This window comes from Passer domesticus, chromosome Z, assembly GCF_036417665.1.
Source record: "Passer domesticus isolate bPasDom1 chromosome Z, bPasDom1.hap1, whole genome shotgun sequence".
Taxonomy (NCBI): Eukaryota; Metazoa; Chordata; class Aves; order Passeriformes; family Passeridae; genus Passer; species Passer domesticus.
In genome coordinates this window covers 66,887,774-67,031,952 of record NC_087512.1, presented here as the reverse complement: position 1 = coordinate 67,031,952, position 144,179 = coordinate 66,887,774, and the positions used below count along the sequence as shown (strand labels likewise).

The window sequence follows — 144,179 nt, the reverse complement described above, 5'->3', positions numbered from 1 at the left end:
GGACAGCAAAAACAACAAGACAGGACCACCTCTGTTTTCCTTTGGGTGGTAGCTTTCACTTGTTAATATCACCAAGTTTTGTCAAGAATGAGGTTACTAGAATAAATAAACCTTAACCTGCTTTCCAACAAACATAATCCAGAAAAAAGTAAATGCAGTGAGAAAAATCTATTACAGTTTGTTCTGTTACTGCACAAAACAAACCCTCATTGAAACCAAGAAATCTGATTTTAACAATCATTTCATTGTCTGTTCATACTTAAAACAAAATTCAATTTAGCTGCTGTCTATGCGTCTGTCTTACTTGTGCACACACAGGATATTGGTGTTGCCTTTTACTAATCAAAGAGATTCCTTCTCTTCTAAACAACTTTTCCTTCTGTTTGTTCATACTGAGAGGTCATAATCCCTAGTGGGTTTAGGTATAATGTGTTGCTATGGGAATGACTGTGGTGCTATAAAGGGAGGATTATGACCCTTCACTATATAAAAATGTTAGGTTTCTATTACCTTCTTGAATAGCACTGGAGAATTTTCATTTCAGTGTTGGGAGTTATCTTTCCTAAATGGATGCAAGGCTAACTATCCATGTAGGTGATAAGTGTTATCCCTAGTTATTACTGATTGTGCCAATGCTTTGATTTCCAAGAGATAATGAATAACTTAATAAAGAACTGTCAATGGATGAACTGAAGCTTTTAACCAGGCAGTGAAAGGCTTTGACTGCTTAAAAAGGATTTATCAGTACATGATAGAGGCTGAGGAATTACCACAAAATCCTGGCAAAAATAACATAAAACATAGCAGGAGGAAAACAGAAATGAGTTTTTTACGTTTTTTAATTAATGCAAATTTTCATGTTGCTTCATTTTCTTTCATTATATGGTTCAGGATTAAAGAAAGAAACAAGCCATCACTTGACTGCTTATTGCAAGACATCTCTGGGCTTGACTGATAATAAAAAGGAGTGAATGGTATGAAGCCTAAGGAACAAGGCTCAATCACTCCCAGCAATTACTGTGTCTTATTGATAACTTGCAGCTCTATCCTGCAAATGCCATCTCTGGAACAAAGCCTGTCACAGATCAGACTGAATCCATTAAAAAGCTTTGATTAACATGTCCCTAGGGTGTGCTGGGGAAAGTTTTTACGCCAAATGACAGCCTATTGCTACTGCTTCTGAATTGTCCTCCTGCAATACTCTTGTGTTTTAATCTAGTGCACAGTTTAAATTAAAAAACAGCAATGACTTTGTGTGACCTAAATACGAGCTGCTTTTATTCATTGTGGGATTTATCAACTGCTTGCAGATTAAGTATTCAGAGAAGCAACAATTAACCTTACTGTGTGTTAGCTAATATTAATTATATATCTCCTGTGCTTTCTTATGCTAGTGTACATGTGCCCAGAGAAAGGGTCATATTTAATATGCTCTGTTTGGTGGACAAGAAGCTTTGTACTTGTCTCCCCTTGAAAACAAATTATTTGTATTTGACAAGCATAACATCAACAATGTTGGCTTTCTTTAGCAGGAGCTGACATTGATGTGTAAATGGATTTCAGTCCTTTTAAAACAGACACACAAAAGCTCCATCTTTCTGGGCTTCAGATTTCAAGAGGGCAAGGAATTGCCCTCTGCACACCCAATCATTTTCCCATCATCCACTGGGGAAAACAGCCCTTATCTATTGTGGGTACTATTTTTTTTTTACCCTGCAGTCCCTTGTAAGACATATGTTGAATGGTGTGTGTCAAGACCAGCAGGAAATAATACATTATGAACCAAAAAAAAAATTTGTTTCCTTTATACTCCATAAAAATACATATTTAAAAACACCTGCAGGTATGAGAAACCCTTTCCAGAAGTCTGATGTGATGTTCTAGAATCTAGGAAAGACATAAAGAATAAAAGAAAAACCTGTCCCTGTTCAGTGTTAAAATCACACTAAACCAATGTTAAGAAAGAGCTAAATGCATTGACACAGAGAATCAAGTGTCAAAATGCTGAGCCATTTGACACAGTGGTCATTTGTTTAGTGCCAATTCAAATTTCCCATATTCTGAATCTTAATGTGTGCTGTGCTCTTAAGCCATACCTGGACTTAGCCTTACAAAGACCAGAGGGGAGCAACTGGGCAAATCAGGGAGAGCAGCTGGGACATGCCCTATCCCTTGCCATTCTTCTGGGCACAGCTTTTGTCTGATGACAGGAAACAGGGAGGCAGGCAGGAGCTTAGTGAGCATTGTGGCAGCTCTCTGCCAAGCAAAATTCTCCCTGCGAAAGGGGGAAGAGGGAAGACAGAGATATGCATTGCTTCAATTCTTTTGAACATCCTACCCTATCTTCAGCACTGCATTGCAAAATGAAATGGTATATAAGGTATCTCTGCTTACTAGTAAAGTGCTTGATGGCTCTACTGGGATCATAGAGGAGGGAGCCAGCTAGATTCTGTACCTTTAAAAAAGTTAAAGAGCAATGATCCTCTATGCATCAGCATTTAAATCTGAAGGCAGGAATCTGCTGGGGAAATAAATTCCCTCCTTGCCATCTACCCTTCAGGTAGTGCTGGTTGCAATATTTCATGGGAGCAGCACCTTATCCTAGCTTTTCATTGCTTATAACATCACTTTTCTACATTTCAAATGGGATTAATTTTCCAAGAATTAAGGCAGTCTGCACAAAGACATAGCCACCTGTCCCTAGAGCTCCTCTGAATGTCTCTGTGTTTATGATTATGTATTTTTGAAGCATGTGGCTGCAGATGTTGAGTTAAAGCATGCTTTACACTGTTCAGGAGTTGCAATAATAAATCTAACAAAAGACAGAGCAGCAACAGAGATATTTAGCTGCTGAGAACAAGTTTGAATAAATATTCAGGGATCTCCGAAAATAGGTGCTATTGCTGTCACCAATTTGTGCCATTCATACAGAATGATAGGGCCATATATTTTACCACCCCTGACAATGCTATTTGTTGACTTTGTAGATTTACCATCTACGTCTTCTTGACAACAATTGTCTAAAGCCCTTCTATACATGATAATTGTGACTACAAATGTGCTTTCAGTGCCTCTATTACCTTCCCTTTAGCAGGTGTAGCACTTTATTGCTTGATACTACCCTCCCTTTTAGAAGTCTGGCTCCAAGCCTCCTTTGTTTCAACCCAGATGCCAGCTTCTATTTAGCTATTCATTAAAAAAAATAAAGAACACCCCACCTCCAACCATCTGGAGTAGAACTGATAGGGGAGGAGACTCATTTCTGTACCTTTTTTAGCTGTCTTAAGGTGAAAGGATTTGTCAAATCCATTAATGACCTATCTTAGATCTAATAGACAGTTCACATTCAAAAAGGCTTGTTCAGAATCTGGTTCAAACAAAGGCAACAGAAGCAAGGAAGAACATGCACAAGGGGCAAAATGGTTTGGGAAATATAAATCTACCCAATTATAATTCAAAAAAAAAGCAAGTGAGAAACCATACTCTGCTGAGGCACTATTGCCCAAGCATCTCAGCTTTGCATTCATGCATAATTAAGCTTTAGACAGCTGCAGGCTTCTCCAGCATGACAGGGAAAAGGATATCACAATACAAAGTAAGATACATATTAGAGCCTAAAAAAAGATTGGTTATATTTAGATACAGCACAAAACCAAAACAAAGAAAAATCTTCTGCAAAAAACCACCAACACAACAAAACAACCAAACTCAACAAAAAAACACCAAACAAAACAAACCCCTAACCCAGACAAAAAAAACAAACAAACAAAAACCCAAAAACCAAGCCATAAAAGGTATGAGCAAAATGAGATTCACAGAATTCCCCTCTTGTCGTCACTATGTTGTGTATAATTTTCCACAATGTATTAGATCAAAACAAACAAAAACATTGAACAAGTTTTTGGCACACTGTTTTTGCATTTGCAGTGATGCTTTCAGAATCCATACCTATATTTTAGGATACTGTGACATGCAGATGGTGGCTTCCAAGAAGATGAAATATGCAAGAAAGATAAAGTCTCTCAGTGGGATTTTTAACCAAGCACTGTCTTGCTCATAAGAGCTGGTCTCTTTCTCTATTATACATCGCATTTGGCATAAAGACTGAGAAGGCAGTGTATTGTAATGCCAGCACTGACAGACCACTGTTAGTAGCCCCAGCTGTGATGATCTCTATGATGATCTCAGAAAATATTGTCAGCTGTAGAGAATTTGGTTATCTTTTTACTTATATCTTCCTTAGAGACTGCTTTGGTTGGGAAAAACTGCAGTTTTGTGTCCTAATTGTGTTAAACCTCTGGAAAAAAAAATGAGTCTGCTTTCTAAACTAAGTGTAAATCTTGGTTATAATGTTACTGAGAATAGGTTGCTACTAAAAACAAAGATATACTTTCCATTATACAGGCTTAGTATTTTTGTAAAGATATCATTTGTCTATTAGACATGGGATCAAAGTTTCTTCTTGGAAAATTTTAATGTGATTAATCACACATGGGTGGGAAATGTAAAATCATAATAGCCTGGGGACAGGACAAGCACAAGGCAGTTAGCAGAAATTTCACCCTTCGGAATGAAACCATGTAAATGCAAAACAACAATGTAAAGATCTTTATTTCTGTAGAAAGCAACATAAACAGTTTTATTAGCTTCTCAAGGAAGCCTAAATATAGATTCAGCTGCTGAGTGAAAACAAAGCAGAAGTGTACACAGCAGGCTGTAAGAAGTACACAGCCCTTACCTAAAAGATGACAAATTACTAAGGCTGATGCTGAATTTACGAAATTTGATACCAAGAGAAATCTGGGTTTCTCCCAGTTACAATAAGTTTGAATGGTTTATTTTAACCTTAGTTAAAGGAAACTGACATGATTCACCCTCTGTGTCTCAGATGCATGTTTCTTTTTTTTTACAGTATAAGCATTAGCAGCACCATGAAGATATGACTTTACTTCTTTTCCTGATATACATCTAACAAAATATTATGGAGATATGGTTTTTGTTTCCTTATTCAGCCTGCTTTTTAAACTTGTCCTCAGAATGATGATTTAAAATAGCCAAGACAAAAACAGCAGCACAGGGTGAAGTTAAGGTTAATTGCATTTGTACTTATGATAATTATTTTATAAGTTCTGCTCATAGTGTTCAGTCATAATTCCTCTTTGTTTCATCTTTGTCTTTTTAGTGCATGATTTTCCAAGGTACTCTCCATCTGAGTTTAACTGAAGCAGAGTGATTTGGAATTTTCTTCATTTTTAAATTCTTGAGTATTTGAGAATGTTGAATCCTCATTTTCTGTGAAGCAAAAAGGCCATAATTTCCAAATAACCTTCTGCAGAACTATGGAATTAGAATGATTTTTTTTAGAAGAGTTGTAATACACCATGACTATTTAAACAGAGTAATTTCTTGGGTGTTCAAATTGTATTCACAGTCACTTCTATGTGTGTGTATGTGTATGTGACAGTCAAAATGAGAACTGACAAAATTACTACAGGTATGTAGAATGATGCTTAAAATGCAGTGAGCAACCATATTTTCACCAGCAGGGAAATGCTGTTAACTTTTGATCTCATACAAATGTAAATCTGTAGTAACTTTGAGGAAGTAATCTAGAATAACTAAATAACTAAAATCAATGCAAATATTCCAGATGCACACCTTGCACCTGAGATGGCACCTCTATTCAGCTTGTTCAGGTTGTCTAGCAGTACTCCCAGAGCCTTTTTAACAATGGTGTTGGGTTGCCAGCCTGCCTGCAGTAATGCATTGAACTGTGTATTCAGCTTTTCATTTGTCCCTGTGGTAGTCTGTAAGGTTTCTGTTAGCCTATTTTTCCTGCCCACCTTGGCCACCTTAAGTGGCAGGTCTGCCCTCCAGACACTCATGCTGTCCCCACCATGGTGTCCTTCAAATTTGCTGAGGGTCCATGTCATCCACTGATTGGACTGTTGGCAAAGTTGTTGAACACTTTCCATGACAGTTCTAACCCCAAAGTGTGTCACTCATGATAGGTTGACTGATAGGCTGGCTTCAGACTATTTGCATCTATCCTGGGAATCCAATTGTCCAAAGAGCTTTTTCTCTTACATTGTACTCCAGCCACAGTCTTCTCTTTCATGTTCATTATTTGCCTGGAGATTGGCGTGAGATTGAGCAGTTCATACTTCCAGATCTTCTTCCTTGCATTTATTGAAGAAGTGCCAAACATTTGGCTTCTTCCAGTCTCTGAGGGTCTCTCTCAATTTCTATGACATTTTAAAAAGTGCAAGCTAACAGTGCCATTGTACAGCTCTTACAGAATCCTTACACAAATGCCATCTGGGCTGTGAAACTTCATATTCAAATTCCTGTGTCAGTTTCTAATGCACTTCCCCTCTATTGCTACTAGTACCTCTCACCTCAAAGCTTGATGCACTGAAGCTTAGGAAGCCTGGGAGCAGTCATTGTGAGAAAGACTGGGGTAAATGAGGCAGTTCTTTAATACAAATAGCTGCTTCTTCACACTTTTAAAAATCTAAATATGTGTTTCTTCTTTTAAGAAAGATGTGGAAAGGCAAGTTTTCTCGTAGTTACATCTGCTGATTTTCTAAATCAATTGAAGTATTCAGGAAATACAATAAAGTCCATAATACAGTCATATTTAAATGAAAATACTATTTCTATGGGAATTGGGTTCTGCTTTGGCAAGATACTTAAGGGAGAGGCGCATCTTTATAGGGTTATTCGTGTGTTAGGTCTACTCATGTGTTAAAATATATGTGGGGCTGAGCTGAATAGACCTACACAGATGAATTTGTTTTAAATATTAAGTAATTAACAAGAAGACCAATTACACAGATCAATACTGCTCATCTAAACTGCAGGAATGCTTTTCATTTGATCTTAATTTACTTCATTGCCTTCACAGACAGCAAAGCACAAACATGCAAGACAGTACATTCGAGCTGTTGCTACACCACTGTATTTCTTCCAGGTATTCCTTCTGTCTTCTTCCATTGGAGAGAGCTTACCAAACACTATGCCTGAACCTATACTTTCTGAGCCAGTGCAGTCTGCTAGACAGAAGTGGTCACAATTGTCTCGCTCATGTTACCATGTTAGATCAACAGGAAACTAGACCCTTAACAAGGTTACCTCCAGATGCACAGCTCAGTCAGGAGCTATTCACCTCAAATTATGATTAAATCCCCTAGAGAACAAATTTATGAAGCAGTAATCCCCGTACTTCTGCTGACAGTGTTTTCTCATTGTTGTTTCAATATTTTCATGCAGCATTTACCTTGTTATAAAACAAAAACAGCAAAAAGATAGAAAACTCCTTTGCCTCTACACTTATTTCTTGTTCTGCTGTGGGTTCAAAGATGCTTAAAATTAAGGGCATAGATTAGAGAATTCTCATTCTGAACATGGCAGATCCCTCTATTTCTCCCACAAATAAGGCATTTTCAGTCATTCCATGTGACCAAGAAATGGTGCTGTTAGGTGTCAAGCAACATACTGAAGATGATAAATAACAACAGTCTTCCTTAAGATAGCATATAAAATTTATTTTCTACAGTCAGGTAGCAAAAACACAATGCTATTTCGAACAAAACCAGAACCACATGGTTCAAAGGATTCCCCAGATACTGATGAAGCACGTACGTGAGGGCAGTCCCATATTGTGGAGCTGCATTTGTCTACTGGTTTTGGAGACAAGAAGTAAGATAAGGAAATCTTGAGCTGTGACAGAGACACACCCATAAAAGCAAAAGTCCAGGAGCCAGTTTGGGGCAGGATGTCAGCCACATCCTGTTATTGGACTTCTCATATATTAAAGGAAGCAAGACTAGATACAGTCTGTAAATAGAACAGATTACAAAGGTATATGTAATTCCCTCATGAAGTTTTCCTCTTACAGAAATAGCCCTCCACGTTCAGACCTCGCAAAGTGCTACACATACAGTACAGACAAAACCCCCTCCTGTGACTCTTTTCCTGTTTTCTTTCACTCATAAAGGAGAATAGAGACTTCTTTTGCTGGCAATGAATGCATTTAAACATTGCAACATAGATCAGCCTTTATGGGTTTGTGTGTAAGTATGAGGAAGGCTGTTTATATGTATATCATCTGGTAAATAATTCATTACTTACTGATATAATTATTTACTATTATTTATGTTTGTATTATTCAGGAAGTCCCTAGGCTGCAAAATGTTGGAGGATGGGAAAGTAATCTAGGAACACAATATATGCACTTGTACTTTCTTCACACACCCCCTACTGAAGGCAGTATCCTGGTGGAGACAGCTGCATGAGGACAGTTAAGATGCATTCTGTTGTATGCCTGCTCCCGTGTGAGGACTTGAGTTTCTCTTTTCCTTAGATGAAGTTCAGTGAATCAACATGTATGACTTTTCTGGGGCTAAAATAAGCAGCACTACTCATGACCACCCAAGCACACTGATTAAATTAAAGGCTTTTGGAACAGTTTTACAGTGTTTTTGTTTTATGTTTTCTTATGCATAATGAATAGACTTCTTGCAGTAGTGATTACTATCCCAATAATTTCTTTTTTTTTTTTTAATTTACTTTGATGAGTTCTTTATATTTCCTGGAAATTTCCATGTGGAGATTGCACTCAGAGAGTGCTTCTGACTATTTCATTTATGGAAGCTTCTGAGATGCTTCATGTCCTAAACACAAAATCTTTGTGGGATGGTGAAGGAAGCCTTCAAAGGCTATTTTATACAGATACAAAATGAACAGATTGTTCTCTTCAATGGATGTGGGCCTTTTCACAGCTTTCAAAGGCTCTTATAAAAGTGATAAAAAAGGGATGATCAAGAGACACTTTCTATTTTGGATTCATTTTTCCTAAGCACAGTGCACATATGCTCAGTAGAAAACAGTAAATAGTTAACTGATATAATTTTAGCTACTAATGACTGACCAGTGTTGCACACCCCACATCATAATCAGCATTTGAGAGCAGTATTCTGTTGTGGAGAAGGACTTGAGATTGTTGAGGGTCACGAAGCTCAACATGACCTGGCCATGGGCACTCACAGCCCAGAAATGTGTCCTGGGCTGCACCAAAAGCAGCATGGGCAGCAGGGGAGGGAGGGGATTCTGCCCCTCTGCTCTGCTCTGCTCTGCTGAGACCCCACCTGGAACCCTGCATCCAGCTCTGGGACCTCCATTGTGAGAAGGATATGGACCTGCTGTAATGAATCCAGAGGAAAGCTATGAAGATGATGACATGTCTGGAGCATCTCTCCTATGAAAATGGGCTGAGAGAGTTGGGGCTGTGCAGCCTGGAGAAGAAAAAGGGTATCTGGGGATACCTTTCAGCACCTTCAAGTACCTAAAGTGGGCCTACAGGAGAGCTGAAGGGGGTATTTTTAAAGCAGATATAGTGATAGAACAAGGGACTTTAAAGCTATGTAGGGGGGACTTAGATTAGATATTAAAAAATTCTTTACTTTGAGGCAGATGAAGGAGGTGTCCAGAGAAGTTGTGGATTTCACAGCCCGGCCAGGCTAGGAAGAGCCCTGAGAAACTTGGTCTTGTGCAATGTGTCCCTGCCCATGCCAGGAGAGTTGGAACTAGGTGATTTTTTAAGGTCACTTCCAACTCAAAGAATCTGTGATTCTATGATCAGGTCAAACGACTGAATCCAAGGTGAAAGGAGTGCTCAGTGTAACTGGGACTGCTTCTATTTGGACACAAATGGTGCTTATTTGAGCAGAATATGTGGAATTTTGTATTTGTTTTGGTTTTTTTTACTCCCTGTACTATACATGTAATAAAATTATTTTGTCAGTTAAATGGATATGAAAGTTACACTGTGATCCTTGACTTGTGCTCTGCTGTCACATTATTTAATAGACTTTTTCAATAAAGTACCAGAAAAATAGTAAAGAATTTTATCTTTCCATAGTAAAATCATTCTGTGTCAAAACAAAATAAATTCCTCTTGTAAGATATTTACATTTGAAAGTCTTAAGGAAAAAAAACCCCACAACCTAGTGGAAAACTACAGTTCTAGAAGAAGTTCAAATTAGTTTTTATGCAGTGTATCATTTCTATTTGTTGCCATTTCACAGATAATTAATGAAAATATTTTAAAGTCCTAATAATTGCAAAAAAAAAAGTTGAAAAAAAATTGGAGAAAGGACACAGCTTGATGTAATTCCATATCTCAGCAAGCTGAGTTGTTACAATCACTAAGTTCACTAAGAGAGATTAAAGACTGAACAGAAAGACAAGGGTAAAGATGTGATTTTTATACATTTGATCATACCACAGCTTTTAATAACTTCATGAGTTTATCATAGAATGATGTGGTTTCCACCCTATTATGTTGGTTCCCAAAAGATAATCTAAATCTTCTTGGAACCATTCCCATTTCCTGGATTACAGCATCATTTTTGTGAGTTAATTTAATGTGCTCTGCTGAAATATGGCACTTCTGGGATGATACATGAAGATAGGGTAGAGATGATGTGATTCTTTCATCTTGAAGAAGTCCAGCTTCAGGAAATATGTTCCTATCTTCTGCTGAGTTATATTTCTGTTATCAGGACTTGTAATCTTGGGGTTAGGCCAAAACGATCTACCATATGTTATAGATTAAAATAAATTTATGGGAATTTCCTCTTGCAATACTCATTTCCACTTTAAAAAAACACTTCAAAACCTATAATGAGAGGGACCTTTTGGAAAATGGATTTTGGCTGCAAAGATACTTCCTTACTTGAAACTCTAATGACCAAAAAACCCATAAATGACAAATTTTTCTCAACACCATGTCACAGGAGGTATATCATTGTAACAAAACTCCACAAGGATAAAGCTTGTAGGAAACCAACATCCCTAATTAATACAATCTTGAAGTGATACTAAAAAACCATCAAATTATAACTGAAAAATAAGAAGACCTTCGGTTGATATTAAGGGGACCTTTTGCATGCATATTTGAGTGTCACTTTTAGTCAACAGAGTTATGGCCCTGTTAATCCTACTGGTGAAGTTTAAGAAGGCTCCCAACTAATTGTTTAATCATTACTGCAATTAGACTTGTAAGACTGATTGGCACATCAGTTAACAACAGTGATGAAAGAGCCTTTGCCTTCAAATGAACTGAAAATTGGTGACTTGTAAGGATTAAGTTCTATATCCCCCTTTTACTTCATGCCAATATTAAAGTTAAGGAGTTTTTTTTCTGAAACTAAACTATGGCATGAAGTTATAGGCTGAGCTAGAGCAATGTGTCTGTGCTTAGGGTTCCTGGTCTCAGAACGGTGAAGTGAAACCAGAATACAGCTCAAATATAGCCGGAATATAACTTGTTCTAGTAACACAAAAAAGTATGATTTTTAACTTCCTGTCTTCACAAAATAGGAATGAGTACAAGCTGTCTATGGCACACGCATCTGATTGTTTACACATTTCCCTTAGTGATTGTGCAAATGTTTGAAAATATGTATGCTGTTTAAGCATTTGCCCATCTCTGGTTAAGCTATTGCACAGCTCCTGGAGTATAGTTCTCAGAAGGTGGCAGAGTTTTACGTATCGGCAGCATTAATAAAGATTCTGCTTCAGAGCCCAGCATCTTCCAATGAAAATTTCTGTAGTTACCCCACACTGGCCTAGAGAACTTGTCTTAATTTTTCAAGCAGAATGTACAGTATTATTTTCATTAACCCCATCCATACAGCTAATGTTAGCAACAACTTTATATTTAGGGGGCAATTGTGCTTTATTGAGATTCACATTAATTGCTCCTTTGCCAAGAGTGAGAATATGATTGATTATACCCCATTAATTCTCCTAACTCCCTAACAATTAATTCTGAAGGCTTCTTGACTTCATTTACATCAGATGCCTTTCCCATCACAGACCACATAATTTCTTCTCTCATGTTGTCAGAGGTGCCAGTGTGCAGTACCAGCTCACTCTATGCCTCTAACAGACACATCAGGAATTTAGGGAGGGCAGAGTCTGTGCTTCTCTGCTTGCCCTTGCAGGTTTAGTAGGATGAACAATAAATTGAGGTTCCCTGTCACAGACCACATAGGCCTAGCTGTGACGCAATGCTTTTGGAAGCAGGTAAATTTTTATATTCTTCATTTTGAAAAGAAGGAGACGAAGAATACAGCTGTCAATAGGGATAAAGTGAAAAGCAGGCAGTCTGAATCACAACAGCTCTCTGTAAAAAAAAGGGACTGTGATTGATTCCTGTGTTTGGGCGACATAAAAAAGTTGGATTGGTAGAAAGGTTGGTTTACAAAATTTTCATTTTATGACAGTCTTTGATGTTGACATTACAGAGGACTCAAGGCCTTGTTACTTTTTTATCCACAGAGGATGTTGTAGAAAGCTTGTGTGGCCGAACTGCACCAATAATCTTAGAAAGCCCAAGCTCAAGGTTTGAACAGAAATTTTAAGTGAGGTGTGGGGGAGCCACCTCATTTAACATTTTGTAGGGATCTATAGCTGAAGCAGTTACCCATCACTTTAGGAAATCAGTTAAGAGAAAGAGTAATTTTCAAGCCCTCCTTAATCTAACCCTATTGAAAATTAAAATCCCCAAAATGAATAACAACAAGGAACTGTTTCTCTCCTGTGCTTAGGAGGAGAGACCTAGGGAAAAAATTTGGATGTGTTTGCACTAGAGAAGTTGCAAGAAGCTGAATGCTATTTCCAGGTACTGTGACTAAAAGGCACCACTAATGAGAAATCAGGTTTTCTGAGGTATCCACATGGGCTCCACTAGCACAGTCAATGAAAAATTTGTTTGATTAACTTGAAAGATGAGAGGCAACTTGGGATAAGCTCTAAATGTCATGAGGGATGATCCATATTTGAAACACACTCTACACATATTATTTTTCATCACCATGAAAATTGCTTATTGTTTTTATGTGATGTCAAGACTATGAAGATTCTAACAAATTTTCAGTGATTATGTGTTGCACTCTTTCCTCTTATGATGTTTTACGAAGAAAAACCACTATTTTTCCCATAGGACAATGGTCAGAGTCCTTTCACATACATTAAAGTTCCCTTTGGGTTTTTTTCAGAAGAAAGGGAGTATTTTCCTTTGTATATTGCCACAACAGATGTGACAACAAAGATTTAATATCAACAAGTAAATTCATTACTGCTGTAATGTACTGAAGTTCATATTACTAACAGGATTAATGTAACAATTACAACTGAGAGAATTTGCCACTGAGATTTATCTTCAGTATTCACAGAGGCACAGTAATAATTGTCATTGTTTCTAGAAAGCAATTGCTATTTTCAAAAAACAAAACAAGCTCACACAGGCAATCAAAAGTCATCATTCCTTGCCAAAGAAAGTAAAAAAAAGCCTGAGATTTCACTGAGTATCAATGAAATTATGTGTAGTTTTCCCAGGCCAAAATAAACACTGCAGATAAAACTCTGAGTAAACTGGAGAAGAGAAAATGAAAAAAAAAAAAAAAAGCGAAAATCTTGTTACAATAATAAAACACTCGAACTTCCATGTTAGGAAGAGGAATTTGATATACACATAAATCTCTCCAGAAATTAATTAACATCAGAAACATTTTAGGAAGTTCTTGGGCTTTGTTCTCAATTTCAAAACCTAAGTTGTTATAAAAACAAGATTTTATTCAAAATTAGTTAAACAGCACCATCTTCCTAAGTAAATATTTAAATCCTGACAGAAGGTTTAATGAAGGCTAGTGGGATTAACTTAAGAAAACACCCATGATTGGAGTGATTATTACAATTAGACCCATTCATGTCAGAGTTCTATGGTTCTATTAGATAGTTTTACCAAAGCTAGTGGGATTAATACAAAAGCAATGCCCAAATTTAAGGTCATTATTGCAATTAGAGTTGTACATGTCAACATTTCATGGTTTTATTAGAGAATGATGAATGTTTTTATGTTGGAGAAGGGAGTTTATTGTCTGCTCTAGGCCACATGTCATCAAATAAAAATTTAGCTGTAATGCAGTAATATTCCCCTAATTGTTGCAATCAGTTATGTTACAGCATCTCTGAACACACCAAAATATGGAAAAATTTGTTTCTAGTTGTACCAAGCTACAGATTCTGATCTTGGAAATATGCTAAATAGAGAACATGGCCAGCAAGGTTAGACTTAAATGTGCCATACAAGGATAAGATGGAATGGACACTCACAGTCATATCACCACAAAGACTTGCTGATGCTGGCAAGTCAGTGTCCAACAGTTGTAGTACAAACTGATTTCTAAAGCCCTTTTTTGAGGATAGTTAATTACTCGTTATTCCCTTTGGTTTGGCTTTTTTTTTTTTCTTCTTTTTTTGGTGCATGTGTTCACTGTTTTTTTTTTGTTGTTGTTTTTGGGGTTTTTTAAAACTTTTTTTAATGACTTTTCAAAGCACTGATTTGATCAGGCAACAAACTGAGTGATGAAGTGCCAGATTAATCAAGATGCCTGAATTCATATGATGAGACATAACTTGGCACTGCTGCTTATTACAAGTGCCAAAAAGTGCAGAATATGTTGTACAGTAATGGAAATGAAAAAGACTGGCTTTTCTGGCTTTCTGAAAGACAGAATCCATCACTGTCTGCTCTATTTTTTAATAAAGCAGTCTCCATTTCATGCTTCCCAAAATGTTTTCATTTAGATTTGCTGTTGGAAGAATTGTGTCAACCTTGAAAAATAATGAAAAGTGTGAAAATTGAAGTCTGCTTTTTTAAGTGATAGTTTTAACCCTTCTCCCTCCAAAGCTGTAGTGAAATCGTTAAAAAATAAAAATCAGTGCTAATTTCTTATTTAAATGTTTAAAACTCACAAATGTAACTCACTTGAAAATCATGACTGGTTCTAAGAAATCATTTTTAGAAATATTAAAAATATGTTTATTATTTCCTGCTTTCCAATTTTTGAAGCTCTTGTGTATTTTCATACCCTTTAAATGTAAATGCTGTATGACTAAGTATTCCCATTTCTTCTGACATACTAATTGCACATGCCAAATTTTGATTTGGATCTTTGGCTGCACATTAACTCCCTAGTGCAAAACTGTTGGATTTCTGCCTTTGCTATCCATCAGAACATGTTCTTTATCAGGTCTACTCATTCAGGCTTCTCTTTAAAGACATAAAATTCTGCTTCTTATATTACCTGTGATCTCCTTTCCCCTGCCTTTTTTAAACTACTATACACTTCTTCATATATTATGTGCTCTCATACTGTCTTAACTCAGTCCCTTAGAGACAGCCCACATGCTCCCAAGCCTGAGTCTTGCTCTTGAAGGCCCATTTCTTCAGTCACCTTTTGGTCCACATAGTTCACTTCCCAGGCTGTCCTTGTAGGGCCTGTGTTCCCTGTCAGTTGCAGCTACGCAAGACTTATCCCTTTAATACACTGCCTTCCCTCCTGTCCTGAGCTCTGACACACAGTAGCACTTCACTCTCACTTCCCTTTAAGGTGCCGATGGGTTTTCATACCTCCCACACCGAGATGCCTTTTCTATTTCCTAACATCGCTGCGCTTCCTTGATGGCCTTCCCTCCATTTTAATTACTCTCTTTTGCTGCTCTTTGCTCTCCCTGTTTGTCCTTTCACACTCTTCTCCCTGAGTGTCATAAGTCTCTCTACTCTGCTTCACACAGTTTTTTCCTCATGGGTGTCCATTCTTTAAATGAGCAGCTCCCTGAGCAGCGGGAGGCAGAGTCCTCAGATGTCACTTGGCAGAACCAGCACTGCCAAGGTACATGACTTTATTAAGACACATAATGACAGCCAATGTGGTACTTTAAAATGTGGGTCTGGGAAAAAATTGACTATGTGACAAACCTCCTCACTTGTTTTATTCTCTCTCTTTTTTTTTTCTTTTTTTTTTTTTTTTTTTTTTTAGGTGGTCTAAAAACTTCAGCCAAACAACATGGTATGCAAACCCATTGTACCCTGTAGTGTTAAGGTCCAGAAGCCAAATAAAAATTGTGCAACATTGATTTTTGTTCTTACATTAATCTATAATGCTAGGGAGTATTTTGAGGATGTCACAGTCTGTGAAAGATCAGGTTGGCAACAACAGAAGGTTCACAGCATATTAGAGGCAGCCTGAAAATTATTGGAACCAGCAACCTGCTTGGAACCAGTGCACTGGTGTGAAGGGATCTACAGCTGCACTGTTTCCACAGCTTTCTGGAGTTGTCTCATCATCGTGTGTGAGACCAGTTACCCTTGCTACTTCAGAGATGTAAATCTGTTAATTTCTGTGTCTTGCACTTTTCCTTCTCCTTAGGTAGGTAAAGACATTTCTTATGGGAAGGGAGAAGGTCTCTTGGCTCTGCTTTTTGCTGCTCTTCACATGAGTGATCACATGCAAACTGTATGAACATCCTAGCTTTCCACATTTTTGTGATCTAGTTTGAAAATTCCTGAAATGTGAAAGTGGAATGTGACATATAAACAAGGGGTTGTTTGTATAGGGTCACTTCCTCTTTCAGGCGTGGTGAATTTTGTTGCAGAAGTCATAAGCAGTGCTTTAACTACACAAAAGTATTGTACTATCTTCTCCTTTATAATGTAATTAAAAAAAACTAATTAAATTTTGACGGCATAAACCTCTGCCTGCACGTTTATATACTCATAAATTGCCAAAGAGACTGTTGTTTCAGTTTAACTACTTCCGAATGGTATAAATTTAAGTGACAATTATTATGTGGCTAGAAAGGACAACTACATACAACATGGATGTAGTTCATGGTTTATTTCATAGTGGACACAATTATCTGAAATAATAAAAAATAAGATAACAGTAAAAAATAAAATAACATATATGTCATGGAAACCATAAGGAAATGTTTTCTTCATGGAGTTAACGGGGGCACGTCACTTGTTTGGAATTTGGAATGTGCTAGAAAGAGGCAAAAGAAAAACAATCAGTAAGCACCACATTGCAGCAATTTGTCCTTCAGACCAAGGTCAGCTGTTCTTGCCCACAAGTTAGCTGTATGCCAGTCATCCGATAAGCAACAGTCTAATTTGGAAGAAGACAAATATAGAAGGTTCCAAAATAGGTTGGAAAATGGCAAAGAGACCATCTGCAGATTATGGGCCTGGTTAAAGCAGGCCTAGAATATCACAGCAGTTTTCCACTCGTGCCAGAGGTGTTACCATCGCAGCCATCACATGGGTACACCTCAAAACTTCAGTGCAAAAAACAGGTGGCAAACTGCAAAGCTCCAGAGACTGTGAGCTTAAACAGGCACTGCAGAACGTGCACAGATCTGCTGAGGGGTCTCACCATGTTTTCTGGACATCTGGGTCTGCTGAAGGAGTAGTCATGTGCAGTAGGACAGTTGTAATGCATGTTTGTAAGTAATGCCAGGAATTTCTTAAACTACTCCACTTGCCTGCTCCACAGGTCTCTGCCAGATCTTATAGGAAGCAATGTATGGGAGAAAAACAAAAAAACAGAATAATTGCATTTCTATTGGATTAATTTTTAATGCATAGAAGCCATTCTATTGAGACAAGTTCTATAGATATTTTCAATAGTAGTGGTAAATGGCAGTAAGTCACTTTGCTGTCATTCTGCACACGACTGTGTTCAGTTAGATCTTTCTGCTGTCATGTATGGCTAAGTTAATTGTGGTTCAAAATTTGGGCTGGTTCTCAAACTCAAGCAGTTAATGTTCTTGTCTTCATTACACCAATTTGTCTAACTAAAGAAGTTAATACATCTCTGTAAATGGAGGGGGGAAAAATCAAAGAGAAGCAACTCTTGCTGACAAACTGACATCTGTCAAATGTAATTTCTAGTAATAAGTTACCTCATCTTTTGGGAATATTTTTATTCTTACTATTTTTAACTTACAACTTCTGAGTTATTTTTCCTTACTTAGAAATTCACAGATGGCATGTTGTTAATATTGGTTTAAATTTAAAATATTATATTTAACAATACAACTATGAAAATTTGAATAGCTTAAATGGATAATTTATGGACTGCTGTTTACTTTTCAGGGCAGTGCAAAGCAATTTCTAAGCAAAAAGAGTTACATATTTTCAAAACTAGAAGTTTTGTATCATTGTAACTAGGCAGAGAGTTTGTCAAAGTCTCACAGCATGGACACTTCCAGGATTTTAGTTTGAATCTCAGTGCAAGTACAAGTGACAGTCTTTAGGCCATCTCGTTATAGATAATTTCATCACTGAGCTTATTCACCTGAAAGGAAAAAACAAGAAACAAACAAACAAACAAACATTTTACATTTATTTTATTTTAAATGATAATGCCCAATTTTGCAGTCACAGTGGTATGCTATGAAACATTGTGACAGACGGATGGATCTCATGAAATAATCTTTGATTGCTCTCTTTGTTCTTCCTGTACATGTCAAAAGTAAACAATAGAAAGCCTTTTCTCTGTCATGTTGCTTCTCAGTAGATGAAGATAGAAAGTAAAATAAGTGCAAAATATAAATATTATGGCAGTCTTAAAATAACTTTTCCTTGATGTTTGATTTAATTTATTCTGTGCTTTATTTCTTGAAGGAAAAATAATGTATTACATATAGCATTTGGAAAAAAATACACTAAAAATGTCCAAAACATAGGGAAAATAATACACCTCAAGCTGGCCAAACCTCAAATAAACATATCACAATTAGGACATTTTTCTGTAAATTTCACTGAATTCACATAGCTTCTTGCTTTTAGGCAAAGCTCAGCAATGAAAAAATCCACAGGATGTTAAATCTTGCATAAGGATACTGATCGTAAATGTGAGGAAGGGAAAAAGCTACTCCACATCCATCATCAGTTTCTAGTACATTTCAAAACCTGGATACAATTGTGGTTTTCTTCCTTTAGTCCATTTTTAGCCTTCAGTTTGCTAAGCAATTAATACCAACTAACCTAATATCAACGTTGTCTCATTTTAATCGAAATACATTTTACAGTTTTCATTATTAACTTGCAGATTTTAAATTGTTTGAGGGCTATTCCGACATGACAAAGATAATAGTGCAGAATGATGCAGGTCCTGTACCCAGCTCCTGTTAAGCCCTCATGTTGGACCAAACAGCCTCTGGTGCAATGGTGCAGATGCTTGACTGCTGGAGTGTGTCTGAATGCCATCACACTCCTACTGAATTACAGGCACACCACAGAAGTAGGAAGATGGGAGCACGGGTTGAGGGCAGGTAAAACCAATTTCATTTATATTCAGTCATGTACCATGTGCTCATATTTTACCTGGGTAAATTATGATTCAAATCTGAAAGTGTTGGCTTAGTTCTATTTAAGCAGGAAAATCATAAGCTTTAATAGACAACACTGAGAGATGTAAGGGGCCCTTAATAGTCACTGACCAAAGCCCTCTTGATTTACACAGTGGAAACTATAAGCTTTCTTTAGGTGCACAACCAGTGGATGAAACAATATAATTTGTTTTTGCAGCAATTTCAATAGAAACAAGAAAAAAAACAAGCAATCAAACAAACAGACAAAAATTGTTTTCCTCTTTGCATGCCAGATATTCCTTTAATTTGCAGTTTTAAAGCATACTTGGAATTTCCAATGAATCAGGGACTCAGGCTGTTTCTGTGAAGAGCCTGCACAGGAATTCAGCTGTATTGGCACTAAAATACCATACCTGCTAACAAATACCATGTTTACATTACAAATTGAATCAGAGAAATTGTGATGAAAATATCATTAAACCAGAAGAAATCATTACCATTATGGAAAACTTCTTTGACTAGCACCTTTTTCTGGCTAAAAAGAAAAGTAGCTCTTAGGAGCCAATTCTTATCCTTTGACATGGCAAGAGGAAATCATACCTATCCTGATGCAGCTATTTAAAGAAAAAGTTCAACCTGATGTATTGCTTATATATTAAGGTTCACTACCAAAGGAAAAAAAAAAAAAAGGGCTTCACAATCACAATGGTTTTAGTGTAAGAAACAAGAATTATCATAATTATTTACAACTAGTGAAATATTTCATTTTTTCATCCTTCAGCCTTTCCTCCCACTCCTTCTGATTGTATTTTGTTCCTGTCATATGTGAGTAGGTAACACTTTCCCAAATTAATCTGAGAAATGGCCTTTCACAAGTGGTTTTTAAATGTGTTTCAACAAACATACTGTACTCATGTACTCATGCTACTGGCTTTAATCTTGGCAAGAACACGAAGTATACAAATGCAGTGCCCAGAAGCCACAGTCATGCTGAGCTGTTCTTAGAGCAAAACTCTGGAGGGTATAGCAGGCGCATTGCAGGCATTTTATGGCACTTCACACCACCAGCTTTTTGTCCCTGACAGCACTCTGCAGTTAAAGGAAAAAGACATCAACTCGAAATCAGACATGAGATGCTGTCCAGTTGAAAAGGTTACTGCAGCAAATGAGCAATTAGTGCACCCTGCTGCAATGACTGCTTTAGGTTGAGAAAGGACTTAGACAAAACACAATAGCTGAACACACCAGCTTTGTAATCTGTTTGTCACAAGTCAACAGTCAGCTTTGCACAATGAGTTGGCAGGGTATAACCCTCAGGGACGGCGTGAAGCCTGTTCTACACAAGAACACCAGGCTTATTATATGTTTATGCCCACATTTGAAAAGACTGCTTCTTGTCAACATATACCAAACCCAACTCTCAAACAAAATCTGCGCTGAAAGAAATTTTTCTGATGACAAAGTTCTATGTACTATAAGTGCTTTGAAGAAATGCCAGAAAAATCACTTCACTGATTTGCACAAGAGCAGCCTCATTGAAGGGATCCATTTATAAACTCAATTAGATGTTTATTTCTTGGTTTACTGTTCATTACAAACAAGGTTTCTAGGAATTGTTTTCTGTACCAAAGTCCAGTATTATGCTGTTTAAACATTTGTTTTCATGTGTTGGTTTGGCAGTCTCATATCAGCATGATTCTATCAACAGAAATGAAATCTAAAAGATCATAACTGCTATTTAGCATTTAATACTTATGCGGTGGTTTACAAACCTCAAAACACTCTCTGGGAGAAGGTATACAAAGCAACAAAAGTCAGGAGTCAGAGGAAAATAAATAATGCAATGGAAGAGTGACACAAAGTCAGGAAAAAAGGATAGCCACTTAAGTGAGATTTACAATGGCAGAAAATCTACATGCTAGAATTTGTAGTCAGTTGTTGCAAGCCATTAATGTACAATGAACGTGCATTTTCCTCACTGTAAAAGATGCACTAAAACTCAAATATCTTCCCCTGCAAGAAGCATAGACATCAGGATTTTGAGAAGAGAGCAGGCAATGCAGACAGAACTCTTCCTTCCACACTGCCAGAGAGAGCTGGCAGTGAAATAAGTTGTCACTTTCACAAAGAAATGGCTTAATTGTTCAAATCTGAGCTTCTCACCTTCTTGCTCCCTGCTCCCAGACACCTTCACAAACATTGAAGAACAGAAGGAAAATCTTTCAAGTAAGGAGATGACAAAGGGTTTAAAGGAACAAGGCAACACGATTGTTTTAAGTTAGCAGGTTCACAGCTGGCTTAAGCTGGTCTAAGACAGAGTTGCACCCAACAGGAAAGATCCTGTCCTCACATCTACTCTCATCAGTGGGCAGATGAGAGTAGATGTGAGGACAGGATGACTCCTCTTCCCCAGCTCCCACAACATGTAGCAGCAAAGAAAAGCAGATTAACTTGCTAATGAAGAGAAAATGAAAAAGGAGAGAGAAGAGAAGTTCTGGGAGGGCAAAGGAAGTTCTGGGAAGGAAAGCTTCAGGAAGAGGAGAGGAGAGGAGAGGAGAGGAGAGGAGAGGAGAGGAGAGGAGAGGAGAGGAGAGGAGAGGAGAGGAGAGGAGAGGAGAGGAGAGGAGAGGAGAGGAGAGGAGAGGAGAGGAGAGGAGAGGAGAGGAGAGGAGAGGAGAGGAGAGGAGAGGAGAGGAGAGGAGAGGAGAGGAGAGGAGAGGAGAGGAGAGGAGAGGAGAGGAGAGGAGAGGAGAGGAGAGGAGAGGAGAGGAGAGGAGAGGAGAGGAGAGGAGAGGAGAGGAGAGGAGAGGAGAGGAGAGGAGAGGAGAGGAGAGGAGAGGAGAGGAGAGGAGAGGAGATTTGTGTTAGACCCCAATGTGAGCACTCAGGACATCCTAACTGGAGAGTTACCAGTATGGTACATGCAGCATATAAATTATTGGTGTAGGTTTACCTTTTTGGGTTTTTTTTTTGTCTTTCTTTCTTTCTTTCTTTCTTTCTTTCTTTCTTTCTTTCTTTCTTTCTTTCTTTCTTTCTTTCTTTCTTTCTTTCTTTCTTTCTTTCTTTCTTTCGAGAATTTTTCTGGAAAATCCTGCTTGGTGTTGTTCCCTCTTCAGTGAGTGCAGTTCTTACAGGGTGGATTGCATCCAGAATTGAAAAAGAACAGTCTAAATTAATGCTTTAGTTTCAACAGGATTTGGTTCTTTTTCTGAGTATACCAATGCCTCAGTACTGCCCAGGGAGAGAAAGCCTACTTTCTAACTCTTTCACAGCACTCCACACAATTAGAATTTGACTAATAATACTTTAAATTTTGTATTTGTCTATTTGTCCACCACTTACTACTACCTGGTACTTGCAATACTGTTTACACTGCTTGCTGAGGTATCTCTGACAGCAGAAGTAACTAAACTAATCCTAAGAGGTATTAGTGAAGGATGGTGCTCTCAGGCAATTTCCTTACACGTTGTTAAAGCAAATTGAATCAAAGGAAATCCCCAAAGAGCTTTTAGGAAGAGGTTTTGCATTTGTCTCTTGATGTCGCCAACTCAAAGACAAAAGCAGCCCCTAGTTATCAAAGGACAACAGATAGTTTAGGAATAATTTATTGAAAGGTCATGGGTTAGTTTTAGTAAACTACCTTATAACATGAGGGTCTCAGAGAATGGTCATTCTAATTTAGGAATCATAAGCAGAACAGTGAACAAAAATGTTATCCAGGTCTTGGGGATAGTAATCAATAATTCAGTTATAAATTTAGGTACAACTGTCTATCTAGAAATAGAGGAAACCCAAGGACAAAACAAACTAGAAAAACACAGCTAAAGCAGAAGTCATTGCAATAATTTGCTGTAAACTAGATGGCTCATGTATACTTCAGATTTTTCTAATATGAACAATATTTTTCAGAGTCCAGAACAATAACTAATATTGTCCAGAAGAACAATCTTTTAATTTTTAAATCTCTGAGGTTTTTGCTTATTTACTTATGGCTAATGGGCATACACTCTTTTTAACATAATGTACTATGTAAATAAGATAATGTTTTCAGTAATTTTTTAAAGTTGTTATTATCTTTATTTTTTTTCTCTTTTCTGAACTAAGAACAAGGGCCTTGAAGCATATAAGTGGTTTCCCGTGCCTTTACCACTTAATAATGCTAAGCCATCTGTAATCCAATGTCCATTTCCTAGATTAAAAGTGATCCAAATACCAAAGAAATCGGTCAACTTTCTTCTTTATTCCAAAATCTCTTCTTTATTCTAAATTTTTACAAGTGGAATAAAAACCCACAAAACACCAAAACCAACAAGAAGACCGAACATATCCTATGGTACACACAAGTACTCTGAAATCCAAAGGATCAAAAGCAACAAAGGTACCATCAATCCAGTGAAAAGCCAGAGATCATGAAGATCACAGGAAAAAGTTCAGTTTGCAACTGATTTTCCAATGTGCCTTTTTTGTTGTTGTTGCTTTTGTTTCATTCAAACAAGAGTCTGTAGCAAGATCAAGATTTTCATGCTTCCTTGCTCCTTTTCTCTTGTACCTACAAATTCTTTTTATGGTCCTGAGATGCTATATTAAATATGCAAATGGATTGTTAAATACATGCCAGAGACAGTTTTTAAAGCTTTCAGTGTAATTATGAAGCTTTAATACTAACACACAGAGAGAAGAAGAAAATTATAATAGTCACAGAACCTATAATATGATTTTTAGATGAGAAAAGCTTATCCAGAATTCAGACACTATTTAAAGGAATGTATTAAGCAAAAAAATACATCAAGTATAAGCCAAGGACACCCAGTTGCAAAGGAATTTAAAGTTCACACTAAGTAACAAAGCAGTTTCACTCTGAAACACCAAGAAAGGATTTTTCACTTAGTTCTTTTCTATATTGAGATCTCTTACACATATTTTTTTAACACAAAACTCCCATTTTAGTGAAAAAGTCTGCAATATTAGTATCCTAATGTGTTATAGAAACTTTCACACTTTTCTCTTGCTTGCTCTTTTATCTCCACATCCCTAGAATAAAAAGTGGCTGAAAGGCAGAGAAGACATTCCCTTTCAGAAGCATTTGTGGAGGGGTTTAGATACAAGTGGCTTTAAGATCCCTTTTCACTACAAAATCTCAAAGTAAATTTATATTTCCAAAATCTCCCGTCTTCATAAAAAGTTAGAGGATGGTAATCAAACTTTCATTGCACTACACAAATTAAGATCCTTTGACAATGATGGCAGTAAAAGCATTTTGGGAAATGAGAAAGATTTCTCAATTCTGTTCAGTTTGTATCAGCACATCTCTTCTGCTACTAATTCTCCATTTACCAGGTCAACGTGATCCATTCAAATGGCTCCTCATCCTTGGTGCATCATCAGTTCCTCTGCAGTACTCCCTCCTTTGTGGATTATCTGCTTACTCCAAATCCCTCTTACATTTCCGGTCTCTGTGTGGAGACTCCTCTTGATCGTCCGGTGCCAGAAACCTTGTTTGAAAAAACTGTTAGGCAAAGAGCTTTCCAGAGATTTGGGTTAATTAGTGAGAAATAGTACTGAAACAACTATTTCCATTAAAAAAAAACCACAAAAAACCTGAAAAAAAAGAGAAGAATGCAGCAGCAGTTTTCTGTTAGTTTTCTTGTTCTTCTTAAAAAACTGAAGTGTCTTTAGGTAATTTTTCTCTGTAACATTTTTAGAAAGAGTTGATTCCATTCTGGCTGAGGGCTGACCATTGGTGGAGGCAGAATACTGGCTCAGCTCCAGCACTGAGTGGCAACTCCAGCTGTTGTGGAAAGAACATCATGCTTAGCAAATGCATATATACACAGTGAAGTTACTGACTGTCATGCTTACAGTGCTAGAGGAATTCCCCAAAGACAGGCAAGGTCTTAACCAGCCTTTCCAGCTGTGACCTGCGTTTTGACCTGAAACTTCTGTAAGATACAATCTGTTGAAACACATTCTCTCCACCCATTTTCTATCACATAGACAACAGTCTCTTCCTTTTGCTCCAAAGAAACATCTACACAAGCCTGCTAAATAAAGTGTGGGATGGCACTCCATATGAGCAAAAATCAGATCCTGCAGGGGCTGTGTGAACACTGAAAAAGTCTAATTGAAAGCAATCAGAGATATATTCAAATTAGCTTTACTTCCTCCTCTCCTTTTTCCTAATAACTTAAAAAAAATTGTTTAAAATAGCTCTAGAAGTCTAATCCCTTTAAAATTTGCTTCCAGAGGTCTAATCCCTTTCTCACATACAGTAGTACCACAGTGGTAAACCTCTACTGAGTGTCTTCAGATCCTTATCAATATAAACAAGAAAGGTTTTGCCTTAGTAGTTCATTGATAGCAGTCTTCCCTCACACAGGACTTTCTGCAGAAGACATCCATATACTGGATGACGTGCAGTGTGCAAGTGTAGGAAGCTGGGAAAGAGGGACAGAACTAGAACTGACTTGTAGGGTATTCAGGAACAGAACTAAGACAGAAGGAATGATGGAGCAGTTTCTATGCAGGTGTTTTTCTTTTGAAAATTCCATCTTTGCTCTCAATAACGAAATGGCCTGGGAGGGCTTTTTAAATATATGAAAGGGAGTTTTCATTGGAACACATTTTGGGAAAAAAAACCTCAAAAAAACAACATAAAAGAACATTAAAAAAGCTTATTACCCATTGCACACCCATCCAGCATATAAGCCATTCAAATGAGTTCAATCAAGCCAATTTGCATACAGAGCACACAAAATGGGAATGCAATTTGCACATTTTATTGTAAAGTAAAGCAATTCTCATGTCAGTATTCAAAGTCTTTAAAAGGAAATTCTCTATGCAGTTGAGTATTTCACAGAGAAGACTGCAGATAGACAGTATTCATAAAATACATTTTATCTAAATTGCTAACTGTCTTTAGCAATAAAACCATCTGAAATAGATGTTGACAAGTGGAAATTATATTAAAAACTCTGCAAGAATTCAACATATTCAGAGCTATGTTACTGTAATTTCAATATTCTGCTATATATTTGCTACTTATAGAAAGTGTATTTACCCCAATTGTAATTTCAAACAGTAAGACCTATATTTTCTGTATTCCTTTTGACCTCAATGGAACTTCAACTCAGGAAAGACTAAGAAATATGTAGGTAAAAGCCAGAAAAATGCAAAATTACTCAACAAGGCTAATGCTAAATATTCCACCACAAAAATAAAAAACCGCATTTTTGGGATTTGGGGGAGATCTTAATTCTTAGTTCCTTCTTTCTTCTTGTGACAATTTATTTAGTTTTACTTCTTCAAGATCTCATTTCAAATATCCTGATATTATCAGTTCTTATCTACCAAACCCATGTTCAAGTTCTACTTTTTATTTCTTCCTCTCTGGCTCCTTCCTTAACTTATTTGTTTTCTTTTCAGGCTTTTTCCTCCTTCATCTGGGACTGGCCTCTGTCAAATAGTACAGAAGAAGGCCAAATCAGCAGTATGACAGTGGGAGGGACACATTGCTCATCTTTGGGTACTAAAGTTTCATTGTGGAGGCTCACATGTGAAACTAACCTCGGTTCCAAACTGAAATTTTCAACAGCTTTGTAATTTGTCTAACTTTAGAGATATTCTTACAATTATGAAGAAAAACAAACCTGAAAAACCAGGTCTGGTCCTCAGCCTAGTTACAATATTCTGCTACAAATGGCACCATTCTAAAGAAAAAGCTATGAACATGGGGTTAAAGTCCCTATTACCAGAAATAAAAGAACCATGTAACTACAATCATTTGGAAAACAGTCTGAACAGAAAAAGGCTTGGAAAGTTGTATGAATAAAAAAATACTTAGAGCAGAAGCACATTATGATACAGGACCACATGAGCCCATTATTAACATCCCCTCCTCCAAATGAAGACCTGCCTGAGTAGAAAACCATATTGTTTAACAGTGAAGATATATTTATAAACCAACTGCAGATTAAGGTCTCTTGCATCCAAGGGAAAGCACGAGACACAAGCAGAGGACAACTCAGGTCAGGAGGGAGCTCAGGAGGTTTCTGGTCTAATATATTCCTCAGCCCCATCAGCCAAGGAGTTAAACCAAGCACTTCAGGAAAATTCACCGTTCATCTGTATTTTGGGCAAAGGTTTTCTTATGGCCAGTCCCAGACTGTCATGTCCTACACCCTCCCTCTGTGGCCTGCTGGCTCCAGCTACAACAACCCCTTGTAGGCAGTGGGGTCTGGAGCTGCCCCTTCTCTAAGCTGAACCAGGCCCAGTCCTCCAGCCTCTCCTCACGGGGTGAGTGCCCTAAGCCCAACCACATCACTGGCCCTCTAAGTTCCATCTGATTTATTTCTCACACTGGGGAATCCAAAACTGAATGCAGTACATGGATGTGCTCAAAAAATTCTGAGCAGAAGGGGAATTCTATCCAGTGATTGACTGGCCACGTTCCTATTGAAAGAGCCCTGGATGTATTTGACCAGCACATTGCTGGCTCATGCTCAGCTTGCTGTAGCCAGCAACCCCAGGACACTGCTCAGCCAGGCAGTCCCTAGCATCTCTCTCTGCAAGAGGTTATTCCTTCCCGTGGCAGATGTTCCTCTCTGTCCTTGTTCAATTTCATGAGATTCCTGTTGACCTATTTCTCAATCTTGTTTAGTTTCTGAAAATTCTTCAGGGGCATTCTCAAATATTTTGTCCCATAACTATTACCAGTTTCACAGAAGGAGAACTTGTGTTCATACCTCATAAAAAATCAGAGGCGAATCTATTTGGAAAGGCAATTTTAAAGGGATAATGCAACACACAGATACATATGGTGACAGTAGGTGCCATGGTCAAAGTGGGGAATAGGGGACAATATGATATGTTGCTGTTACCATTATTATGGTTTTAATCATATCAGCATGACATGTTGCTTTTTCAGGTAAAATGGTGTGCTCAGGAAATTAGTGCAGTTTGGATGCCTGAATATGATGGGACTCCTTGAGTGGCAGAACAAAAAGGTAAGGGAGCAAGGAGACAGCATGTCTTGCTCCCAGTGATTTATGACAGGTTCTTAGGCAAAAGGGCCAAGGTATGATGATCAGCACTCACTGGGTGTGGTGTGGACCAGACAGCTCCTCATTGTGTCAGGGACTTGAGACTTACACACAGCTGATTATCCTGCTCTGTCCTCTCCAACAGTGCCTCCAGACTTCAGTTTCTTTTGGATAATACCACCCTCACCCTGCCTTAAGTGCTAGGCATACAGTTGTACACAATGGTGTTAGTAAGCATTGTCATGAAAAGTTAAGGTCCAGGAATTCTGACAACCCAGACCAAATGGTTTGCCATAGAATTTCTACAGCAGAGTGGATCAATTTGTTTTGAAACTCGGATACATGACAGTAATAAGGGCTGCTGACAGGATGCTGCTTAGAACTCTTTCCTTCCAGAACATTTTCAAAATTTAGCCAAGGCTGTGCCTGGGAACACTAAATACAGCAGAATGTCAGCCTGTTTACATGCCTCCCCAGGCTATTTTCAACAACTCATTCAGATGTGTTGACCAGCAAAAGTCATGCAAGTTTAAACTCTCTCAACTATTTGCCATGTACTATCAAAAAGAGCCATCAATCTGAGCTTTCAGTAGTGTGGTTTATTTTGCAATTAGTTAGATAATTAAAAGACAGTTTGTGTGGTAACATAGCATGTAAGTGAGAATCCAGGAGAAATCATATGTATTTATGATTCTGCCATCACCTACAGCTTAAAGCACAGTGTTCAGCTGCTCTCTGACAGTTTCCACACCCCAACCCAGTATAAAAGCAGGTAGTAGAGTAGTACTGAAAAATAAGAATCTAGCCCATTTCCTACAGAAGTTAACAGCTGTGCCTTTAATAATTTTTACTAGAGAGGGCCAAATTTAAACACCTTGAATTTGACTGTGAACCATACTGTGCCAGCATACCTGTATTGTCTGTTCAACAGTGGGTAAGTGGGTAAGTTCCCCTCTTGAACATAGAACCCCATGAGACTGCAAAACAGGGCTCTTTAATGCTTGTACATGATCTCCTCCTATAGATACAGATGTAAATATCACATGAGGAAGAGAGGATAATTAGTGAGACTCAGACGTCTTTGTGGTTGGTGGTCTGCAGAAATCGTACTGAGGCTATTTGTAGTTCGGAGAAGCCTAAGGATGCATTCCTGAGCGTGCCAGAGTCAAAGGGATTAAATGGAAGCTCCAGCTTTGGTCTTTAGAGTTGCCAAGCACAATTCACCAGCATTCCATGTGATTCTGCTGAAAAGAAATAGAAACTAACTGTAAAAATCCACAACTAGTAGCAAACGTACTATATAAGACAAAGGGGAAAATAATTCCTACATTTAGTAGAAATTCTCTCTGCCTTAAAAAGCGTAAGAGAAGGTACTTCTATTTAATAGACTTTCATTTGTAAAAGAAGCCATACCATCTACAAATTGAAAATATCTGTGAAATGGTAACATATTTAACAGAAATTCAATAGCCTTCTTTGTAACAGCAACCAAGCAGTATTTGATGTCAGAGAGACAAAAAAATAAGAAATTCTATTATTAGGGCTCATATTTTTGTTGTTGCTTTTGGATTTTTTTTAATCCCTTATTGCCTAGCAGGCTGTCAGGGCCACCTCCAAGAGCTCTGATAGTCCTTACACTGAGAGCATCCCTTCCCCGCCTCATTGCGTGATGATCCTCAGCCCAGTTTTGAAACACAATAATTTCTCTGGGTAACAATGTGAAAGGCAGCTGCAGCGAGCGTGGAGGTCAGGCAAAGCAGGCCGTGGATGCAACAGCACCTGCCTTTTGCATGCAAAGACGAAGCAAATTACAACATTTGTCGCCAAGGAACTGAGCAGCAGCACCATGTGTGATAGCCTCACGAGCACCATATTCATCGTGTGCATGGGTATATCTTTTCAAATCTAGAGCAGGGAACAGATGTTTCATCAAAAGACACATTTAAAATAAAGATAATTATGCAGTAAGAAGCTTAATTACATAGGATTATTCAGGTCCACTTAATTGCTTGACAGACTGAGGGCCTCCTACATATTTGTGACAGAAGCACCCTTCTCACTGGGTTACCAAACTCGGTCATGGCTTCGGGACAAATGAAGTTGTTTTAGTAATCCAACTAATTCTAGTTTCTGATTTTCAGCTACAACAAGGAAAAGCAAGCAAACTTACCAAGCTTAAAAATATAATTTTGTTCCCATAGGCAATGTATTCTCTTCAATAAAACATGAATAGCCTGAACTACAAAAACTCAGTGGTTTTATCACTGAGTAGTATGAAGTACATTAATTTCACTTAGACATGATTTAGAAAAAGAGAAGAATCTCCTCTGCTAACACATGCAGTTTTCAGAAGTTTGTTATGCCTTTTCCACGTGGGTATTTAAAAATAGCCTTTCACCACCCCAAAAAGGGATACCTCTTTCTCCACAAGAAAAAGTCCTAATATTGTAAAAAAAAAAAAAAAAGTATTTAACTCGAAGAAAGAAATTTTTTTGAAAAAAATTTTTGCTTAAACAACATAATGTGCACTGTGGTGCAGCATAGCCATTCTGTGGGACTGTATTCTCATGGTAGCTACTGAACTGATCATCCTAATACACTTCACAGAAATAAAATTATTTCTGTGAAATTATGCTGACAGCCTTCCAGTGTGATTCTATGGGGTCCTGGGAGCTTACCAGCTGCAGAGCTTGGATTCAGCACTACTCCAAAACACGAAATTAGGGACGCAGTTATGCCATGTGAATCATGCTGAACAGGGAACCCCCCCATTTACAGAGTCCAGGCAGCTGGGGCTTTTAAAGGACACACAGCGTCAACCCAGGTGTTCTTTGCTCTTTACAGGTTCCAGACAACAGTTCAAATTATTTTTGTGTAGAGAGTTTTGCAATTAAATTTCATCGCAGCCCTAAGTGTGCTAGTTCCCCATAGTCAACATGTTTTTTGATAATGTACTGTAGGGCATTAGTAAAGCCACACACCAAATTTATATGTAAGGGGTGTAAATGCAATACTAAAAACCTGAGCACTAAAATGATCTCTTAATTTTCATCAAAGAGAGCACTATAATATCTGCATCTGTCAAGCCATTGCAGACTTTTCTTTCATAGACAAACTAGGAATGGTTTAATTGTGCATTACTGAACAAAAACAACCAAACTCAAAAAACAACAAACCAAACCTGCAGAAGAATTAACTTTATAAGGAGTTAAAGCTTCTAATTTATTAAGAATCCTTAGTTCAGTCTAAGCCCATAAATGTAACTTAAAGCTTGGGAAAGACGATTATCCTATAATGGCTCCATTCACATTCACAAACTTGGGGTCATTTTAAACTCCTGCTATGTTTTGGAATGCTGCCCAGAAAACGTTGGTGTGAAAAATCTGCTGAATGCCTTTGCGCTACATTAGCTAACAGTATTTAAGGTCAATAATGCAGGTGCGGGCTTTCCTTCATTCATTTTAAAAACTTAAAGACTTCTTCCTAAACCTCTGTTTATAAGTGGCTTTTGCTCAAACCTCTAAAAAGAAGAAAGAATTGGGGAAGAATGAGTAAAGGATACCATTTTGCTGTTATCAGGAGAGAGAACATGAGAGAAGTGCTAATAAATCATAAACCAATAATAAGTTTCAGTGTGGCAACTTAACTTTTAGAAACATGTACCAGCACTTAGTGCACTTGCCAAGCAAATCACAGGAACCTATGCTACTTTCCACACTAATGGTGTCAAGGTGCACGGAATGTTTCCCCCCTGCTGCTTGAGAGTGACATTAGAGAGCTCTGGTGAAGCATATGCCCAAGCTCCTGCTCTGCAGCAGCTATCGTATGCTAGGGTGACACTATGACTGATCACACCCAGGCACTGCTGCTGTCGCTGCAAATGGGCTTTCAGTTATAATGGAAACGTTTAGTTCAAAGCACCATATACATTACACGTGTTATTAATGGCTGAAACAGATGCTTCCATCTACTGAAAGGGTTTGTTTTTATATAAAGAAAATTCTCCTGTAAATTTGGATCTTTTATTGGGCTGCATATCAGTTTGAGGGATAATAATAAGAAAAGCCCCTTCTACTTTGCCTTATATTACAGAAGCATTTAAATTTTTAATTTGTGTTTCATATCACCAAATTTATATACATCTACACACATTTTATTACCCATTTTATATGGTTCCTTTTGTTTCTGTTGTAAATTGCACAGTTTCTTAATCACTGCTAAGCATAAAATGCCCCATCAGTAAATTATTCCTACAATAAAATACATGATGTGGTTTACAAATGATGGTTATTAATTTCAGGACAGAGATGTTGCATTTGTATTGTGGTTTATGTTCAATTAACACATTGCTTCATTAATGCAAACTGTCAGCACAGAATTGAACCAGAGAATAAATGAAAACGAAGCACCCTGAAAAGGAATTATTGCCTGGGCTAAACAGAGTAAAAGCCAATTTATTTGTGAGTTTGCTTGTACAATACCACCTGAATGATTAATGAGCAAATCCAGAAGCACAGATCATGTTTTCAAAAGGAAACTGTCTGATTGCTCTACCTTTTAATGCACTTTTTGTGGAAAGTATTGTGTCTCTGTGCACGTGATTGATCAATGATTCTACAGCTGGAGCAGGTTCATGAAAGCTACAATACAAGGGGAATACATCTTTAAAAATAAGTCACCCATTTTTTCATTAATTATAAACAAAAATGTTTTCTAGGGCACATGCAGCTCATGAAAGAAAAGGGTGGCCACAGTGGAAACAGTAATTGTGATCCTTTAGATGCAAAGCATAACATTAGTTTTATTTGTCAAATATGATTTTGCTAGAAAAATTCTGTAAAGGACTCTGAAAAATTCCAAGTAAAAGAAGCCGATGGTAATGGTTCAAAACCAAAATGTCGAATTAGACTTTTTTTCAGAACAGGACAACTTTGTAGGACAAAATTGTTGAATGCTGCAGAGGTTAAATATAACCCTGACTACAAACCAACTGGACTATGTTCTTTGAACATGTGATATATCTCACTTCTTCTTCTGCTCTTTCAACCTGTATGAATTGCAAAGCTTTTTTTGCCCTTGAATAAATATCTGAATGGCTATAAAATACTGGCATCAGAAAACACGTTTGCATCATTAAAAACCCTCTGGATTTCAGCATACTGAAATCTGTTTGATATCAGGAAAGTTAATTTGAATTAAGTGTCCCCTTTTTAGTAAGACATCGAGCTGTACATGTTTAAGAATAACCCCACAGAGGTTGCTTGGCAAACTTCCCAAAAGCTTTGCAAGACACTACATTTCATTGTGGGGATTTAACACTAGTACTTGTGTGTTTGTAGAGAAACTTTAAAAGTCCAGCTGGCACAAAATTACCACAAAACCGGAACTAAAATCCTGAAAAAATTCCCTCTGAGCTTTACATTTCATTCATGTGTATTACTTCTGATTAATTATATTGCCCCAAAGCACCTGAGCTCTCCCCCATCTCAAGTGAGTGCTGGAGGAGAATATCACCCATAGGCTTTCTTAACGTAATTTTTCCCGTTTCACTCCATGTCAGCAGCAAGGCGAGAGGCAGGATTTGCTTCCTCACAAAACAGCTTTTAAGACACAACTCCAGAGCTGCAGGGCAAGCTGTGTAGACGTCACATACCAAGGCACCATTGCTGCTCCACCTCTAGTTAAAGTTTCTCTGCTGGACTGTGCTGCACACTTTCCATTTGGGGAACCCTGCATGAAGATAGGAGATAGAAACAGGGAAGAAAATAACACCCTGCTATCCCCCAGAAACCAGAAAAACCTTGATCACAGAGTATTACCACAGAATGGACTAGGCTGGGCTGCAAAATATTTTTTGTATGGTTCATTAGTAAAGTTTAGTAAGCAGTGCTAAAAATAGAATAATTTTCTAATACAAATATTTAATATAAACTCTGATTTGAAAGTTCACCTTATTGAAGAAGGCATACACTTTAATTAGCCACTGAAGAATATATACTGGTAATATACAGTCAGCAAAAATCACAGTTACTTCGACTTCTTAGTAAGAGAAAGTGTTTTCTGCAGTATGGCACTTCCACCTATAAAAGTCGGTACAGACCTGAACAACAGCTACAAGTAACAGTACAAGAATTTGTGTATTTCCACTGCTCAGAACAAGATTTTTCCTTAGCCTGTGCTTCTGCTTAGGCCTACTGCCTGGGAATGAGGTTATTCACAAGCACATGTTCAGCCTTAAAATTCACTGATATGCTGCTACATGGCTCAGCTTAAGCAAGATCTCCCCAAGACATGCATCTCAAAAAAAAAAAAAAAAAATTAGATCATTCTTTTTTAAAGTTTCTAGTTCTAAATTATTTATTCTTATGTTCCTAGATCTACCATAGTAGAAATCAGCATTAAAAAAAAAAAGTTGTTAGTTTGTTTTTTATTTTCATAAGACAAATAATTTAGATATATGCACAAACAAGAAAACTGAGGTAGAGGGGCAATTAGTATTAATTTAGTAATTAATAGTATTTAAATTATTAATCCAGTTTTGATATTTAATCTGTGGACAACATATTCTACAATGAATCTTTAGGATGAGGCTGGGGTCCACAGCTGACATAGTAGTTCAATAATTATGCACGCATAGCAATCTGATAAGGAAAAATCTTACTGGAAATTTGGAGTAACAATAACTGATACTGTAAATACTATTCAGGTAAAATTGAAAGAGTAACATTTATACCTTCTATAACTACATGAAAGAAATTTTCATTCCTCCGACGCCCCAGTCTGCAATGAATGATAGGAACTTTTCGTGAAAATTTTCTTATTTGCCATGCCAAATTTGCTTGCATTCAGGCTCTTTCTTAGGCCACTTTGTTGGTAAACCATTAGCGTATTAGAAGTAATCTCCTGGTGTTAAAATAATATGTAAAACTAGTAAGACTAATGGCCTTGATTGAGTTGAATATTCTTTAATGGGGCAAAGATATATCTAGCATTGAAAATCAACTACTTCATAGAAAAATAACAATGTTCAGTGACCGGTAGTTCATATTTTACTGCTAATTTGTTGTATGATATCCATTCGTGTGTATGGACTATCTAGGCTCAAATGATGCACATCAGCTCTAGGCAACTTTGCTGTTGTTTAGAACTAGTCCTGAATCAGGATTTACTCTATGTTTCCTTGTACTTGATAAATAACTCATGTAATCGAGTTACCTCATGTAATACACTTACCCTGAAGGACTTCAAGTGCCAGATGATAAAAGTTTGAATAAAAAATTATCAGATGAGACAAGGAAGGATGAAGTATGCAGAAAGGAAAGATGTTTTTCACAAAGAGGCAAAGAAAAGCTTTTGATTATGTAATCCATATACAGAAAAATTTTTGTTTTTCTTTTCAAGATTGACTCACTGTATGAAGAATTCTAAGAATATGGTCATCTCTGACAGGCAGGATGCTGTAAACAAACCCACTGACGTGCCCAATCTGTTCATGGATATGTTTTTGAGGAGCAGGCTGCAAAATAATTTTGTCTGCCAAAGACTGCTAATATTTACCTGAGGGTTATACACTTGAAAAATATGACTTCACATTTAATACTTGAATGTCATATTTTTAAGTATTCAGGAATGGCTCAAAAATTGCTCAGCTGGAAGAAAAAGAAAGGTAAACAAAACACCTCAGACTTGTGTTTAATGCAGTGTGATTTAAGGAAAAGCTTTCTTTTGTTACTGTTTCCTCCTAAACAAAATGCATAGCCTCATTTTTGAAGATGTTTTTTCTCTTCCATATAGCCTTAGAGACCTTACTCCCACAATGCTTGCTAGTTTTTCCCTTTGATAATACATGACTACAGATAATAGACTTTCAGTGTCACAGATTCTGAACAAACTCATGCTTATATATCAGAAAATGCCACTTTGCTTCAGGTACATTTTAGTTATAAATGCCTTGCACATTCCAGTGGCTTTCTCATGCTGAGTACTTCATCCAGGCTTGGATCTGATCCAGCTCTCACCACAGGCAGTGGCAAGAATCTTATTGGCTTCACTAGGGACTAAGTGAAATTCTGTGGGTTTTATCCTCATTTCTATGTGTTCAGTCCCAAGCGCAGCACTTAAACAGATGCTTAAATTTATGAGAAGTTCTATTCAAGTCAAGGAATCACTCACAGGCAAAAGTGGGAGCATGTACACATGGTGTATGGTTATATGTTAAATTACTGTGGGCGGCAGAGCTTGTGGAAGAATATGACTTACCACTTAAGTGTAACTAAAGTGTTAGAGTCACAGAGTCATGGAACTATACAGTATCTCAAGTTGGAAGGCGACCACAAGAATCATCTATCCAATTCCCTGCTTCTCTCAAGATTACCTAAAAACAAAACCATATGACTAAGGGCATCATCCAGTCACTCTTTGAACTTTGACAGGCTTGTTGACATGACCACTTCCACAGAAATTTGTTCCAGTGGCCAACCAACCTCTCAGCAAAGAACCATTTCCGAATATCCAATCTGGACTTCACTTGACAGAGTTTTATTCTAAATCCTCCTGTCTTATTTTTGATCAGAGGAAAGTGGACATCATTGTTTTACCTTTGCTGCTCCCCCTTGAGCAAGATGTAGTCTGTAATGGACTCCTTCTCTTCCCCAGGCTGTACAAGCCAAGTGACTTCAGCTGCTTCTTCTAAGTCCTGCCTCTGAGGCCTTCTACCATCTTGTTTGCACTCCTCTGAATACATACAATACTACAATAGTTTTATGTCCTGAGATTGTGGCACCCAGAACTGCCCCCAGCACTCGAGGTGAGGCTGCCCCAGTGCAGAGCAGAGCAGGACAATCCCCTCCCTTGCCTGGCTGTGATGCTGTGCCTGATGCTCTCAGGGCACGGGGCCCTCCTGGCTGCCAGGGCACTGCTGGCTCATTGCCAAAACCCAACTCTACCCAAAACCCCAGATCTCTTCCTACAGGGCTGGTCTCCAAATAGACTCTATTCCATGTATTTTTCAGAAGTCAAGCACTAGAAGAAATGAATCCTGTTTGAGGAGGCCTTCATTATATCTGGCATTCTTCACAAGTCAATGATTTTTCTTTTTGTTTGCTTTATCTCTAATGATCAGATGAATAGTTTGGGTGCATGATTTTAAATCAATAGATTATTAAAGCATTGTTCAACTTCAGTTTGTTTGCAATCTATGATTAATTACTTGAGTGTTTAAGTAAAGTTTTTTGAGTGTTTTCAGTACAGATGCCTGAAGCATCTGAGAACAGGAAATGAAGGAGTCAAAAACAATAAGTAGTACACAGTCAAAGTGAGCACACTTGTTAACATGTGAATGACTTGGTGTAATATGAAAATAGATGTTGATATGAACAAAATGTCTTGATAATTAGTACAATTAGAAAACTGCCTGTGTAAAATACTTAAACCAAATTTAACCAATACTTAAATTTTTGCTATATTCAACCCTCTGTAGTTAGTTCAATATATCCATTACCTAATAAATGCACAGTAGTAAAAGTGCCACACTGCTCAAATTAGAAAAACTAATTTTTGCAGGGACAAAGGGTATTGAGCATTCTATGGTGTAGGTATAGCACACAAGCAAAAGCACAAAAGCATGGAAACAAAAAAAAAAAAATTGTTAGTGCAACTGACAGAGGATTTCACTGACCCATTGCAGATGGTACTGTTATACCGACAACTTAATTGGTCTCTAAGAAAAAGTAGTTTCAATTACAATGGTCTAGATGATACACAGCGTGCTTTTCCTACCCATGTGCCAAGACATATTAAAAAAAAAAGCAGTAAAAATAATAACAATCACCTGACCTTAAAATACAATACAATTTCAAAGATTTTGAATAATGCCTAGGATGCAGAGGGTAGCTATAAGCAGCACCAGGAGTGCAGCTAGCTTCTGTGCATGAGGACAGTTCAACTGTGAGCACTTCAAGTTTTTATTCAGACAATTATAGTTAAAAAAGGAGCCTGAGAAGGTAAAATAAATACTTCACGTGGAACAGAATGACATAGAGAAAAAAGCCTTATGATGAGAGAGCTATGACCAAGAGGACACAGGTCTGTACCTGGTTTTCTCAAGAAGTCTCTTGCAGACCCTCATCTGGAGTTTGATGGCATCTCACAGGTTCCTGGGGAAACAGCCTACTCTGTGCAGAAGAAACGTACTCATCTTCTTCTTTCAGAATTGTAGGACAGAGATTCCAGACAGAGGGAAAGCATACATAAAAAAGAGATAGGAAGACATGAAGTATTTGTGTCTTAAAGGTCACAGAATTAGTCTATCATTGAAAAAGAGAGCAGAATGCAGTGGTAACTGTATTTTGCTTTTTTTTTTTTAATATTCTGGAACTGATTGAGTCAGGAAAGAAAAAAACATGTTGAGGCTGGCAAAGCAGGTATGAACAAGTGTTCAGGGAAAGAAAACTGTAGAATCTTACAGTCCTAAGTTTCACATTTTTTTTTTTTGGTATAATTATGTTTAATAAAATACATCATCTAACGCTTTTACATTGAAATGGTGTGCCTGGAAAAAGGCAACACTTTCAAAATAGATTTTTCTCATGCTGATAAAAGCAAGAAGCAACTTCACTGGGAAGTGAGTTGCACTACTGCCAAAACAACTTTAGAAACATAGAACTGGGACTGGGTCTCTTATCAAACACACAGACACTGAGACACTGAGATAAACTCTGATTGTAATTGAGAGCAGAATTTGAAGTTGTCAATTTACAGCCGAAGTGCTGCCTATTCCTTAAACATTTGCTTTGTCTAAATGTGCTTATGCACATTTAAGAACAGAATCGGGGTTCAGCATACGCAAATATTCCTTTACCTAGTAGAAAATTAAACATCTTTAGTTAGATCTTGGAGCATGTTGTACTAAAAAATACAACACTGTCAGGAGAGAACACCTAACATATATAGAATGCTAATCACTGAGGAAGAAATTTGTTGCTCTTTATATCTCAACATTTAGCTTAAAGTAGTTGTAAAACCCCAAGCTTTAACACTGCCTGATGGGTTGCCATAATTTTGAAACTAGCTTGTTGCTATGCCATTATGCTACAGAAACTGTTGGTGTCCTGGATGGTTTGTTGTTCTGGAATTTAGTAGATCAGAAGGCATTGATAGGAATTTGAGGCAAGTATTTCAATGAAGTGGTCAGTATTTTAATGAAAGCTTATCCAGCTAATGAGCTTGACAGGAAGTTGATTTTCTCCTTGAAACCACAGCAAAACACCATTTGTAACTATTTTGTAACCATTACAACTGTAAAACAAATCTTTTCTATTTAAGTATTTTCTGGTAAACAAATTAAAATGCATTTCATATATGTTGATTTGTTTGGATTTTTAAAATAATTAATTTTTTCTTTGTTTTCTAGGACTGCTCTTTTCAGAATTGTAGTAGAGAAAACTCATTCTTATCTGAAAACCTCTTTTGTGTTTGGCTCATGAACATAAAGGTATTAGAAAGTGTCTTGAACTTTTTTGAAACTCCAGCATATCCTGAAAAGGTTCTGCCATGAAAATATATATAATATCATATCTTGAAAATGTTCTCATCACAGCAGGAAGTCAACTTCAAGTATATGGTAAACAATTAAGTTTCATTTACATTTTGTCATTAGGCATCACTTACATTTTGCTGTGACTTTAACAGGCATCATATACTTTATTTCAAGTCTTTACTAAATTCACAAATCATTAATTTAAAGATCCCACATTTTGACATGTTTTTCCACATGGTAAGTGTCAGGTTTTTTAACAAAACCTAAGAATAACATAAGATTAAGATCAAATTGAAATGAAATTAGTCTGAAATCTAAAAGCTCAGCTAAGTAATTTACAGCAGCTTCATAAAAGGATGAGATATGAAATGCAAATTCTCTCCGGCATTAAATAAAATAACTTTAAACCATGTAATATATTATAAAGGTACATTGAAAGACTGTCATTTATTAGAGCATAGATAGTAATAGGAGATCAATATGTAGTGCTGGATTCTAATTTTGAATTGTTGGATAAATGTGTATGGTAATGAAATACAGAATTTTGTGATTACACCCTTTGCCAGAAATGGTGTAAATTTAACCATGCAGCATAAAGTAATATTTTTTAATCTTTAATTATATTCCAAGATTTTAATAGTTAGATGACAGACTATCCAAGGAAGAATTACTGTCAGTCCTTTTAAGCTCTGGAAAACAATGCTCTGTTGAGCACATATGAAGCATTTATTTCCCTCGATTAAGACTTTCTCATTTTCAGCTTATTTTCTTTTTGTAGTCATCTTACAAAAGATGTACTAAACAGCACTGCAGTGATTTTGCTGTTCATCTTTTTATAAAGATTTTTTTATCTGCTCAGAGCATTTCCATTTACCAAGTCCCTGATTTTTTTTTCCTCAATACAAAAGAAATGCTCATCTGCAAATGACTTTTGTTCAGCACAGAAATGTGAGGATTCATGTGGTGAAAATCACTTGTTAGGTACACTGTGGCACACAGACTAGTGGTGTTGTGACTAAGTTCTTGATATTGCTGGTTTTGTGACATGAGTTTCTATTGTATGTATTTTAATAGGAACTAATCAGAATACTGGAGAGCCAATAGCGGGAGACAATACATCCTATTCTGATCTGTGCCGCTGCAAAACTTCAGGCTAATAATTATATTTTTTCTGTTCTAGTCTGCTCTTCTTCAGAAAGAGAATATGTGCTTGTGTAAGAATGACACTAATTTTAGCTTCACCCCTAGTTTTCCAGGTGCCCATGGACTGGCAGTACCTGGGTGCCATCAGCATTGTGGTACACCTGAGCTAACCAGATATGGTGCAGAGGTAATTTAGCAGCAGATATGGTGCAGAGGTAATTTAGGACTCTCACACCCCTGTCTGAGCTTTTAATAGATTCTTTTTCCTCTTCTAGGTGTGTCTGCTCTCATTGATGAGAGCTTAAACATTCTCCAATCACGTTCTGTTAAATGTCATATATTGTACCTCCAGTCTATGCTAAAGCTCGATGCAGCAGGCTTAATTGAGGCAAAAAACTATTTACAAAACTGGTTTTGCAGCTCTACACCTGTATTGTCTTAGACACCTCATTTGGAGTATGATAATAAAGAATTAATTTGATGATCCCTAAACCAGTCACAGAAACTGGCTTCAGATACCCTGCCTAAAATATCTAGGAGTATCTTCAAACCTGCTTCTGAGACAGCTGGTTTTTAGAGTATTTCTTGTAGCACATTTCTCACTTAAAATGGTGTCTTGATTCTGACCTCACTTGTCACTGTAAACTAGGAAAAATTTTACTGAAGTCAGCAGAGACACACTGCTGTGGCAAGGTCAGAAACTGACTTTTCTTGGGAGTCATTCCAAGTCTAGCACAAAAAGCTATTAGGTATGTCCTATTCAGAACTTGGCACAAAGTTGTAAATATAGGGTCAAAAATAGATATTTTTGTCATTATCTGACATACAATTTGCTCTTTCTAAAAAAAAATGTTGATCTAATTGGCTCCAAAATACCTTCCAGCAACAGCTGACAAGTTCCTTTTAATGGAGAATGTGGAAGAATTTTATTTTCTGTTATTCTCTTATTATAAGCAGATAGAAGACTGATCAGAGAAAGAATAATCAGCTTTTTAAACCTCTTTTTCTTCTGCTCTAGGGCACCTGATTTGACACTTACAATACATCTTACCAAAATTTTTTTCTTTATTCTAAGAAGTGAAGGAGAAAATTTGTGTTTTATATGTTAATCCACTACTCATTTTTCCATTTTCCCCAACATTTTCTTGGATGTCTAATGCAAATAAGTGATTATATAGAAAAGTCCCCTGATATTCAAAAGTAAACCTCAGTTTCTGCTGGTCTATATCATAATCTGGAGATAAAATGGAGACATGTCTAACCTCTGGAAAAGCTCAGCATACTTGGAGACTCAGGAGCACTCACTATAGCACAACATCAACACCAATATGGTAAAAGTATACCTAGTTCATTAAAGCATCATTTAGGGATAAGTGGGGTGCATCATTCTATTCCCATTGCAGCCATTTCCTCTGGCCAGGAGATTTTGCTGTCCACATGGAGCAAAATAACACGTTTAGAGACAATTTATGCCTGTTTTGTGAAATTAGGCCAAAACCTCCAAGATCTGTGAGACCAGGAAGAGAGAACAAAGGAAGTTTTCTAGCCAGCTGGTGAACACATACACACATATCAAAGGAATTCTAGCTTTTCCATTGTATTGGGTCATCCAGTTGGTGTTTAGTCACTAGTGGTGTCCCACAGGGACACAGTCCTGTTTATTTGGCACAGTCCCATTTAATATACCTTATTGATGACCTGGATGAGAGGATCAAGTTTACCATCAGCAAATATTTGCAGATGACACCAAGCTAGGTGGGAGTGTTGATCCCACCTAGCTCTGCTGGAGGATTGGAGGGGTTTGCAGAGGGACCTGGACAGGTGGGATCAGTGGGCTGAGAACTGCCACGTGAGGTTCAACAAGGCTAGTTCAACAATGTCCTATACTTTGGCGATAACAACCCAATGCAGCATTACATGCTTACATCAGGGTGGATGGAAATAAGCCCAGTTGATCAGAACCTGGGGGTCCTGATCAACAGCAGCTGAACATGAGCCAGCTGTGCCCAGGTGGCCAAGAAGATCAACAACATCCTGGCCTGGATCAGGAATAGTGTAGTCAGCATGATCAGCAAAGTGACTCTTTCCTTGTACTTGGCACTGGTGAGGCCATAGCTCGAGTCCTGTGTTCAGTTTTGGCTGCCTCAATTCAGAAAGGACATTGAGGTGCTGGAGCTTGTCCAGAGAAGGGTAACAAAGCTCTTGAAGTATCTGGTTGTGCACAACCTTCAAGGAGCAAATTAGGGTTTTTTACCCTGGAGAAAAGGAGGCACAGGGGAAACCTAACTGCTCTGTGCGACTCCCTGAGAGTAGGGGGTAGTAAATGGGAGTCGATCTCCTCTCCCACATAACAGCAACAGGATTAGAGAGCATAGCCTCAAGCTGCACCAGAGGAGGTTTAGCATGAATGTTAGGAGGAACCATTTCATGGAAAAGGTGGTTAAGCACTGGAATGGGCTACCAAGGGAGATGGTGGAGTCACTGTCCCTGGAGGTGTTTAAGAAAAAACTGAATGTGTTGTGGTCTAGTTGTCAAGGTGGTGATTGCTCACAGGCTTTACTTGATGATCTGGGAGGTCTTTTTTAATGTAATCATCTCTGTAATTCTATGATTTTGTGATTTGCATGACAGGATTTTGGTAGCAGGGAGGCTACAGGGGTGGGTTTTGTTCAAAGCACCTGGAAGCCAATGCCAGCTGGCTCCAAGAGAGAATCACCATTGGGCTAAGCTGAGCCCATCAGTGACAGTGGCAGCATCAATAGGATAGCAGGTTTAAGAATGAAATTAAGTTATTGCACAGAAGCAAGGTGTGGATAGAGAAAAAAGTAATGAGATTATGTAAGAGAAAGAATGCTGTGGATACCAAGGTCAGTGGAGAAGGGAGGGCAGCAGCTGCTCCAGTGTCAAACCAGAGATCCCCCTGCAGTCCATGGCGACAAACATGGTGAGACAGCTGTGCCCATGGAGGTCCATAGTGGAACAGAGATCCACGTGCAGCCCCAAAGGACTCAGTGCTGGAGATGGCAAATACCCAGAGGAGGCTGTGATCCCACGGGAAGTGCACCTGGAGCAGGCTTCTGGCAGAACCTGTGGACCTAGGGAGAGTGGAGTCCATGCTGGACAGGTCTCTCACCAGGGCATGTAAACCCATGGGGGTTCCACACTGTAGTAGGCTGTTCCTGAAGGACTGCACCCCATGGCAGGGATCCATGCTGGTGCAGTTTGTGAAGAACTGCAGCTGATGGGAAGGACCTATGCTGCAGAAGTTCGAGAAGGACTGTCTCCCATAGAAGGGACCCCATGCTGGAGCAGTGGGAGAGTGACTTGTCTTCCCCTTGCAGAGGAAGGAGCAGTAGAGGCAACATGGATGAACTGCCAATAACTCAGGATTTGCGTTGCAGGTGCACAAAGCCCTGAACTGCAGCTTCAGCAAGTAATCCAAACCAAGCTCTTTTTCAGCAGCTCTTCCCAACTATACAGTATGGAAAATGCCACTTCCATCTTGCTCATGCTAGTGATGAGAGTAAGCTATAGCAGGGACCAGAAAGCACTCTCATCCTGTGGCAACAGCACCTGCAGCAGCAGAATGGGGATGCACCCTCACAATGTAAACATACAAAGTGTGGAGAATTCTTCACTCATAGCTTCATCTGCTGTTTTTCATTTTACAACAGACACAAATTTTACTGCAATGCTTTGACTTACATATATGCAAATATTTTGTAACAAACCTGGACTTTTAGTATTAAAAAAATAATGCTAATCCTGGTAATCAGGAACAAGAAAAATACAGTTTGGAGATTTGTACACAAATAAACATTTGCAGACAAATTTGCATCAGCTATTATATATGTGATCTGAGTTCACTATATTGAAGCTGTTGCCATGTTAGTCTTGGCAACTTGCTGCTGAGGGAAACACAGCAGTTGTAGGGAGGTTCATTCTTTTTCATCAAAAATGTATACCTAATTAAATGGAACTGCTTGTGCTTTCATTTTACCTCAAACCTCCATTTGGCAGGAAAGAACAAAAAATGGGATCTTGTATTATGGCACTTCTTTGTGCAACAAGCTGGAAAAAAAATCAAAAAAAGCTTTTTATTACAGCCTAATCATTGATTCAGGTGTTCACAGGCACTATTTGTCAGGAAATCCAGTTGAAAGTTTGTAGTTCTTCTTCATAAAGTGAGAGAATTTGATATTAATTATTGCAGACCTTTTAGTCAACCCAAGATTCTATTCTAAATGTTGACTTTATAGGCAGTATAACATCTCTTAGTACAATTTATGCTCTTGCATTCTGGTGAGATCTCAGGTCCTTACATATAATGTTTATTTCCTGCTGTGGCTTCAATTTATGGGTTTTTTTTGTAGTGTTAGCAGAATTGCAACTGTGACTTTGTCTGTTGCAAATGTTCAACAATTTACAGGAGAAATTTCAGGTCATGGGTTTTTTCACACTTTCAACATATAAAGATTAAAGAATGAATATGCAATCAGCATATAGAGAATCCAGCTTTTACAAGAATGAAATCAGTGGTTCAGCTTCTTAAATCCCAGTGGAATTCATAACATCTGCATTCACTGTTACCACTCTTTTGTGTCTCCTTCAACTAAATAGGTTCTTTAGAGAGACACAGTTTGGTAAACTGGAAAATACAGTGATAAAACTTTGCTTTTCTTTCTGACATGAAATGGAAAATGTCCAAGCACTTGTTTCTATTTTAAAAAGTCTAACACTTTCTATTATGGTTTAATTTTTCTCCTTACTCTTCCCCAAAGGCAGAAACTCTTCTATTTTTTTTTCTGTTTTGTTTTTGTTTTTTTTTTTTAAAGGGGAGGTAGGTCTAACCTTTGCTACAGAGAGTGGAGGTGTTAGAAGATAATCCATTCTGAATGGTGTCTTCATGGTTCTGTGCACAAGTGTGGGCTTGTGGGATCCTCAGCACAAGTCAAGGAATGGGTGTTTCCCAGTTTCTGTACTCTGCATTTACACTTCATTGAAAATCTCCCTTCGCCAGACTGTACCTGACAGTGATTGAGAGACAAATGTTCACAGAAGTTCAGATACTGGTTCTTGGCCTGCTAAAATCACCAAGTCCATGAGGGACCTCCTCCAGGACTGAGGAAAAGGTTTTATTCTGTTTTTCCAAATGCAGTTTTGAGACCTGTCCATAACTACATTGGTATAGAGAATGTATTTGACAGTGGGAAAATTTTGACTCTCAAAAGCAATTCTCCCCTAAGGAATTTCTTGTAGAATCTGAGTTATTTGACCAAGACTTAGATCCTTATCCCAGCAGATCCCACTCAATCAAATGATGGAAACTTTTCAAACCCATGAACCACTTTCCTTCCTATATCCATATCCTCCACCAAGCAGGAAGCATTGTCATTGAACATACCTGCTAACAATGTGCTGAATACTGTCCAATACACATAGGTAGTAAAATAAAACTGCAAAAAAAATTATCTGGGTTTGATATTTTAGATGCATAAAACTTCTGTGCATGTTCTGTAGTTATATACCAGCCCAGCTGTGGTACTCTATTTGAGTTGTGCATAAATACACAATCATGGGAACAACCCATTTGTAGGCTTTGATGCAGGCATTCTAATACTATCATGTGGAGTAAGTGATAAATTTTTTTTTTAATTGTGAGTTACAAAATGTGTCAGAACAATTACAATTCATGGATATTTATATTGCGTGTAGCTCTCTTTATCGGTCTATTTCATTGCACTGTTTTTAATCATAAGATATACAAATGCTCAGTAATACAAAAAAAAAAGTTCATTGTTTATTTCAAATTGAGATTTATTCAGATAATGTAAAATTTTAGTTATAAATATTCATTAATTATACTTCTAAATCTAAGTCATTGTTACCTCTGCACATTATGAATTTTAATTTTAATGATATAGTCTCTAAAATAACAATAGTGAAAGTCCTACAAAACTGTTTTTTGAAAAGAGCATGTTGTGGTGTCAGATATCATAACAGATCAATATCCATTTAAAAGATGCCACCCTGTTAGATTATCTGAGATTTTAACATCCATATAGAAAGAAAATTAAATGAAGAATCAGTTTTCTTATAGATGAATGCTATAGACTTCATGAAACATAGATATGTAGAAGAAAAGGATACAGCTCATTAACTTCCTTCACTAATGGAGATATTGTAGGAGACCAGCAGGAAGTAGCTTTCCTGACTTCTACACATTTTGTTAAGACAAGATATTTGTACTCTATTATCCTACAGACCTTTTGATTTGAAAAGGAAGGATCAGCAGATAAATAAAAATAAGTTTCAAGCTAGTGACTCTTTACAATTAAATGCCTGGAGTTGAAGTAGGAAATATTAAGTTTTAACACGATGTTCTTATGCATGTAGCTATTAGAATTATAATGCATGTTCAAGAATAAGGAAAGTAGGATCACCAAATAATTACAAAGCAGGCCCTCCCATCTAGGACACAGAGTGCACTGCCATGCTATTTCATCAGGGAACGAATTGCATCCGGGAGCCTTTCGGAAGAAAGATGTAGGAACATCTTTGCTCCTATTTGAGGAATGATACAAGGGGCTATTTTTGAATGATTAATTAAAGGGAATCAATCTTCATTGCATTGCCACTGACATGAAAAGCATCGTAGCTGTGCAATAATCACATGCAATTATTCAACTATCCCTTTGGCAAGGACAATGTAATTAGTCCTGGTAGTGTCAAGAGATTTTCTTTATACCAAACAAATTGGAAGTTTTAATCAAGTGTTGTGAAAATTTATCATAACACAGGGAAAACAATAGGTGAAAGTACAAGGCCCCAAGCTGTGTGAATCCTGTCTACGACAGTACAAATTTACAATACTAACAACATGATGAATGCTACCAATCCTGGTTATAATTGGGTATCAGTATCACACACCATAGTTCCTATTTGTTTAAAATCATGGGTGTGACCCTTCTCATGCCTCATTACTTAGCCTGCTTCAAGCCTTCATACCTGTTATTGTGGTCAGCTGTTATCACAGCCATGTGATAGCTCAGGTGATCTTGAGCTGTCAGGGGGTGTTATGTAGGTCCAAGTGCCAAGGTCCGGCCTGGTGAAAACAAACACAGCTAAACCCAGGATCATTCAGTGCCTGAGCTCTGAATTCCCACCCATTGAACCTCCCACATTCAGTGGCAACAGAGAGCTAGAAACTCTTGTAGTGTGTGGCAAAATGAAACCAGTCTGTAATGAAGTCTCTTAGCTGTATCTTGTGTTCTGCAGCCAGACCCTTGGCAGACATTTAACAGGCACTGATGTTTAAGAACCCTTGAGCCCCTAGGCTGTGGCACATTTTGTCAGATTGGCTTGCTCCTGCTGTTGGAATATGTGTTGTCACATTCAGCTATGAGGTCAGTCATATTTCTGCTAACTATAACAGATTTATGCCAATACTAAAATTGGTTGCAACTCTTTCATCAGCATAGCTGGAGGAAATGCCTTTAAAATTGCCATATTACAGACAGTGGGTTCATGTGTAGGGAGTATTGACATGAGAGAAACAGAATTACAGAGGGAGACACAGGAAAAGACAATGTGCTATAATTGATCTGAGATAGTACCTGTCTCAGTACAGATAGATTCACCTGTATCTCACATACTCTTAGATGCGGTAAATATGCATGCTGGTTTCTTTGCTGAATCTTAAAGAGATATTGCATGTTCGCTTTTATATTACATATTAATTTTTATATTACATTCAATATAAATACAGTAAGATGGACGACATGGGCAGTTCTTGTCAGCAAATCTATTACAAGGTTGTTTTTATTGTTATCTGCCATTCTCACAGTGGCTATTTGAATACTAGTAAGTGAAAGAAAAATATGCCCTAAAAATAATTTACAGTCTAGAAAAACAGTCCTGTTCAGGAAGCCTAGAAAGGTAATGTTTAGCAATGCTTTTCTGACTGTCTTGGAAGTTAAAATTTCTTTTAAACTGAGAAACTTAACAAGGATCCACGATCCATTCTCTACAGAGTAGATTCGGTGAACTGTTAGCTTAGGTTATATAAACCTGTAATACTTAGGGCCAGGATAAGAAGAAGAAAAGCCCATTTTCCCCCATAAATGTGGTCCTTTTTTTCACCTCTTTTCTGACTGAAAAGAGGAGGAATAAAGGTCTTTTCATTCCTCTATTCTTTTTCCTTTTCTGTTTTTTTTTTTTTTTTAAACAGCTCTAAACACATCTCTTACAAATGCTGCTGGCCTGTATCGCAACACAAAGAAATCAGTAAGATAACGGCAGAAGCATTGTTCTTTATGCCTTCAAGGGTTGTGTTCAGCTTTATAAACTATCTATTTCTGCTAGATAGGTTGCCCAGTGACTTCATACCTTCTACTTTTCCTTGTCTTTTTCTAAAGGGAGGAGTAGTATGTTGTCTTTTTAATATCCACTGTCTCTGAGATTACTTTTGAGCTCAGAATGCAAAACTTTTCCTCAGGCTACATTTCCATTTTCAGTGTTTTATAACCTCTTGAGTGGAACTGCATTGCACACTGACAGAGGCATACATTACTTCTGGCAATGTGTTGGTTTGTTGCATTGTGTTGCATTTAGTTGAAGGAACATCTCCCTCTACCCCTAAACTCATCCCCCACCCCCACACTCTCTCAAGAAAAAGATGAGGGAGCAAAAGAAAGGGAAGAAGAAAGAGAATAGAGAAGAAAAAAACCATAGTACACATACACAGGAGATTTAGTGTATAATCTGAGTAATTTCTAGCCCTGCAGAGGTCTCTTATCTTAATGACTTCCCTAAAAATTTGTCTTGTCAAACATAGTTAAAAGCTTTTGTATCGTATGAATGGGAGCAATTTGGAAACAGCATAACACAAGATAAAGAAACACATTGGTTTGGCAGAATCATGCAAACGTTGAACAAATATAGTCACTATCAGAGAATTTTGATTCTTCAGCATTACATTTCCTTGAGCATACTCTATTCTTGAGCTTTATAACTAAGTGTGCATGAGTGTGTGTACTCTTCTCTTCTGCATTCCTATGAGACATTAATACCACAACAGTAGTCCAAAAATTCAAATTTTTCTGCACAGATATACATGTACAAATGTACAGACTCAATCTATCTTGCATTGCCTGATGTGTGAGTGTATATATATATATATATATGCAGATATATATAGATATCTATTTTTTTTTAGCATGCTACTTCCAACACTTCCATACAGGTTTGTCATTCTATTTGTCATCCTTTCAATGTCATCTCAGTCAGCATTTCAATAAGATGAGTAGTCACAAAAATCACAAATAAAAATTAAAGAATCCATTATGTTGAAAAAAAGAGAAATGGGAGGAAGCAAATTAGTAGGAGGGAAGATGTGATGAAATGTGGAAGGAAGGAGACAGGAAGGGGATAAGCATATAGTAAACTACTCTGAAGGAATTAGGAAGGAGAGAGGAGCTGATTGAAGTTTGCAGCTGTGTTCTGTCCTAAGGACACTAATGGCAGTGAGTGCTGAATGAATTTGTGAAAAACTGAAGTGATAATAGTGTCAGCAAACTATACTATAGAGGACAGGAAACATCAGCAAGCAGAGGAGACGTTATCAGTGGAGAGGTAGAAGAGAAACAAAAATGTATAAAGTGGATGGAAACCCCAAAAAGATCAAAATATCAAAGCAAATATCTGTATTATTTGCCTTTGGGTACTGTCTGATTGGGTTTTTTTTAATACATGAGTTGAAGGTCTGGGTAGGGGTAGTGGTGGTGGAATCAAAAATCTGAGGGCCTACCTGACCCCACAGGAGTTTGGTTAATAGTAAGAAACAGATAAAAGTGCTCATTGATAGAAGGAAAAAAAGTGGTTAAATTTCAAACTACAACACAAAGACTTGTGAAGTCAAACTTGGATCTCGAATTTTTGAGTTATATTTTGGTCACTCATCTACTAATTTTTATTTACAAATTATTATTATTATTATTATTACTTTTCAAGAGAACTTAGGTTGTAATTTTTGATTGAGTACACCTAAGTACTCAAGAAAGAACATTTAGATATTCTTTATCAGACAAAATTCATCTTTATCAGACAAACAATGTACAGATGCTGGACATCCTGTATTTAGGGTGGCCAATTGCTCATTGGAAATATGACAAGGGAAAATTGAAAGCAAAGTCTTCTAGACAGAAAATAAATCAGGCTTATCTCTTCCTCCTCCCTCAGCATGTAATGACCTCAGGTATTTTAAATTTCAGCATTTCCAGATTTCAGAAAAACAGGCAACAGAAATGAATATTTACAGGAAAAGGTTTTCCTATCATGTTTTTTCACATGTATTTTTTAAATTTTTCTCTCCTTATGACAAATCCTCAAAATTTTCTACCTGGGAAATGCAAACCCAGTGATTTCTCCTTTAACTTACTCCCACTTTAAAGGATTTAAAAAGCTGCATCATAAAAGAGAGGTGACTAAATGTAGACGTAGAAGAGCACACCATACATGAACAATTCATAGTACCCCTTCCAATATGACAGGTATTAAAGGCATATATTGTCAATGAATTATGAGAAGTGGAGAAATGAATAAAAACTAAGCTTGGCACTCAGGTGCTATCATGAAGTAAGAAATAAGATGCTGTAAAAATAAAATCCTGTTTTTGAGTATGATGTGAGTACTTACAGATCAGAGTCATGAGGTCCTGAATTAGATTTGAAAATGTTTGGGTCACTTTTAGAGATTGCTTTATGGCTTTTAAGTCACTGAACACTTCTGAAAAAAATCTTATTTTTGTGTATCTGGCAAGCTGCTCATGATGAATAGTTCAGTCATCTCCAGATACGAAGGAGGAGGTGCAACAAGAAAGATTAAACAGCATGGATGCATTTCTGAATTAAGGTCAGCAAAAACAGAAGACATAATTATATAGGATTACCAGTTTGAGATAAAAACTCTTTACATGTTATCCTTAGTCACCCTCCATGCCAGTCTATGGGTTGAAATTGTTGCTGGATCCATTAAATGTTAAACTTCACATCAGTAAAAACCAAGGCGCTATCTTCAGATTCTCCTTTTCTCACATCCCACACAAGACCATCCTGCATTGAATGAAAAGGTACAGTTAATCACAAATTAAATTTTATTTTACCCATGGTTATATAATGGAATTGGTTTTGTTGCTGGAATTCAGTTGTGCTTTGTCCTGTTTTGCTGTTCTGGAGCGATTCATTGGGCCCCCAAGTACAGAGGGACGAGACGAACACTGGAGCCTGATGTTGTGCAATTTAGCTAAGTGCATATGGTGAATTCCACTGGGGTCCTCTGAAGATTTTGTAGTCAGGTTAACATTAAAAGGGAAACTCTCAGTTGTAGCCCATTGCTGCTCACTTTCAAGGTAATCAAAGGATTTGCAATAACATCAGCTGGAATAGGTTTAGATCCTTTTTAAAGATTAATCCTAGATGTTTCATGACAGGTGGTTCATCCATCATCTCAGTGCCAATTCTGTAAGAAAACATGCAGAAAGTCAGAATTTGTAAATGTCATTTTATCATTCACAGTGGGGTTTAATATTATGTGTGAATGTTACAAACAAATGCCTCCAGGAAAAGTAAAATCTCATCTTCTCTCAGGATATTAACATTTACAAATATTTGCTTCAGGTCTTTGGAGATGATAATATACTTCAGCTGTTATCTTTTGACAAGTTATAGATATAGGAAAAAAATTCATGTGTTGAACTCCTCCTTCTTACATTGCTATGTATTAGGAGTAATTCCAGAAAGTCAAAGCATTTACATCAAACGAAAGCTAATTAACAAGAGCAGAATGGAGCCTGGAGTTACACTGTGAGACTCACACACAAGGGCAATCTGCAACTAAGAATAAATGTGTTTAATGTAACCTTCATAAGTTATCAGCATAGATTCCTTTAATTTTTTTTGTCTCTTTATTCGTATTACAAAATGCCTTTGTTTAAATATTTCTCTGACCTAGTTTAACAAAAAAGCACATCAATAATGTAAACCCCAACAAGTGAACTGATACATTGTATTTGTAAACAGTGGCATGTTTAATCAAATTGCACTGAATGATAGATTCAAGTGCTTGCTTTCTTCAGCAGGAAAAGAGCTCATGTTTGTGTTTGTTTTATTTATATTTAGCTCATTTAGTTTACCATCCTCCTTCTTCCCTCTTTTTCTTTTCTCCAGCCTACAGGTTGTTGCATTTGCTGTTTGTATTTTCCTGTGGAGTTTAAAGAAAACAGGAGCTGAAAAATAAAACAGTTACTAAGGCATATAATATTTGAATGATCTTCATTATTTTTATTCTCAAAAATTATTAATCAGGGTTTGGTATGCAGGATGCTTCATCATCTATTTTACAAACTGTTTATTTGTGCTAACACTTAAGGAGCATCAATGTAAATAATGATTCCTTATGCCCCCCATGCTACAGGCCCAAAGTAAATAACAGTGTGTGACCAGAAGGACTTCCTACCTAAACAGAGGAGACAGAGGGAAGTTCATTCTTAGGAATTAATAAGATGGCCTTTGCAGTTTCTTGTTGCTTTTAGATGGATATAGGGAGCAGTACTTCAGAGACAAGACATTTTTTCTCAAGTTTATTTAGAAAGGTTGGGGCATAGTCAGGAGCTGCTGCTTCAGCCCTCTCCATGAGCACCAGGCAGGTATATGGCTCTCGAGTCAAGTAACAGGTAAGCACTATACCTAAATTCTTACTGTTTGTTACAAACAATATTTTTTAACTTAATTTTTAAACACTATCTTGAGAAAATACATGTTTTAATTTAAAAACCTGTTTCAAAAGAGTGAAGCACTTTTACTGTAGGAATGTAATTTATTTTTTTTAATTTGAAAAAAATTATTGTAGGAAAGTACAAATATTTTAAATCCTTTCTCTAATCTTTACACTTAAAAAGAATAATAATTTTTAGCTTCAGTTAGAAGTGAATTTTAAGACAGTTTAATTTTCTTGGCATCCCAAAACTGATTATTTGGAAGATCGTAATATTTGGGTTACTCAGAGGTTTAATATATTTGGGGTTGTAATTGAAACTTGGGTCCAGACATAAAGAAAACATACAATGAAGGAGTGGTGTCTCTTTATCTCTTTACTGGTATTTTATTTAATCAACACAAATTATTTCAAAAACCCTTTGTCAGTGTTTTCTAATCTATCAGTACTAACTTTTTGTGATTACTTCCCCCCCTCCACCCACTTTGAACATCTTACATAAGGCCAAGAAGCAGTTCTTTCACACCTTTTATCACAGCTGGTCATAGATCCAAAGTCTGGACTCATATTTAGTCTGCAGTTATTACATTACACATCATTACTCATTAATTAAAATTAATAGAGCTATTTGCTTCAATATGTTACAAATTAGCTTTAGAAATGGGATTATATTAGAGAGATAGCTTCTCACACTATTCGAGTCTCACTGTCTAAATAAGGCAGGGGATTTTCAGAGGATTCATCATTGCCTTAAACCAATGCAAAAGAAGGCCAATAAAACATGCTTGATATTTATAATCCAGGTAACCACTGTTGGCAGTTATGGTGAACATTTCCCACAGCTGAACTTGATGATAACAGTAACATCTTCCACTAAAGAAAAAAGAAGTAATTTACTCAAGCTCATATTGCAAGTCACTAGTGAAGCCAAATGAAAGTCTTAAAGTTATCATGAGTCACCTGCAATCTTCCTCTAGCATCTAGACATACTAAAAAAGCACTAGCAATGCTAATTAGTTAAAATAAATTTTTAGGGCCCTCCCCATATGGATTTTTTTTAGGCCAGGTTTAGCATCAGTTTAGCTTTACCAACACAAGAATATATACTTTCTAGGGAAGTTTCATTTCCACGTATTCTGAAAAGTAATCGCTTTCAATGAAAGTTAGCTGAGAGCAATGGTTTTAGGCCGGAGTAAGACTTGGCCCTTTTCTTCCATTCTCTCAAATTGCAAAGAATCAAGACAACTCCCCAGTAAAATCAAATACAAAGTATGATTTAAGTCATACCCCCCAAGTTATGCTTATTTTAGCACTTTTTCTTAGTGCCTATGAAGAATGAGAAAATAAAACTGGAGTGCTGATGAAGGGGCCTTATACTAAAGGCCAACTGTAAAGCATAAACAGTAGGAAGCTAATTCCAAGGCCTGTATGTTTTTAGGACACTGTCTACCAAGTCTGTCAAAAAAGCAAGCCCATTCTGTCTGGTCTTTCCATGGTGCTCTAGCTGGAAGTTGGCATTGTAACTGAAGAGTACTGAGGGGTCACTCATGGGCCATGGATTCCTGAATCCGGAACAGGTGCAGTCACACCCTCTCTACAAACAGAACTACTTTGTTTGAATAAGCACAGCAGAGGAGAATGGGACGTATTAATAGCTAAATAGTGTCTTTATTAACAGTGGAACAGCTGGCAGATCTGTATGACAGCACTCATTCCAATCTATTTTATCCAATTGCAAAACTATAAGCACACCGCATCAGGGAACTGAAGGGACCACACACAAGCAATCAGCCATTCAACAGCACTATAATTGCTTCACAGTTGGAAGTTTGTTCTGCTCAGCTACTGTTATTCTTTCAGTTTGAATTGTTGATGCACTGCAGCTATCTGGAATCTAGTGTTGTTAATGCAGATAAGCTTGCTCAGAAAACTCTCTTTGTTTTACAAGCTAGCCTGCTGCAGGAACTGCTGCTGCGCCCCCGAGAATCACAGATGCCTCAAGTGCTAGGTACCAGGACAGAGTCGGGCAGTCTGAACATCTTGGCTGTGTCTCCCACAAAATGGTTACCCTGACAAAGGGAAAGAAATCCCAATAAACTCTTGAATTTCTGTTAGACCCTACTTGTGAACCTTTGCTGAAGACTTCCTACTTAGCAAAAGAATGGACTCTGTGAGTACCTTTGAGATGTGTAAATGGCTGAAACTCTACTAGCAACTCTGATGCAGCAAGGAAGCTGTTCTGGAAGGAATTGGTTTCAAGTACAATAGAATTAGATAATGAGTATGTGTATGGAAATGTCTTAGTGTGAGTGCAGAGAAGACACAGCAAGGGGAGGGATATTATATTTACCAGGTCACAGAAGAAGAAAATTCACTTTGATACATTTGTATTCCTAAGGAACTAAGAGTCTGTGGAATTCTAGACTGCAGCTTGTAATACTGTTGTTGATTACTGTCTGATCTCCTAGTTGTTTGCAATATGTACACATCCTGATGCTAACATTGCTCATTGTGGCTTGATTTTGCAATTTCTTTCATCTGTCTACCTTCTCATACCCATACATGAACACCTTTTCCCTTCCTGCCACAGCATAATGCTTATTTGGTAAGTTCTCAAAGTATCCTCCAGAGAGAAGATCAAAAAGCCTTTGGCTGTAGCTATGCTAGCAGAATCAATACAAATGCAAAATTATAAAATCCTTCTACTTTGCAGGGTTTTTAGTCTTCTGTTTTCTATCACCTTCTGGGATTAAATAGTCAGAGGACTAATTTTTATTCAAAGTTTACTATTCAATACATCTCTCTCAGCCTTTATACCAAACAGCATTTCAGTACACAGTTGTGATTTCTTTGTTATGGCTTGACACACAGCTCTAGGTAATAAAATAATGTGGTGTCCCCACCTGTTATCTATTGCTGCTGTTTCAGGTTGTCCTTGTTTTGCTTCATCTCTACTGATGCGCCCTTTGGACAAATAAGCAGCTCTTATAGGCATAACAATACATATGTATGAACTAAGGATCACTGTTAAAACTAAAATTAGTCTCAGGACAGCTTGGAAAATTCAGAATACTGAGGAATGTCTCCTAATAAGAAATCATCAACCTTAAGAGTGACACAAAATTTTTATTGAAATTGAATTGTGAACTAGAATGTGAATATGTATGGTCAATAAATCTTAAAAAAAATTCTATGCAAATGGCAAAACAAGAATAATTAGGGAATAATCCAGGGTCATCTTTGGGAAAAAATAATAATTGCCAAATGTAGGAATAATATGGAAGTGCAAGCTGTAATTGTGCATACAAAATCAACTGTGAACAAAGTCATTAATAAACAACACCATTTTTCCCCCCACTGTCAGAATTATTACATTAGTAAACAAGAATGCAATTAGCAACTAAATGTTCATTTTGCTTTTGTTTCTAAGCTTCTTACTGTCTGCTCCAAGGGAGTCACGTTTATACTAGGTTTCCACACTAGGTTTGTACCCTTCTAGCCAAAAATGCTTGAGGATTTCTTCACCCACAAGGGGTGAAGCACCTTAGGAGCAGATCCATAGTAAAACTTGTGATTCTGAGAATGCAAAGAACACTTTACACCTAGTTAAATGAAGAACACTTTACACCTAGTTAAATGGAACTAAATCCAGTTGGGTTCCAAGTATTTTAATGTCTATTAGCAATCGGAGTGCATTCAATGCACATGCTATAATCCATTACATGCACTAAAACACCGTTCCACCATGCCTCCCCTGGTAAATGTCAGAATCCAGATGTGGTTTCAAACTGTGATTCTGAAATAAAATAAAAAGGTAGTAAAAATGATACCATTATGATTTGTAACAATGTTAAGGAGAATATTTATAAAATTTCCTCAGCAAACCACACTGAATATTTATTTATTTATGTTTGTTTAATATTAAAAGTTGGGAAATTAAAATGTCCTATTGGCCTCAATAGAGATTTTAAGAGTCTTGTCAGTTAAATATGGAAAGTTCTTGATAATTCTAGATCAGTGTTCCATTTCCTTCCAGTCTTTCTAAACAAGCCATTAAAGAAATTACTATTTGGTTTAGAATGAATGTAATGGTAATGGTGCAAGTATAAAAAATTAAGCTAAATTTATACTTTGAAAAGCAGAGCTGAAGAGGATTTGGGGTATTTGTTTCCTTCAGGTAAGTGCTTCTAACAGTGAGATTTTACAAGGTAATTCAAATCACCCAATTCATACCTTAAGATAGGTAATATCTCTGCAATTTTGAAATTGCAGATATCATGAAAAATTAAGTTTTGTAACCATGGTGCACTGTGCTTTATCTCACACAAGTTTGTTCACCACTACCATACCACAAAGGCAAAAAAAATTCTAGAGTTAACATAAGACAAAAAACAAATCAAATGAAACCAAAACAAACAAACAAAAAAACCCCCCCAAAAACAAAAACCCAATTAAAAAAACCAAAAAACCCCCAACTGTTTCTTAATTGACCTGGAGAAAATAAAAGGAAAGACAGTCTTTGTGATAATCCCAGGAATATCCCTCTAGTAAGCTATATAGTTGGAATAGTGAAAAAATGTCTCCAGAGAACCCTAAATGTAATGGTACATAAGCATTGTGTATCTGCACATCTTTCTTAAGGAACACATAAAATATGCACAGAGACACTACATTTATGTCCAGACACTGTTTAGAAATTATTTTTTTATAAAACCCCTTGTATTTCATGTATTGCAAAATTATGCTAGGCACTGCTTCCTCTCATTTTTCATATTGATCTCTCTTCTTGGTTTTCTACTAGTTCACAAAGCAAAAGAAAAGCTTATGGAGTGCTTGTCTGCTGAAAAGGTGTTACTGCCATTGGCAGGGAGCACCATATTCATGTGGATGGCCTTTTCATAAAAGGTGCCCAGTATAACTGTGTTTGTGAGACACACACCTCTTATAGCTTTTATTTAGGTTTCAAGATAGATAAAAGATATAATATATCTTCACAAGAGATTTAAAAAAATAAAGGAAAGAAAAAGAAGAAGAAAACAATCCCATTTTCTGACTGAACTGGAAACTTTGCTTCCATTTCAAGGGAAGGAATAGGATTAATGGCATGAGTTCAATGCTGTCTACTAATTAACATGATTAATTTACATAAAAGCTAGGCTTAGAAGTGTTGTCTGCAGTGTAAGCTGTCAGAGCATATTGAGAACACTAAAGCATAGTTTGCCATTCATATCTCTGTTTTCAAAGAAAGAGTCAGTCATCTAAGCACATTTAGTGGGATCTTGAATTCCCTCCTTCTTTCAGATTTTAGTGGAAAGGTTTATCAGCTGTTTTTAATCACCTTCAGCTTTCTAAAACCTCCATCAAAACCTTCTGTCCCTTTTCCTTGTATTGTTCAAGCTAAGAGGCAATTTGCAGGTGTATGCGTGTATTTAGGCAGCACAGCTGAATTATCAATGCCTACTAGAACCCCTTGTGCTGCTGCTGTTGTAAGTATTGTATTTGGTAATATATCCAGCTGTCTTGGGCTGGTTACAACCAGAGCTGGTGACATCTCATATTTTTTGCTGCAGAAGGCTAATAAAGATTTCTCACTTGGTTGCTAAATTAGAGGCATAAATAGTGTAGTCACATATGTCTGTTACTGTGCCCAGCATATTTTTCCAATTTTCTTTGATTTTTCCTGTTCACTTTATCTGAGATAGATTATTAGAGAAAATTTTTAGAAAATATTAGTCTCTGATAGTGGGAAAATGGTCTGGAGCTATCATCAGGAATAGGGTGCATGCTAGTCATGAAGCAAGAAAATAGATAATTAGTTGAAAGACAAGGGGCTTTTGCTTCGTACAGTTGTAGATTTTCTTCATGTTAAACTACAGTATTTTCAATCCTCATCATCCTATTTCATGGGCTGGACTGAATTCAAAAACCCATGCTGTGACCTCAGCTCTGACAAAAAAAGCACTGCAAAAAGCAGATCAGATTTTGTTCTTGTTCTCTGGTTGGTATATTGCTGCAAATATTCTCATTCAGGGAATTTCTCATACCAGATAGGATGAATCAGAAATGTAACAAATAAACATATTGAAATAAATTGTAGTGGGTAATGGGACTAGTTTAGGGTGGGGTGTTTTTTTTTCTTTTTTTTTTTTTCTTTTCTTTTTTTTTCCCCCTCCTCTGAACTTACATCAGCAGACTGAGTGATATTCCTCTTACCTGCAGAAAAAATGGACCTGCTTTAGGATGCAGTTACCAGTCCACTCTTTTACTGCTGGTATGAGAAAAGGAAAGAGAATAATTTTTGCTTCAGGGTTTCTCAGATGCTATATGGTAACCTAAGTGAAAAAATCCCCAAATTTTTCAAGAACTTCAAAGAATATGGGCAGGCACTCTATGTGACTATTAGCCTGTACAGACTGTTAAGGAGAATGAGGTGGAGCCCAGGTCCAAACAGGACTCATGTCCATTCTGAAGAGGAGAGGCCAAGCAGAAAGATCCAAGCTTTTCTTGCTTCCTCAGAAACTCAATACATAGGGAACATAAAATCCTGACATTTTTGAGCTTTCTGATATCTGATTACCTGGCCTGGATTTTTCAAACTCTTTTCCAGCAGACAGTATTAAAAAAAAAACCTCTTCTGAAACATCTTCAATTCTTTCTTCTATCCTAGACAGTCTGAATTCAAGCCTGTTATAAGACAGCAACAGAACTCTGCTGGTCAGTATTGTCTTGGCTGAAGGAAGACCAAGTACCCACTGTGATTTTTAAAAAAAAGATTTATCAGCTGTTTTCAGTTCTGTTGATAGTATGTTTTTAAATCAATGGCATTATACCAAGATGAACTTGGTCCACTTCCTTGAGCATAACATCCGGACTTAGAGTCATTTCTGCAGGAGTCACAAGTCTCGAAACTTGTCATTTTTTTCTATAAGCAATTTGAATTTCGGTAAATAGGTTTTCTCTTCTTTGACTCATGGCTTTTCAGGGTTGTACATTTGTTCTCATGAGCATAGCAAGAAAGTTTCAAGCATCTTTGCAGAGATCTTTAGCCAAGAGAGAAAGCTGCTGGTGAAGCTCTGTGGCACGAATCAAAAGCTGCATTTAATGCATTTATTCATTTATGGCTTTCCTGAATGCAATGTTCTGTGAGAACATCATCTCTCCCTGAGAAATCCGAGAATGCATTCATGCAAAGATAAAGCCAAATCCACATTACAAATATGTCACATTTTAGGAAGAAACTAATTAAAACATAGTGCTCAAAACTTGCTGTGCTTGGAGGAGGGCTAATTGACGTAGAAATGTACAAACTATGTTGTAGCTGTTTTGTAAGCTGAAAATATCTCTCGCCCTTGTAAGAGACTTGGATTGTTAAAAAAATTTTAAAAATACAATTCATAAAGAGAATGAGAAAAAAATCTGTAGCTGCCCTGAACAATGGCAGCTGAAAAAGGAGAGTCAGGTTTGATGTGAATTTTAACATGCTGCCTAGATATTATCCAGATGTATGCACACAATACAAGAATTGCATTCAGTTTAAGACTATATTTGGCATAAAACTAAAAGCAGAGACTCTATCAAGCTACATAATTATAGACCACATGTGCAGGAGAAACAACTATGAAAAAGTCATAGTCCTTTCAAACAAAGCCAGAAACAGTGGGCTAAACCTGTGTTTTTAGGCACATGACCTTTGTCTCATTATGTGTACCTTTAACTGTGATAAACATCCATTTAAATGAATATCATTTTCTTACAATTACAGAAGGGTCATACATAATATACTAGGTTCCCCTGGCAGCATATGTGTTAGTCATGCATATTTCATGAGCAGTTTTATTCCTCTAGTCAGCTTCAAGCGATGCTCAAGCTCATGGCTTTGGTGTGTAGGAAATTAAGGTCTTGCCCATAAAAAGCTTGTAACTCTGCACATTAGCAAGACATGCAGCCGAATGATCTCCTTGTAATATTTGATGGGTATTGGTATCAAATTTCTTTCTGACACACACTAATTTGCCTGATTTGTCAGTTGCTATGGAAAAAGCATTCTTTCCACAAGTCTTTGAATCTAAAAATTGTGATTGTTGTTCAGCACTGAAGGCCAGCTGGGAATGTTGTAGTTGCATTAGAAACAAAACAAGAAGAGAGGTGGGGAAGACTTAGATAAGACAAATATGCTATATGCTAAAATTTTATAGGGCAGGCTGCAAAAAATTATTGTGATCCAACACATTATCTGGGTAGGTAAAGCAGCATCTGTTTGTATACTGTGATGGCTTTATCTGATGCAAAAGTGGAATGGTATAAAAGGCTGGAATGGTAGCAGGAGTAAAAAAAGGCTGCAGTATGGAAGTCAAAATTCTCAACACCACCAGCAGCAATTTCCCCTTTTCTCTTTCCAAGAAAATCTATTTTATCAAGGCAGCTTTATCTAGCTGATATTTTTCACCATGGTAAAGACACTGTTTGGAGCCACATAAGTCACAGATGTCAGCTTAGACAGTGAACACATTCTGCTGCTGTAGCAGGATGGTTTGGCCTCAAGTCAAAAGGAAAGGTTATTCTCTGCTAATCTTTAAAACAGTGCAGAGCCATGCAAAATCAAATCCAGGAGACATCCCCGTACAAAGTGTGGCTAATGCTCAGAGATCGAGATGCCATGTTTGATGCCCTATGTTTTTGGGAGATATTTTTTGTTTGAGTGATTGCAGTGAAGAAAGCTGTTCTCCTTGATATGCTAAATTAATATTTATGTTGTTAAAATATCAGAGACACTACAGAAAAATATTAATATAAAAAGGTTATAATTATCTTTAAAAATGTGGCAGCAATTGAAATGTAAATCCTAGTGAGCTGGGAGAGAGACTTGTTTGCATTGTGCCTGGGGCACCCTGCCTGCCTGCCGCAGCTGCCATTGATCATTTCAAATCAAAGGAAGCGGGAGATGTCTCTGGTGGCTCGACTGGGAAAAAAGCAAGCAGAGAAAGATGCTCTGTTCTGCAGGACTGTTATCAAAAAATGAGCTGGAAAGTGTTTTAAATCTTGCTCCTGTTGAATAAGGAACCCTTCAAAGCTTTGCCACAATAAATAAAGTTTTCAAAACACATAGAATCTAAAAGATATGTTTTAAGTCTCCCTGAACTAAGCATTTTTCCCTCTCTTATTGTTATTAGAAAACAATAGCATGAAACTAATGTACATGTGATGATTAAATCAAAAGAGCATGCAAACAATCAGAAACCACCATTTTAGAGTGGAGTTTCTTGTTTTAGATTCCTGTAGGTAGGAAAAAAAAAAAACAACAAACATTTTCAGGGGAAAGGACACACAACACAGGAAAGCAGAAATGCAAATTCATATCACTACTATTCTCAAACAGAATGTCTCTATAGTGTACTGGGCAGCAACAAGCAATATGCCTTCAGCTGTCTACACTTCAATAATAGGAGATAAAATGCATCTTCACTAAACCCTGAATATTACTATGTAGACATTTCTTGAGGTCCATTAAATTCTATTTGACATACATTAAAAAGATTTAATCACATATGCCAGTCAGCTAACCAACCCATTAATCTAGCTGTTTTTCCTATGAAAATTGTATTTAAAAAGGTCTTTCCCCCCCCTCAATTTAATTTAGTCATCCATTTAAATTTCATGTATTTATCATGTAAATGTGCCTTATTTGCAAAAGAAAAGCTCACGACTCAGTGAAATAAATAGTTATTTCATTAAAATGGATACAAAAAACCCTGTGATTAGGGTAATTAATTTGCACACTAAAAGCTATCTTTCTAGTTCAGATCATTAATATTGATGGTGTTCGATTTTGTTCTCAGTAATGTTCCTTGAAATACACTCAGAACTGGCAAGCAAGGATGAAGAATCAGCCGCTTAAACTCGAAATGAGGATTCAATAAGCACTTGGCTACTTTCCCTCTTCCACCATTCAAAATTAATAACACAAAATCATGATGCCTGTGTCCCAAAGTGAACTGGATTATTTGGATTGTATGGGATTATGTGGTTCATCACAACTGAATCTTATTTACATATGCAGTTCTCACTGCATTTCTCTGACTTTATTTTCTTAATTGCAAAATAACATTAGCAGAGCTTATGTCTAGGTATTCATGCTGCTACACACATCACTGCCAGATAACAAGGCAGAGTTTGCCAATACACTCTTTTGTCATTAGCTTTTCATCTGCATAATATGCAAATTGTGTTGAACAGTTTCCCAGTTTGAGTCCTTTCTACCACAAGATTTAGTCAAGACTCATATTTTGATTTCCCACTGTACAGCAGATGTATTCCACAAAAGACCTTGCAGAAAAGGTGTCACATCACTGTTGTGCACTATCAATTACAGCTGTAGGCAAAGTGCTATGGAAACCAAGTTCTAGAAGAATTTCAGAGACATTATGCTGCCCGTGTCTACATACTCAGACGTACTTTGTGATGAAGAAGTCAGATGTGTACTGTGGAATGAGTGCTGTATGGTTTATTTGTACAGACACATTATATGCTTGCATGATATATGACTTATTTCAATTTCTACGTGAAATATTTACTTTCAGCTTGACTGCCTAGCCCAATCTCTGTTCATTTTCTATCTCTGGCACCTATTTGAAACCTCCAAGAAACATCAGAAAATTTCAATATTTTGAATACAGGTTAGCAAAACCACTTATTCCCTCTTCACCAAATATGGAGCCCTTTATCCATTTCCAAGGTCACATCTGGATAACTTTTGTCCTCGGTCAAAGACAGTTTTGTGTGATGGAAGCTTACCTATAAACAATTTTTACTCATGAAGGATTAGAAAAATGCATCTTATCTTCTTAGGGACAGTATGTGATTTATGTCTGGTAAATTTAGTATATAGAAAAGTGACTCCATAATTATTATATTTATTTTACATATAGTCTGTACAGATATGTACATCTACATAGTTTTTTTCATAAAAGGTCACATGTTTAGAAGTAATTTCAAATTTATTTTACAGCTTCATAATTCATGATTATATAATCTAATAATTTTCTCATTCTGAGTCCTTTCTCAAGCATCATACTTTCATTATTGACTTTCCAGGCAGTCACAACCAAAACCCATGAAGCAGTTTTCAGGCCAGAAGTGGGTAGTGGGTAATTGTTCTGCAACTTACACATCATATATAAATAATATTCTAAAATACTAAAGGATTTAGAAACATTTACTTCTCCACAGTTTGTAAATTCAGTCGTGGCTTCATTACCAATGAGTAAGAATTAATCCTCCGCTAATAGAATAACATCTTTGTTTCTTTATTTATGTTTGACCACAGTATCCGAAACCAATATGATTTAACAACCTGCATGTTGCACTGCTAGCAGCCAGATTTGCACCATGTGAAAATACAGCCCCATCAAAAAACAGCATGCAGAATTACCAGCTGCCTTTACAAAAAAATCTGTGTGTTTACTATGCAGAGGTATGTGCAACTATTTAAATGTAAACATATGAGTAAATTTATATATCTTTATATAAAAACCACCGTATTTTTCCACTCGTACTGCATTGAATTGAGAAGGTATGTCAGTCTTTTAATTCCTATACTGTATGAATGACTGCACATGTATGTTCCAAGAAAGCACTGTGGTCTTTTAGACTTCAAAAAAATTTTATTTCCTGTGAGGAATTTGGCATTTGCCTAACTGCTCATCCTACTCATCTCATACATTTAAAATGTGAATTTCCAATGTCTCTCACTAAAAAAAAAAAAAAAAAAAAAAAATTAAAAAACCCATATGTGTCCTCACAGTGAATAATGCAGCAAACACTTCCTGATTCTTCTGCCATGGAACTTGCTGAAGACCAGTAATTCAGTTCAAAAAATAGGAACTCCTGTGTAAAGTACTGTGAATTTCTCTAACATATTTCACTATTATTTATTGCCAAAGGTATTTACATTAACATTTAACCACCCATGATTTAGAAAGGGCACGTCATAAGACAGGATAATTTCTGTTCACTCTTGACAGTATCTATCACACTCTAGGTATTTGAACAATCATGATATTTTCTTAAGAATTTGTTTTTAACACCTGGTATCTCTCTTATATACCTCAATATCAATCATAACTCAGGAGATAACATTCCTTATGCAGTAATGGAGATGGGTTTTGCACTCTTCTGGTGAGGATCCACTACCAACTTTGCAGAAGTTCAAACCCAGCATCGATGATTTGCGTGTCTTTTTTTCCCACTTTTAGTGAACCTTATATGGAGACACACACATAGACAGATTCCTGGGCCGAAGAGTCTTAAAGGTAGCAGATGGCTACTATGCTCACATGGAAAAGCATCAGGAGAAAAATCTTTAATAACCCTCATGTGTGAAAAATAAATTTGTTTAAAGTTTTCAAATTGAATTTTTGCATGAAATCTCTAGAAACAGGAAATTTATGCTTGATTTAGCCATTCCATTTTATTATTTAATCTTTTAATGATTTGTGTATGTAATATGGGTGATATGTATTATCTTGAAAAAGATACTTTCATGAATCTCTAGAAGTCTCCATTAAAAAGTGTAGCTGCAAACAAAATACATTCCCTTTTGCCAACCCTTTCTTTTCTTCATTGTTTCATTGCCTGAAGCTTCTGACAAAATTTCTGGTCATTCTCTGTTCTCCTTTTCATTCAGCTATTGCTGTAATATTTTTCTACTTCAATGTTACTACTGTTTTGAAATGCTGCTCTGTCTGGAATAGCTGTAAGAATTTTGAAAACCATTTAAAATATTGCATCAGATAAATTTAACAAAAATATGGCTTAAAAAATCTTTTCCATCCTATTCAACTATGAAATCCCGAAATGTCACTACATTTAAGGCACAGTAATAAGAGAATGCCCTAAAAATGCTGCTGTTCGTAAAAGAGTGTATACACATTCCAGCTATGTAAAATAAACCTTTCCCAAGTATGTTTCTGAAAATATAATTTAAAAGCAGTTTTATACAATACCTATCACTGGATTTACTCAGAGCTTTAGCAGCTAGTTCTTTCTTTAAAACAAACAAACAAACAAAAAACCCCAGTGAAATATTGAAGTGTTTTAAACCACTTCAAAGAATACTCCATGGTATTTTTTTTCATAACTTGATTCCTGAATTTCTTCAAGTGGCGTCCTCTGATGCATTGTAATAAGACAGTACTCATGCAAACAGCAACAACAGCAGTCAGCTTATAGCAATGTGCTAATTAAAGAGAGGAGCTCACCACAAATCTACTCCTTACAATTCATGGCAAGTGTACAGCAAATCACTTAGCTGTTTGTTTTTAAAATAGAAGCTTTTGTCTGTCTTGTTTGGAAAGACAGGCATGGGCTAAAAAGACTTTTACTACAGCATGACATTGAAAAGACATTGCCCTGAGGTTTGGCTGAACAAAATGCTGAAACATTTATACTTTAATGTAAGACCTTATTTTTTTCCCTAGCTATTCACCTTTCATAATATGTTTCCTTTAATTCACTCCAAATCAACAGCTAGGAGACCAGTGCAAGGAGTCTTCTAGGATATATTTTGTTCCAAGGAAAATGATAGAAAAAGCATGCTTGCTAATAAAGAGATCTTTATTAAGGCGTGAGGACAACAGCATCGCAAATAGTCAAGAAAACCATTAGTCTCTTGGGCTGCCCTGTAAATAACTGATTCATTGAAAACAATGCAGTGTGAAAAATGAATGAGCTTTATTACTAGAAATGCACAACACAGTACTTCATATAATTCAAAACATAAAGAAAGAGAAGATTTTCAGCAACATATTAGGGAAGTTAACTGAAATGAGGGAAGAGTAAGAAAAATCATGGCATATCAAAATGTTCCACTAATCAACATTTAATAGTAATAATAATAAAAATAGAATTAATAATAATAAATATAAAAGATGGTAAGGTAAGCATACTGCTTCTCTTCAAATTCTGTTAGAATTTATTTTAAAATAGAACAACAACATATATTTTTATCCTCCTTAGAGATGAAAAAAATCAAACATCTAGCTATGCCAAAGATAAGACGTCCACCATTTTCTGAATTAGACTAAATTCATGGTGGTGTCTGAAATTTTAATCTGAAGGGAGCAGATTGAGGGCAATCCTTACCATGTCTGAAATACCCCATTCCACTTCATGGAAGTGGAATGGGGTATTTCAGATGGAAAAGATGGCATTTACTAGCAAATAGAGAGGGAAATATTTTTGTGAGACAATTCTATCAGTTATATATATTTTCCTTAATAGTATCTACAGATTTTTCTGTTGTCTGTATGTAGCCTGGCATAAATTTGTAGGAAAGTACATAATTCAAAAAGCTTTTGGCTCTGCATTTGTTCTTCACTCTCACCCCCACAATGGCAGTGGCTGGTACAATTCACATTTAGCTGGAACTCTGACATTCCATTTGGCCATGGCCAAAGAGTCAAGGCTAGTGTCTGGTGCTGGCTAGCTGAACACAGGCCTCACTTCTGTCATATATCCAATACAGAGTGGCTGCAGGACACTGATCTCTCTTTAAGTTTGCACCTGCTCAGAATATCTATATCAGCTTTTAAATCTGTATTTATGCAATGTAAGATGCAAATATTGGCCTTTACTTAAAGGTAACATTGATTAAAAGCCACAAGAAAAGCAGAACACAGATAAAATATAGAAATTGCTGAGGGATGGACATTTTTAGGCTGCAGGAAATACTCTTAGTGAATATGTTACACTTAAAAGGATTGAGTGGACTAGTGTGCAGTGACTAAGAGGAAAGTAAGAGCAACGTATGAAAAATAGCCATCAGCATTAATAGGAATCATTTAACAATGGGTAGAAAAATTCACCAAAAATTAATTGAATTCTGGGTTTTTTTCTCTCTCCTTGCTTCCTGAGGACAGAGTGTGTAACTGGTGGAAGCAGAGAGCAAGGTGACTGAGAAATATTATTAATTTTTCAGGCTGTCAGTTGAACGGCACTTGGCCACGTGGCCAAGAGGCGAACAGGCAGTAGTTTTATCACCAACAGCACAGGACAATGAGTCTTGGCATCAATGTCTGTATATGATTCTATATGTGTCTTTTCTGTTTGTTTTAGCATGATACAAAACGTGAATAAAGTTTTTTTAAAACCAGACAAATCAGCACAGAGAGTGGGAGGGGTGGGTGCAGCAGACCCCGCATTGCTGTTTGCAGAGGAAAAGTCTTTGGAAGATAGCAAAGAGAACTCAGTGTCTTATGCAATTTGCTGCAATGTTTCTGTTAAAAGAGATTTGAATACAGGCAAGGTTAAAGGATAGGAGACAGGGAATTCAATCATCTTAACACTTACTGGCTTCCACAGAAACTTTAAATAATAAAAGTCCTCAAAGAAGTATCCTCCTGGAGTATTAATGCCTCTCTTGCTGTATCCAGAGCCTGTGTTACTCAAAATGAAAAATGTTTGGAAATCAGCTGCACCACTACAGTATGCAGTAATAAATATGAACAGAAATAAACAGTAAGGCTGGGTGCATGATGTGTACATGTCACTGAAAATAAACCTATATCCTATAACCACCCATATCTCTGAAAGGCATAAAAATTTTGCTATTTACAACAATAAATAAATGTATTGTTGTAGCTGCTTTGCCTTGTAAAACACACATCTGTGTTATGAGGGGAAGAAGAAATATCCTTCCTACTTGAATCAGAAAGGTAATTTATGCAGAATTTCTGAGAACCTTACATTCCCATATAATTTGGTAAAACTTCAAAAAATATCCAACTGAACCAAACTGGTTCAACTTAATTTTAATTAAAGTTCCCTGCTATCAATCTTATTTTGTAACAGGAATCTGTCCCTTGTATAACTGGATTTTAAAGTACAAACAACCATAAAGCAAGATAGCAGTTTGTGTGTAACAGTGCAAGTTTTCTTCACTCCTTTTTGAAAGAGTGAAGAAAAAGTTATATTTTTTTGTTTCTCAACAAAAAAAAAAGACAGACGAGTGACTTTAGATCAGAGTCAATGAGAAATAAAGAACTGAAGTAAAACTGGAGGTGGACACATGATCAAAACCATGAGAGTTTCACAGACTGAGGCAACATGTGTTAAAACATCATTTTCCAGCAAATACAAGCTGTGAAATTATGCTGGCAGAAATAAATTTTACTATTGTCCTTTAACAGATTTAACATGAAGACACCACATTAGTTTTCCTTTACATGCAAAACCTTTGACAGAAATTATGTAAGGCACGAGGCCTACTTATAATAAGCTACATTTTTTCCAGCTTGATTTTATACTGGTCTCAGCCAGTGCACATTTAATGGAAGGAAACGTAAGCTGCATGTACCTACAAAGAAGTGCAAGAGAAAGAGGACTCAAAGATCTGTTGGAAATTTTCCAATAAATCTAAGTCCCTGTATATGAATGGCAGTTATGTACGTAAATATGTCTCTACAGTTATCTACGTGAGATATAATTTTCAAAAATCTATTATTTTCAGTAATCCCCAAATGATTAAAAGATTCTGCAAGGCTAGCAATTACGAAAAATTGCCTAAGTAGAATGCTGAGATATGAAGAAAGAATTCTAAATAGAAGCATGTCTTTGAAAGCTGAAGATGGTTTTGCTAGATGTGGAAAAATTAAGGTGCGCAGCATCAAATATTCCTTTCTGTAAATTTTTATTCTGTAATTATTTTTTACCCTTATTCTATTCCAAACTGATCTACTAGCTTAAGAAGTATTGTTGACTGCAACATTTGCACAGCCCCTCTAAATTCCACATAAAAAATAATTATACTGACTGCACAGGAAAACCAAAACTCTAAGTTAAGAAACAGATGAAGAAAAGGCTACAAGTCTTGTTATCACTCCCAACAGGACACTTTGCACCAGAATTTTACTAAAGAGAGCACTTGTTCCAGGCAACAGTATATCTTTCATTTCAGAATATTAAACTGTAAAAACTGAGTAAGGCTATAGAAATGGGATTAATTTTGTGTTGTATGTTTATTCAGAACACATGCTCCCTTGCCACCCACAGGAGTAGGAAAGTTAATCTACATGGTAACAAGGCAGACCTTACACTACTGTGAAGTCACTCCCCAAACTGCATCTTCATTTCAATTTCAGCAAAATGGCATGTTAGGCTGCAGTGTCTTATTCAGCAGTAAGAAATCCAGAAGGAAAGACACAACAGGAAGAAATGGCAAGGTCTCTTCCCTTTTATCCTGCCACAGATCCCCTGGATGTGATGTTAAAAGAGGTTTTCTTTGGATTCTCTGGACTTCCAAGCATATCCATTAGCATATCCATAAGCAATACATAACCTCTTTCCAGTAGCAATAGTTTGTTTTAAAAGAAGTCATAACATTGCACACAAATATTGTGACATGATACCTATCTAATTTCAAAGTACTTGGGCACAAATGTGTCCTAAATTTCATCCTCTATACAGACAAAATGAAATAGCATCCTATATCTGTAATGGAAAGAAAGAGCATTCCAGATGCTCAACATGAAAGAAAATTTATGTTTCAGAAATTGTCATCCACATGTTAAGGGGAAGTAAACATAGTTTTAAAGCAACTTTGGATCTCCTTCATGCCTCTGCATCTGTCCATAAGGCAAAGATCCTTAACATTGATAGGTTTACAATTTGTACTGAAGATGAGTAGAAAAATATAAAAAGAAAATATAAAGAGGACAGCACCCACTAACTGGACAAAATTCTCTACAAATTTCATCTTCTGTCTTTGAGCTTGAGTCATGTCCTTGTCTAGTAGGCTCTTCTGCAGAGCTCTTGACATGCATGCTTAACTGGATAGGTTTGATTGTAATGATCTGGAAAAGTATGAAATGGATATGAAGTGACAAAGGTGATAGCTTACAGCATCTGGGGAACTGGATATGCCAAAACAATTAAGTAACAATGATTCAAAATCCTGTCAGAGAAAACTGGTGAAAAAATAATTGGGATTAAATTGCATGATAAGCAATAATCGGAAAACTGCCAAGGTGAAATACTTTTTAGAAAGGTAGAAGAGAAGACTCTACACAGACTATTCTAGACAATTTTATTCAATTTACTGGCTACAAGAAGGCACCAGTTCAGAGTATTTAAGAAATTTCTACACAACAGTATATTATGTGGTATATGCAGGTATATGTCTCCTTCAGTCATATATAATTCACAAAACCTAGTGTTTTTCAAGTGTCAGTTCCCTTCAAAGAATAGCTTCAGTAAGACCTGCTGGTAGCTGAGCAGCTGAGTTTTTACAGCTCAGAAAAGGTTGCCTGTACATCAGCAACTCAAAGTAGGGAAATGCAGGCACAGCTGCATTTAAACAAGTATCATTTCAGGACCTAAGCACACCCTTCTTCCTACATTTCCTCTTTTATTCCCTTCCTGCATGACCTGGTTGTCTCAACTGGCTTGTGTTATCAAAAGTGAGTGGAAACAACAGGACACACTGTAATCTCGCGGTTTAAGCCCAGTAGGAGGTGAAACACAATAGAGCCCCTTGGTCAACCCCTCACATCTCTTCCCATACAACCTGCTGGACTGGGGAGAAGAATCAAAGTAAAATTTGTATGTTGAGACAAGAACAGTTTAATAATTAAAATTAAATAAAATACAATAATAGCAATATTAATATTATTAATACTAATGATGCTGTGAAAGTGATGCACAATGCAATTTCCCACGATCCAGTGACAGATGCCAGACTTGCCCTCCCTGAACCCAGTTCAGCCACGTTTCTAGGTGACAATTCATGTACTAAGCACGATGTTCTTTGGCCAGCTTGGGTCACCTATCCTGGCTAAGCTCCCTCCTAGTTTGTTTTTTTGTGCACTTCCTCACTGGCAGAGCATAAAATTACTTTTTAAAAAGTCCTTGCCTAAATATGATTTATCAAAAACCCAAATCATCAGTGTGTTTATATTAACATCATTCTCATTGCTGAATACACTGAAATACAGTTCCGCATGCACCAGGATTCCTGCAACTGCATGTGATGCAGATAGATTTCTGAAATGTCAAATTAAATAACATATTTTGATATCAGCAAGTGAAAATAATCTTGAAATTACTAGCGTGCGTGTAACAAGTCTAAGTTATTTGCTTTAACTAAGTCTCAAAATGCAAGAAAGTATGTGTCTTAGACAGTAACATTCAGAAAATGGACAAGTTGCTTACAAAAAAAGGTTGCTAAAATATTCAGGATATTAAAAATCATGTGGTTTGAAAGACCATAGGAAGAGTAGGTAAACCACAAAACTAATCATATTGCACCATGGACTTGGACTAAATTGTGGAGTCTTTAAGCAGCTACAGTTTTAGCCAACTACCTAAAATTATTTTTTTACAAAGAGGAAATTAAATTATTAAATCTATATCTGTATTGTTAAATCAGTGTTGGGTGTGTCTCATTATATTTCCGAGTAGCTGTTACTCCCACTGACTGTGTTGAAACTTCTAACAAATTTCTTGCCTTGCTATGCTGTATGCTGAGGTATTTTGTGAGGTCAGAACAACGTCTATGTGTTTATGATGTTTGAGAGAGACTTAATAGCATGTTGATGCTCTGCATTTTGTCAAGTTCACTCTCACTCACTGGTTAGCCACAATTCAAGGTAATAAATGTCTGTAAGACAATGCAGAAAAAAATACTGAAATTTCTTACTTAGTTCAGATTTCCTACATTTTTACAGATTAGAGAAATCCCCAAAGCACAGTTCTGGAAACCACATAATGGAAAAGTAGTACAGCACACATGAAAATAATGTATTGTGTCTTGTGTCAGCAAACCCAATAAGGGTGTGTGTATAGGGGCAACACGGTTGCGTGTGTGAGAGAGAAGTGGCCAAATACCAATAAAGCATTCAAAAGTTTATATTTTGCAAAAATCACTTCCTATGTATATCCATACAGATATCTTTGGTAAATCTGTATTTATGAAAAGATCTGATAATATTGGTATCACAAACAAGACCTATTTTCACAGAAAGGCAGTGTTCGGAGTGCAGACAGAGGATATGAGTAGTGTGGTTTTATTCTGTAGATGAGTGGTCTCTGCATTTTCTCTGTATCTCACACTGTGTCACTGGTTACTCACTCTAATAAATTGTTAAAGGTGTTATCAAAATTTTGGGATTATAGAGAAGGAAACTAGTAAATATAGAGAGCCTCGTTAAAGTTGGTTAGAACCCAAAAGGATTTCCTTGCATTTGGTCTTCATAGTACAACTAAATTAACATAGTTAAGATTAATGAGACAATTATTTTTGGCAGCATAGCAAACACATTCATTTGACTCATGTGTCTTTTACATATAAGTAACAAATTATTAGTATTTCTACCACAGACTGTTTCCAGTGAATTAATACTTGAGTTTTCAAGTAAATTCTAGAGTCAAAAGATACATTGCAAAACCGGTCCTAATGGGAAGGGCCCGGTGTGAATAATTTTACAGAAATACCTCTCAGAAAATAATTTTAAGAAAAAACCCAAATAATTCTGTGTGTCCTGAAGGACTATACGAAGCTGCAAGCAGAAATGCTGCAAAGTAGACATGCAGCATCACAGCTGGGGAGATGAGAGAGCACAGTCCCCGCTTCAGCTTCCCCCCAGCACAAGGACTGGTGTGCCAGGTGCTGCTTCACCCACAGCCTCCTGTTCCTCTGAGTCACATCTCCTGAAAGAGGGCAGGCAAGGCAGCAGCTCAGCCTGCAGGTTTCCTCTGTGTACCAGGCTCACCATAGGGCTGCTGTTGCCGCTGCTTTTCGCTTACTAAGGTGACCTTACCCCAGACATTGCCCTGCATAATGCTGCTGTAAAAACCTACTAATGCTGGCTTTCTGCAAGGCAATGTGACCTTCAGTGAACTCTAACACTCTAATCACTGGAGCTGATAATAGAAAGCATCCTGCAGGGAGATGAAAATAACTGTGATGTCAAGCAAAGGCATTACTGGATCCACCTTCATAAATTTACATTTACTGAAGACCTCAAACTGGAGGAGAAACATCAGTTTCAACTGGATAGTATGCTCACAGTCTTTACATTAAAAACTGTGTATCAGTCTAGGCTGAGAAGAAGTGAGAGACCCATCAGAATGGTTTTCAGAGCTTTAGTTAGTAGAGTTAGTTAAACATGCTAAGAAAATACTATCAAATAATTTAATAGGGGAAAACAACAGTTAATGAAAGTGCAATTAGTCTGGGCACGGTTTCATGAAATGCCAGGCAGTTTAATAAGGGGCCAGCAAATGTCACAAAGTGAAGATGAATGTCATGATGTTATTTTCTCAGGCTAGAATTATTTGTGTTTCCTCCCCTCAATTCTGAATACCACATACAGTATTCAATGAACAACTGGTAAAGATAAAAAATGGGGAAAATTTGTTGAGACCCACAAGTAGCACCCTGCATATGATGTGCTCCATAGACAAGAAAATGAAAATCACATAATGTGCCATATAAGAAGCTCATAAATTATTAACCATCAGTCTCTAAATCTCTAACTAGAAGTTACTTGTCCATTGTGGACAATTCCAGTGCATCTTTGTATGAATTTTACTATTATTGTTTCATTTCATTTTTTAAACTCAAATAGGAGTGAAAACTTCCAAGCAAATCTGTCAAAAACTTTCTCAGTGGCTAAACAACTGCAAAAAAAACTCCTTATTTGTGCTCAGTTTTCTACTTCTTACAGTTAAGAGACGAAAAAAGTAGGGAATTTCTCTATGCAAAACATACCAAATGATTCTACCATTTTAGGGTATTGTCAAGCAAGCTAAAAAGTCATGAAATGCAGTTTTTCAAATATTGGCATTATGCTTGATAATTAAATATTTGGAAAAAATCCCCAAATACAAGGCAAAAAAATTTTCCTTTTATTAGAGCTTTTTCAGCACATTGAAAAGCATGAAACTGACAGCTCTTGGTGCAGATTTCAACTGCAGATTTCAACTATCTTATCAGGCAAGGCTAAGGATACATAATTCCAAATAAAAGTCTTTCAGTACTCTGAGAAATCCTTTTGCTCAAAACTGTTTTTTTTTTTTTTACTTTGTGTATAGAAATAGAACAGTTTGTCAAATTCTCTGCAGAAATCTTTTTAGTTACCACAAAAAGTGTATTTGCTATAGAATTACTTGACTTCTCATATAGGAGCAAAAATTAACTTTGTCAAATTTTGTTCTTCAAAAAGGCCTTTTAGCTGAGTTAAATGTTTGTTTTGTGCAAAAGAATGACCACATATCAGCTTGGAGTGATTGCACAGTAGTTACTTAGCCTGGCAAATGGCCGCAAAACGTCAGCTGAAATGAAAGACACACAGCCCTGGGCTTATCACAGAAAGTGCAGATGATTCATGTAGCATCGTAAATAAATAACACAGGTTTTGTGTTAAGGTAGCTTTAACAGTAGAGGGTCTCTTTTCACCACCAGCTCATTTCAAAGCACCCATAATAGAAGCCTTACTTGGTGACAGTGACATACAGCAAGATAAGGTATCCTGTCTTTAATGCTCATATTTCAAGGTCACAGAGTGTTACATTCCTAGCGAACGTGCAGAAACTCAATCAGATAGGACCTGCATTAATGGATCATCAAAATATTGATAGTAGATTCTCTTCCCCGCCTGCAGGGAATGTTTAGCCTGGCTGGTAATTATGCAGGGTAGGAAGTGGGGGGTGTGGATTTGGAGAGACGTCAATCATGATTTGTCTACATTTGTCACAAAAATTAGGGGCAATTATTTGGCAATGGAGCTTGAACCCAGGATTTTTAGATAGTCAAAGCTCTTACTGACTGATCTCAGTGATCAAGTCTATGAATTTACAGTGCATAGCAAATGGAAAAAAACATTTTCTGTTACTACAAGGGATGTGAGATAAACATCCACTTCCATTGATAAAAATCTCTGTGATTTGTGCTTAACAGGTCTGAACTTCAGATCCACTTGTTTTCTTTTTTCTAAATTTGCTACTAAGTCTGAGGTTTTAATCCTAAGCATATGTTGACTGCTCAGGAGGACAAACAGGTCCAAATAGAAAGCGGTGATGGAACACTGAGAGAAACAAAAGCATTTGTTGATAAAAACACTATGAGAAACACTAGAACAGAAAAATTGTTCTTGTCAGCTTATGGCTACCACGTCTGGCATTTTTCTAAAAGTAGGTTAAGCCATGAAGTTTGGCTTAACTGAACCAGTTCTGAGTGATGATCAGACTGTTTGTTACAGGGCAGCTGCCAGTACTTATTTAGGGTGTGACATAAAGATGAGAGAAGTAACAGATACAGTGAGAATTTACTTTTGTATTTCAGGTATTTGTGCAACTTATCCTTAGAAAAAGACAATGTTTTAGGTGAGACTATTTAAATAACATTTGCTGTCCATTCAGATTTTATATTCTCTGAGAATTCTTACAGTAAGTCAGTGCTTCATAATACAGGCACTTCTGTTCAGCAATTACAAGCATTTTTACTTTATTGATGGTCACACTCTGTTGGGGAAAGGTGTTAAGAAAAATTATTAAATTCAATTATTTCTGTTAATCTCAGCACTTATCAAAATCTTGAAATCTCTGCAGGTTCATTAGAAGCACTTGGTCTCCAAATGTTAAATGTTTTTCCCCACTCTCCAATTTGGTGAGTACTTTTGTGTACCCTTGTCATCCTTCAGATAAAGAGTCTGGAATGCTGGACTTCTAAACAGAAAAAACAACAGGCCGTCTCCAGGCAGTAACTTCCTCTCAGGCTTCCAGAAATATCTCAGATACAGAAGACTAAGAGACTTCAGAAACTTTCAGCTGTGACACAGAAGGTTGTGGTAAGCCACATTTTGTTCACTGACTTACAAGGCTTGGATACTTTTTAAATTTAAACCAGTAAAATAGGTTTAACTATGTAAAATTTCTAAAATGTCACATGAAGTACCCAGATGATTTTCTGCAAGGCCATCTGTCTTAACTGAAGTTTTCCTTCCTTTGTTCATAAAATCATGGCTTCCATCAGCAATAAAACATCTTTCAAAAACCAATTACTTTTTCACTTGGGATAATGTCACAAACTTTCTTTCTATAGTGTTTGTCCAATAGCAATCTCTTTTCATTCTATCATGATAGTGGATAAGGTACTAGGATATTAAATTCCAAAATTTATCATTATAGTCTATATTCAGTAGTAAGACTTAATTATTCAAGTCTCAAATTTATAAGACTTATATAATTATATGTCTCAAATTTATGAGTTGTCAACTGCCTTGCATCAGAAACTAAAATTTTCCCTAGAACATTTTATCCCTAAAAATTGATACTGAACTGCTATCCTGAAACTATGTCTACTTTAAAATCTTCCGTATAGATTTACTGATGATTGTTTTGTAGATAAATTAAAAAATCAGTCTGATGTTAAGTTAGAAACCTGCAAATGATCATCAGGGCCTTGTCATCTGACATTAGGCCTGCTTGCCTGATGTGGGAAACAAATTCCAGCAGATGGAAGGCACTCAAGAAAACTGGGGACATTTAGGAATACAATTACAGCAAAATGGGAAAGTTCTGGTTTGTTTTTTAATCTCAGAATTAAACAAAGAATGAAACGGTCATGACTTCTGGGACAGAATTATCTAAAGAAAAATCTTGAGGTCTGTAACAATATCCTTTCCTGGAGGAAAAAAAAACTTAAGTGAGTGAAAACAGGAGTAAATTTACAGCAGAGACATCTGGAGAAAGGGAATTTAAGAAGAGAACTGTAATCACAGCTGGACTGCTGTGAAAAAAATCAGTCCTGAAAGAAAGATTTTATATAAATGTTATAGGAAAATAAGGGAAGCATGTAGGGTAAAGATGAAAAAGCCATCTTAAAGCAGTTACTCTCTACTCTTAAAAGTGGAAAATAGAAGTGACTTGCCATGGAAAGCCTGTGATTGGAGACTTATCTCAGCAAGATCTTAGCACCTGTCACTAGCTTCACTCAAAGTTAATGACACATAGAACTGAAATCAAACCACAAGCCATAATCAGTTCAGTATTGTTTTAAACAGGAGTTACTTAAGTCATTTGGCTGCAGTGTCAGATTAGACTATATTTGGTGAAAGGCTATGAAAATGTAGAGGTTTGGAAAATCTTTGAAATTTCCCCTTGTCTCTCTCTTCTGCATGATATAAATTGTATCAGTAAGATATAAAAAGAATTGTAATTTCTTTCATTATTTCTCTGTCAAAAATGTATCTCTCCTATTCTAAAACAAACACCACTTCATACACTATCTAAAAGGTTTTTGTACTGCCTTAAAAATCATAGCATTTTAAATAATCAAGAAGTTTATAAAATGTAGCTCAAGTTATTTTATATTATTTGATATAAATTCTTGCAGCTTTTCTGACTTCACTAAAGATAGTTTATGTGTAAAGAATATTAGGGTCCACATGTTTCAAAAATGCTCTGCTGTAAACAAAACAACGTGAAAACTTAAAAATAATTAGAGAAACACTAGTCAAGTGAGCTATTGGTCATATATTACCATACAAGTAAGGGTTAGGACTTCATCTCTGAGTTTGTTCAGCCTGCCCCTGAAGGAAGGGGTAACCCAGGGTATTGTTACTAAATCCTTTGGGGTAGATTAAACTGAAAGAACACTGAATGATTGGAGTTTATAAATACATATATGTAGGGTTTACTTTAGAAAAAAATGGTTGCAATGGAAAACAAGTATGTAGCCATTTTCATTATTGGTAGCTATAGTAACATAAGAATATAAAAGTATACAAATTTCCCTTTGGGAAATGCATAAGAAAAAGAAAGAATAAGAGTAGAAAGATACCACCACCCAAGGACCCCACAATGTTGGTTGTTGTGAAATGATAGTCAGAGTGACCATGCACTTTTCTGAGTGATGAATGAAGTTGTGATCTGACGCATTGCTGAATTTGTCCAGCTAGCTCCCAGCTCTGCATCATGGAGTGGGCTGAATCCCAGAATTTTAATATCTGAGATACAGCTGCTGCAGGGTGCAGCTCTATGGCAATCTGGCATTGTCAGCACAGGTGGAGACAAGGAACGACAGAGCGGTCTTTTGTGTAGGTTGTACTCAGGCTTGGTCTCTGGAGAGCCTATGACCAAAAGACCCAGAGCACATGCGTGCAGGGGCTTTTATACAAGGAAGGGTCTCAGAGGAGGCTACAAATTTCTGACCAATAGGAAAAGGGACAAAGGAGGAGCAACAGGTGGGGTTTATAACACTGAAACCAATGGGGTAACACAGGGGAGGGGAACAGTTTAAACTAATGGGCGTGGTGGATTAGGGCATTTCTAAAGGGGGTACTCAGGCAGGGGTTTGGCACAAGGTGGGATTGGCAGTTTGGTAGGGAACATTCTGGGACAGGGGGCCTGTCTTTGTGTATGACAGGCAACTGGGTAGGAGGGCTAAACCAGCAGCATAGGGGAGAATAGGAACAAAAGACAACAGCAACATAGGGGAGAACAGGAACATTAAGGACAAAAGCACCCTGCAACATTGATCCATTGTGAAGAAAACACAAAACAGAAAGAGCAAAACAGAAAGAGCAAAACAGAAAGAGCAGTGGGATAATATAGTCTCAGGTTTAAGTCGGCATGCCCAGGTACATCCCCTGAGGGAGAGCTTTCAGTCTTTGGTGGAATTCCCCAGAAATACGTCTAGGGGCGCTTCAGGGTCTTTGATGGTTTATGGCTCCTCCTGAGGTATGGCAGCTGCCTCTTGCATCAGCATAGTGGAACCAGTTCTGCTCCATCAGAAGGGATGAAAACCCTCAGGGCTATGTGTAAATGTCCCAAGTGACCTTCCACAAGGCAGGGTGTGTAAGGGATGACAATCGGCATGACAAAAATTTTATTGTATCCTCTGGTAGTGTGGGTTCACCACCTGTGTCTTGTCGGGATTGCCACCACACACTCAAAAACTCACCTCCTCCTCCTTGAGGAGCAGGGGGAGGGTTAAACATGACCTCAGCAGAGCACCCTGCCCTCCACTTATGGAGGATTTTTTTGAGTCATTAACCATTAATATTTCAGTCTCCCTTAATCATAAAAGTGTTGGTTAAGATACTTAAATTTATGGATTATTAAAAGCTTCATCTTGCATGGAACTTACATGGGAAAAGTATTGCAATGAAATTACAGATGAATGCTCAAGGTATTAGAGATTATAGGTAAGAAATGTTCAGCTTCCCTGTGTTTCCTTCAAAACATGCACCTTAATGATACAGACACAAGACTTCGGTTTTCATCTGATCAAAGAGCTAAGAGAGATGCAATCCAATGCGCTTATTTTGGTAGACAATTTACACATATCTTTCTGCTTTCCATATTCTTATAAGATGAATGTCATTGTTCTTGACATTCCCAATTGCAACAGGCTTACATGGCGCTGCGTACAACTGCTATTAAATTCTTTAAAAATATCAGAGATTCTTAAGGCTAAGATCTTCAAAGCTAACGAAAATTCTGTAATCCACTGCAATTCATTGTTACAGTTTTAAGTCTAATATATGTAAAAGTTAAATCCTAACCCCACCTCCAGACTTTTTTCAGCTCCACTGCTTTAAATTTATGCTCCAATGCTTTGAACTTTAACCTCAATCCTTTCATGAGAGATATGGTAATCAGCAAACGTCATCACTGCAACAACAAGAGAATAAAATACATAACTAAATGAAGAAAAATTTGTTATGCATAATTTTATATAAGCCACGATAAAGTATTTCAGTCCTACTTCTACTCCTAATGCAGGGAATAAGCACTTAGTGGTAGTCGTGTTTAAGTATCAGATGGGAAACAATAAAACAGTTTGAAGTGAAAAAACTTGTAAATGGCCTGAAGCTAGAATTTAATCTGAATGGCCTCTTTTCCAAAAAGCTGAATGAACAAAATGTGCTCAAGCCCAAGGTCAAGCAAATAAGCAGAGAGAAAAAAATTTTAGCAAACTCATTCCCAATTGCAAACTTAGCAATTACAATCAACAGTTCTGAAAGCCTGGTACAAATTTGTCTGCTTTTTGCTGAAGAAATAAAAAATAATTGTCAGGGTTTGTAAAAATGAAAGGATTTCAAAAATATTGATCTGAGGGATTATACGGAAATATGAAAGGAATGCTCCAAGGTAAAATGTGATTGCTTTTTGCCTAAGAATTCTTCTGGTTCACATTTCTGTTAAAATGCTGCTACATTATGTTTTCTCTTACTGAAATATTATATATACAGAAGGAAGGAAAAGACCTTGGGACTTGGACAATTTGCCTACATTTAGTTCTAATAGTATAATTAGACAGGAGAATCAGTGATACTGCAGCTAAAAGCTAGAGATGAACTAACTATCGCTTTATCTTCTGTTGCCATGGACTACATGATGAACTCTGCAGTGACCTAAATTTATTACAGAATAGTGCTCGTTGCTGCTGTACTAAGCACTCCATTGCAATTACAGCACATTAGCCAGAAGAGTGAATCTCTAGGGAAAAGGTCTAGTCTTTTAATCAAGCAGTAGAAAAGTCAGAGTGAACAAAAATTGCACTGCTTTATATATCTGCAGTCAATCTGTAAATGTACATCTAACAGCCGTCTTAATTTTGCCCAGAAAACATTTCTATTATATACAGGGGTCATGACTGTAGAGTTGACTCACTTAATCTTTTCCGTACTTCAGTGAATTTTTTCCTGTATTATATTCTCAACCCTCCTGAACTTTGTTGGGATCACCAGAAAATTAAAATAACCAGTCTTAGGATTTCACCTTTAGACTGACCTATTTCAAATTAGAATAATCCTTTTTTTTATTATTTCACTGGTGTGTGTCACAAATCTGAAGATGTGGGGAAAGCACACTGTGAGCTGAGCACTTGAAGACAGACACAATTTTCTTGAAAACAGCTTTTAACATTTAATGGGATCTGTAAAGCTCACTTTACAAATATTCTGAAATCGGATAAGTTATTTATTTGTTCTAATGGATAAGACGAAAGCTTTTGTAAACAGAGTGTTTCAAAACATTGCTAATGAGTTTTCAAAAAAGCAACTGTCATTTCAGTAGCAATAGCTGAATATGCTGAATTTTGAAAAAAAGACAAATTTGAATTGCAGAACAAAAATAGGTCATTAAATTTAAGGTATATCTTAAAGTCTGTCTGTGGGCTGGGTAAAGCAGGAAGATCTCAAGGTCTTTTTATTTCTATTCAAGTGAAGAAAAGAATTCCTAATGCTTTCAGGGAATACAGGGACAGGCACAGAGGTGATTCACATGATCCAACCTTAAATATCTGTCTGAGACACCAAAACCAGGAATTTCTCTCACTCTGGGCTACCTGTAATATAACTGCAGAGGGCTCGACACCTCCAAAGTTCTAGCTGGCACTGTGCAGCTCTGAATCACCATCTAAATGCACCTACAAATTCTCTTTTTCCTGCATAAAATACTATTTAAGGGCAATTAGGATCCTGACTTGGGTACATAATATTAGATTTCTGAAGGTGACTGCTGTAAGTCAGGTTCCTTGGTCACTCATCTGGGTAAGGATTTGCAGAGCTGCAAAATCAAAGGCTCATTCTTGTTTTTCTCATTCTCCTCTTGTAGATGTACATAAGAACATGCTATAAACACAGTAGTAAAACAATGTGTATGCAGGACAAAATAATTTACCTCCTAACACCTTTCCTACTTTCTTTCAATGTGTATTTAGAGCCATCACCCAGGGAAGGTCCAAGTTACCTACCTTTGTGACTCTAGTATATAGCTGACTTACATTTTCTGAAGGAGCTCAATTCCACCAGACTAGTAGAATTTTATTTGTGACTACAACATCTTTTATGAACTGTCAGTTCTGTTGATAAAATAAAAATTAAGAACAAGATACTGTACACCTGTGCCATTCATTTGTGCTTCTCTCCATTAATCTATTTCTACAATGGCTGCTAAAAGCCTTATCATAATATTTCACAGTAACACTTTGTGATATATTCTGTGAAATATATGGGTCACTGAAACACATTCTAAAAGGTGGAAAAATATATGCCACATGCATTATAGTGAATTGTAGACATTACAGGCACATCTCTTTGCAATCTATTTCTTCCCATTAGTGCTTTAAGCCCTAAACAGAGACAACTTGAATGGCATGTCAGAAATACATACGAAAAATGCAGAGAGAATTGTACTCATATCTGTAGGCTGAATACTGTGAAAGAACTTAACTATTTAGCACAGAGAATAGATAACACTCTTTGAGACTTACTGTATCTAAACAGTCTGCATTTTCAGAGCACCTTAAAAAAATGCTGTCTGTCTCAGATATTTTTAAGGTGTAGCTGGTATGTTGTATGACACTTCCTTTCCCATCTGTGTGGAATAAGAATTGTGGAGAACTTGAGGAAATCAGCCAGAAGTAAGCCTGCAACACTGTTGTTAGAAGCTCAAAGAAAGATTGGATAACTGGAATAGAGTAAGATGCAAAATATTTCCTGGAGTGAGCAGAGTTTTAGAAAAAGAAATATGGGTTGTTTGGAGGAAAAGCTTAAAAAAATAAACGTAGCTAACAGATGCAAACAAGTGAAGACAAAGGGAAAAAAAAGAGAAGGAAGTTTACTGAAAGCAGAGAGTCACAAATGACATTTTCTCACAATAGGAATTAAGGAAATGAAATGAGTTTTCAGGAAGAGTGACAAGTGCAGCTGTCTCTGCAAATAGCTTTAGAAATCAGAGGTTAAAGTCAACACACTAATTTAACAAGAGCACTCACTTGGCACATTTGGATAATTTTCCTTCTTTAAAGGGAGTCACAATTACATTTTCAATCTCACTGAAGATTTGTGAGGTAGAATAATAAAATTACATTGCACAAATGGTTGCAACACAGCATAAAACAAAACAATAATTTTCTGCACTATTTTACTTAACTCCAAACTTCACCTGGAATTCTCAACATCCTCAAATAAATTTTAACATTTCTCCATAGAATTGTATTTGTTGGAGCAGTCAAAATTAAGGAGAAGGACTAACACAGACATCTCCTTCTTGGTACATATAACATTTTTACCTTTAATAATATAGAAAACCTTTAAGTAAGAAAATAAAACATGAAAACATTCAAGCCTGAAAAAAATACCTGTTTCATTGTTGTGGAACTAAACAGATAGGTACACTTATGTATAAGTGCATTTAACAAAGATTTTTTTTTTCTGGTACATTTTACTCATCCTTGCTTGTAGTTGAAAGCTACTTTACTCTTAGGAGAAAAGCTTCAGAGATTTCAGAGGAGCTGAGCTTGCTGGTTTAACTACATTCAACATCGCAAAATGATTATAATGATGACTGCACTCTAGTTGCTTGATGGGAACATTTGGCAGTATAGTAATTCCCCTGCTGTTATTATTTGATGTGCTTTCATGATTATTTGTATGAGGACAAAGCACTATAAAAGGGTTAGACATAAGCAGGCACCTACATCAACCCACACAGAAAAAGATTCTTAAGATGCCAGTAAAAGAAAGGGAATATATAAAGGTTTACCCAGCTTCTCAATCTAATTTATTTTTTCTGGTTTTATTATGGCATATAAAAGAGCAATCTGGGGTGAGACGGAGGCCAGTGTATAGAAAATGATTGTGGTTTTGGCACTCATTTTCAAGTACTGCTAAATATTTTGGAATTGCTTTGATGCTACAACAATATTTCAGAGCTGTATTACATGTATTAGCAATACTAAGAAGGATTTGTTCTATGGGTTCCTTTTCTCCATCTTCCCATTCAAAATTACTCTCATTATTCTGGCTCAAGGAAATTGCATCACATCATCTCAATCACAGAATCACAGAATCGGTAGAATCCCTACTACAAGGTCACCTAGTCCAACCTTGCTCAAATAAGTCCCCTAAAGTACATTACTCATAAATGTGTCCAGGCAGCTTTTGAATAACACCAGAGAAGGAAACTTCACAAGCCATCTGAACAATTTGTTCCAGTGCTCAATCATCCAATAAAGTATCTCTTCCTCATGTTGAGGTGGAACTTCCTGTGTTTCAGTTACTGTCCATTGTCTTTCCCGTTGCTCAGAATCACTGCAGAGAGGTTGGCTCCATCCTGCTGCCACTCTGCCTTCAGATACTCAGATAAGGTCGTCTCGCAGTCGTCTCTACTCCTGGCTAAACAGGCCCAATTCCCTCAGCCATTCCTCATAAGTGAAGAGCTCCAGTCTCCCTTTGTAGCCCTCCACTGGACCCACTCCAGTAGCTCCACATCTCTCTTGTGCTGAGCCCTGTACTGGACAGAGCACTCCAGGTGATGCCTCACTAGGGCCAAACAGAGGAGGAGGGGAAGGATCACATCCTCCAGCCTGCTGGCACTGCTCCTCTTAATGCAGCCCAGGATACCATCAGCCTGCTTGGCTGCAAGGACTCACTACTGGCTCTGAAGAGCTTGCTGTCCACAAGGACTCCCAGGTCCTTCTCCTCAGAGCTGCTTCCCAGCAGGTCAGCCTCCAGCCTATGCTACTGCACTGGATTATTTTTCCCCAGGAGCAGGATCCTGCACTTGCCTTTGCTGAATTTCAGAAAGTTCCCCTCTGACCTCCTCTCCATCTGTCAAGGTCCTTCTGAAGGGGTCAAGCCCTCTGGGGTCACTCCTCCCAGCTTTGTGTTGTCAGTAAAATTGCTGAGGAGGCCTCTGCCTCTTCATGCAAATCACTGATGCATAAGTAAAATAAGAATGAGCTCTGTATGAACCCTTGCGGCACAGCACTAAGGACAGGCCTTCATCTAGGCCCCTGATCACAACCCTCTGAGACCCACCATTCTGCCACTTCTCAGTACATCTCACTGTCCATCAGCACAGGCAGTCTGAGCTTGCTTATGAGAACATCCTGGGAGAGTGTCAAGAGCCTTGCTGAAATCCCTGTAGACAATATCCATGGCACTCCACTCAACCATCCAGGCAGTTGTCCAGTCACAGAAGACAATCAAGCAGGTCAAGCACTATTTACCTTTGTCACATCCATATTGACTCTCTTGCTCACCTTTTAATCTTTTGTGCTTAGCAAAGGCCTCCAGAGTGACATTTTACTGCCTTTTCAGGGACTGGTGGGGGGGGGAGTCTGACTGGATGGTACTTTCCTGAGTTCTCCCTCCTGCTATAATATAATAATATATATATAATAATTGAGGTAACATTTGCTTTCTTCCAGTCCTCAAGCACGTCTCCTGGCTGTCACCTTTCAGAGATGATTGTCAGTGGCATTCCTAGGGTGTCTACCAACTCCCCTCAGCACTCATGGTTATATCCCATCAAGGACCCATGGACTAGTGGATGTCAGCTAAAAGAGTCTCTAACCTGATCCACCTCAGTCAAAGTAAAGCATTCCTTCCTTCAGACCATCTCCCTGTCCTGTGGGTCAGGGATGGGATCCTGTGGGATTCCTGAGAGCTGGCCATGTCAGTGAAGATCAATGCGGAGTAGGCATTCAGTATGTCTGCCTTCTTTGCAGCCTCTGTTTCCAGGTCCCTGTTACATTTAGTAGGAGGCCAGTGTATTCTCTAGTATTCCTTTTGTTATTCATGTGTTGGAAGAAGGCCTGTTTGTAATCCTTGCCATCCTTGGTCTGATTTAGTTCCAGACAGGCCTTTGTCTCCCTCACTGCACTTCTGTATACTGCAACATCCCAATCTTCACCCCCACTTCCACCTTATGTATTTCCTGCTTATGTCTGAGTTTTAACAGGAGTTCTTTCTTCATGCATACAGTCTCTTTTCCCTTTTGCTCACTTTCTTATCCATGGGGATGCAGCATTCTTATGCTTGAAGGAAGTGACCCTTGAATATTAGCCGCCTCTCTTGAAACATTCTTCCTTCTAGGGCCTTTTACTATGGCATTTTTTTCAATATCCCTGATGAGACTGAAGTTAGCTCCTCCTATAGTCCATGGCTGCAATCTCATTTGCTACACTGCTTCCTCCATAAAATATATTGAACTCTACAATCTCATGCACACTACAGCCATGCCTGCCCCCAGCCTTCACATCTAAAACAAAATCTTCCCTCTTGTTAGTATAATTTTCAGCAGCACATCTTTCCTCAATGGGTCCTCTAGGAAGTTATAGTCAATGATTCCCAGGAGCCTCCTGGGCTCTTCTTGGTTGTGTTGTTCCTTCAGCTGATGTCAGGGTAGTTAAAGCTCCCATGAGAACTAGGACCAGTGACTGAGGCTGTTGTTACAGCTCTCTGTAACTGGAATTTTCGACTTCCTCCTCCTGATCAGGTGGCCTGTAGCAAAAACTCACATGCTGATTATTCTGCCCTTTAGTCCTTGCACAGAAAAACCTCAAATTGCTCATCCTCTGCATACTGGTCTCTAAATCTTCCCATTTTTCTCCTATACTATGCGCATTGTTATACAGGCACTTCAGTGCTTTCCAGCAGCTAACAGAACTCACCCTTTGATGCTGTCGTCTAGGTAGGAACTAAAATAGACAGAAAACTGAGGCATAAAATTATTAAATTACTTCTTTAAAGCTGCAGTCTAATAGGAATTGGGCCAAAGTTTCCTGCAAAACTGAGTTCGTACCTTGAGTTCCATCCACTAGACTATTCCTCATTGACTCATGTGTGCTTCTCTGTGGGAGTGATCAAGAGCTAAACCCTGAAAGATGCCTGGCTTTTGCACCAGAATTGCTATCAGAGATAATCTTCTTGAAAGACTACTTAACATGTGAGAGTGCAACAGCCTCGTTAATTCTACAATGGATTTTTTCTCCTTTGTATTTTAAAATTTTATTATTAATTCCCCACATAGTTATCTCAGACCCTTCTATGCCACACAACTTTCCATATTAGCTGACCAATACTTAATTTTTTTCCCCTTCACCTAGCACAGTCTCCAATCTGTAAATAAAAACAGATTTAATTTCATTTTTAACTAGGCCCATATCTTCTGGGCACTGAGATTCCTTGCATTGCTTGATAGCACTTGCTAGAGTGCAAGCACTTGCTAGAGTGCTCAAAAAGTGAGCAAAAATGTTAACGTTACAAAAATAATACCCACATCTGCTTTGTTTTTCAACAAAACAATGTTTATTCTTGTAACTGGATTCAAACACACTTGGAAAGGTCAAAACTTGTTCCATAGAGTTCAGACATTTTCTGAAGCACCATCAGCTTAACTTGGACCAAATATTTTTCTAGAATTCATTCAAATTATTGCTTCCTAGTTATTTTGTGAAAACACACTGAACTGCAAAGTTTTAGATAACTGTGTATTATTTTACTTCATCACTTTTTATTGAAGGTCTGAGCATCAGTATATTTGCAATTCAAGCTTTTTAAGGCCTCAGGATGTAATATGATAGTGTCCTGGACAACAGCTTTTTACAGAACATTTCTTCAGAAGATATTAAATTAATTTCTTAAATAAGTAGGCAAAAAGGTACTAGCAAATTATCTCCTGTCATGTTTCTGTCTTTCTGGTGTAATCATTATGCCAGTATACAATACTAATGGTTATCCATGTTGAAGGAATAGACACCATTTTAGGTTAAAAATCAGACACACTAGTTTGATCTCGAATTAAGTTTGATGACAGCATAAGAACATTTAGTCTTATACTCTTATAGTGAGAAATATGCTTCAGATCTGAATAGCTGTCTACTATTTGTTCAAGGTACCTTTTTCTTTCAAGGTCAGTACTGCAAAGAAAAAAAGTAAAAAAAGAAACTAATTTCTCCCTTTAAAGCTTCCTGTGTCTTTCAGAGCCTAATGTATTTTCTTATCACATTACAATGAGTTTGCTTTCTGAATGAATCTCCAACAGAGAATTCTTTGAGACTTACCAGCCTGTCATCTTTCAGGAGCAGACTCAGGATGCTGAGATTTTGAAAAGATTCAGTGGTAATGGACCTGCTATTTTACTATTTCGCACCTCTGTGTTATGTATTATTTTGATTTCCCGTCTCTTACCTACTTATTCAAACCTTTTCAAAGGCAGAACAGGTGTCTGCTCCTTTCCAAACAAGTACATTCCGGAAGGTCACCTTCCAAGTAACCCTTTCCTGCAACACATGATCTTAATTGTTTTCTTCTTTCTTTGATAACACTGACTTAATAGTGACAAAATCAACTGTCAGTGTAGGGTTTTTTCCATAGTTTACCCACAATATATATTTCACAGATAAAAGCAAGCATGATCCTTCATTCTATATGACATGAGTTGATGTGAATACTGACTTTTGAAATCTGCTGGTCTCTTCTATAGCATATAGGTCAACGATTTCCAAATATGCTAGCAAGAACTGGACAATGAGACTGAGTGCAAGGACACCGACTCCTTACTGCTTCCCTGTCATGCCTTCACATAGTGTAAAATATTAGTTTCTGCGGGTAGAGAGTAAAGACTCACAAACTTTTCCCAGGCTCACTGTAGGTAAAGGGCTAGCAGGCTCCTGTGTTCATTTGCTTACCCTCAAAACAGAAATTTCCAGCATAGTCCTGAAAGGATGACCTATAAAAGATAAATGGCTTTCTGAAAAAAAGGTTTAATATTTTTCTGATGAAGGACACTATACCCAGTCACAGAGAGCATCACACCATGTCAGTGATAATACTGTTATTTTGAAACATGAATACTTGTCTGATGTAACTTATATAGATTCTACCTGCATGATAGTTTTCACATAAAAATTTTGTTCTTTATATCTACTGAATTAAGGCAGTCAGTAAGTATATGAAGTATGGTTTGGGTTTGAGTTTATTAAAAAAAATCATCCAAAATTAAGTTGGGAAAATAATTTTGCTAGCATTCTCTGTAGTTCTTCAAAATCAGCTACTACCAATGATGTTGCTTTAAAAAGTGTTATATGTACTCTGAAGTAACTATTATGAACACATTTCTTCATAAAACAGCATTCATTAAAACTGGATATGCTGTTAGCTGGAAATGACACTTCACCATCTAGTCATATTTTCAAAGTAATATATACTTTATCATATGGTATTTAGCAAGGCAAACAGCAGCAAAATGGTCACCTTTTATGGCCAAAATGTGAATCAGACCATTTACCAAGAAAATCAAATGGATGCTCTTTGTAGTTAGTACTTATGGCCATCCAGATTCATAATCTGTATTATTCACATGCTGAAGCTTCTCCAAGACATTTTCTCAAATGTTGATTTAGAAATAAAATTATTAACCTACAAGTAGCCAGTAGAATACATTATGTAAATTCCTTAATCTATTGATATGAAGATATTGAGGTAGTTGTTGCTTACTTAGGAGCACAGTAGGGACAGACCAACAGGCCAAACTACAGATTGAAATGTATGTGCCAGATGCTCAGCTGATACAAAAAGATTATGTCTCCCTCGTATAGAGGGAGCTGCACAGCCTTGTACCAGATAACCTTCTGTCCCAGTGTTTTTGATCCACATCAGGACTAGCAAAGGATGCTCAGTTTGTATGAAGAATTTTAATAAAAATAACTGAAGTAAAAGGTTATACTCGTGTGTTTGAGTGATCTGGGGGATGAATCATGATGTATCAGGCATGGTTTTACTGAATGCTGCCATGAAGCCCTAGTGTTGGCTGGAAGGGGCAGTAGTATGTCTGCTCCCAAAATCACTGAGTGGTTAACTGGTGTGCGATTCTCCTCTCCTCTATATTTTGATTGTTGAGTCCAGTCCTCTCTATTAAGAAAGCAGAGAAAAGACAAAAGGGACTGTGTCTTGCCTTTTAGTTTTTCTTGGGCTTTGCTCTCAGAGGATCCTGCAACAAGATCATGTACTCAGGTTTTGAAGGACACAGCATGACAGCAACAAATGGGGAAGCATTACAATTCACATAGGCAGCTTGTTTTACATAGTTAATCACCTACTTAAGCCAAGCTGCTGTTTTGTGTGATATTCCTTGCTTTGCAAAGCAGAACTGGTTTGCATTCGTAAGTGACCAGTTCCTTACTCAGATGTCCATCTGTGTTTTTCCTGCTACACCAACGCATACTGAACAGAAGGTTCACAAAGCAAAAACTGAATATTTGGACGACTACATGTTACTGCTTTTTATATGTTAAAATACTGAATGAGTAATGACTGCTTACCTGGCAACCTGCCATTATGAATACTAGCAACATATTTTGTATTTATATAGGTCACAATACTGAGAAGTGTCATCCTCAAAAGCTCTAACCTTTCTGTTTCTGGACACTTTGTGATTCATTGACTGTACCTTTTGCTATTCAAGAGCATGTTCCAAAAGCTATTACCATCACAGCAAATACACATAGTTGTTTAGGATGTATTGAGAATACATGATTAAATTTTAAACAGATTTCATTTTAACAACAATTTCAGCAGACCTTTCTTCTATTACATATTAAGGCTGTTTTTTCTTGTAGACTGTGTTTTAGTACTGGAGAGAAATAACACAGTTGGTTAACCACAATTTAAAAATAAGGATGAAGTCCTTGAAAACAACCAACATACACAGGGAACTATGGGAGCCTCGAGATACCATTTAGTTTTCTTCCTGCCCAAAAGCAGAATAAATTATGCTATTGTCAGCCTTGACAGATGTGAGTCTGCGTTGTTTTTAAGACTCCGAGTTTGTGTGTGTGGAGCTCCTCGGCTCTCTTTTGCCATGCTTTGCTGTCCTTATCCTTTGAAATGTGACTTTTTCTACCAGTGGTTTAAGGTTACTCTCTTGTGTTCTGCCTGCCACAGGCACAGAAATGAGGTGCAAGCAGGGTCTGACTTGTATCTCCAATCTATGTCTTTGTACTCTATCTGTTCCTTAGGCAGAACACTTGTCCCCTACTTAAGAGTTCTTGCCATCTATCCGTGAAACTCTAGAAATGAAAAATGCAGTGAGTTTAAAATATATGCCGTCCAATTTGCCAGGAATTATTTGCTATTATGATTGCTCAATAAATGCTAATACTGCAATTAGATATCCCAATTTGAACATCTCAGTATTGGAAGAGATTATAACTCCTGAGACCACAGTATAATATTATGTAAAGAAAGGTGTCAAATGTTCCTTCTTTTGTTTTACATAAAGGTGTACATATCTATATAGTGCTTTCCCATTTGCAAACTAGCATGTGTATGTAATCTATCATTACATGCATTAAGTTGGGCCAATATCACCGACTTTTTCACCAGCAACACAGTGTTTCAGGCTTCTCAAATATCTGCTGTCCCCCAGCCAAAAACCCCCAAGAGCTGAAAACATAAATCTTGGAGTCAGCAAATTAAAAAATAGACACTTTGTTATACCACAGCATTTCCCTCAATTTTCTCTGTAGTATCATTTGAAGCCTGCTTTCTAAAACAGAAGTTGAACAAATGAATCCTTCTGTCCTCACTTTCAGTTGTCAGCAGTGCTTCAGTGTGAGATGAAATAAATTGCCAGTCTCTTTCATCTTCTATAATCAGCTCTGCACAGCTGAGTACACCCACAGCCCTGCAAGCTGCCTCTGCCAGCACTAATTCTGTGTGGAACAGGAAGTCCTTGTTAGTGCCATGTTTCTAAAGTTCTACACAGGAGTGGGTTTATTATTTTTATTTCTCTCTTTATCTCCTGTGCACTCTTCTCTAACTGATATGCTATTGTACCATTCATTTTCTGCAGGAGACAAGCTTTTAGGTGGGCATGTTATTTTCAAAATGTGCTTGATGTAGGGTGCTTCTGTTCCAATGGGTCACACCATCACTGATATTATCAATGCTTTGCAATATAATACTTAAACACTGGCAATTGTTTGAAGAAGGCCTTGACCAGACTAATAGCAAGACTAAATCATTTAATTTTTCACAAGCTCTAAATTCATTGCTGCTACATCAGTGCAGGGCATTATGGGGATTTACTTATAGGGCTGTTTTTGTCTTTTGACCATGTTTGCCCTGCTCAAGAACAGTGCAAAATGACATCAGGCAAGGGAATACCAATGTTTCTAGATCTACAGGCACCCTAAAATTCCAGGCTGTTATCTTGTGTGAAATTAATCCTTGGGGTAGTAAGAAGGAATCAACATAAAATCTGGATACTAAACATACAGAGATGTGGAGATAGACTTTGTTAATGCATTCAATGGGCCAGGTGATGGGTAACACAGTTGCAGCAGCCTAGCCTCCTGGTCGTCATCTCAAACTAAGGGCAGCTCAGTAGAGTGAATCAGGTTTGGGTCTTCTATGCAAGTCCCAGAAGACACACTGAGGGAATCATCCTATCCACCCTCTTGCTGGCAGCCTCTGTGAGTGTGGGAAAGGCCTATTAGTCACAAAAACTGCATTATGCTATTCTCCTTCTTTCCCAGTGTTAGCCCTTGAAGGACAAAACTATACAGCTTTAGATATTTGAATGCTACCTTCTACAACCAAGCTAAGAACTGAAGTTTACAGTCGCTTAACCTATCCTGGTATGTGTTAGATAAAGGTAAACACAAGTGCAGCATGCTACATCTCAGTAACCAATGAATTGAAATAGTCCAGTAAAAGGAAAATAAGACAGAGCAAAAGATCAACTTTTCCAATATTTTTACCCAAAACAAATCCTTTTCTGCATGTTAAAAAATGTCAGTAGTATAAGGCTAAAATTTGTCCACCGCCTGGTTTCTCTTGGGCTGGTATGTTCTGTGCAAATGAGCACATTCATTCAGCAGTGCGACCTAGAAGGCAGTGCTGCTTTATCATAAAATAATAATAATAATAATAATAATAATAATAATAATAATAATAATTGCTAGTCATGAGGCAGAAGCAGAACACCTGACTACCCCACAGAATTTGCTTATCCTAAGACATGTAAACAAATATCTTTTCAATTGAAATTATTTTTACAGCTGTTTATTAATGCTCTTATAATTAAGTAGCTACTCTCCAGAAAATTCATATTTTATCATTTGATTGAGAGAAAGCTGACCATTAAAAAAGCAGATATTATGGTGAAAGTCTGTTAAAGAACACCCAATCAGGATGAAGAGGCTGAAGTATCCTATAAGCAGCTGCAAAAGTCTCACAATAGCTGGCCCTTGTTCTCAGGAGGGACTTCAACTTACCAGATGTATGCTGGAAATACAATACAGCAGAGAGGAAACTATCCAGATATTCCAGGATTATGTGGAAGGTAACTTCCCAACACAGCTGCTGAGTAACCCAGCTAGGGAACGCACCCCACTAGACCTGTTCTTTGTGAAAAGATTTGGACCCATGAATGATAGAATCATGGATTCATTTAGCTTGGAAAAGCTAAATGGTGATGGTGATTCAGCCTCTTTCCTGGGCAGTCTATTCCAGTGTGTGATAGGCTCTTAAGAGAAGAAATTTTTTGTGATAGACAATCTAACTCTCCCCCAGTGCAACTTGAAGCCTTTTCCTCCTGTCCTATGGCTTGTTATTTGCAAGAAGAGATCGACCTCCGCATTTCTACAGCCTTCTTTCAGGTAGATGTAGAAAGTGATAAGGTGTCCCCTGAGCCTCATTTTCTTCTGCTTAACACCTCCAGTTCCCTCAGCTGCTCCTTATAAGACTTTCACTTTAGATCCTTCATCAACTTCACTGCCCTTCTATGGACACAATTGAGCATCATCCCAGGAAATATTTAGCACGCAAGTAGGCATAACACTTAAAGATCTGGTTTAGTGCTGGACTTGGCAATGCTGGGTTAATGCTTGAACTTCATAATCTTAGAGGTCTCTTCCAACCTATATGGTTGTGTGATTAAGGTTATTGTGTGGCAAGTATTGTATAATACTTATAGCAAGGTCTGTATATTATTCTACCTTTTAAAAATGTTTTAAGATGCAATAAAATTTCTGCCTCTGACAAGTAGTTTTCAGTCTTGAAGTCACAGCTGAAAGTGCTGTTAATATTTTTTAAATTACTGCATATTTACTGTTGACCTCTAAATTGCCTGGTTGATCTTTGGGCACAAAGGGAAAAAAGGTATTAATTTTTCCAATATTTGTGTATTATCGGTGCACTGGCTTCCACTCTTCTCAGAGATGAGAGGTGCAGCAGGCTTTCAGAACTGTGCTTTTAGAACTGTTAGGAGAGGAAAAAGCACCTTTCTGGTAGGTCTCATTCCCTGCTCAATAACAAATTCTGAGATGAGGACTTCTGAAGAATGCATTTTGCCTTCTGGCTCTGATGATTTTGTGGTGTGCACATTCCCACTCAGCTATGTTGAGCTACACTAACGCAACCTCACCTCATACATTCTGCATGAATGCTGAAAGCCTGGCATTTAAAAGCTGAATGGACACCCCAAAGAAAAACATTTCTGATTTAAGGATAACTATGCCTTCACATAGGCTGCCAAATTATTGCAAGTATGCCATAAAAAAAAAAGGTAGATGTGACATACCCCTTCTATTTTAAAATCACTTACAGATTAGAATAATAATATCTTGCTAATATTTCATAGTTATAAGTATGCAAGGTGGTGTAAAGTTCTGTAGCTATAGCATAAGGGAAAATTATCCAGACCAAATGGAATACCTAACTGCCAGGTATGTCAGAACCTAGAGCCAGATTTGAATTTTGTTCTTCATAAGAGGCCAAAGCAAAATTCCCAGATTTGAACTTCCTTGAACTTTGGAGTATATCAAATCTGAATTATAAAAACAGGAATGCTGAGTCCATTTGGAATGTCATGAAAACTTAAATTTAGGTAACACAGTGATGCAAATAAAGTGTAAGGAAGTTCAAAATAAAGTATGGTTTTGACTACAGACCATTGCACAGAGAATTTTAAATTTTTTACCACAGGTTTATCTTGCCTGTTCTTCAATTAGCTATAATGTGCTTTGCAGAAATTGCTATAATGGGTGTAAATATTATTATGAAAAAGAGTAGTACAATTATATCAGGGTTTATATGTCTCAGAAAATGAATAATTGACATTTATTTCTGAATCAATAAAACCTTCTGTGCTTCTAGAAGGTTGTTGCTTGCTCTCTATGACAAAATCAAATAAAGGTCAGAGATTCCATCCACAGGAAAAGGCTCAAGATTATCCTGGAAAATAGAGCTGAAGAGTTTGGACCTAAAAAAGAAGCAGGCTTTTTCTAGCCACCTTAAATGGAAACTGAGCATGCAGGTGTGAAGGCTTCAGGGGTCAACTCCTGGCTGTGGCTGCTCACAGGATGTGATGACTGTCTACCCAAGGGTCAGGTATATCCAGCCAAGATGCAAGTACAGATACAGTATAATTTTTGTTTGTATAATTTTTCTTTCTGTAATGGTGAACTTGGCCCTCAAAAAACAAAACAAAACAAAACAAACAAACAAACAAAAAAACCCCAGAAAAACATAAACCAAAACAAACAAAAAAAAAAAAAACCAAAAAACCCCCACAAAAACCAAAAACAAACCAAAAAACAAGACAAAGAAAAACAAACAAAAAACACAAGAAAACCAAACCAACCAACCAAAGTAAAAAGCCCCCAACCAAAAAACCCCCCACCCAAAACAAAAAGAAAAAACAACCAAATAGCCAAACAAACAGAAATAAAAAAGAAGCACGCAGGGCCTATCTGTGGCTATGAAGGAGGGAATGCTGATGTCCAGGACAACATATATCTATTCCTTTTCCTCAGACTGATAAAGAACAACCACCTACCTGCTTTTGGCAAAGCTATTAAGGTCCATCATGTTAGTCAGGCAGGAGTTAGATTGCGACTATACTGATTTTGTCAAAATTTAGTTTCATTCAAGCAATCCTTCCAACCACTAGAGAAAAGAAAGTCAGGATAACACTTACCTGGAAGTGAATGAAATCAGCACCTCTCTCCCAAAGCAGGAAGTTTACCAGCTTCTGCGGTAAATGATAATCTGCTTTGCACAAAAATCTAGTTTCTTCCGGCGATCTACTGTAGCAAATATAAAATCAAACCTATATGCATAACACAACAGACATGCATGCATGCAGTAGCTACATTATTGCTACTGTTGAAATACTCCAGAAACCTGCTGCAAATGGGTTCATTCAAGCTTCATCACAGATGCATTTGAAAAGTTTAAAGCAAAATTAAGATGCAGTGTGACTATTGTTATGTATTGCAGTTAACACATCAAATATTAGTAGGGGATATAGCCTAGTGCCAGTATTTGTTCTTTGTATAACACTAATTTCATCACTAACTTCTAATGAATAATTTCATTAGTTAAAATAGGCAGTTTAAGACTCAGAAAATGGTTATGTTCCAGATAATTTTTTCCAAATCCTGATCTGTCTCATTCTCACATGTTTGTTTTCTACAAAAAAAAAAAACAACTCTTTGTAAACCATGTGAATTGAATTTAGCTTTTATTAATGTGGTTTACTAAAGAGCAATACACTTGGTATAACAATAATATCCAGCTAAATGAATATTTAATAGCTGGAGCTGGGATCTAAGTAAATTAAATGAAAGGAACTCAATGAGCAGGTGCATAGTTATATCTTGGCACATTAAATGTCAGTAAACACAACATTTGCTATTCTAGGTGTATTTGTGTTTAGAAAGAAGGGTTTATTTTTGCAAACTTGTTTTATAATCCTCACAGCAGTAGACTGATTGGCAGAAGCTTCTTTCTTACCTTTCTTTTGTATAGCTAGCTATTATATCTTATTGCTGCTTCCTGTGTTTGACAGTGGTTTTCTTTTTGAAGTCAAAAGAAACTTTCTCATTAGCTACAGCTGGCGCAAGGCTAAGACCACTGACAGAGAAATTTGCTTTCAATCATATATTCCCATTACCAGTAATACATAGCATATGGGTGAAAGAGACACAAGAGGCAACCAATACTTTTGGACAATGAGGAGTATCACAACCTTGACATATTGTACATTAAATTTACATTATATCCAGCAGCCAAGGAGAACATTAAATATGTTGATATTACAAGTTCATAATATCCATTCTCCCAAGGTGCTGATATGATTTTATCCTAGGAGGATTTGTACAATTCTGGACAGAACCATGGCTTTATTAATGATCACTTACTAAATTTCTGAGGTTCCAAGTGCTCTGCAAAGCAGAGTTCACAGACTGGCCAAATCCTGCAAACTCTGTAGGGAGTCTACAGAATGAGGTGCACAACATGTTATCACAGGAAAAATCTTTTACAAAGTACCTTTTTTTTTTCTTTTTTTTTCTTTGTTGTATTTTCATTACTACAGTGTTGACAGATGTTATATTCACATTAGGCTTCTACTGAGGGAAATATCTTAAGCACATTAATATTTCTGTGTACTGGAAAATCTACTTCCTTAGGTGTAGATTTCCTTCTCAGAGAATTAAAGATTTACAGAGATACATCTGAATCCCAATCTGAACTTCCTGATAGTTTAAGACTTTTTAGAATTAACATTTTTACATCACTTATTACATGAATGGCACCCAAGTGTAATTCTTGGACTGAGACCTATACATACATCCAAGTTTTCCGTACTTGATTCTTGATGTAATTTCTGTTGAGGCCAATGGGAGACATTCCACTGACTTCACAAAAAATACATCAGGCTGTTGGCTGAGAAAATATTTACACAGAGGAATTCACCCCGCCACTAATTATAAGCATGTTCTAAAATTTTGCTTACAACATTTTCCATTAAGAAGAAAAGCTAACAAACTGAAATACCCTTTTGAATATTAATTCTGTCTTGACAATATATTGCAAAGACTTTTCTCATGACAAATTAAAAAGATCACATGAAATACATATGCTCATTTATTATACACATTCTGTTAAGACTTGCAAAAAAAAGTATCACTCAAAAAATCCACAAAAAACATTTGATCGTTCTGTGTTTAAATGCTGATGGAATACCACTAATTTATATATAGATTAGATTTTTAAAAATTGACACAAACTGAGATTGCATTCCATTAATTTTAGAGATTACAGCTCTGTACAGGTCTCCTGGGAGTGTGAAAGCCAGCTAGTGTGCATTTTGTTATTATCTAACAATATTCTGTTTTACTAAGAAACAGAGGAAATTTCCTTAGAACATTACAAGAAAAAGAATCTTTTAAGAAAAAACCCTACTGTGAAAACAAATTATCCACAAGTGCTGTCTTGCTAAAGCTAACAACTTCCAACAACTGTTAATTTTGTCTGGTTCCTTGGTGGAAGGTTTCTATTGCAAACACATTCCCAGTTATGCTGTAATCCATCTAAAAGGTGCCATGATATCAACACTCCCACAGTGGGCCAGGTCTGTGGGCATGAGTGTAAGAGAAGCGCATCAAAAAGAAACAAATCTTGGTTCCTGCAGTTCAAAGACTGGTCCCATTAGAGCAAAAGGAGCTTATTTTGATTTTATGTTTTGTTAAGACAAACTGACATGGGTTTGTTTGTGTCTATTCGGCTTCTGCCAGATGGAAGGGTTTACTCATGAGAGGCAGCTGTTTTAGCAAATTACCTCACTGTGGTATAATGACTGAATTACAACATGCTGTTGAAAAAAATCCTTTCATTTCCCAGTGAGATCATGATAACTAGAAACAATTTCAATAAGATTTTTGATTTACTTTGGAAAGGGTTCAGTTGGAAAAACTGATGATACAATGATGTATTTCTTTTGTTCATATTTCTTTTTTATATGTATTAAGCATTTGGGTTTGTTTTGAACTAATGTATTTATAATTTTCTCTGGAGTGATATATTTCATATTAAAAATATAACTGCAATTACACCAGGAAGGAAGTTACTCTATATGCAATATGTCTTACTGAAAAAACTAATCCGAAACTCACAAAGAATTCATTCTTTGCCTTTTCTACAACTACTTTGTGCTTACGTAATTAAAATAATTACAAGAGAAAATGTAAAATCACACAGAGCAAGCTACATACACTCTGCATCCAGAATGGTTATTTGAAGAGACAAACTTTTTTGGGAGAGTTTAAGTAAAGTAGACTTGGCTGACTTAAAGAGCTGAAGTAAAATAACCCACATTGTTATTTCATTGCTGTAACTTTTTCTAGAAACAAGATTAGCATGTTGGAGAGTAAAGTACCACAGAACCCTGGCGTTTGGCAGGATCTTGGTCCCTTGGTCGCAGAGGTGCCTTAGGAGGTCTAGTAAAAATTGGCTGTGATGTGCTCTGGCAGAAGCTGTGCTTCCTGTGGCTGCTGCAGCTACAGCTGCCCAGCACTTGCATTTGTTGAGGCAGTGTCAGTTTTGTCAGCTTTTTTTTCCCCAGCTCCATTTTGAGATATTTGTTACAGGATGTGCTTGCAAAATGAGACCTGAACTGGATACACAAAAGGCCTTCCTTGCTCTTGAATTGGCCTAAGTGTCCTTCCAAGCAAAGGTGGTTGTAGGGAGCCTTGCCCCTGCCAGAGTGTCCCTGGCAGCAACACTCTTCACAGAACCTGCCCCTTCAGCTGGTGAGGCTAAAAAGCAAAATCCTTGTGGCTTCCTTTCTGATCAAGCTGCTCCTTTCAATCATCTTTCCTTTGACTATTGGAGTGGAAGATGAACTTTCTCTGCTGTTCATGAATATTTTAGGACACAGCTACAGCGATTGACCAGATGCTAATCCTTTATGAGCCCCCGGCCTCTTAAAGAGCCACTTTCCTGTGCCAGACACTTGCAAGGTACTTGATAAAAAAAATTACAATTAACATAAAAAATCTGTTCCCCACAATATTTTATACAGGATAAAATGAGCAGCAACAGCCTACATAACAGCACTAGAGACTTGATTGCAAGACAGCTTGACACTGTTTATGACATCTGGCCACAGGCAGGGCACTCTGTATACACTACAGCATTATTTTAGGACCTTCTGGAGAGGATATAGTACTTCAGCTTGGTTAGCCAGTTCTATGGTTGCACAGCTCATTGATCTTGGACAGCCTCTGTGGACCAGCAGCCACAGTAGCAAATTTAGTCTAGACAGAGCTCTTCTTTACTTTTATGACTGCAAGTGTATACTTAGAACAGACAACTTCACTGAACTGATTCCCACATTGTATTTTTAAAAGCACTGAACAACACAAAAGCCACCAGTAATTTAAAACTCCTTCCACCATACATGGTTGACTTTAATTTTATTTCTCACTGACTGTCCATTTTTTATATGGTATTGTGAAGCTTTTTGTAGTTTCCTTCACCACTGAATCACTTCAGCACTTGTGCCATCTGCTGTGCATGCTTTCACCATATATTTACCATCTCTATGATTATAATAACAATTTCTCATTATTATAATGTTTCTTATTATTAAGAAGAAATTCAAGTTCCACTGTCACTTTTTGCCAGTTCAAAATTAGTAATTTATTATTATTCTACTTAATTTCTTTATTCAGAATGCACAATATTTACGCAGCTATCATATGCTGAATATGCAGTATAGGGTACACTCAGCACTGTGTAGCAAGATATGTAATATTTGTGCCTCATATTTGTATCTGGATATCCAGCTGTAAGGTCTGTATTTTGGTAACATAATTCACATATTCTGAAACCTGAGAAGCATTTTAAAAATTCTATGTATATATCAATTGCAAAGATTGTAATCAGCTACAACAGGGAGTCCTTTTTCAGGAATATGTTATTCAATTCCGAAATCAGAGAAAACCTTCATGATTATCCTATCTCTAGTGCACCTGAGAAACCAGCTCAGTTTAATAGCTTGTTTTTCCCTAAGCATACATTAGGGATTTATTAACCTGCAGTGTTTCCTTCTTTATATCACCAAGCATATCATTTGGAGAAGGATCTTTAGATAGCAGCACGACTTGGGAAATCTGTTAGAAACTTACACTCCTGATAAACCTTACATTTTCTGGGCACTGGGAGGGGAGGTGGCTATGTGAGGAGGCAGGATTGACAAGTTACAGACAGAAAAGTGGGATGCTGTCAGGGAAGCTGCTGGGAGCCAGGGGAAGCCACAGAGGGACAAACTCCTGGGAGTGAACACTGGGGTGTGGGGCTGGCGGTGACTGCCTGAGCTGCTGTCTCTGGCGCCTTGTAAAGGCAGACAGTCCTGCGAACAGCCAGTCATCAAAAGGGTCCACGGAGCTGCTGTCTCATATCCCCCATATCTTCCACCAGCCATAAAAACACTTTCCAACACCCCACAGCAAAATTAAAACCTTTAGTACAAAACCAAAGCCACAGAAGCTGTAAAGTGTCACAGGAAATGAAGCAGAAAAGGATACTTTTAATGTCCTATATCAATGAAGTAGCAGGAAACGTGGAAGTTAACAGGTGACTTTAGAAGACAGATTACACCACAGAGGAAGACAAAACAACTGCAACAGGCCTGCAACTATGACCTTGGGAAAATTTTTTCCTGAAGACATATTTGTCAAAATATGTGTGCAAATAATACCAAGATGGAAACTTTGATCTTGAGCCACATTCAAATTTGGTAGCTTTCTTCCCCACAGTACTCATGTTCAACAAATTTTTTGTGAATCTGTGAAAGGAATTCTTTGCACTTATTTAAATGTTCATTTGTGCATAGTGATTGCTTGGAAATTCCCATTTTGTCAAGGGATAAGATCTGCCCAGTGACGAATGAGTTTCCTAATAAACCAGAAAATACTGCTGACTGAGAAATAAACTGGTTTTTAAAGGTCTTATTGTCCTTGGTCATTGTTCACAGAAGTGGCAAAACATACTGCTCTTATTTTAAAAATCCAAATATTATTTCTTCCCTATGACATGTGGGGTGCTAAATTTTCAAAGAGAAGTTTAGTAGAATTTGTTTAACACAGGCAAAGCAAGAAAATTTTTTCTTTTCCTTCCCAAATGTGACGAAACTATATTCCACAGAAGTGAGGAACTTTCTATCCAAGACAAATTGAGTGTTTCAGACTTATCACAGAATTTATTTGTTACTGGACACTGAATAAAGGGGTATTAAAATGTGAAAACACAGTGTTTTTTGAAAAGACACTCACTGCCTTCTGAGGAATTTTAGACAGTATTTTACAACATTGAATTGCAGACAAAGTGGAAATATCTGGATGAAACAAAGGACTTTCAAATGTGCAAGGTTTTCATTTTATTAACCAGAGCACATGTAACTAATCTTGGAACCCAGATAACTATTCTTTTCAAAGCAATTAGTCCTGCTTCATTAATATGCTGCTTAACATTTGCTTGGGACTTTCTTTTGATTTTTTTTTTTCCCTCATGAGTGAAGTATATTTTGAATTTTTTAAGATAATTAGAATAGATTGCATGCATTAAATCTGGGAACATCTACAGGCAGGCACTCCAGAAGGCTAAAGTTTGACATTCGACCTTGAAGTGTTAGAGAAGTCATAGACATTTGGACTGAGACATGAGAGTCTCAATTTCCCTTGTATATTACAAAGAAGAGATGGATTTGGCAATGTGCAAGAAGAAAAGCTTATCCTGGCTGCTCATTAAACATCTTCCTTCCCATGGCTCTCTAATTTTGCAGAAAAAAATGTAAGGCAATCATACCGTAAAGGAACCAGGAGTAATTTTGCAATGTCATAATGTATAATTTGGAGGAATTATTTACTATTTTATGGCGTTACCAGAGATTACATAGTTCTGTCCCTATTAGAAATTAATTCAACAGGCATTCTTATAAGTCCTGCTATCAGCTAAGATTTTTGTATTGGTTTAGTTTTTTTTCTTAAAGAAATTCAGTAGTTATCATTCTGTCTTGATCTTCTTGGAATCTCTTAATGGGTCTTGATATGACAGAAGATATGAAGGTAATGGCATTTCTTATCAGCGAGTTGAAAACCACACAGTGAACATCAAGCTGTGATGCAAAAGCCTGGATAAATCTTTGCTTCACAGCACCTAAAGCCAGAGAGCTTTTTCAGATCTCATCTGCCACAATGGTACCTAACTCCTAACAAGTCAAATAACATCATTTAAATCAAAGCTTTTCAGCCCAATGAAGAGAAAATGTGACAAACTGAGGTACCACTCCCAGAAGTCCTTAGACAGTAAAGGAGCAGTGTTAAGAGAGGCAGCTACAGTAGGAAGTTGCAATGTGTCTCTTCACTCTATGAAAGATGCATGTGTCCAGAGACTTTTCCAAATATATATTGTTTTTCTCCTTGCCTGATTTTTAAGTGACCTTTGATTTGGCACTGCACAGATGCCCTGAACACACTGGAATCTGGAGAGATCACTCCCTCTGCCATCAGAGATAGGTAGTAGCTCCATTTCATATTTAGCAAGGAGTGATTTCAGATGAAGAAGGAAGTGAAAAGAAAGCAACAAAACTATTGGAATGCCTCATAAAAAGGTCTTTCAATCCAAATCTTCCTGTTTCGCATTATCAGGCAGTAGCTAGATATATTCCCTCCCCTTTTTTCAGTAATAAATAGTTTTTATTGGTAAAATCAGTTCTATTAGCACTATCAGTGAAAATTCAGAGCAAATAGTTGCTTAATACCACACATGCTTCTAAAGAAAATGGACAAAACTGTGAGCTCTGACTGTCTCTCCTGGATTCAGCTGAGGCATTTTCTGCTGCTGTGGCTTGTTTTAGTATGTGAGCTTTGAACTAGGGCAGCTGAGGAACCAGTACATATTCACATCTGCCATGCCCACTTCAGGGCAGTAACCTTTGGCAGCAGCACAAAGGGACAGCTGAGAGCAATAACCTTGTAAATATTCACATTACAACTTGCCAGAAACCGTGAGTCAGAGTCCCTGACATGAAAATGTTATCTGGAAAATGATGGAAGATTTGTGATGCATTTTTTTCATGTCTCAAAATAATGTCTCATCTTTCCCTGGTCTGTGTGCTTCCTTACTCCCACAGGCACATCATTTCCCATTGTTTCTTTCCTTCACATTGCCACTGCAACTAATTCACCTGGAGCAAAATCCTGCTCATTTTTGTTGCCAATCCAGCTGATCAGCACAATGCAGTCTGAGGGTTATTTTCCTTTTTTTTTTCTTGAAGCGTAGTTAACTGGATAAACCCTCTACCCAGCAGCATTGCAATTGACAGCCATTTCTCAGAGGCACTCTCCCTCACCCAGCGTGCTGAACCATTACACAAGCTAAACTCATCATGTGTGAGGGCCAGGCCAAAAACAGAGCCCCAGGCTTCTTGAAACGCAAGCCAATGTGTTAAGCAGCTAAACACTCAGCCTGCCTGCCCTGTGCTGTAGCTACAGCAATGCTGTAGCCATCTCATGGGGCCCTCTGTAAGTGACCTGCTGCTTCCTAACTGATATGCCTTGGTGCAGTATAATCATCAATCCCTAACACCAGCTCTGTACAGTATCTTGCTAGTCTAATCAGGTGTTTTATTGGTAGAGTATACTTCTTTAAGCTAGCATTTCATTTGCCTCCTTTGCCTTGTAGAAATCGTGCTGCTGAGGCAATGGATTGCTGTAAAGCTAATGGTCTTTTTAAAACTCCCCCTTCCGAGAGAGAAAGAGAGAAAGAAATCATAGTAATCTCCAGCCTTTTGTGTTAAAATAGAAAGAAAACAAGAATCATTCCAAAATGATGTGCCAGGCAGCCTGTATTAATATTTATGTTGACATTAATATTGATAAGAATGCACCTTATGCTTTGTTGTCTATCCCCAGCATCCCTAAGTCCCCTGTTATTCAAGCTAGTAGCCATTACCTCGCATCTCCCTCTGTACACAAAGCTTCAAACAGCCTTGGCAGGGCTCCAGCTCACTTACGCTTAAATGGACACTCAAGCTTCGACGGACACACAGCTAAATAGAGGCCAATAATTCAATACAGTATGACTGTACTGGGGCTTCTAGTAAATCCATCAGGCAGTAAATATCATCTGAAGCCAATGCAAGCTTTTATCTTTCCAATTTTGTGTATGTCTGTGTGAAGCCCAGGCATTCAGCGAATCATGTAATTTATTCTGCAGTGCAGAGCCTGGGCTGTCTCAGACATCATATTGACTTTTTTTCCATCTGTCAGGGGCAGTCACTGCTACGCTTTTGTGCAAACGCATCACATTGCATTTATTTATTTATTTAATCCACTCTCTAGCGCAATTGGGCAAGGACACATTTTTTGCAGATCAACAAATACTAAGAAAAGCATCTGAATATCGTTACAACAGCATGTTAAACATTTGTCCTAACCAGTTTGTTAAATCAGCAAATGCACTTCCAGCAAATGCTTGTAATGGCTCAGAAAAGACTCCCTACTGCAATGTTTTATTAAGCCTCAAATATGCCCTGTTATTTTCTTTTGCTCTTCAGGTCAGTGGAGATGCCAGTATAATGTAAATAATACCAAATAGCTGGGCTTATTGACTTGTGTTCTGTGTTTGAGAGGACATTCAGATACAGTGGATGATACAAATAATAAAAAAATATTTAGCACAAATCAGGGTAGTGCTGTCTCCCAAGCTGTAGGGACAAAACTGCCCTTTCAGGGAGAGGAGATGTGCACACTCCATGAGAGCATCTGGGCAGGCTGGCTGAATCTTCATCCTAGGAGTGGGCATGTGGCATCAGTGCCAACTTCATCCTTGGGGTCTCCCTGTATACTGGGGAGGTGACAGCACTAAATCTAGCACTTAAAGCTCGCATTTGCTAGCACTGAAGGACTGTTCTGCCTGGGAGATACAAAACCAAAAGGCCTTGGCCAGAAGGTTCAAGGTCAAAATGACAACACTGTGGAAAACTTGTGACTGCATGGCATATTTTAGCAGCTGGACCATATATACATGTCCCTATTATAGCAAAGGAATTAGTCCGCTATCTCATTTCCCTGAAATAAAGCTGGATTTTGTTTTCAAGGGAGAAAGGCGAGACTTATATAGCTGTCTACTTTAAAAAGTAGATCCTCTTTTGGAAAAATTCACATATTACATATATATATACTTTTTCCCCCAAACTTTCCAAATGTGTTGCACAATATTGAGTACCTATCATACTAGTATAGAGAGCTTGGTTCAGAAATCCTCCAGGGTTACAGACACAAGAAACATGCATCTGTGGGAGCTCACCAAACTTAGAGCCCAGACCAAGTGTGTTTTTACTGTCTTTAGTGTTTGTGACTTATTTTAAGGTCAAGCATATGGGTTTTAGTACAGATGCATGCACACCATAGGCACAGTTCCCTTTTTAACCAGTGGTAATCAAATTGCAAGGCCAAACTTGAGCTGCTAGCATCTGTCTTTGCAACAAGGGATTGCAAGGACAGAGCAGGAATGTTTGGTGGTTGCAATCCGATGTGGCAAGATTTCTAGCACTGGGGCTGAGTATGGAAACATAGAGAGATATGATGACTACTGTGGCCTTCATCATGGCAATGCAGAGAGATGAGGACTACTGCAGTCTTCACTGTGCACGATGCAGCAGCAAACACTGCAGTCACCCTAACATGGGAGTTTCCTTCTTTTTCACTTTTTCTATAGCCCAGGAAAGTTATTATATTCCCGCCTTTGCCCCTTCTGAACCCTGTCATTCAGCAATTGATCAGAGATTCTGTTGTACACTGCTGGAGTGGGCATGGGAACTGTGTCCTACCATGGGCATTTTCTTGACAACAACAATTCTTTAGCGATGCAGGAGTCTGAGATTCATACTCCAATCTGGTACCCACCTGAGGGCAATGTCCATAATCAGATATGCAGATATGCAGCAGCTGCTGTTGGGCTATAAACTGGAACACTGGGGACCACTAAGACAGATTTATTACCACTGACATGTAGCTGATGTCTGGCTCTTTGGATTTTTTTTTTCTTGAGCCACACCAGCATCTTTCCCTAAGCCAAAGGCAGGGATACCATGAACCCAGGGAAATGAAAGCTCCAAAGACTCCTGGAAAACATGTAGGTAGAGCAAAACAAAAAAAAGGCAGACATCTTAAAGCCATGAAATATACTTAGGCCTTCAGGAACTCTGAGAAATAAGGCTAGCCTAATCATGCTACAGCTACATAACAAGGAAGATGGAAGACAGCAGGTAGATTAGTTGCCAGGACAGGAAAAGGAAAACAGTAAGACAGCGTCCAATGTGATCTTCCAAAAATGATAAAATATTTGCGAAGGTCATGAGCCACTAAGCTGTCCCATAAAAATTGGAACCAAATATGTAAATTTCAATAGGTGTAGTCAGTAGGCACTACCCAAAAGAGAGAGCTCTCCTTGTCCTTGACCAGTTCCAACAAAAGTGAAAATCACACATACAGACTGCTTTGTGTGACAGGGCTGGAATTCAAAGCCATCTGACACCTTTGTTTGATCTTCACTTCAGATAAACAATTTGGCTTATGTCAATCCAGACTCAAACAAAATGCAAGACTGTCTGCTCCACCAGAACGTTTAGATGCAATGGAAGATCATCAAGATAGCAACAGAACACAGATATAGTGGTTTAAATAAAATAATGTCATATAATTCCCCTCAGAGAGTGTACCTCCAGCATGATTTGAACTCACTGGCAATCATAAATTGTAGAAACTCTGCATTTGAATAGGAAAGAGCACATTAAGGAAGAAGAAATTAATGATAATACTACTGCTATTCTGTAGGCATGATACCTCTAAACCAGTTTTTCTTCAATTTTCAGTAGCTTTCATTGCTTTTGGTTTTGTTGTTTTTGGTTTTTGGTTTTGGTGTTTTTTGGTTTGGTTTTTTTTTGTTTTTTTGGTTTTTTGTGTTTTTTTTTTTTTTTGTAACAAATCAGATAAATCCCACAACAGAACTGAAAAATGAAAAATATATTATTCCTGGTCCAGGTCCTTGCAGATGCTGAATATTGGAATGATACTAGCTATAGTGAAAACAACAACTGTTGAGTAGTCTGGGCTTTCCTGAATCAGGAATATACAGACTGAAAATATGGAACATAAATTATACTTTTAAACATTGGCACAGAGGAATCTGAGTATCTTCACTGCCTGCACTTCTCCTCATCATCCTCTCTTTCCACAAGCTCATATATGCACACATGCAGAGAGGCAATAGCAGCCAAACATGCAGTCAGTGCACCCTTATTAACCTCCAGTTAGAAAGTACTGCCTTGAACACATTACTTACAGTACACAGAAAAGCAGCATGCTGCTTTTCTAAAGAAGCAAATTAAAAGGCAACTCACTGAGCAATTCTTCAACACCTGAGAGCAATTAATGTAAGCAGAAACAGGAAATATCATAAATTATTTAAAACAAAATGAATACATAACATTGACCTTCTCTAGCACTCACCAGTTTTATACCTCCACCTGAATAAACTCAGGGGAGACAAAACCACAAGACAGTCATACACCACAAGCTAAAAAGTGCAGCAAATGCTGAAAGAGAGCTCTCTGTCTCCATGACTGTTATCAGCATTTTTAGTTCTGCAAATGAGACTTAGGCTGTCAGACTCTCAGCTTTGATACATGCACCCTTGCTGAAATTTTGAAATCCTGTATTTTTTACTGTGCATTTCAGGCTTGTCTTGTCAAAAGAAGCAAACCATACTATTCAGACTGCATGAGAGTGATCAAAGAACAGTAGATATAATCTTCTATGAGTTGTCAGTCCCTGAATTTGATGAAAAAAAAAAGAAAAATAGGTCTCCATAGGTCATGCTGATTTGGTCAATGCAGAGAAGCTGTTTGTAAGGCTCCAGAGCAGCTGCTTTACAGAGCGCTATGTGTTTTTTAAATGCAGAATTGATAGTCCTGAGGAAAATATTATAGTGCACATTATCACAGACTTGGATCTGGGCAGGCAGGATTTCAAGAGAACATGGAGTTTTTTAGCTGATGCAACTGCTGAGCATAACATACAGCAGAAGGAGAAGGATATTTGGCTCGCTAATGTCTGTTGTTCCCTCAGCTCCTATTAGCAGTTTCAAGGAAATTCACAAGTGCTTCATACAAAGTAACACAGGCTTGCACAAGGTCATCTGTTTAAAATCCTCCTATAGACATACAGAATCTTGACTAATTGTTTTTGATAAAGTGCACTATGTCCTTACTATGAAGTCTAAGTAGATTACTAGTCGTAAGGATAAGATTCATGTTTTTATTGCTCTTAGGGTGCTATTAAGGACATTTCAGGCTTTCCATCATTGTTTTACTCTGTTTTGGAAGGATAGAACTGCAAGAACTGGCAGGGAAACAAAGAATGGCATATAGAGTGTTAGCATGCAAGCTACTAAAAGAAGTGGTGTGTTAACTGTTGAGTTTTAAAAGAGAAATAAATAAATTATGCCAAATACTGCCAGGCATTTTACTTATATATTTATTTACTGTAGCTCTGTAACTTCCAATGATTTCATTAGAAAGAAGTTTAGAATGCAATATTTCTTCAGTGTCATCTAAATGCCTTTTGGGGGAGGAGGAAATCTGAATGATTTGTCTCTGAAGAAACCCAATACTGCTTGCAGGTACCACATTCAGCACCAGCACAGTGAAGCACTTTTGCATGCAGGAGCTCTTGCCAAGTTGCTGCAACCAGTGCCGAGGAGTGACAAAGCAGGGGTAATCCAGGAACCATGGGAGCTAGGGGAGGAGAAGCTCCAACAAGGATGGGAAGAAGATGTGGAGAACAGTTCTCCAGGATATACAGAGTGACACTGCAGGCAGGGCAAGTTTGGCCTTCCCTTGGTGAGCCATCCTCCCCCGGCAGCAGCAGCAGTGGCATTGTGGTTTCCCAGAGCTGGCTTTGTGGTGCAACATGCTCCGGGCACTTGGGCCAGCTTGTTCAGGCACCAGCCTTGCATTCCTCCCACCAGGACTCGTGTGTTTGCTATCTTGTACAGGTGGATGAGCTACAGGAACTATGAGGTGTAATCTGTTTAGTGAGTTATGCACAGCTGAAGCCACAGAAAGGTAAAGAGAGAGCTTTATAAAGGAGATATTTAGGAGTATAAAAATAGAGTAATGTCCAAAAAATTAGACCCCTCAGTCACAGCATCACTCAGGCATACCTAACAAGATCCTTAAATGTGCTAAACATCTTATTATAAATAACTTTTAAAGAATTGACCCAATTCATACAGCTCTTGGCAAAGAAAGAGATCAAAACCAGACTTGTTTTGCAGCTCCTACCATGGACCTCTAATCACTGAAGCTCTTTCCCCAGTGCACATCCTGAGTACTTGGGACTCAGTGCAACAACACATATCTGGAGCAAAGGCTTCAGCAGGATCCAAGATTGGAGCAGATTGGATGTTTACATAGATATTAAGACTTTCTTGAGTTGAGAAAGTATTAAAAATGAGAGCTTTAGAAGAAATGTTAACTCAAACAGTTCAGGACTTAATTAATGGGAGCATCTATGTAGAGCTTAAAGAAAGGCTTGTCATGAGCCAAGAGTCCAAAGAACCAGAGAGAACCAATACCAATACCAGAGGTTTTAAGTTCTAAAAATATTTTCATTCACTTATTTCAGAAGCCAAATAAAATGTACCTAGAGGCCCATGGAGGAGAACTAGGAGGCAGTGGTTTACTGCTGAAAAAAATGAAAAATTCTCTGTTTGTCTGAGTGAATGGTGCAAGTTCAGAAAATCATGATAAACTGCTAAGAAATACATGGTTTTAAATAAAAAAAATAATTTGTATTTTTAGTTTTATGCAGCAAACAGTGCTGTATATGGTAAATATCCTTACCTGTGGTATATAATAGCATATCAATATCTCAATTTGTAATAAGAATTCTCAGTTTTTTCACTCTCATTTAGTGTAATAATATAATTTAACATAACAACACTTGAACTAAAGCCAAAAATGTCTTCCATGCTCACCCACTCCAAAATCATAACATTCAGACCAATTCCTTCTGATATTCAGGACATTGTACCATTGTGTGATTTGCCATCAGCCAAAATGTAATTTGAAACCACAAACCAGAACAATCCAGAGGAAAAAAAAAATGCAGCCAAGGCTTAAAACCTCATGCAAGTTCTAACCTGGCTGCAGATCATACCGAGTTGCTTTGTTGGAACAATACCATGCCCCAGACTGTAGCAGTTAATCTAAATAGTTATGAAGTCTTGATCTCTAGTGTAGCTGCACCTTGAATCCCAAGTTCAGTGTTAGGTCCCTCACTTTAAAAGGGACTTAGAGGTGCTGAAGTTCACCCAAAGGAGGACAACCAGGTTGGTGGAGGTTCTGGAAAACAAAGTGTCATGAAGGAGCTGGAATTGTTTTGTCTGGAGAGGAGGAGGATTGGGGGGCCTCATTGCTCTCTACAGCTGCCTAAGAGAGGCTGTAGCAGGTGGTCACCACTCTCTTCTGCCAGGCCTCAAGTGGCAGAACAAGAGGGCTTGGCCTTAAAGTTGCATCAGTGGAGGTTCAGCTTAGACAGGTTTTTTTCACTGAAGGAGTAGTCAGGCACTGAAATAAGTTGCTCAGGGCAGTGGTAAAGTCACTGTGCCTGGAAGTATTCATGGGGCATCTCGATGTGGCACTTCAGGAAATAGTTTAGGAGTGATTATGGTGATACTGGGCTGATGGTTGAACTAGATGATCTTGAAGACCTCTTCAAAGCTTAAAGATTCTGGTATATCCACCATGTCCAAGCACTGAGCAGCTGTTTTGGACCTTCCTTCTCAGTCTGGAATCATCTACAACTGATCTGCAGAGGAACAAACCCAAGTCTGAGTCCACATATGCAAGCAGACAGGACATGGGTGTTCCCACAGCTGTGTGCCAGGTCACTGCTACAAAGAGTAGCTGCCAGTCTTCTGCTGAAAGTACCAGTAAGGATTTTCCAACCTTCAATTGAAAGTAACCTTCAATTTCAAGAGCAGGAAATGAAGATAATATTTTCAAAAAGCCTTCAGACAATGTTGTTTACAGTAAGATAAGGTGAGGTTTAGTCTGGACTTATCTTGAACTGTCAAGATTGACTGAATGTGATCATTTTCCTGGAAGAAAATTAACAACAATATCTTCAGTCAGGCTTTTTTTAATATAAGTTAATAATGGTGTGTTAAAATCTACAATTCTCTTTTAGCTACTGAAAAAGTGACAGCAGCATTCCTAGTAGTGGACAATCATTCTGTACCAAATATTTATTATCAGCACGAAGAGTAGAAAGTTGAATATATACAGAGCTTTGAATATGTACACAGTATCTATGTATGTGTGCTTTCTTGAGTAATTTTTATTCTCCACACATAACTACATACGTAAGATACATAACTCTAGGGATTAGTCTAAGTTATTATTAGGGCTAACAAAATTTTTTTCACTATATATAGTGAAATAGACATTGTATTTTCATGGACAAATGTATGACAATGAGTCATGGCATTAGTCTTCAGACAATTGTTACCTATATTTTAATTTTAAGGACATAAAGTTTTGGTATGAAGACCTGACTGTGGTCTAAAGAGCCACATGTTTTCTAGAGATGTAACATAAAGCGTTACAAACTTGATGGTTTGGCCAAACTATCCATGCATGCAAAGTAAGCACATGGTGCTTGTTGAAATAGAGAGTTTCAAGTCCATTTACCCTTCCTCACCTCTTACATCAGTGTGTAAGTTAATATTAAGATGCCACTGTTTTTGAAATGGAAGCTGTGGTTTTCATATATCTGTATTTTGTACTTACATTTTGTTTAGCTATATTCACAGTACATTTTATTTTACTTCAATTGCACCATAGCCCAATATTATTTCTAGTGAGTAACAGTGTTTTCCTGGGAAATAATTTCAATATCATAATGTGTATAGAAGTAGATACGGCCTAGCAACTTTAATGAACAAATCCTCTGTTTTGCAACCCACCAAATGACAGCAAAAAATCCCTCAGTGCTATGTAGTAACTTAATTGTTTTGTGACTTGTTACATTAGCACTGCATATAACTGCTTGAAAAATACAGCTGCTTTGAAGCTAGAAATTCAGTTTTCTTAAAAATTATAAGCAAGTCTGGCATATGAGAGAGTTCTAACTATCTTTGTGATTAGCCAAAAAATAAAATATAAGTTTACACTATTTTATTGTCAAAAGTTCATTTCAGCTTAGGTTAAATAAATCAAATTGTGCCAACAACGCATTCTAAATTTGAGTCTCTTTTTATAGAAATTTCTAACTTAAAAAAAATCTTTATCAGATAGAACAGAGTATTTCACCTGATTTTGAGGATTGTGCTCTGTTCTTATGGCAATAAATGCCTTAAATTTTTAGGCATAGCAGAAAATTCATCAGTTCTGCCAGATAAAAATTCAGAGAGCAATTTTGTCAGACTTGTTGTTAGGGGTGTCTTTTCTTAATCAGGGTGATAGCTGATAGCTCTCCAATCTGTTCCAATTAAGAGGAATTTACTGCATTCAGAATCTGTGCATACTATGCTGAAATCAAAAACCAGTAGATTAAAAACTTATTACATGTCAGGATATAAGTCTAAGGAATTAATATATTTCCCCCCAAACTCTTTTGTGGAGCTTAAATGCCTGCCTGTCTGACATGTCAATTTTTTTCTGGCCTAATAATTTCCAACATGCCCTTTGCCCTAGATCCTTGAAATAAAACAAGGATGGCATTTGTCAGCAAGTTTCTCATGTCTGCTACCTCTCGTTCCATGAGCTGTCACTTGAAAAGGTACATTTAACTTGTGAAAAGGTCATTTTTCGACTAAGAAGAGAGCTTGATGTTTCAGATGATTTGTGTCTTGATCCAAATTTCATTTGACTCTACAGAAATAGCTTGCACATGCGTAAATACCTATACATCTCTGTGTGCGTGTGTGCACACACAGATGAGGAACACAATAGGGCACCCTCCTGTATTAAATAATTTTGCCTCCTTGGCATTCAAATATAAATATAATCCTATGGCTTTCCAGGAGCCTGTATAATTACTCTTGCCATTCCCAGGTCAGCTTACTGTGCCTTTGTGTCTCTACCATACCTTCAGATTTAATGTCCTATTACAAAGCAGGTGATGAAATACTTTGCAAGAAATACATAAGTAGATTTTAAAAAACAAGGAAGAGATCCTTAATTCAGTTACTTAGTGTTTTTCTTTCTTGTAAGCACTCCAGAAGAGGCTGTGAGAGCACTGCCTCTTGTGGCTGGCAGGCAGGTAGACAACCCATCTGGGCAGAAGAATGAAGTAGTCCCACAGCTCACCTGGAAGCACTGCCTCAGTCACCATCAGCACATCACTATCACAAGCAGTAGTTACAGATTTCTGTAGCACACAAGTCCGTCGGACACCTGTATCAATAGTATAAGCAATGAGAAGAGTCACACAAGAGAAACCTCACATCAAAGAGCTCCAGTTGCCTCATAGTTACTTGAGGAATAGGAATAGGAATGAGGTGGGTTAGTTTTCCCATCTGTTGTTCTTGATGCTTCTGGTGGTCATTTCATTATCTGAATTAGAGCACACATTTTTCAAAATCATCCAGAATTCACCCAGGCTGTCAGATGTCTCTGGCAATGTGTTAAATCTCAAAAGCAAAACTGGTAAAACACCGTCCTGCTGGCCAAGAGAGCATTGGATCACCACTGCAGCCCAAATGACACCTGGCATTCTTCTCACCCAGCAAGAGAAGCCTCTATTTCCCCACATTTTACCATGTCCCTCCAGTGGCACCAGCTGCACAGCACATTGGTAGATGTGTGTGGCCTCTCTGCCAAGTAGAATATAGTATGATCTATGTGTTCCGCAAGATAAGGCTTTGCGGCAGCAAATTTTCCCTGTGCCTCTGACTGACATATGAAAGAGTTTGAAAGACTGGGCCAATGGGTATCAGGTATCCACTGTCATTAGGACAAGCCTTATGGATAGGTCTTTACAGCACACAACTGTTTTCCTTTCTAGCAGCTGTCAAACATTTTTCTGGAGCAAGACAGTGTTCGTAACAGCAGCTTGAATGTAGTTCTTTAAACCTCTTTGTGTTTCATGAGGTGAAGAAAACTCTTTTTGGTCCAGTGGAGACTCTTAGCGGAGTATATAATAAAGCATTTTTTTCTCTCTCTCACTTTTATATCATGAAGAAATGTAAAAGTAATGGTAATAGGTTTTCCTCTTTGCTGATAATATAAGGTGTTTCTGACAGGAAGGAAATTCAAGATGACACATTCCTGGCTCAGTTAGGCTACTCTGACTGATGTGGTCTGGTTACCTTTTCCCCCCTATTTTCTCTTTAGAAATATATTATCACAGGGAAACCTGTGCCTCAAAATGAGCCATGTATTTCTGCTACAAAGGTCAGCCCATTATATAATTTCACACATATGCCCAATACAAATCACTTCTCTTTGGCTCAAGTGCATCTAAAGAGGTCCAGAGTATATTCAATCCAAATTGTATCACATTCTCCTTAATCAAATTACCAAGAATTTGATTTTTTTTTAATCCACTGATGCTAAAGAGTGTTAAAAGCCAGGCAAATTCAAGATAGAAACATATTTTAGCAGGTTGACTAGATGAGACAGGCAAAAAAGCACCAAAATGAGCCCTGGATTTTGATGATCTGAAAAAAGGCATTTGGTTACTTTACATGATGAGACATGACATAATAATTGACATGTCATCATTGTTATACAAACTTTTTGCAGAATTATCATTTTTAAAATTGAAAAAATAAAATCAAAATATTTTGCTTTGTTCTATGTGGACAGTATTTATGAATCTCAATATTATGAGATGGATGTGTTTAATTTAGAGTGAAGTGTTAGATGTTTTATAACACCAAGTGAATCTTAGAGTTATTGGGGTTGGAAAAGACCTCTAAGATAATCAAGTCCAACCACTAATCTAACTCTGGCAGGTCCAACACTGAACAATAAAATCATGGAATCATTAAGGTTGAAAAAATCCCTTAAGATCATCATGTCCAACTATCAAAGTAGTACAACCACCATATTCAGCAATAAACCATGTCTCTAAGTGCCACATTCACACAGTTTTTGAATGCTTCTAGGGACAAAGACTCAAGCCCTTTGACAGTCAGCCTTTTGGGGAAGAAAAGGGAATCATTAACTTATGTAATAATGTGTCTGTTGATTTTGATTTTGCTCTTCCATAGGTATCCAAAGCAACCTACCAAATATTTTTGTCAGCTGAAGAGAATTCTGTCCCTTCCACTCCATGTGGATATGCTACCTGAAGAAGCTCCTTGGCAGGAGAGAACAAGAGAACAAGCATGTCTGCTGGTACCAGGTACAGGGTGAGTTCACAGGTGTGCTGGGCAGAGCCTACTTCCATGAAGCCCAGAGTCAGCAGTCAGGGCACAGCAGGAGAGTTGTGGGAAGACAGCTGCTGGCCCAGGGTTGCAGCAGGACAATCCTGACCATCCAGCCTGTGCTTCTGCAACTCTGGAGAAGATGCTGTTCTACTGATTAAGTGTGGGATTTGTTAATATAGCAGTTTTGACTAAGTGCACAGCCTAACTGTGCTTGCATAAACTGTGTCTTTGCTACTGGTTACACTCATTCTCAGAGGACCATGTGTTTCTGCCACAGACCAATGCTGCCTGTATGGATAGCACCCTACCAAAGAACAAGGAAGATGATTGTGAAGAGGCAGACAATCACTAACAGTTATAAATTATTCAAGAACAAAATGTTCAAGTAATATTGACCTAAAGGTATCATGACACATTTTTCTCCAGTGGATGAAATCATCTAGTTAGTATTCAAGAACTACCCAAATAAAACGGATTGATGTTAACTGAGTGGACCGGGGAAAATTTCATCAGGATGCCCAAATTCTGTTCCTTCTTGCTTAATCAATCACACCTCTGCTAAGTTGTGCAGCATTTTGTTACAAAAGTCTTAGCAAAGAAATTGGTCTGTGGCACAATGAATAAAACATTTGCCTTGGTGGTAGAGTAATGATCCTTAAGTGCCTCTAGAAAAATGAGCTGCAAAGACTTCTTCCTTTAACAGAGAGACTTGAAGTAACTGCTAATAAGGTAAAAAGGGCGATATTTAAGGGTGGGGATAAAAAAGGGAATGCACCTCTTATTTGAAGTGCCAGCCCAATCCCTTGAACAAATACACATCCATGGGATCCTGAGGTATGAGTTTGTTTTTATCCAATCACCTCTTTCCTACTGCAGTTTTTACACCATCATTAATCACCTTAATCTTTTCTCGTTCTGTTTTCACGGCGCTTATTGTGTCACCACAAAGGCATTGATCAAGTGGTGGCTGACAGGATGCAGCTATTTACTTTGAAGCAGTGGGAGCATACAGGGCAGGGAAGCAGAGTGAAAATCTGCATTGGCTGGCACTTACAATTCCTGAACGATTCATACGTCTCCTTGAACACGTCCCCAAAGGCAAAGAATTATGACTTAGGTTTCCTTACAGAAATGTCATTTTTATCTGAGGCATAAAGTAGTAAAGGAAGAAAAAACCACTACATATTAAGTGTGCTTAAAAAGATTTATTTAAAGATAATTACAGAGGAATGTAAAACCAGTGACCGAATGATGGAGGATTATTTATTGTCATTTCAAATTAACTTACTTTAAATCCGTCTAAAACATACTTGAATTTAAGATGAGGCCTTTCTTCTGATTTCTATTTTAAAAATAGAAAGGGAGAAACAAGAGCGACCACTGGTTTAGGGTGTGTATTTAATTAAATAATATTATTGGTAGACAGCTGCTGAACAATAAAATACTCCTTTAAGAAAGCACTGATTTGAAAACTAGTGTGAGGTCATGTAACCTCATTATTCTCTTTACATCTTCCATTAGGTCAAAATACCAATAACTTTTGCAGTAACTTTCATCTTAGGCAGCATATGCCAGCATTTCACTTTCAACTCTGGCTTTTTTATTCTTCAGAAGGATTACAATCTGCAACACCACTGCTTCATTTTCATTACATTGCTGTTCTATCTTTTAGGGGAAATCAGTTTCACATTGTGTTATTCTTATACTCCTTAACAAGGTTTAGAAAGAAAAAGAAAAAAATGAATCCTTTTAAATTAAGAGGTCCCAGTTTGATAGCACTTCCCAAATCCAAAAAAAAAAAAAAAAAAAAAAAAAAAAAGGGAAAGAAAAAAGAAAAAGAAAATAAAAGAAAGCTCGAAAGCTCTATTATATGAACAGTTTGCTTGCAAAGGATATGCAGCAGTGGAACATTCAAATCCCAACTGTCTAAGCCGAAGTCATTGATGTGTATTATCTGCTGGCTGCTATCATTAACAAGGCAGCTTTAAAAGGACAATTCTTAAAGCCTGGACAATTTCTTTGGGCTAAAACTCTGAGGACTGCCTCTCTATCCTTTAGCTGAAGAAAGAAATCCTCTTGCGTGTGAACATATATAAAAAATGTGTCCCCTCTTGCTGGACTGTCACAGTCTTTTTCAGAGTTTCTTTGCTTGATTCCTAGTACCCTTTCTATGCAAGGCTAAGACCATTTCTGAACATTTACACAGAATAATAATGAAGTCCTCTGGCTGATTAGTAGCATGCAAAGCCCTCCTTACAAATCTTTCATAGGTATCTGCTATGGCTTTTCTCAACCTCCTTAGAAGGAAGATTTTAGGAGAAAGCCTAATGTATTCTATCTAATGATTTTGTAGGAGTTTATGTGAGTGTACTGACCTACAATTTTCTTATTGCCATAGTTTTATGTGGAGTAAAGTTGTGTTTTCTGATTCCTTGATTAACTTTTATTTTTGGAGGTTGCAGGGGAGGGGAGGAAGGGAAGAAGCTAGAACTTACCACTCTGGCCCCCACAATAAAATTACAATAAAATAGCAATATTTCCCTTGTGCTACTGTTTGAATATGTGATCAGGAAAGCAAATTTCCATCTCGGTCTATTGCCCATTCAATGCAATAAATTTCAAATTATAGAATATGAAGGGAAAGAGGTCTTAAACAAAACAATGATGATACTAAGACTGTCTAATTCATAATTTTTCAGGTAAAGGTTGGACAAAAGGTGCAATTATTTTTCTAGACTTATTAAGGTCTTTTAATTGCTATTGTCAGATGTTTATTTGATTGTAACTCTTGTGTCTGGCTAGAAAACTGATATGGTTTCCTGGAAACAGAGTTATATCTTTAAGGAGAAACTCTAGCACAAACTTGAGATAAAACTCTTGTATTATGCCTAAGTTACACAAGTTAAAGGGTTGCTCAGCTTGGTCAATCTACAATATAACCTGAAATGCCAAAAGTTTTGCAAAAAAATAAAAGCAATTTCATGCATTAAAAATTGAACTAATAAAAAAACCCAAAGAATCAATATCTCTGCCCTGAAATGGAATATGATAATTAAAAATTTACCTCTCATATTATTTAGTATTTAAAATGGTCATAATACTCTATGTTTTTAACATCTTTAAAAATTATTTATTCCCAGAACTGTGATTTTCTGTATTATTTTCAATATATTGTGAATATTAATCTTTGTAAATCAGTGGGAAAAAAAAATATGTTGATCATATAATGGCAGCTACCATGTGTAGTAAGACCATTCATTAGAATGACAAAATTCAAAGCAGGAAGCACCGTACATATCAAAATACTAGGAAACACACTAGAATATGAAGTTCAGCTCCTGGGAGTGGTCTGGAATGATCTCTCCCTGTCTTCAAACTCTAACTCTGAAACTATATATGATGCTGGTCCCAGACTGCAGCAGCATTTTGTTTCTGTGTAGAAACAAATTTGAAGAAAAAATATTTATTGAAATAATTTGGACAAGTTGAGCAACAGTCTTCAGAACCAGCTCTCAAGATTAATTAAATTTTCCTCAAGGTTATTTGCTTCTAGTTTCTTTGCATAATCTGAGTTCTTATTATGTAGAGATGGCATACTGAAGTCCTGCTCAAAAAGACAAGTGTTGGAAATATTTCACTGAAAAAGGGTGTCCAATCAGTCCAGGACTGTGATTTCAGTACAGGGATTTCCACCCTGGGGAAACACTGCCAGGAAATTAGATTATTTCAGCTGTATTGTGGGTCGAGATGTGAGACTTCCACACTTGGTAAACAGGGACAGTCTCTGTTTGGACTTCACAAAGCCTACAAGCTATCCCACTGTTTTAAAATACATTGAATGAAGCCACATTCTGAATATGGTTACCTGCAAATGGACTGTGAGTAGTCAGCATGGTGGATTTACCTGCACAACTCAAAGGTAAATACACTTGACCTTGAGAAAATGCACCTGAATATAAACTTATCAGGTTTGTATTTGTGGTCTGCCTTACACATTCACACAAGGAAAAATATGCAGGCTGTAAAAAAAAAAATAAAATTTCTGCCTTTCCTTGCTTAGAGAGAGCTCCACTTTGCGCTTCAGGCCTCCAAAGTGAACTGGCTTTCATCAATACCTCAAAGACTAATTTTACTTAAACTACATTTTAGGGAAGGAATGTATAAGGAATCTGTTTCAATATGTTTTTGCAGACCACTTCAGTCAACAAAATAATGTCATTTCTAACCATGTCAAAAACTCATATAGTAGTTCTTCACGTAACTGATGCACTCCTTACATAAGGAAAAAAAAGCAATTCTGTGAAAACCAGGATCTTAGTTGCTACACATGACAACAACAACAAAAAGAGAGAGAGTAAAAGAGAATAATCTTGACAATATATTTCATTTGAATATATTACTGCCTTTGATTAACACTTTCCAAAGGTACAATGAAGCATTTGACAGACCTGCATGTGCCAGGGATGCCAGACAAACATTTTCTCTGTGATTAACTCTTAGAGACTTACTAACTTGCTACTTGTCCAGCCTGCACTCACCTTTATAATGGCAAAAATGCTCAATACCTTTCTCCAATAATTAAGACAATATGATTTAGATGTTTACTAGAGGACCAGTAGCATTCAGGAAAAAAAAAGAAAAATTACTTGAAAATTCTGTAAGTTCAGGGGGAAAGAAAGGACATTAAGTTTTTATTAAAGCAGATAAGAGGATTGTTATCAGTGCATCAATTTCCTATTGTCTGCTGCATGAGAATTCAGGACTCTGTAAATGATACATTGTCAGAAAAAGCCTCTGGATGCACAACAATAGCAAAATAACAGCTTCATTTTCCTGCAGAACTTAATTTTATGAAACATTTATTTAAGAAATGCAAGGTAATTAAAAATGTGTGAATGTGTGTGTACGTGTGTGGGCATATGTGTATGGGTGTGTTTTTTTAAAAAGTTAATTTATACACACAGTTAATTTATATACTGTATCAAGTAGCCCCAGAATTAAAAGAAAACATGCTAGAGCTTTTAGTCTATTTTCTAAAGTGGTAGTTTTTGTCCAAAATAATGAAAACCACAAGTTTTGAGGTTAACTACATGTGCCAAATGTAAAAAAACACTGATAGTCACTTCTTGTCTCATGTAACATCTCAGTTTATGCTCATGGAGGAAACATTGGCCAGGGTTTTCATAATGTGACTATATACTGGATACACATTAAAGTGCAGATAGGGTGGAAACTGGCAGAAGACATTTGTCCACAAAAACTCATCTTTTCTTAGTACTTTCACTGACTTGCACAGTTTCCTCTCAGTTACTCTCACTTGAAATGAAAATGAGACCCAATGTTTTGTGATCCTCACATGAGTTTTAAACCCATTCATACTCATTCATATTTTAGCAAATATAGTCCCACCATGATTTTTTTGCCTGCAGTAACTCCCACTCTCATCCTTCTCTTAAGAATTAAGGAGAAAAAAAGTGTGCCACACTTCTTTTCAACTTTTGTTGATTAGAAGTCTGTGTATTTGGAAATATTTGAGACATTGGCATTATTGACATTGTAGATGGGAGAGGAGAGGTTTTGTCTCTGTCAATCCAAGCCTATCCCTCACAGCATATCCCTCCCAGTAGCTGGGAGTTTAAGACACACATGAGTAGTCTACATACTTTCCTTAGGACAGCCTGGCACAGACCCAGCTTAGGTGGGGATGTTATACTACTGTCAGTTTTACAAGTGGCAGGAGAAAAGTAGAGATACACAATCTGGGCTTCATCTAGCAGCATTGAAAAGTGCTAAGCACAAGTGTTCATTCCTGCGAAGGCCTTTGCCAAAGTCTTAACCTTCATGGAAAGGAAACCATGGAACTAAAATCTTAACGTGTGGCCCAGGATACTCATCCTAAGCAGTAGGACAATTACGTTTCTCCATACTTCTTTTTTTCCCCCCATTTCTGTCTTCTTCCTAGAGACAAGTTTATAATTTTTATCATTTAACCCATTTTACTTGCATTTTCCCATTTCTTTTCATGGGACAGTTTATAAGCACAATGTGGGTTGCCTTTGATCAGAAGAAGAAAAATTACCCCTCCTCTCATTTGTGCATAAAAAAAAATTCATTTTTTTCATTCCATTTATTCCTCAATGGCTTTTCCTCTCTAGTTAAGTCTAGTTCTCAGTTCTCCTCACTTTTCTTTACGTTCTTGTATATGTACATCCAAACACCAACAGAAATGCACATTAAACTGGGAGATCAACAGTAAACCATCAAGAGCTGACTGTAGCACGCAGGATTCCCCTTTGGTGCTTCATCAGGTTTACATGATTTGGTTTTGTGGAGGACTATAACAGACCACAAGCAAAGCTCATCAGCTTTTATGGTTTCATTTAAAATTCAGAGCACTCAGGGACCATGCATTCTCAATGAGACAAAGAGGAAGCACCAAGAATGCAAAACCTATTAGTCTTCATTTAATACCAGGAAAGTCACTATTCCTCTTTCATGTACTTGATTGGCAATTTTGTGTGCATTGCTCTCAGAAAGTAATATTTTGTATGAGCACATTTTTGCCAGTAAAATGTCACAATGACTAAAATGAGGACAGTATGATATCTCTAGTTCATTTTTTTTTACATAAAATCACAATAGATTCAATATTACATAATTACAGAGACTGAGAGAAATAGAGTGCAAAGAATGTGAGTATGCCTTGTGCCATTATCATAAAAGGTATTAAAATCTATTTATTTAATTTTACTACACATACTGCTATGCAAAGCATTAAACACTAGAATAATGTAGATCTATAGGAAAAATCACAAAAATCACAGGGGATCACAAAACCTAACATGATTTCATGAAAGCTGTTACAAGTGAGGGCACTTAAAAGAAACAGTAAATATTAAAAAAGTTTTTGGGTACAGTTGATAGATTTCCTAATGTTAACATCAAGTTGTATGGATAAATCCAGAGTATTGGTTGCTGTTGGCTTTTAGACTGTGATCATTACCATCCTGTTAGGGTGTCTCTTTCCAGTCTGTGATAAATGCACCTTTGTGTATTGCCATTTAAAGTATGGTGCTGCTGTTATCTATAAAATGTATTTTCTTAGGGAAATTATCCAGTAATTTTAAATTCTTAAAATTTTTAAAAGAAACAGTGATCAAAATTCATCATCCAGGCACAGAATGTAATAGTGGCTTTCTTCACTCCAGTTCATAACACCCAAGGGACAAAATAACATAATTTTTTGATCAAGATACATGTGACCTTGGTTCCTCCCTGGGCTCAGTGAAGAAATTCCATAATTTGTCTCTGATAATGAGTACATCTTTCTGTAGTTGCTGGTAAGAAAATACACTTCTCCTGTTTTCTACCTGACAAGAGCTTTACTGAACACTTCAGTCTGCAGAAGCAAACCAAAAGCCAAAGCCTCCTCACAGACTTTTATGTTCAAGACACATAATTAAACTGCATCTGTGCCTAGGTGCACAACTCTGGGGTCAAAGCTTACGCAGTTCTTTGAGATTCTTCAGGTAAAGAGGCAATAAATGCCACAATAATAAACGTTGGTCTGCAACAGTCCTGCAACGATAGTTGATACTAAAGTATCCATGTTAGAAAAATTTGCTGCGTAAAATCTATCATTAATGTTTTGTAAGGAAGTAAAATCTCAATAAATTTATTTTAAAAAACATGTTAAGCATATTGTTTTACAGACTTACACAGTCAGAAGCTTTAAAAAAAAGTAAAACCAGTTTAAAATGAAGTCTGAATCTGGAAGACTACAGAGGAAGTAGTGACAGTTTGCATAGATAATTTCCCCTCTCAGGCCATAGAAGCAGTGAACTGAAATACATTCACTGGAAGATGTTGGGAATTTCACATAAAGAGGAGAAAATAGTATTTCCAAAGATCCTGACACACAACTAGTCCTTCAAAAAGTGAAGATCCTTCTGTCTAGCTTTTAAGCTTTTCAGCACTGCATGTTTGATCTTAGGCCACTGACTTTGGACGGCAGTTTCAATCACTGTTCACATGCAAGTGACGTGATGCCAAGAACAACTTGGTTTGGCAGCAGGAGTTGACACATATGCTTTAGTTTTCCTGCAGTACCACATGTGTCTTCCAAAAACTGTGGTTACAGACTGTAATAAAGATCTAACTGTTACAGCATATTAGTGAGGAAATATACAGCCCCTGACTAAAGGTCTGGAAAAAGATCCAAGCTTGGAGCTCTGGTTTTTATTCAGATGCCTTTTTCTAGGTAGTGTGTTTCACTTTGCTTTTGACAGATTTTGTTGATATCATTGTTTATTAGAGCCAGGTCAATGTTAAGAACAGATAAGGTATATTTTAGCAACTTCTGGGCAAAAACAAACAAGGGAGAGGTGGGAGTCCCAGTTGCCCTATGGCCACCCACTACCTGGTGGTTATGGAACTCATGAAGGACATGGGGCAACTATCTGGCTGTAAACTGTTCTGGGATACTTAAATATGTTTTCAATAATATTTTAGGAAGATTTTACTTTGCTTCCATTGCAAGCACAAGAGAAGGATACCTAGACATACCCAAAAATGTCTTTTTCATCCAGCTTAGTGTTTTCTTCCTTCTTGTATTAAAGCATCATTTCATAGTACTCCATTGTATGTATCATCATTTAGTAGTATGTTAATTTAGAAATTAAAACAATTAACACAAATAATAAGGTCAACTTTGTATCTGTTTTCCAGTACAGAATAAAAAACTACCCAAAACAACCATCTGTGTACCTGATTAGCTATCAACCTCACAGTAGAGCCTTACTCTTTAATTGGTAGAATGATTGCTTCTTTAACACTTTAAAAACAATTTCTTATTTTATTTAATTTAATCTTAATTTATTTTATCTGTTGTTTCCAGAGGCAATTTTGTGGTGAATTTACACATTTTTTGTTGGAATTGAATGATTATTATTGTCATTATTTAGGCAACAGGAGAAACCAATTACAGTCTTTCAATATGTATTACAATTTTCACAGATTATTGACTTTTCTGTTGTTTTATCAGAAATAAGTGCAATTTGGGAGGTTTGTGGAACCCATTCTTTACTGTACAAACTGTTTTGAATAATAAAATTTTAGGGTTTGTGGCAAAATAAAGTGAAAGCAAAAAGAAAATCTAAACAAGGTATCTAAAGAGATTCAATCTAGACTACTTTATGGGGATTTTATTGTTATTAGGAAATGAATATTTTAACTGAAAATTTGAAGCCCTAATCTTTGAGTAATATATCTACATGAATGGTACACGAGAAGAAAATTCAAAAATTACTTTTTTCTATTAAGTGCTAACACAAAGTATCTCAGGAACATTATAAATCAGTAGCTCAAAAACGTATATTTCATAGAATTTTTGTCATAGTAATAGCTTTCTCTAACCAATGTTAGTTGCCAGACAAGCAGAGAAGAAATTTCATTTCACTGATAATGAAGCAATCTTCAGCAAGGTGTCAAAACATCCTAAGTGGTTAATGACATTTCTTGTGATCCATCTGTTGGCTGTCCTTCCCCTTGGGACAATAAGAGAATCCTTTCTATTGAATGTAAATCAGTGTTTAGATAAACACTAAACAGATGAAGAGAAAAATACTCTGACAGCCTTCAAGCTTAGGGACTGTAGGTGTGCTCAACCACAGTGTAAAAACAATATTTTTATTTTTCCACACAGACACATTTGTGAATACCTAGCAGCACAGGTGCCTTGATCTCCAGCTAAGGAGGAAACACACAATGGTTTATGAAATGTATATCCACACACACACACACACACACAGATATAGATAGTTACTATGACAATGTGTGCTCATATCTTCTGTCTCCTGTTTTATCTTTGTTTTAATCCCCTGGACACCTATGGCAAGGAGAAATGTGCTGTGGACTTACAAGAAGAAGCAGGAAGGATGTAACAGTACGAACAAGTATTTTAAAGAGAGAAAACAATGGCTCCTCTCCATGGAGACTGCCATGGGAAAGCTGGCATATGCCAGCTCCAGCCCAAAGACAAGGAACCTGGTATTGTCAGGTGTGTCTGTGGTGTACAAGGATTGTTTGGCGTCTAAGTTTACAGACAGCTTCTATGGGCTGTGCCCTTTTATGGCTGTGTCTCCACTCTGCCCACAACAGCAGTTCTGATAGCCCTCACCTTGATTTCATTCCTCTTTTCCTAATCATTGTCACAACTTTCATCTCCAAGACAAAGTTTAATAAGAAAAGTAGCTTTAAAATGACATTTTAATAAAAAAATCATAGAATCCTGGAATTGTAGAATGGCTTGGGTTGGAAGGGAACTTAAAGGTCATCTAGTTCAAACCCCTCTTCCACAGGCAAGAACACCTTCCACTAGACCTGATTGTTCAGGTCCATCCAACCTGGCCTTGAACACTTCCAGGAATTGGGCATCCACAGCTTCCATGTGCAACCTGTTCCAGTACATCACTACACTCACCATAAAGAATTTATTCCTAATATCTTATCTAAGTCTACCCTCGTTCAGCTCAGGGCCATTCCCCTTGTCCTGTCAAATATTCCCTTACAAAAAGACACTCTCCACATTTCTTGTAGCTGCCTTGGTGCCAGAAGGTGCTCTAAGATCTTTTTGGACTCTTCTCTGCTCCAGGCTGAACATCCCCAGCTGTCTCATCCTATCTTCATAGGAAAGGTGCTCCAGCTGCTTTACCATCTTTGTGGTCCTACTCTGGACTTATTTCATCAAGTCCACATTGTTCTTGTGCTGGAGATCCCAGAGCTGGCTGCAGTGTCCCAGGAGGAGTTTTACATGAGCAGCGCAGAGGGGTAGGTAGAATCACCCCACTCGACCTGCCAGTCCTGCTGCTTTAATGCAGCCCAGAACATGCTTGGTTTTCTGGACTGCAAGAGTGCCTTGCCACACCGTGTAGGGCTTTCCATCCACAAACATCCCCAGGTTTTTGTCCCCAGGGCTCCTCTAAATCCATTCCTTACTCAGCCTGTACTGATGCTTGGTATTGCCCCAACACAGGTGCAGGACCTTGCATTTGGCCATGATTTTCATACAGACCTATCTCTCAAGCCTCTGAATAGCCATATGCAAATACTCATAACAGGTTAATCACTAAAATGTATTTTGTTTTTCTAAATGTCAGTTAGGGTCTAAATCATTGAGCTTTTCGGTGGGCATTTAACCACCGCTTTTTAACCATTATTTGAAGATTAAAAGGAGTAAAAATTGTCTGTCTAAACTCCTACCTCAGATTAAATCACTATCAGATCTATGCTGTACTTGCCACATTCCAAAAACAAATTACTTGAGAGGTTGGTAAAATTAGCTATAAGACTATTTCAGAATAGTGAAAATCATATGCAAATGCTTTCTGCACTTGGGTCTACTCTCGCTGACATCTTTCCTAGCAGGAGTGGGAGATTTTGAGAAATGGCAATAGATGAGTCTTAACCACCATGTCTCAGCACATCTCAGACTCTTTCCTTTACAGAGGACATAGCCAAATAAATCTATTTTATATATACTGTGTATATCGCACAGCAACCAGTAAATCATTAACAATGAAGTGTACCCTGTCCTGAAAATATTGAATTTACTGAGCATAGACAGAAACAGAACTGTACAGCAGGTCCACTGTTTCTTGGCATGTACACATTTGATTATGTATGTTAGTAAGCAAAGCCATTACCTTCAGAAATGCCAGCAGGAGTAGGGCTGTAGTATGATACCTTCCCTCCATGACAGAAAAACATCAAACATGCAACCTCATAAAAAAATATTTGGATGCTACTGACTATAATGATGATAGTGCTCACCTTCTGAAAATAAGTTAATTCATAGTTTGTTCATATATAATCTATATTTCCTGGACTAGTAGTAATCACATTTTTCACTTTGCCTGATCTGGAGGGTTTTGGTAGATTGCAACAAGCCTTAAAGATCTTTTCATATTCCTGTTGTTTGGCTTGTATCTAATGTCTCAAAATTATCTCATAGACTTTTGAGTCCTTAAACAACTTCTTATATGGTCTCCAATATATTTGCATCAACACCTGAATGAGCACCATCTTGTGGTCTTTAAACAAATCCTATCAAATACACAGTGCTCCCTGGTAAGAATATGATGTTGGCTTAAAGCAGGCTGTCCAAACCTCCATGGTTTAATACATGTCCTTGCCTTCGGGGGCTCTTATCCTTAGCAGTAGCTTTGGCAGTACAGTGGTTCTATTTTGGTTAGAGGTAAGGTATCACTTTTCTTCTGAGCTAACAAATCTGGAATTGAGATATTTAAAGCACTATGATCAAGTAACCCTGAGGATTTGCACACAACCTCACAACCATCAAGTAGTACTCAATCTTCAAACTCCAGGTTTCTACCTGAAACAATAATGTATTTATTCACATGTCTCATAGCCCCCTTTTGGCCATGTTAATAACCAGCTTACGGTTGGTTTCAGCTCTCAGTAAAATACTCATACAATAATGGGTGAACAAAAATAAGAAATGAAAATTCTTACACAAGTGAACTAGAGACAAAATGTCCTTCTTTCTATTAATTTATTGGTATGAATTTTTTGTTAGCGCTGAGACTGGGTACTCTTGTCTAGTTCTGAAAAATAAGCAAAAGTACATGTACTAGAAGTAGCTCACTATGTTGGCTCTTCTCATTGCATTTCTAGTTACACAAGCAGGGTTGTTTGTAAAAGTAAAACCTTCCCCTCTCTCTTTTTCTGTTTTACTAACCTTCAGGGTTTTATTCTCCCATCCTTATTTTGGTTCACCTTGCTCTCCAGCAAATTCTATCTGTTGGGTCTTTTAAATGTGAGATTGAAGTTTTTTGGTGAGATATGTCATCACTGTTGATAATCTGTTCTAAAACCGATCTGAAAGTCCATGAGTGCAGGATGGTGGGAGGGCAGGTCTCATCATACTGCCTGTGTGAAGAGTGAGATCATGTTTCCCTCAATCGCCTTGTCAGAGTAACAGGCAAAATCTGAGAGGTTTGGGTTCATCATGCCAGATTGGCATTTATAATTTTGTAGGAGATTGGTTTTTTTCAGCTTCCCTACAGCTATACAAGTATTTCCAGAGATATGCAGGAAACACCTGAGCACATCTCTGCAGAACAGCAACTAAAAATTCAGAATTTATTCGGCAAAACCTGATGGTGTTCACTTCTTAGCTTAAAAAACATTCTACCTCCTGTCATTTGGGTTAGGAGGGATATTAACAAGCTGTTGAGCAGCATCTGTAAAACTTTTTACAATAAAGTACGCAACAAAGAACACATAAGAGGGAAAAATCAATGATTTTAAATCCTCAGTTTAAATGTTACATTTTGGTAACATTTATATAGATTTCTCAGTCATTAGCTAGAAATGTTCTACTTTACTGCTCCTTCTTCAGCAACCCATTTATTTTTATAATCCTTCTCTTCCCAGTTCCTGCACTTCAGTGGTACAGCTCAGCAAACCTCTCCCTGTTCCATGACCATGGTTGCCCTGGTCAGTGATGAGCTGATTGCTGGGCTGCAGTTGGCACATTTTGAAAAAGCACTGCACACCTTCACCTCTCACTCTTCCTCCAGGATAAAAGACTACACCACAGCCTGCCGTGTGTCAGGAGACCTAGCAGTCTGGGGCTTCCAGCAGCCTCAGATGTTCTGAGTTTAGTAGGATGCTATATAGCTTTGCTGTGATTTGATTAGAAATATAAAATCTACAGGCAACTACAAGGGAAAAACCTGCATCTACCACAGCTGGAGAAAAAAACCTCCTGCTTCTGTTAGCTAGACACATGAATTTTAAAACTGTATTTGTAATGCAATTAGTCAAAGAATTTCAGTTAAAATTATCTAATTTTTTATCACCTTGTTTGTAAGATGTGCTGGTGGGCGCTACATGATCATGCGAAAGATGTCAACATAAATACATGGTGTAAATATTGACAATTTCAAAATAGTTGTTGATAAAGCAACATTGCATCTTTACCCTTAGTACTGTATACCAATTCCCACAGAAAATGAATTCTAACATTGTTTATCTCATGACAAATGTATTAGAAATATAGTATTTAATATAACCACAGTCTACATGCTTCCTATGTGAGTTATACTTAAAACTGTGAAATAATATTTATGTACATGGAGTAGTCTTTCCAAGAATACATCTGTTAAACGCTGCACTTATTTTCTGTATGAAGAGAAATTCTTCAATAATATTTTGGGGAATCAATTCTGTATTAGTTGCATATATGTACAGTCTAATCTCTTCTTTCATGTTAAGAGACCAAAGTTCCCAAAAGAAAGCCTACAGTTCAAAGGTTTATGGAATATTTTGTCACATACATTTTTCTTGTTTGGTGTGTTTGAAGATATTTTCAAACACCATTTCTCCATCACAGGTCAAATGCTTTACAGTTTACTGGTATATTGCTGTATGTAAAAGCCTTTTATTCTCAAGAAAAGTACTTAAGTGGCTAAAAAGGCATAAGGTTAAAGAGGATTTTTTTTTAAAATTAAGACTTCTTAGAAAAAAATTGAATACTTTGGAAAGAGTATATTGAAGAAGAAGTGAGTACATTTACACAAAAGGTTTATTTCATAAAGAACCTATCTTCTACAGGGCAACTGTGAAAGTGGAAAAACTTCAGGAAACCATAGGAAAATATGGAGGTCAAACACTCTAGGACAGTTTTCATCATAATGCTAACAATAGGAACTATCTGTGCTCTTTCTGCTAGCACTGATGAAATCTGTGTAATTCTTTCAAGTCTGAGCAAAGTGCTGTTGAGCATAAGCAGAGAAGTGTTGAATCACACATAGATTTCTTTAATTGAATCAGTTGTATGCTCATAAGACTTAGTAACCAATCTGTAAATCTTCCTGGCAGTTCTCTGCAACTGAAAGCCTATCTCCTAGTAAAATAGTGGTCACTCCAAAAGATCTATGACCAAAACCAGGCCAGCAAAAACAAAAAGGCCATACTTCAAGGTTTGTTTGTTTGTTTGTTTGTTTGTTTGTTTTTATAATAAGCAAAGAAAAGGGTAAGTGAAGTAAAGAAGAGGTTTTTAAAAAAGCAGATAATATCCTGGAAATTTCCAATAGTTCAAAAGAAATATAGATGCTACAAGATAGTTAAAGCAATGGAGACCGTCATGCTTTTGTCCTGCTATTCATTATAGGCACTTTTCTTGTTGCACCATTTAGTTTTTGGCTGAAAAGAGGGGCTGGCAATAGAGAAGGAGAATGTCCCACTAGTCTCACTAGCTAAATGTAAACAAAAAAGGTTCTGTGCACATTAGTCTAAGTACTAACTGGTACATAAGTTCTATCCCAACATGGAAATGGGTTCCTATAAGTGTTGGCAAGAAGTAGCGTTGAGCACATAATTTGATTAATACTGCATTCAAAGGCAAATTGATTCATTCATGCAAAATGCAATGGGGTGACATTGCAGACCAGGTCACTTTAGGCAACGCTGTTTTAAATTCACATCAAGTCTCCAATCCAAGGCACCAAGTGATCCACACATACCAGCACAGGGATGTGGAAATCTCTTAGGAGTACTGAGAGACACCAAAAAAAAATACTACCAAATTACATCAAAAGGCCTCTTATTTAATATATGTCTGCAAGGAAAATCCCAAAAGAGGACAGAGGAAGAGAAGGTAGGTAAACTGGGACTCGTCAAGTATTCTTCTCTTTGAATGACAGTGATTCTTGTGGCTTCTACAAAGTCTTTTATGGCAATTCACTCCCAAGTACTGCAAATAGCCAAACCACAGCTTCCACCTTAACTTGACCACAACAGCAACAATCTGTTTACAATCTTGTAAACAGATTCCATAGACAGTTCACAGCTACAGACAGAACTGAAGGAAAATAAGTAAAACCCTAATTTATTCAGAATGGTCAGAAAGGTACTTTTCAATCCCAACAACAGGAGAGGACAGCAATAAAACGGAGCCAACTAGAAACAGTACTCCTTTGGCTTGGCAGAACCATCCTAAAAGAGATATATGTGCCAAGCTAAGGGATAAGACACTGACATGCTTAATCAGAATAGTGGATCCTGTTGCATCTGGCATGTATTTTATCACCCATTTTCTGAAAGTAGAATTCAAGAGTAACATTTGTTCTTTCAACATACACACAGAAAGACTAAATTATTGTCAGTACAATGAAAACAATAGTTTTTTTAATCAAAAGAAAATGATACTGCTCCTCCTGCTGCCCCCGCCCCAGCAGACGGTTCACTGCAGCACAGCAGGTTAAAAGGATTTTATTAAGAGAGAATGAAAAAGTAGGACAATAAAAATTACTTAATGACAAAAGGAAATGTTAATATTTAAAAAAATAAAATAATTCTGTACGCGAGCATATCACCCTGCCCTGAGACAGGTGTAGGTGTCCCTCACTCATCCTGTGGCAAGCCACACTGCAAAAGTCAGGAGATAGACCCAGTATTAGTGTAGACTTGGGATTACTGGAAGCACTGTGGTCACACATCTTGAGTCAGTTTTTTTTCCATCCCAAAGACTACTTTTGCAGTGTCTTTTGGACTGCAGTGGGCACAGAAGGGGTTCTATGAAATACGGGATGGCCCCCAAAACTAAGCAGATTGTAGCATGGTCAGATTTTCTAGTAATAGCCAGTGATTATAATCCACAAAAATGCTAAAAAGTACTAGTTTAGTAAGAAGAATGTAAGGGATTTTTATATGCCAATAGCAGGAAATGAATGTTATTTTGAAAAATTATATCTCCATTTGCACTAAGGCCTTAGAAGACGGAAAAAGTATTTACCCGAAATGTTATGTTCAGTACTCTGGAGTTTGACATCATTACACACTCTTTTTTTCTTGTTTTCAAATGCTCTTTTGACTCATTTTGGACTACCTCTCCCTCCTGCCTCCCACACAAGACATGTCTATAATGGAAACCTAAAACTCACCTGTAACTAAAAAAACACCAAGACATGATACTCCTGAGGGAAAAAGAGAACAAATTTTTTTTTCCTATTTTTCTCATTTTCTTCAAAGCCAATGGTTGCAAAGATGAATTTTGACTTATTCCTTTGTTAAACAGTAGGAAATGATAGAACACCAGAGAATGTGTAATATGACTTTAGAAGTACCATTTATCAGACTTCAATTTGGGTCAAGGTTGCCTTCTATAATGTCTAAGATGGACATAAACTCAATCTCTCATAACGAAGGGGTACTAAAATACTGAGAAACAAGTAAGATTGTGCAAGTGTTAATTTTTTTTTAACCAAGAATCTGGATCCAAGAAAAATTCTAAAATGGAAGGGGGAAGGGAGACAGAGAGTTCTACAGCGCTTCACACCTTGATTTCATGGCTCATTCACTTCAGTATCAATAGTGTCCACACAGAAGATGCACTATTATTTCACATAATGGAGGGGGAGCTAGACGATTGGCTTCATTGCACACTGCAGCTACACTGACATTTGTGAAAACGTCCAAATCCAAAGGGATAAATAATTCACAGTTTTGCTGAAAGATAGTACTAAAGGGGTTTGATAGATTGATAAAGAAGAATGCAGCTGTAAAAGTCTGGCACATCCAAGCTTCAGGGAATTTGGCCTACTATGTCCTCACATATCTAGAGAACTGTTAAACTAACCCCCCCTAAACTTCCTTTTTTAGCTTCAAATGATCCCTATGATAAAGCACAGGAAGATAAAAAAATATATATATAAAAAAATACCCAAGCAAAATGGGTCTGTAAAAGAAGTTTCAGGAAGGCAATGAGAGAGGGGTTTGGCTTGTAGTTTTCTAATTACTTCTTTAAACATATTCTTAAATTGGAATGAGAATTATATCTTAGAGTTCCTTTCTCTGTGGTTTGACAAATCAACAGTTTACCCATTGTAAAAATAATTACATGTTTCATTTATTTTCACTGGTTCTTTTAATAGAATATTTTAGTCTTAAAATTGCAAGGACAGCTGAAAAGCTTCTTTGAGAATGCAGAAATCTGTGCATTACAGAAACATCTGTGATGCCTAATTCTGTTAACAATTAATGTAATGGCTTTATTTGTTTCTCATGGTATCCTCTGCATTCCAAACATTTGAGGATATTCATTCAAATAGACATTTATCTGATTTTAACCCTGGAGGGCCCTTGTCCTGTCCACATGCCATCCAGCTGGAGCTGGAGTGCATTTCAAAACCAATCTTCATCAGATATGTGGACAACAGTTGCAGAATAAAAAAAAAAGGGTCAGTTCTATACAAAACACAAGTTTTTCACTTTAAGCACTTAACTGCCTGAACTGACAGTAAGACTAAGCAGTAAATCATTCTCCCACAAGTTGATATGGCACAAAGGAACTGCAAAGACCTTGCTGAAGTATCACCAAGCTCCATCCCCCTTGCTGCAGACTATTGTGAGAACTCCCCTTGCTAACAGGTCCTTCTCACTGCTGAAAACATTTCTAGACATGCTTTTAATTTTTATAGATTTTCAGGACCTAAAAGCTCATTTATATCTATGGTAAATACTGTGAGAACAATAAAAAAAAAAAACTTGTAGTGTGGGTTATGTTAAAAAATGTGCCCAATTTGTTCATTTTACATATTTTCCTATTTTCTTTCTACAGGGAGAGGACTTAAACTGGTGTGGACATGTCCTTTTGCCTTCTCTTTTCTCTCCATTCCTTTGGTTTTGGATTTTTAAGGGCTTGTCTCTTCCTCTGCCCTATTTTCAACTTGGGGCTCCCCAGTGTTCCACTCTCCTATCTCTCTAATCCTCATATCCACCTTCTTCTTTGGACATTCCACTATATCTGAGCCAAAGAGTCACAAATCTACCCTTTTATTCCAGACCTAACTCATTTCCAAACTAAACTCTCAGCATGTATCTCTGAGCTCCTGTGGATAACTGTCAAATTAAGGTCAAAATTGTAACATCTTGTTCCTGAGGTATTTGAGGCTACTTTCTTACTCATTTACTGTGGATAATAGTGTATATATTCATATTTCAAAGATGTCATCTTTAACTTGGCTTGCTCCTAGTTTTCAAATGTCGAGGATGTGGGATATGCTTAAGTTCTACTGCACAGCACCTGCCCTTCCACACCTTCACAAGACAAAATTTTTTCCAGATGATCATCTATTGTCTTCATATTTACAACTTTGTTTTGTTTAGAATTGAATAAAGGAACATCAGTGCTTCAATGTGCACAAAACACTGATGCTCACAAAGATTATTTACCTGTCTCACTGAGTGAGAGAACCAATGCATTCATGACCCCTCAGCATAGCCTCTCCCTCCTTTACCATGGTGTGACTTCTTGAAGTTGTTCACAGCTTTTCCTCACTCTATTTAAATATTATGCGACATGCGGCTTCAAGAAGCCCATCTCCAGTTTATGATTCTTTCCTTTATGTGGTGAATTTCCAAAGAAAAAGCTTCAGGCTCACTCTCAGGATCCTCTTTATGTATGTTTTTTTTTTAAGTAAAACTCACAGAACTGCCTTATTATCCTTAAAACCATTTCTACCCGTGTCCTTTCCCTAACAGAAGCTGGATAATGTGCATCCCACTGGTGCACCTGGGCCTTCAACATATTTTTTTTTAACTGTGCCGTTTCCTTATTTCTTTTTGCTCCCAGTCTTCTATGTAGACCAGATGATGAACTGGAATTCATGCTTTGCATCTCAGCAGAGAACTCAGCAGAGGAAAATCCCATCTCATTTGTAGGGCACCACTAGCTGTGGTAACACAAACCCATGTAAACCTAGTTCTAATACACAGCATGACCATAAATAACAACCATAAACTCTTCAGAGTTCTGAAAAACATTGGTTTTAATATTTCTATAATCTTTTTTACAGCACTGAATGATCTCACTGGAAATCTTATCACATTTAGCCTACACAGAACAGGGTGACATTCAGATGACCTGACATTAGACAACTCTAGTGTAGTAATTTCATTCTGTAGTAATACTCTAGACTTCCACTCATGAAGAGAATAGATGAACAAACACTTCTGGGTACAACTCATCTCATCTTAAACAGTCATCTATGGCAGATGTGAGTAATGGCCTCATTGTGCTTATTTTCTCCTACTGTGCATGAAGGCAGTCAGAACTGCAGTGCAGAAACACATATAGGCAGTGTAGATATCTAAAGTAAGGGGATGTAAATCCCAGTCCTGCTATGTGCCTGGTGGCACAAGGCAGCAGCGTATTTTTCCCTGGGCATTTCAATTCTGTCTTTATTTAAGGTGTTCTTAGCACTAAACTTGTACCAATGGCACATATGCAGGGAAAGTTTGTCTCATCAAACACAGCCAAAAGAACATAACTGTTATTTTCTGTTCCACAAAAGAAATAGCAGCTGCTTATTTCTGATATAGAAAATACACTGATCTATAGTTTCAGCTGGCATGAGAACAATGAGAGCTTGAGTCTTGCATTTTCCTTAATCTTTATTTACTTTTAATTTGTTTAAAAGTTTATTCACTACCATCTCCTTTGCTAGGTTTCTTCTACATGACCTAAAACTAACCCTTGGACAAATGTGAAAGCAAAGAGAGGTCTTAAATAGTATCTGTATGTTCTTTTGTCTCAGGAAATGTAAATTAGGGCACTGGGTGAATAACATGCTTGGCTTTGTGTCATGAAACGTGATTGTGGTGCTATGTCAGGGTCAAGATTTATGAAGCTATCAGGACTGGAGTGGACAGGGGCCAGCTTACACCTGCAGCACTATTTTTGCTGCTTTCCAGACAAGTAACTCTGGAGTAGGAGGCACTGGCTCCTAAGGTGACTTTATTTAGCAGATTGGCAGCCACCCCTTTGAGGTGGACAGGAACAGCGCAGATGGAGAAAGAAATGAAAATAAAAGACAAACAAATTGCTAAGTTGAATGTATATAAAGTAAATTAAAAGCATATATCAATAATAATAAAGACAGTAATAGAAATAGTAAATCCTTTGAGAAACTCCACAAAATCACTAACTACACATGAATAAAAGGGAAAGAGGAGTTATCTTAAGGATGTTATAGGAAGTAAAGGATTTTACACAGCGATATATCTCAACAACTTATTTTTAATCCAAGGAGCTAACCTAAAAAACGTCTCTTTGCTGGTAACTAATGTGGTCCATTGAAAAAAGCAACAACCAAACAAAAAACCCAAACAAACAAAAAACCTTCACTACAAACCAAAAGAAAACAAGTATCAAATAAATAAAAGTGCCAGTGTATGTGTCTCTGCCTCAGTGACTAGGTTTCTATTGATGGCTATCATATTATTCTTTCTTACTTATTCACAGCTCACTGACCAGATTACAAAACCACCAGCTTCAGAGGCTGCTGGGGAAAGCAAAACAATCTTCACAAGAGTCAAATACACAGAACGAACGACTACAGAGAAAAGATTCAGCATTTCTGGTATATGCTCTGCAGTACCTTTCTGGTTATTAAATTGAGCTTACATTATCATGACAGAAATTTGACAAGCCATTTGCCACAAAAAAACTTATGTATAGAAAGTGGTTTTTTTGTAGTGAAGCAATATCTGAGAAGCCCTAATTTATTTAAATGTATTCAGTGTACAAGTTTATATTTCTTCATATTACTCTGTTGATTTCCATTATTCATACTTTTCATTGAACAGAAATGTCAGATCAAATAGAATTTTTTCAATTTTTCACTTTATGAGCATAAATTAATATATCACATGTTAAATTAAATTGTAGTTTTTAAGTGCTAGAATCTTTGCTTTTCCTGAATATTTTTTTCTCAATCACAGAATACGAAATGCAGATGTGCAGATAGTGAAATAAACTGTCAAAACACCCAGCAAAAATATTGTAGTTTTTCTCTACATGTATAAGTATTTAAAGAACTTTTTTCAATATTGCAAATCTACATATTAGGAAGGTTAGTTAAACCTTCTTAAAGAGAAATTATTATTTTCTGTGTAATCCTTAACAGGGAGAAACAAGGACATTTACACTCAAAGTGAACAAAAAACTATAGTGAGTTCTCACAGTCACAAATCTGTCTCTCTGCTTATGTGCTCAGACCAGGTGGATAAGCCAGATATTCCATTGTTTCAGATGCTAAGAATCCAAGCCTGTCCTACCTTACCAAACACACCCCTATTTCTAGCAGACAATTGTCAAACACAAAAGGCCCAACTACTAAGCTAGAACAAATCGACACAGGTAATTTTGAAGTCTGTAGTTTTCAGGTGCCAGCATATTGGTAGTGCCCCATTTCTGTGTCCCCTTTTGAACTCACAGTAAATCTTGGTTCAAAGCATTTTTTGTATTTACAAATTCCTAAACACCACCCATCCTACATCATAAGGAATCAATATACCCTTGGTTCTTTCCACTGGGTCTTGGATGTTTTGCATTGAGGTTTTTTTTTTCTTTTGATACATTTAACTTGGATTCTATATGTTAATGTTAGAATTCATTAGCAAGGTCTTCTATACTCTTGGCCATTAGAGTGCAAATTTTTATTAAAACTGTATAGAAAGACAGATAGTGAAGAAATTATCATTAAAATGTTTCTATGTGAAATAAAATTATCTATTTAATGCTTTAGTTCCATCCAGCTAGAATGAGATTTCTGTTGGCATCCAGAAAATTCATTATGCCAATCTGGCATTGTGTTTCTCATCGGAAGCTTCCACTGCAATAAAATGCACTATAAGAGGTTAAAAATGGGATGAAAATTGTCTCATTATTTATCTTTCTAAAAAGTCAGAGCTTTACCATTGCACAGTACTCAGAAAGTTGATTCTGGAAATAAGATTATGTATTAAGCCTGGACTTCAAGTTAAATGAAAGTGAGCATACCTAAGTTCTGGGCACTGGATTACTACAACACATTTTCATTGTTGTTGGCACTAACCAGACAATAGGTATGAAAATAAGAATTAAATTGAAAAGCCTGACTACTTACCACGGTATAAATACTTATAGGTATTTCTGTCTTTTCCTGCTGTTTGTATCTAAATTTAAAAATAATACAAGAACATTTTACATCTAATGCTTGATAGATCCTGTTACAACTCCTTCCTCCTCTTAGTGTACTTTTCAACAGTGTGTACAGCAGAAAAAGGCAAGGAATTAATCAGAATGCCAAAAGAGTTGGGTTACACAGTGTGTAGAAAGCACTTCAGCTACATTATTTGCTCAATTTCTGTAGGGAGTTGTGAAATAGAGGTCTTAAATTTAACATGTCTGGCTTACTTCCACCTGGATTCACTTCAAACCCGTTGCCTGCAGCTTGCTGAATACAGAGTGGGAAATCAGTCATTACATTAAGAACTGATGGCAAATTATTCCAATTCACATTTTTCAGCTGGTATGTTTTTTAACCTGGAGCAACACCAAATTGAAAAATTTTGCAAGCTGGGCATAAAAGCTGTGTTGCAGACTAAATATATTTCCAGTTCTATGAAGTCCACAAGGGGATATTTCTCCAGCATTTCTCTGGTTGCTATGTTACCCACTGAAGTTACAAGGCACACTATGTCTTCAGTTCTCATCCTGTTCTTTTTCTCTCTGCTACCAGTCAGAGTCAAAGCTGCCCAGCTGCTGTGATCTACAGTTTAGCACTGACCCAATTTCAATACATTTATAAATGTCTGCTGTAGACTTATAGGCTATTTGCTGCTAAGATAAAAACACATCTTGGAAATTAGCCTGCTGCACTTTCTGTTTTGAAGCATGTATTTTGGTTCAATGATATTGCATTTTCTGTTCTCTATCAAAAATATATTTGTTACTCAAATGCATTTTAATAGCACTTGGAGAAATACACTGCTCTATAAAGCACTTATACACATTCCTTACTTAATTTTTTGCGAAAACTCTAACAACATCTAGAATGTACAGAAGTGAATGAAAATTTTACTTCTTGGTGTCTTATATAATTTAGAAGCCAAATCACAGTATAGAAAGGAAATCTCTCAGTACCTGACCTCTGCTACTGATGTCATTTTAGCCAGGGGACCCTAGTGGCTGTGTAACACTAGATGTGTTTAAATGTATATTGATTTTGTGATGATGAATAATGGAAATTTACAAGTTACAGGAGGATGTTTTAATCATGTCACAAGACAGCAGGCCCAAAATAGGTTTCCCGTGTATCATAACATGAATTTGATACAGAAAATTTTGATACATTAAAACAACTTCCCAGCCCCGACTGATTTTTTTTATTTTCAATGAATGCAATTTAACCAAGACACAAGTTTCATTCCTGTAACAACTTAGTATATATTCTCTATTATCCCCATAAAAGTATTTATAATTCAGTGACAGCATAAAGGGAAAAGGGTTTAATTTAGACTAATCTTTCACATGAAATGCAGCCATGGCAAATACATTTCTGGGATAGTGCTATTCAAATCAGTTTTGCCAGGACAATATTATAAGTGTCTTTAGATACTATGATTAGCTGATCAGTGACTTGTTTCAGTATATTTTCTTGTTTGTATATCTGTAGAAAATTTGTATGTTCAGAGAGATTTGGATATAAGTAACTATAAAGACATTGGCCAGATTAACATTTTCTATCAGTAGATCTCAGTACATGAAGGGACATCTTAGCATGTGTGTGGGAAATTGGAAGACAGAAAGAGGGAAGGGCAGATTTCCTGGAGATCATACAGTCAGCAAATGAGAAATTTAGGAATAGAAAGAAATTGATTGAAATGTAAAAAAAATAAGAGCTCTGGGTACAGTTTTATCATAGGTTTACAGTGAGTGGAGAGTTTCTTCCCATCTCTTCCATGATGAAAGACCTCCCAAAAGTAATTTGATCATGGAGTGAAAAGGGTCAGCATTCTTGTCATACTTCATTCAAAGGTTAATGCCTAGGATAACCTTTCATGTGTCCCAAGAACAATGAAGTGTGTTTGTGTATTGAGGTATCTTTTCAGTAGATTTGAAGGTTGCATTTTAATAGAAGCAAAGAGAAAGATAAGGAAAACCTATATAATTTAGCACTTTATTGGAAATGCCTCAAAAACTACATGGATTTCAGCATGAAAATTCATTAGAATTCCTGTTTATCTACATGATTTTCAAATTGAATTTGAGGAAGAAAACTAAAAGGTAAAGGACCTTTTTATAAAGTTGTTACTGAGAACACAGGCTGTGCCAGTGACACAGCATGAAGGGTTCTGCATTTGTTTGAGAGGTGCTGGGGACTCAAATCCAACTGAAATGCACATGAAGGGCTTGGAAAGCTTTTGTTCAAGACAAAAATAAGAATGCTCTATTTCTGGATTTGATCCTGATGTGGCCCACAATCACGGAAATGTTGTGATAAAGGCTGCAATTGTGAGAAAATCACATCTGAGATGCTTGGTTAATACAAACCTTACATTTGTACTGGTGGAGCCAGGAGAGAAATAGAAGCGTCTGTCAAAATCACATAAAGAAATGGACCATGTCATGGTACTCAAGCTAATAAATAGCACAAAGCTTTCCACAGTTCTAACACCCTGTGCAGCCACACTGGACCGGTGTGCTGCTAGTACATCCCAGCTTTACATGATTTTCTTAAATGCTGTCTTTAAACTATCACTAGAGTAGTCACAAAAGGAAGGAGAATCCATCACCACAGGTGTCCCAAAATATTCTTACCTCCACAGACAGAAGATTAAACACGTCCATAGTCACACATTTTGGTGGAGTTGCAGAAGTTGTGTGTGTTATGTGTTCATTTTGCAAAGTGCTCTCTGCTTAGGCAAAACATCCAGAATACAATCTTAGACTGAGCTATAATTCACTCTCCACTGACTCTTGATTAAAATTATGTCAGATAAGACATTCACTCATTATAAAACATTAAAAGGAATAAATAGAATAAATGTTTCTTTGAATAAGTAACCACGATGTCTCCAATTCTCCAATATTTGTAGAATATATTTGTAGAAATAAAGTAAAACATTTTTGCAATGGTAAAATTTGTGTTGGGTGTGTTTAAAAAAAATTTAAAATCTATTGGAGCGCCATTTAAAACTTGTTGGGTTGCAGAAAAAAACATAATCTTCCTCAAAATATATTTTAAGTGCAACCTTGTCAAGCTGATGCTACCTGTTCTTCATTGTAAATAAGAATTTGAGCAAATAACACACATTTCTGAACATATTTGACATAGAAAATTTGCTCTTTAGGTTGCTGCACTGAATTTTGCAGATATTTATTTTGACATCCACTCATTTGCTAATGAATTCAACTGGCAAGTGGAAGCCTTCACATAATGGAAATGCATGTGTTTGTTTTTCTAGGACAGCACCAAAAGTAAGGTAAGATGTGCTTGAGAATCTAAATTAAGCCAATTT

General features: G+C 37.2%; 3 long non-coding RNA genes across 4 annotated transcripts in view; 1 reads left to right on the top strand and 2 right to left on the bottom strand.

Annotated features, from left to right (window-relative positions):
• LOC135289431 (uncharacterized) overlaps positions 1-377 on the bottom strand; it is a 10,378-nt gene extending 10,001 nt beyond the window's left edge. The window contains exon 1 of the long non-coding RNA XR_010352180.1: positions 305-377. This is a non-coding gene — a long non-coding RNA (uncharacterized LOC135289431). The remainder of the gene's footprint in view (positions 1-304) is intronic.
• A 28,624-nt stretch (positions 378-29,001) lies between these two features.
• On the bottom strand, positions 29,002-48,093 carry LOC135290124 (uncharacterized). Of its 2 annotated transcripts, none has more exons than XR_010352834.1 (4): positions 47,956-48,093; positions 38,360-38,466; positions 33,922-33,998; positions 29,002-29,512 (listed from the first exon to the last, which is right to left on the bottom strand). It is a non-coding gene; the product is annotated as an uncharacterized LOC135290124 (long non-coding RNA). The 2 variants fall into 2 exon arrangements; XR_010352833.1 differs by lacking the exon at positions 29,002-29,512 and adding an exon at positions 32,842-32,908.
• A 29,351-nt stretch (positions 48,094-77,444) lies between these two features.
• Positions 77,445-139,236, top strand: LOC135290671 (uncharacterized). Its single transcript, XR_010353441.1, has 3 exons — positions 77,445-77,558; positions 117,651-117,791; positions 139,138-139,236. It is a non-coding gene; the product is annotated as an uncharacterized LOC135290671 (long non-coding RNA).
• Positions 139,237-144,179: the final 4,943 nt, after the last annotated feature.